The sequence below is a fragment of the Dendrobates tinctorius genome, unplaced genomic scaffold, assembly GCF_039654945.1.
Source record: "Dendrobates tinctorius isolate UK_male_01 unplaced genomic scaffold, ASM3965494v1 ptg000155l, whole genome shotgun sequence".
Taxonomy (NCBI): domain Eukaryota; kingdom Metazoa; phylum Chordata; class Amphibia; order Anura; family Dendrobatidae; genus Dendrobates; species Dendrobates tinctorius.
Window position 1 is genome coordinate 20,005,171 of NW_027361822.1, and position 136,885 is coordinate 20,142,055.

Sequence of the window (136,885 nt, forward strand, 5' to 3'; positions counted from 1 at the left end):
CTTGCTTTGCACTGATGATGGACTATTGCTCCGCAACACATCTTCAAATAGAGTGTCTGGTGTGGCTTCTTAGTAATAGTGGCACAGTGGTTAGCACTGTTACTTTGCTGGGTCCTGGGTTCAAATCCCACCGAGAATACAGTTTTTATGTTCTCCCGATGTTTGCGTGGGTTAATATATGGCTGTCTATTTTTAATTATTTATTATGGTTTATAAATTTGGATACATACATACAGTGGGGAAAATAAGTATTTGATACACTGCTGATTTTGGAAGTTTCCCACCTACAAAGAATGGCGAGGTCTGCAGTTTATAGCGTAGGTACACTTTAAAGGTGAATCTAAAAATAAAATCGAGAAAATCACACTGTCCGATTTTTACATAATTAATTTGCATTTTATTGCACAAAATAAGTATTTGATACAATAGAAAACCAGAACTTAATATTTGGTACAGAAACCTTTGCTTACACTTACAGAGGTCAGACGTTTCCTGCAGTTCTGGAGCTGCTCCTCCATACAGATCAACAGTGGGTTTCCGCTCCCTCCCAGAGATTTTCTGTTTTGTTCAGGGCTGGAGACTGGTGAAGCCGCTCCAGGACCTTGAAATGCTTCTGACAGAGCCACTCCTTAGTTGAGGATAATAGAAAAAATTGGAGTCCGGCTCAACAGTACTGGATTTTTCTTTTTCAAAAGAAAATATAGTGCGTACAAAAGAAAATTTGTCAAGGTCAACACGACCCAGTTGACGCGTTTCGACTGAACTAAGCAGTCCTAAGCCCCCGTCACACATAGCGAGATCGCTGCTAAGTCACAAGATTTGTGACGCAACAGCGATCTCACCAGCGAGATCGCTGTGTGTGACACTGACCAGCAACCGGCCCCCCTGCCGGGTATCGCTGATCATCCTGGAATGGCCAGGACATTTTTTTTGATCTCTGGTCTCCCGCTGGCCAGCACGCATCGCTGTGTGTGACAGGCGGGAGACCAGCGATCAGCGCGCTGGTAACTAAGGTAAACGTCGGGTTTCTAAGTGGCACGCAGCGCTTAGAAACCCGATGTGTACCTTAGTTACCAGTGCGCTGGTGCAGGGAGCTGGTAACCAAGGTAAACATCGGGTTTCTAAGTGCCGCGCGCTGCTTAGAAACCCGCTGTTTACCTTGTTTACCAGCTCCCTGCACCAGCACGCTGGTAACTAAGGTACACAGCAAGTAACTAAGCGACGCCCTTGCTTGTTACCCGCATCGTCGCTGGTCCTCATCGCTGGTGAGATCTGTCTGTTTGGCAGCTCACTAGCAATCATGTAGCGACACATCAGCGATCCTGACAAGGTCATATCGTTGTCGGGATCGCTGGTGCGTCGCTATGTGTGACGGGGCCCTAACTCATGACTAATGGTCAAATAGCTTGCAGTCATTTATGTATTCTTTTCCAAGGCAAAACACAATTCACCTAACAATTAGGTGTTACGTATGGCAAGCGATGTGGCAAATACTGGAATAACATTACAAAAACTGCAAATTATTGGGGTCCATGAATTTTTCCACAGTGCAAGTGAAAAGAATTGTTATATATAAAGTCACACACCAAACTGATGAAAAACACAGGCAATAGTGAAATGTAGAAATAAGAAAAATTAAATCATACACCAGAATAAAAAGCCCCAAAGTGTGTTAAATAATGACATGATATAAATATACCAGGATATGAAGGCGAAGGTGAATTCTTCCAATTAAAATATTATAAAATGTAAATAAAAAATTTTTTTTTGAATTATGTAATTGTGGTGTTTCAATTACTGCAATTTTTCTAATTCCTTATTTCAACATTATATAATTTTTTTTATTAATTTTTTTTTACATTTTTTCTTTATGAACAGGTCCAAACGCAATGCAAGCATTTATAAATTATGATTATTATTATTTATATAACGCCACTAATTCCATGGTGCTGTACGTGAGAAGGGGGGTTACATACAAAGTTATAAATAACATTTACAGTAAACAAATTTACGATGACAGACTGGTACAGAGGGGAGAGGACCTTGTCCTTGCGGACTTACATTCTACAGGATAATGGGGAAGAGACAGAAGGTCGGGGGTGCAGCAGCTCTGGTGGTGGTGGTGAGGCAGCAGCTCGGGCGGTGGTAAGGCAGCAGAATGGTTATTGCAGGCTGTAAGCTTTCCTGAAGAGGTGGGTTTTCAGGTTCCATCTGAACGATCCTACTGTGGTGGATAATCGGACGTGTTGAGGCATGGAATTCCAGAGGATGAGGGATATTCGGGAGAAATCTTGGAGGCGGTTGTGTGAGGAACGAATAAGTGTGGAGGAGAGTAGGAGGTCTTGGAAGGATGGAAGGTTACTTGAGGGAAGATATTGGGAGATTAGTTCAGAGATATAGGGAGGGGAAAGGTTGTGGATGGCTTTGTAGGTCAGTGTTAGTAGCTTGAACTGGATTCGTTGGGGATTTGGGAGCGAGTGTAAGGATTTACAGAGGGGAGAAGCAGGGGAGTAGCGAGGAGAGAGGTGGATTAGTCAGCAGAGTTGAGGACCGACTGGAGTGGTGCAAGAGTTAGCAGGGAGGCCACAGAGGAGGGTGTTGCAGTAATCAAGGTGGGAGATGATGAGGGCATGCCCAAGAGTTTTAGTAGATTGAGGGCTGAGGGAGGGACAGATTCTGTAAATATTTTTGAGTTGGAGGCGACAAGAAGTGGCAAGAGTTTGGATGTGTGGTTTAAAGGACAGGGCAGAATTTAAAGTTACTCCGAGGCAGTGGATTTTAGGTGCAGGAGAGATCCTGATGCCATTTACCATAATAGATTGGGTAGGGAAGATACGTGAGATGGAGGAAAGATGATGAGTTCGGTTTTGTCTACATTGAGTTTTAGGAAGCGAGAGATGAAGAAGGTATTCTGGACAGCAGAGAGGTGACGTCTGGGCCAGAGAGGCAGATCTGAGTGAATGAATATGAATGCCTCGCATAAAATGGAAAACATTCTTAAAAGGCAACATGATAAAGGAATATTTCATGCACTAGCCGCTAATTGAAAATTGAAATACCTTGTTGAAATACCTTAAAGGGAATCTGTCACCTATTTTTTGGCCTATGAGATGCGGCCACCGCCATCAGGGGCTTATCTGCAGCATTCTGTAATGCTGTAGATGAGCCCCCAATGTAATCCAATCTACAGCATTACAGAATACTGTAGATGAGCCCCTGATGGCAGTGGCCGCATCTCATAGGCCAAAAAATAGGTGACAGATTCCCTTTAAGCAATAAATGTGTGAGATATGTGTGCTATTGTAACATACAAAGTTGACACTATGCTTTTCAATATTGTTGAATAATACAAATGTAATGTAACATAATGTAACATAGAATACTCTTTAAAACAGAGATTAACATTTATCCACATCGCTCTCAAAAAGCTTCATAATTACATATTCAACATCAGACATGGCTAGCAAAAGATTACAACATCTCATTTACCATGTTGTTCTGGCAGCTTTTTAAAGAGGATTATTTCTGGAAAAAAAAAACTTTTCTGTCTCATATGAGACCGTGGTGAGTTAGTTACAAGGTAGAACAAGCTAGCAAACAGCTGCACATTTTCACTCCTTAGCTGCCCTGGATGTGTGTTTCTGGAAGACCCAGCCATAACCCATTTCAATGCTTCTACTGATGTAAGGAGGTTATTGGCTAAAATCTTGCAATATGTGTCATAAATCCTCCCTTCAATACAGTGCAGTCATCCTGTCCCCTTGGCAGAAAATCACCCCAAAGTATGATGCTTCCCCCCACCATGCTTCATGGTTGGGACGGTGTTCTTGGAGTTGTACTCAGCCTTCTTCTTCTTCCTTCAAACATGGCAAGTGGAATTGATACCAAGAGAAGTTCTATTTTGATCTCACCTGAGCACATGACCTTCTCTCCTGCCTCATCTGGATCATCCAGATGGTCATTGGCTTCAAATTGACTTCAAATTGGCCTGGTCATGTGCTGGGGTGCGCCGGGGGACTTTGCGTGCCCTGCAGGATTTTAAGCCATGGTGGTGTGGTATGTTACTAAGGCTACTTTCGCACTAGCATCGTGTGACGTACATCGCAATGCGTTGTTTAGGAGAAAAAATGCATCCTGCAAAGTTGCCCGCAGGATGCGTTTTTTCTCCATAGACTTGCATTAGCGACGCATTGCGACGTATGGCCACACGTCGCATCCATCGTGTGACAGATGCGTCGTGTTTTGGCGGCTGCGATGCACACAAAAACGTTACATGTAACTTTTTTTGTGCGTCGTGTCCTCCATTTTCGACCGCGCATGCGTGGCCGAAACTCCGCCCCCTCCTCCCTGGACATTACAATGGGGCAGCAGATGCGTTGAAAAACAGCTCTTTGGTCTTGGCCATGTTGGAGAGGTTGGAGTGTGATTGATTGTGTGGCCAGGGTTCTTTTATACAGGTAACAAGTTCAAACAGGTGCAATTAATACAGGTAATGAGTGCAGAGTAAGAGGATTTTTTAAAGAAAAACTAACAGGTCCGTGAGAGCCAGAATTCTTGCTGGATGGCAGCAATTATTTATAATCATACAATATAATTTTCTGGCTCTTATTTTTAGATTCTGTCTCACAGTTGAAGTATACTTACGATAAATATTACAGACCTCCATTCTTTGTAGGTGGGAAAACTTTCAAAATCGGCAGTGTATTAAATACTTATTTTCCCCACTTTACAAGTCCAACTCTGATTGCCCAAGGTGTTTACAATCTATTGCACGCCCCACTTTTCAGTTCTTTAACCCCTTAATGTCCAACGACGGACACAGTCCGTCATCGGACATTTCCCCTGCTTTGATGAGGGCTCCGGCGCTGAGCCCGCATCAAAGCCGGGACATGTCAGCTGTTATGAACCGCTGACATGTGCCCGCAATAGGCGCGAGCGGAATCGCCGTCCGCCCGCACCTATTAACTAGTTAAATGCCGCTGTCAAAGCTGACAGCGGGCATTTAAATAGCATTTCCGGCCGCCGGGCCGGAAATGACGTCATCGCCGACCCCCGTCACGTGATCGGGGGTCGGCGTCACGTTGCCTGGACAACCAGAGGTCTCTATGAGACCTCTATGGTTGTTCCAGGCATAAGGCTTTCAGCGCCACCCGGTGGTCGGCGCTGAAAGCACAGCAGTAAATCTGCTACATATGGGCGATCTGCTCATCGCCCATATGTAGCAGAGCCGATCGGGTTGCGCAAGCTTCTAGCCTACTATGGAGGCTATTGAAGCATGCCAAAAGTAAAAAAAAAAAAATGTTTAAAAATAAAAAAAAATTAAAAAACATAAAAGTTCAAATCACCCCCCTTTCGCCCCAATCAAAATAAAACAGTAAAAAAAAAATCCCACATACACATATTAGGTATTGCCGCGTTCAGAATCGCCCGATCTATCAATAAAAAAAAGCATTAACCCGATCGCTAAACGGCGTAGCGAGAAAAAAATTCAAAACGCCAGAATTACGTTTTTTTGGTTACCAAGACATTGCATTAAAATGCAATAACGGGCGATCAAAAGAACGTATCTGCACAAAAGTGGTATCATTAAAAACATCAGTCCGGGACGGAAAAAATAAGCCTTCACCCGACCCCAGATCATGAAAAATGGAGAAGCTACGGGTCTCGGAAAATTGCGCAAATTTTTTTTTTTTTTCTTTTTTTTTTTTTTTTTTTTTTAAGCAAACTTTGCAATTTTTTTTCACCACTTAGATAAAAGAGGACATAGACATGTTTGGTGTCTATGAACTTGTAATGACCTGGAGAATCATAATGGCAGGTCAGATTTAGCATCTAGTGAACCTAACAAAAAAAACAAGCAAAAAACAAGTGTGGGATTGCACTTTTTTGGCAATTTTACCGCACTTGGAATTTTTTTCCCGTTTTCGAGTATACGACATGCTAAAACCAATGGTGCCATTTAAAAGTACAACTCGTCCCGCAAAAAATAAGCCCTCACATGGCCATATAAACGGAAAAATAAAAAAGTTATGGCTCTGGAAAGAAGGGGAGGGAAAAATGAAAATGCAAAACCAAAAATATCCCTGGTCGTTAAGGGGTTAATTTCCACAAAAATTTAAAATAACCAATAAATTTCGTTCAACTTCACAATTGTGTCCCACTTGTTGATTCTTCACCAAAAATTTACATTTGGTATCTTTATGTTTGAAGCATATGTGGGAAAAGGTTGAAAAGTTCCAGGGGGCCGAATACTTTCACAAGGCACTGTATATCAGTAGAGCCACTGCAGATGAGAAGTAAATCAATTAATTATAAAATTCCTCCTTTTAGTGCAAACTAAAGCTAATAGTAAGTTAATAACTTTATAATGCGTCTTTAAAGATTGAGAAATTTCTTTATATCTCTTTATATGTTTCCTCTCATTATTTCCAGAAATTGTATTTTTATTATTTTGCATTTTTTTCATCTTCTGATTTAGATTTATGCAATATTGAATACTCTCAGTTGAGATCTTCTATATAAGAGAATTTTGCTGATTGACCCATCAAGGATGGATAGGGACAGAGATAAGATGGTGGAGAAGATATTACACCTCACCCTAGAGATCCTCTTCCGGATTACTGGAGAGGTGAGAGATTCTGATGACGTCACATTACATCATTCTTATCTATGGGAATAACAGATGGACAGAACTGGAGAGGTGAGGACTCTGGAAATGTCTGTAGTGAGATTTATTAATGTGTCTCTCCATATCCAGGATTACACAGTAGTGAAGAAGACCTCTAGGGAGCGCTGTCAGGACCCTGTGTCTGAGGGATGGGGAAGACCCCTGAGCCCAATCACGGGGCCTCCACCTCACCCCCTGATACATGAGGACATCAATGACCAGAAGATCCTAGAACTCTCCTACAAGATGATTGAGCTGCTGACTGGAGAGGTGACACTGCTGGGAATGCTGGGACATTATACAGTAACACTATGAAGGGATCGGGGGATGACGGTATCATTGTATGTGTCAGGTTCCTATAAGATGTCTGGACATCACCGTCTATTTCTCCATGGAGGAGTGGGAGTATTTAGAACAACACAAAGATCTGTACAAGGACACCATGATGGAGGTTCCCCAGCCCCTCACACCACCAGGTAAGGACTAAATACACACGGCCTATAATTATCTGTACGTAAAGAATGAATTCAGTCCCTGTATGTGTTTCCTCCAGATCTATCTAGTGAGAGGACAACACCAGAGAGATGTCCCCGTCCTCTTCTTCCACAGGACTGTAAACAAGAAAATCCCAATGTTCCTCAGGATCATCAGGTAGATGGTGTAAGGCAGCGCTCACTGAGTGCATTGGGGAACGCCTGCTTGGCAGCGCTATAACATACAGGAAGACTCAGTTTCCTTAAAAGTTCTCCTGGGTTTATTGCTCCATATCCCCAGCAGCACAAACAGAGTAGTCAGCCTTTAAGTCCAGCAGCATAAAATAATAATGTCCATAAACAAGGCTTTGCTCCCTCAGACCCTGTCACACACAGGCCAGGGCAATGTCCGTTAAACACTCAGTTCCATAGGACAGTACAGTCTCTTACTGACCGAGGTCAGTGCCACTCACGGTTGTCCGATTGTCCACTCTGGAGGTATCTCACAGATCTCGTTCCTCTGGTTCAGGAAAGCCAGCACTGCTTCCCCAGGCTGTGCTATATCCAGCAAGCAGGGTTGTCCTGGAGCCACACGCACAGGAGGCCTTCTACTGCTCAGGTTACAGACAACTCTGCAGAGTCCCACCTGGACACATGGAAGTCTGTGCACAATCCAGACTCCCAACACTCCCATGTGCTAAACACACCTTCATTATGTAGGCTGTAACCCCATCCCCAGGTGAGGTATGGATCACATGGCTGGTCACCTGGCATGACCTCACGGTAGGTCCTGAAGGAAAACGGGTATAGCCAAAGGTGAGGTAATATGGGTAGCCTGACCCTCCCATCTCTCATAGCTACCCGCAACCCGGACCCAGGTGCCCTAACCGTTATATTAGTGCTCACGTGCACTAATAATAAAACACTCCGGGTTGAATCTCAGGGAGCATCCATTCCTGTGACATATATCGGCCATTCACAACCCTGCCAGTCACTGTTTCTGCATCACCACAGAGGGAAAGCCTGTATGCATGACCTGGGGAGCCCACATAGTGCCCCCTAGCTGTCACAGGGGTCACTGCATTACATACCCTCCCCCCTGTTCAAACTTGTGGGGTTGAACATTTTTCACACACCCGGGGCCTCGAGACCGGTCACCCATGTCACCTTGCCCCGCAAGTCGAGAGGACCGTTTCAGTCGGGTTTGGGCGTCTTTCTGCATCACCTCTTTGTTAGGCCACCCCCACCCCCAGCGGTCAGTATGTGTGCCTTGGGCTTCAGCCCTTGAGTTAACAAAGGAGTCGCCCCCTCTAGCCCCCTTTGTTTCAGATGACGTACTGCCCGTCTCAAGAGAAGCCCCTCGTCTTCCATATCCCGGGCCGGAAGCAGTTGCCATTTCCTTTCCAACTCCTGTAGCTGTACCTTAATCTGCATTTTTTTCTGGATCAGCTGCTCTACCTCTTGTAGGTACGTCACTCGATATTCCAGGAGCATGCGGAGGTTCCCAACGCTTTCCACTGAGCCAACAACGAAAGGAACCATGCCATTTTCATCTGCTACCCGGACTTCACCATCTGGTGGAATCTTCACTCTCACCACACCGGATCTATCCACAAGCTCTTGCATCACCTCCCCAAGTCTTCCAATGACTTTCCCCACCAGATTTCTGGGTATCGGAATGATGTCTTCCACCAAGCCCAGTCGATTGTGAGCTTCCCTCGCAAGCTCCAGACGTCGAGTGGCTTTCATATTACCCACCATGTCCTCTGTTTCGTGCAGAGACACTGCAGATGCATATCCCTCAGGACAGCCACCCCCTTCTCTGTGACCTTGCTATCCGCCAGTATCACCAACTGGTTCGTTTCTGGGGCCCAGTCCACACTGGATGCTTTTACTGCCTTTTTAAAGGCCTCATGCAAACCCTCACTAGCACACGCTTCTCCCATGTCTTCGGGTATCTATTATGCATTTCAAACCCGGAGTCTACATACTGTTGGACCTCCTTGTCCTAAGAGACAGTGCAGTTTTCCAAGACGTTGACCTCCCTTATGTGTTATGAATGGGTCACCGAGGAGGAAAAAACCTAAACATGCTAAGCCCAGAAAAAACAGAGAGGTTGGTAACTATGCAGATTGCAGATCCCTGGTCCTAACCACACAACTAGCAGCAGCCATGGAGCGTGCCTACGATGAACCTAGACGCCTCGTCACGGCCGGAGGACTAAATAAGCCTAAAGCAAGAAAAGGAAAAACTAACTGCCCCAGAGCAGACCCCAAAGGAATAGACAGCCCCCACACATGTATCGACGGTGAAACAAGATGAAAACACAAACACAGGTAGGAAAATAGGCTGAGCAAACGATGGGGCCCAAACTAACTAGAAAGGAGAGGAAAGGAAAGACACTGTCTGCAATCTGCCCAAAACCCTACAAAATAATGTCCAACACTTCTGATAACAAAATTAACCCTGAAGTCACTAGACTTCTCCCACTATATCAGCACTCTGAAATATTCTGAGACAGAGCAAAAAGAGGTCAATCTAATAAGGGACAAAAAGCAAATTGGCAAATACAGATAAATAAGAGTGGAAATTCAGCATTGCCCCAGCCGGGGCTAGCTGACCACACAAAAAACTGAATAGAACAACAAAATCAAGTGTGAGCATTAGCAGAGAAACTTAGCTTGAGCTGACTGGACCAGAGCTGAGAACCAAGACCTGACAAGCAGAAGGAATCACCAGCACCAGAGTAGGGCGTCGGCTGTCTTAAATCCAATCTGAGATTCCTGAGGTCCAATCGTCATCCTCATTATCAGGTGGCAGATCTCTACTGATCAAATCAGCCTCACTACCTCCTGTTACCACCAGAGGGAGCCTGACTGGTAGACCAGAAAATGAACTCACAACACTTATGTGTCCACCTGCGGGGCCCTTCCTCTGCGGGATTTCTTTCTCCATGGAGGCCCCTTCTCTGGTCAGCCTCTCCAGCTCACTCTCCTTCATTGAGAGTGCAACAGTTTGATTTCCCCGTCAACCGTGTGTTTCTGGAGCTGGGCTTTAACCTCCTTCTCTATCTTGAGCTCCTGAAGAGCTGTATCCCGCTTCTCTGCCAGGCAGCGACGCTCATGCTCTCTCCGGAGAAGCTCCTGCTGATGCTTCTCTTGGGCCTGTCTGAGCACCTCCATATCTTTCAATATGGCCTGGTTCATGGTTTGACACGCTGATAGGTGACCTCTGAGCTCAGACATTTCTTTCTCCAGGTCATCCACTCTGTGCTCAGCCGTTTGTTTCAGGGCCTTTTCTTGTACGCTCTGCTCTTTAATTGTCTTTATTTTGGCCTGTAAATCTGCCACCTTTAACCCTTTCGCGCCTGAGCCTGTTTTTGCCTTCGTGACCAGGCCAATTTTTTCAATTCTGACCAGTGTCACTTTATGAGGCCATAACTCTAGAACGCTTCAACGGATCCTGCTGATTCTGACATTGTTTTCTCATGACATATTGTACTTCAGGATAGTGGTAAAATTTCTTAGATATGAACTGTGCTTATATGTTAAAAAAAAAATCGAAATTTGGCAAAAATTTTGAAAATTTTGCAATTTTCAAACTTTTAATTTTTATGCCCTTAAATCAGAGCGTGATATTGCACAAAATAGTTAATAAATAACATTTCCCACATGTCTACTTTACATCTGCACAATTTTGGAAACATTTTTTTTTAGGAAGTTATAAGGGTTAAAATTTGACCAGCGATTTCTCATTTTTACAACAAAATTTACAACACCATTTTTTTTAGGGACCACCTCACATTTGAAGTGAGTTTGGGGGGTCAATATGACAGAAAATACCCAAAAGTGACACCATTCTAAAAACTGCACCCCTCAATGTACTCAAAACCACATTCAAGAAGTTTATTAACCCTTCAGGTGTTTCACATGAATGAATGGAATGTGGAAGGAAAAAATAAACATTTAACTTTTTTTCACAAACATTTTACTTCAGAAGCATTTTTTTTTTTATTTTCACAAGTGTAAAAACAGAAAATGAACCACAAAATTTTTTGTGCAATTTCTCCCAAATACGCCGATACCCCGTATGTGGGGCTAAACCACTGTTTGAGCACACGGCAGAGCTCAGAAAGGAAGGAGTGCCGTTTGACTTTTTCAATGCAGAATTGGCTGGAATTGAGATCGGATGCCATGTCGCATTTGGAGAGCCCCCTAATGTGCCAAAACAGTGGAAACCCCCACAAGTGACCCCATTTTGGAAACTAGACCCCTTAAAGAACTTATCTAGATGTGTCGTGAGCACTTTGAACCCCCAAGTGCTTCACAGAAGTTTATAACGTAGAGCCATGAAAATAAAAAATCATTTTTGTTCCACAAACATGATCTTTTAGCCCCCAATTTTTTATTTTCACAAGGGTAACAGGAGAAATTGGACCCCAAAAGTTGTTGTCCAATTTGTCCTGAGTACACTGGTACCCCATATGTGGAAGAAAACTACTGTTTGGGCACACGGTGGGGATCGGAAGGGAAGTAGTGACGTTTTGGAATGCAGACTTTGATGGAATGGTCTGCGGGTGTCATGTCGCATTTGCAGAGCCCCTGATGTGCCTAAACAGTGGAAATCCTCCACAAGTGACCCCTTTTTGGAAACTAGACTCCCCCAAGGAACTTATCTAGATGTGTGGTGAGCACTTTGAACCCCCAAGTGTTTCACTAAAGTTTATAATGTAGAGCCGTGAAAATAAAAAAATCATTTTTTTTCCACAAAAATGATCTTTTAGCTCCCAATTTTTATTTTCGCAAGGGTAACAGGAGAAATTGGACCCTAAGAGTTGTTGTCCAATTTGTCCTGAGTACGCTGGTACCCCACATGTGGGGGGGGACCACTGTTTGGGCACACGGTGGGGCTCGGAAGGGAAGTAGTGACGTTCTGGAATGCAGACTTTGATGGAATGGTCTGCGGGCGTCATATTGCATTTACAGAGCCCCTGATGTACCTAAACAGTGGAAACCCCCAATTCAAATTCCAACCCTAACCCCAACACACCCCTTACCCTAGCCCTAGCCCTAACCCTAGACCTAGCCCTAGCCTGCCTACCTGCTTTTTTTTTCTTTACTTTTTTTTTTTATTTTTGTGTTTTTTATTTTTTGTATTTTTGACTCATAGTAACGCCACTTCTCCTCTGATCTCACACTGGCAGATGATCAGAGGAGAAGCAGCGTTACTATGTGACAAGATCGCTGCCCGGCACATAGTAACGCCACTTCTCCTCTGATCTCACACTGACAGATGAGCAGAGGTGAAGCAGCGTTACTGTGTGACAAGATCGCTGCCTGACACAGCTGTGCCAGGCAGCGATCAGCTGTGCCAGGCAGCGATCTAGTCACACTGTAACGCTGCTTCACCTCTGCTCATCTGTCAGCATGAGCTCAGAGGAGAAGTCACGTTATAATGAGGGAGATCGCCGGGAAACAAGCAGCTTTCCCAGCGAGCTCTCTCATTGGCTGCTGTGACGCGACGTCATCAGGACCTGAACCAATCAGGTCTCGATGACGTCGGGGGTCCCAGCATCCATTGTGCACCGGGATCCCCGCGTTATAAGGTATGAGGGGGTCCCGGGGGGCACAAAACCGCCGACAGTAGATAAACGTCGGCGCTGCACAATGCCCAGCAAGCGCCAACGTTTATCTACTGTGGGCGGTCGCGAAGAGGTTAAACACTCCTTCGCCAGCTGTTGACAGATCTCTCTCTCCTCCCTATCCATCTTCTCAGAGGGAGCCATTTGTTCAGCCCCTTTCCGCCTTTTATGTCTCCGGCGACGGGCAGTAGACTTGCCATTTAGACCTGAGTCAGTCTTACTGCACTCCTTGTCACTGCCGTCACCGTCTGAATGGGAGTCACCACCAACTGACCGGTCCTCCTGTAAGCAGCGGTCCCATTTTTAAAAGTGTTAGACCCCATTCCCGGAGCTTCCTCGTCTTCAACGTTCAAACATTCTGGTAGGACTACCAGCGTCATGCTGCCTTAACCTTGTGGCGCACTATCATTACTCTGGGTTTGAGCTTCTGTCTGCCCAAGGTTGTCCTCCGCCCTAGTGGTGGCTAACGGCGACAACACGTCACAGTCACCCCCGGTGTCTGTGTCACACACCACAGTATGGTAAACGCACGTATTGCACTCTGTTCGGGTGTCAGCTCCACTATCCGTCACACTGTGGTACTCTTCAGGTGACTTCTGGTCAGTAAGTTGGTCAAACGTACCCTTTCCTCTGGTCACCCCTGCGTCTGACCCGTCAATTTTAGGAGGTATTACCGCCTTAAGGTACACAACCCCCTCAGCTAAGAAAAAAGAAAAAAGGTCCAGCTTTGCAAATTCAAGTCCAATTTATTGTTAAAAGCAAGTCCAAAACAGAGCAAAAAATGGTGTGTTCACATGAGTAACAAGTAGTAGATTACGCGTTTCGAACAATAGCTTGTTCTTTCTTGGTTTTGAGAAAGAACAAGCTATTGTTCGAAACGCGTAATCTACTACTTGTTACTCATGTGAACACACCATTTTTTGCTCTGTTTTGGACTTGTTTTTAACAATAAATTGGACTTGAATTTGCAAAGCTGGACCTTTTTTCTTTTTCCTTGGTTACTGCGTGAAGACTGCACGTGGTCCGGGCTATCCACTACACATGCCTTCAGGTGAGCTGGCTTTTTTTTTCTCTTTTTGAATGCCCTCAGCTAAGAGCCCTCCATCCTCCTGCTGTAGAGCCGCTCCTCTCTCCCATAAGTCAGAGAACAGCTCAGAGTCCTGGGCTATGACTAGCGGACAACATAAATTCGGGACTATAGCGACATCCTGTCCGGTACTGTACCAAATCATCTCAAGTATCACCCTGGCCACTGGATAGTCCATAGTGCTCCCATGAACGCAAGTGACCCCCGACCTTCCTATTGGGTATTACAAATCCCTGGGGTGACACCCTCACCAGAGTTACCGGGGTCCCAGAATCGACCAGTACATACATTTCTGCCTCATTCATCTGCAGTGCACACGTTCATAGCCTCTTGCCGGGTGGGTAGTTTAAATAGCAGACTGGACACACATAGTACACTTGCCCCTGGCAACCATCTGTCTGCGCCACCCTTTTACTTTGGGAAGCTCCACCCCCTTTTGGGTAACCACCATTCCCGGGTCTCCACCCCTTTTTGGGCAACTACTCCCTTTTGAGATATCTCCCCCTTTTGTGACACCACCCCTTTTTGGGCCACTAGTCCCTCTTGGGATACAGCCCCATTTTGGGACTCCACCCCTTTTTGGGCAACCATCGCTGTTTTGCTTACCGCCCCCCTTTTTGGGACACCACCCCGTTTTCTCTAATGGGAGCTGCCTTTGTGGAATCACCGTCCATGTGACCAAGGCACTCCTGACAGTCCAGACCCGCAGAAGATCGGTAGCTCCCCCCCCCCCCCCCCCCAACGCAGGGCCGTGACTGACTCTGCAAACACACGTGGCCTGTCTGTTAGGCTTCAGGTTTCTGCGTCTACTCTGCAGGAATCCAGCTCCTCCCATTCTGCGGTCTCCTGCTGTCTATCTACTACAGAGGAGATTACTTTGCAGCAGTCCCTCTGTGCTCCTACTGGGCATGCTCACGAGACGATCTCCCATTGGAGATCGGGAGTCATGTGCCCAGGTCCTGTTCCAGATCTCATTGGTCCATCTCGGAGATCTGGAAGGTCCCGCACGGCTATAAAAGACGCTAGTATAGACTTTTAAAGCTAAATGTGTGAATGGTGATGGATGTATGACTCTGGTGACTGACTCATTTGAAACCCCTCCCCTCTGATATTACGCATGTGGATAGGGAATTAGTGCAGCAGTCAGCGCCAGTCAGTGGCAAGCCTTAGGCCACTGTGCACACAGCACCTTTTCTCTAGCGTCCGACATTGCGCCTGTTTCCTAGCTTTGTCGACTAGCGGCAGTGTCCTACGCCGTGATGCAGTTGCAGCCCTCCTTGGCATCCGCAGTAGCGATGCCGCACACACGGTAGGTCTAGACGGATGCAGCTCCTCTGCCTTGGGTCCTGATCCTGTGACCTGATACCGTGTGTGCATTTCCCTGTGGTCTGTGACACTAACAGGCTCAGCGTTTTTGTATGTTTTTGTTGCGACGCCTCTGTGTGTGAACAGAGCCCACTTTGCGCACTCCAAGTGAAGTTGAACCCGTGCGCATTATACCGCCATATTGCTCGTCTGTCATTACCTAGCAGCGGTGTAACATCTACTGCACGGTGGACCCCGAGCGGTGAACGCACTTTATTATTTAATTTTATTTAGTGCGTTCCGCCGTTCCTAACACTGTGTGCTATTCAGGACGTCCGTCCCCACTTTGGACCCGTCCAACACACAAGCCTCACCAGGTGCTATTCAGGGATCCGACCCTCCTCCCAGGGTCTCCCAACACACCGGCCACCAGGTTCAGGGCCTCAGCGGGTGCTATTCAGGACATTAATCCCCTCCTGAGACCGTCCATCACTCACGCCTCACCAGGTCCAAGGTCGCAGCACGTGCTTCAGGGATCTGATCCTCCTCCTAGGATCTCCCAATACTGACCCTCCAGGACCTTGCACCCTGAACCATTCAGGTACACACACTCTCCCCCACGGCACTCTCAGGCCCCAGTTCGCACTGTACACGTATGTGTCTGTACTGGCCCTTTAAGAGTTTGTGCGACCTTGACCACTGATGTCTTTTTATGACACCCCACCAGCTCCAGCTGGCACTGCCACAGCTCCTGCTATAGCCACAAACCACCGGCAACTCCGGCTGCCGAACAAGCAGCTGATGGTGTCACTGCAGCTCATGCTGCTGCAGAACCTCTTGCTGCAACTGTAACTGCAGCTCCCGCTGCCACAAGTCACTGCACGCTCCTGCTGTGCTGTCTTCGTGGACCCGCCGATCCACAGCAAACTTCGTAACCCTGCCGAGTTACAGCCAGACGCTTGTCACTTTCATGACCCCACCGAGCCACAGCACGCTGACGAGTCACAGCAAAACACCTCACACGTGCCTCCTGGACTGTTGCCCTTAGCAACCGAGTTTGTAGACCTCGTCCAATGCCCTTAGCAACAAGGCTACAAAAGTGCCCGCATTCTCCACCGTATGTAAGGCAGCGCTCACTGAGTGCATTGGGGAATGCCCGCTTGGCAGCGCTATAACATACAGGAAGACTCAGTTTCCTTAAAAGTTCTCCTGTGTTTATTGCTCCATATCCCCAGCAGCACAAACACAGAGTAGTCAGCCTTTAGGTCCGGCAACATAAAATAATAATGTCCATAAACAGAGCTTTGCTCCCTCAGACCCTGTCACACACAGGCCAGGGCAATGTCCGTTAAACACTCAGTTCCATAGGACAGTACAGTCTCTTACTGACCGAGGTCAGTGCCACTCACGGTTGTCCGACCGTCCACTCTGGAGGTATCTCACAGACCTCGTTCCTCTGGTTCAGGAAAGCCAGCACTGCTTCCCCAGGCTGTGCTATATCCAGTAAGCAGGGTTGGCCTGGAGCCACACACACAGGAGGCCTTCTACCTCCCAGGTTACAGACAACTCTGTAGTGTCCCACCTAAAGCATGGAAATCTGTGCACAATCCAGACTCCCAACACTCTCCCATGTGCTAAACACACCTTCATTATGTAGGCTGTAACCCCACCCCAGGTGAGGTATGGATCACATGGCTGGTCACCTGGTCATGACCTCACGGCAGGTCCTGAAGGAAAACGGGTACAGCCAGCACCCTCACCCAAAGGGAAGGTAATATGGGTAGCCTGACCCTCCCATCTCTCATAGCTACCTGCAACCCGGACCCAGGTACACTAACCGTTATATTAGTGCTCACGTGCACTAATAATAAAACACTCCAGGTTGCATCTCAGGGAGCATCCATCCCTGAGATATATCGGTCATTCACAACCCTGCCAGTCACTGTTTCTGCATCACCACAGAGGGAAATCCTGTATGCATGACCTGGGGAGCCCACATAGCGCCCCTTAACTGCCACAGGGGTCACTGCATTACAATGGAGAGAAGGTGTCATGAGATCTCCCCTATGATGTGTAGACGGCTGTGAAGGTCTTGTGCTCAGTCTTGTTTTACCAACCAGTATTATATGTTTTATACTTGTGTAATGAGAACGGTGGAGATGGCAGGATTAGAGCTGATCATAGATGTGACTTCTCCCTCTGTCAGTGACTTTTACAGTATTTGTTTCAGGGTGAAGATCTGACCCATATTAATACTACAGCGACATATGTGAGGAATGATGAGCGGTGTAACGAGGAGATTCCTGCAGATAATCGCCCAGGTGAGTAGCAGAGAAGTCACAGATATCATTCAATGTCCAGTACTATTTTGAATTACCGTATTTTTCGCTTTGTAAGACGCACTTTTTTCCCCCAAATTTGGGGGGAAAATAGGGGTGCGTCTTACAATGCAAACATACGGTTTTTTGTGCTGCCGCTGCGGGTGTCCGATACTTGCCGCCACCGCGCTGGGTCCTCCGGGTGCTGCCGCCTACGCGCTGGGTCCCTCGGGTGCTGCCGCGCTGGGTCCCCCGGTACCTGCCGCCGCCGTCGGGCTCTGTCCCGCGCTGCGTGGGGGGCTCTGCCGTTCCATCCATGCCTGTGCGGTGGCTTGCTTCCTGGAAAATGGCCGCCACGCAAGCGCAGATGGAGATCTCGCATTGAAATCTCGGGAGATGAGATTTCAGCGCTGAAATCTCATCTCCCGAGATTTCAATGCCAAGATCTCCATCTGCGCTTGCGCGGCGGCCAATTTCCAGGAAGCAAGCCACCGCACAGGCATGGATGGAACGGCAGAGCCCCCCCACGCAGCACGGGACAGAGCCCGACGGCGGCGGCAGGCACCGGGGGGGACCCAGTGCGGCGGCGGCGGCAGCACCCGAGGGACCCAGTGCGGCGGCGGCAGCACCCCGGGGACAGAGTGGGCGACAGCACCCCGGGGACAGACCGGTAAGCAATAAGACGCCTGGATTATAAGAAGCACCACCATTTTATTAAAAAAAACATTTTTTCCTATTTTTCTCCTCAAAATTTGGGGTGCGTCTTAAAATCCGGAGCGTCTTATAAAGTGAAAAATACAGTAATATGAGTTTCAGTTTTTGTATTGAAGAACTTAAATAAACTAACTTTTTGATGACATTCTAATTTTGTGAGATGCACGTGTGTGTGTGTGTGTGTGTGTATTTTTAGTGGTGTAGTGACCACTGTGTCCGCTAGGGGGCGCTGTGTGGATGTCCCAGGAGAGAAGATGAGTGGCAGAATACTGAATGACCGTTATGCATCTCAAGGTGGGTGGCCTTGGGATGGAGACTTGTGTGTCTGTTGATCAGCAGTGATACTGCTGAGGTGCTGTTTCAATGTGTTTGGGAAGTCTCCAGGTAACTGGTGAGATGGGTGACTAGTTACCTACAAACCCACCCAGGGGGTGTTTTTAAAGAACGCTATTATAAAGTATGTATGAGTGGTTGAAGGACCTGTGATGAGGTCATAGCCATGTGACCGGTGGGCGTGGCTACGGACCATATAAGGTGGCCAGGGTAGGTCACATGAGTGAATGCTGGGACCTGGTTGGTCCGTTTTGGAAGGTCCCGTCTGAGAGAGAGATGGGGATGCCTTCTGACAGCAAATGAACGCTGTGTGTAATGGCGGCACGTGCCTGGTAATTCCCTGGAGGGGATGGACATCTGCAGCATGGAGAAGGAACCATGAGTGAACCCTGACGGGTGAGATAACTGAGGCTGAAGAGCCTGCGTATGCAGAACCTGTGTGACCACAGGGATTACAGAGCTAAACTCTGTCATGGACGCTAAGCTGTTTATATGAACTTTATGTTGCTGCTGTGGTTTATGATGACTGAATAAACCGCATGGATTGTTATGGTTTTATGAAAAACCCGTGCCGGACGTGCTTATTTGGCTGCCAAGCGAGTATCCCCTACTTGAATGACAGCACTACCTTACAATTGGTGGAGAATGCTATGGACAATGTTGTAGCCTTGTTGCTAGGAGCAACAGAAGAGGACTGCAAAATTTGGTTGCTAAGGGCAACGGTTTCCAAAAACGCATGTTGCAGTGCTGGCGACGCTGAGCCAGGAGGGCTGACGGTCTGGAAAGCCGTGTGATATGCTGACTGGAGTCAGTGGAAAAGACTTACAGGACACCTCTGCGGTAGAGGGGTCCGAGAACTTGCACGGCCAGCAGGTGACAGCCGTGAAAGTCATGTTGTACTGACCGGGGTCAGTGAGAAAGAGACTGGTGATTGCTATAGGGTGCCTCTGTGGAGAAGAGGTATCCGAGGACCTGTGTGGCCGACACAGGTAACTGACACGTGTTCGTGTTGTACTGACCTGGGTCAATGGGAAAGACTGTGTACCTGGAGGGTTCAGTGAGCAAGGTCCTGGAGGGTCACTGTTGGGAGATTCTAGGAGAAGAATCGGATCCCTGGAGCACGTGGTATGACCTTGGACCTGGTGAGGCGTGAGTGTTGGGCAGTCTCAGGAGGAGATGGATGTCCCGAAGAGCACCCGCTGAGCCCCATGGCCCTGGTGAGGCCGGTGTGTTGGGAAACCCTGGGAGGAGGGTCGGCTCCCTTAATAGCACCCGGTGCGCCCTGTGTGTTGGACGCTCTCAGGTGGAGACGGAACGTCCTGAATAGCACACAGACAGGACACGTGAGTTTTGTCTGGTGTGGTTTTTTTTCTCTTATCTCAACTCAGCTGCGGTGACTCAGTGGGAGTCAAGAAGGTGACAAGCGGCTTGCTGTAACTCGGCGGGGTTACGAAGGGGGCAAGCGGCTTGCTGTAACTCGGTGGGGTTACGAAGGGGACAAGCGGCTTCCTGTAACTCGGCAGGGTTACGAAGGTGACACCAGCAGCTGTATGTGAACGGCAGCCAGTGGTGTCGGTGATCGGTGACAGCAGGAGCTGTGGTGGTGCCAGCAAGGACTTGTTTGGTATCGTAAGAGACATAAACTGTGTTGTGTGAACTGAGGTCTAAGGAGACCGGTAAAACGGACATGGGGAAATCCCGAAAGGGGGCGGTGGCCCAAATCGGGGTGGTAGCCCATAAGAGGGTGGAGTCCCAGAAGGGGGCGGTGACCCAAATCGGGGTGGTATCCCAAAAAGGCGTGGAGTCCCAGAGGGAGGCGGTGGCCCAAATTGGGATGGTGGTCCAGAAAGGGGTCGAGTTTGCAAAAGGGGCAGCACTGGGTACCTCAGTGGACAGGTCTGGGGAACCACAGTGTGTGTGTGTGTATGTCTTGAGGAGTGCAGCATGTATTTTCCAGATAACGACGGGCCACAGGTGTGTACCTTGCTGCACTGGGAAGGAGTCTCTGGTAGGCTGGACTCAGAGAGTCAGGTGACTCTGACAGGAACTCTGCTTGTTTTTATCTCTGACCGAGAAAAACATCAGAGTTCGATGCGACCATGGGGTCATTGTGAATTATACGGTGGACAGAGTCTTGATTGAGATGACAAAGGGGGAGTGCCAAGGTGGTAGTATGCCACCCAACTTAGTGCATACCTTTTGAGAGGGGTCGGGACTTTGTCTTGTTTCATGATATATGGCAGGAGGATGGAGATGTTCCTACTGTTGGGTTAGCAGACATGGTGATGGTGACGCCTGCTAAGCTGGACAGGTCAGTGGCAGAAGTGACCGGAAGAAGGGGTACATCTGCCCAACTTATGGACCTGACGTCTCGTGACATGACGGATGGTGGACTGGGAGATGAGACGACTGGAGTGGACACACTGTCAGAGGGTAACTGGAGGGTTCTCTTGGATGATCGGCGTGACTCAGACTCTAGGGGTGACTGTGGCTCTGAGAGAGAGAGGGAGCACAGACTGGATGAACTAGAGAAAGAAGTCTTCGAGCTCAAAGGTCACCTGGCATTGTGGCAAGGTCTGAATAAGTCCCTCAGAGAAGAGGTAGGAGTACTCACAGAAACTGTAAGAGGTCTTCTGCGGGAGAAGAAGTGGGACGAAGACTTTCAGCGGCCAGGCCTGAGTGATGAACAGAGTGAAGACAAGAAGAAACTGGAGAGTATGGAAGCAGAGATGATCCATATGCAAGAGAAGCTTGCTGCTGCAGAGCATGCTAAAAGGCAAGCACAGCAGGAAAGAGATGAACTGGCTGATGTGATTGCCAACAACAGTGGTAAAGATGCTTTGGCTTTGGAAGAAAAGAGGCGGTTAGAGTCTTGCATTGTTCAGCTGGAAGAGGAATAACACGGCAACATTGAATTAGCCAATGACAGGCTTAGAAAGGCCACACTTCAGGTTGACCAGATGAATGCTGATCTGAAGACAGAACATAGTAATGCTCAGAAGAATGAGTGCCCGTCAGCAATTAGTTCGCCAGAATAAGGAGTTAGAAGCAAAGGTTGCACTACTGGAGGAACAGCTTGATGCAGAAATTAAAGTGCGACAATCTGCTAGCAAACAAGTACGTCGTACGGAGAAAAAACTGAAGGTTGTACTAAGGCAAATGGATGATGAAAGGCGAAGTTCTGAGCAGTACAAAGACCTGGCGAAGGGAAATAATGTGCGTCTGAAACAGCTGAAGTGCCAGGTGGACGAAGCAGAGAAAGAGGCTCAACGTGCCAATACGTTGCACCGTAGGTTACAGTGTGAACTGGAGGATGCTACAGAGACAGCAGGTGCAATGAACCGTGAGGTTAATGCACTGAAAAGCAAACTTAGACATGGTGGGGTACCATTTGTTACAAGACGCTTAGTTAGAGAGAGGATGGTGACTAAACAGTGTCTGACGACGCAGACAGACCGTGACTGGAGGGTCAAAGACAATGACCGGTATTCTGACCGCTGGGGGCGGGGGAGGCCTAACGTAGGAATAAGGCCGTATGACGGACGGAGATGGTTCTCTCGACCTGTGGGGCAAGGTGTAATGAGTGATCGGTCTCGAGATCCTGGTGTAATGTTGTGTGTTCAACCCCACAAGTTTGAACAGAGGGGGGAGGTGTGTGGTGTAGTGACCACTGTGTCCGCTAGGGGGCGCTGTGTGGATGTCCCAGGAGAGAGGATGAGTGGCAGAATACTGAATGACCGTTATGTATCTCAAGGTGGGTGGCCTTGGGATGGAGACTTGTGTGATCTGTTGATCAGCAGTGATACTGCTGAGGTGCTGTTTCAATGTGTTTGGGAAGTCTCCAGGTAACTGGTGAGATGGGCTGAACTAGTTACCTACAAACCCACCCAGGGGGTGTGTTTAAGGAACGCTATTATAAAGTATGTATGAGTGGTTGAAGGACCTGTGATGAGGTCATAGCCATGTGACCGGTGGGCGTGGCTACGGACCACATAAGGTGGCCAGGGTAGGTCACATGAGTGAATGCTGGGACCTGGTTGGTCCGTTTTGGAAGGTCCCGTCTGAGAGAGAGATGGGGCTGCCTTCTGACAGCAAGTGAACGCTGTGTGTAATGGCTGCACGTGCCTGGTAATTCCCTGTAGGGGCTGGACGTCTGCAGCGTGGAGAAGGAACCATGAGTGAACCCTGACGGGTGAGATAACTGAGGCTGAAGAGCCTGTGTATGCAGAATCTGTGTGACCACAGGGATTACAGAGCTGAACTCTGTCATGGACGCTAAGCTGTTTATATAAACTTTATGTTGCTGCTGTGGTTTATGATAACTGAATAAACCGCATGGATTGTTATGGTTTTTTGAAAAAAAATTATGATTAATTTGGCTGCCAAGCGAGTATCCCCTACTTGAATGACGGCGCTACCTTACAATATGTTTGTCTACCCTCCCAGCTCCTTTTCCTTTTATCTCTTTTAGGTTTCTAGGAGGGTATTCTAGTTTCCGTTATATTTTGGTTCTACTTACTATTCCATCTCTCCTTTTTCATGAACGTGCTTTTACTTTCTTACCCTGGGTCTTCGTGTCCACCTATCCACTGACACACCTTCCTCTTCCCTTGTTGTCAGTATGTTGCAGCCTCCCCTCTGGATCCTCAGGGGGCACATGAATCCGTTCGGCCTTTTATGATATCCAGTTGGGTATGGGTGTGACTTCTCTCTATAGAAAACTTTCCTTACTTGCATGAGGGAGGTGTAGATTTAGATTGTGAGCCCCAATGGGGACAGTGCTGATAATGTATGTAAAGTGCTGTGGAATTAATGGCATTTTATAAGCAAAGCATAATAATAAAATTAGGTCAGAACTGAAGATGTCTACTTTTTCTTGCTTCGGCTGCCTTTTTATGATTGGAGAGAGTCATTGTTGGATGGAAATACAATAAAAAAATATTTTCACTGCTAAATTAATTTTAAAAAGTTGACAAGTTCTGTATCTTTCTAATTGTACTGACCTGTAGAATTATTTTGCCAGGTAATTTTTACGACACACTAAGTTAATGACTTATCAATACAACCCATCAGCGAAGGGCACAAACCCTTGCCTTCGCTATATTGAGAGTTTAACCCCTTCACCCCCAAGGGTGGTTTGCACGTTCATGACTGGCCAATTTTTACAATTCTGACCACTGTACCTTTATGAGGTCATAACTCTGGAACGCTTCCATGGATCCCGGTGATTCTGACTTTGTTTTCTCGTGACATATTGTACTTCATGTTAGTGGTAAAATTTCATTCAAATAACTTGCGTTTATTTGTGAGAAAAACGGAAATTTGGCAAAAATTTTGAAAATTTCGCGATTTTCCAACTTTGAATTTTTATGCCCTTAAATCACAGAGATACGGCACACAAAAAACTTGATAACTAACATTTCCCACATGTTTACTTTACATCAGCACAATTTTGGAACCAAAATTTTTTTTTGTTAGGAAGTTATAAGGGTTAAAAGTTGACCAGCGATTTCTCATTTTTACAACACCATTTTATTTTTAGGACCACATCACATTTGAAGCCACTTTGAGGGGTCTATATGATAGAAAATACCCAAAAGTGACACAATTCTAAAAACTGCACCCCTTAAGGTGCTCAAAACCACATTCAAGAAGTTTATTAACCCTTTAGGTGCGTCACAGGAATTTTTTTGAATATTTAAAAAAAAATGAACATCTAACTTTTTTTCATAAAAAAAATACTTCAGGTTCAATTTTTTTTATTTTACCAAGGGTAACAGGAGAAATTGAACTGCAAAAGTTATTGTGCAATTTGTCCTGAGAACGCAGATACCTGATATGTGGGGGGGAACGACTGTTTCGGCGCATGGCAGAGCTCAGAATGGAAGGAGCGCCGTTTGACTTTTTCAATGCAAAATTGGCTGGAATTCAGATTGGACGCCATGTCACGTTTGGAGAGTCCCTGATGTACCTAAACAGTGGAAACCCCCTACAAGTGACCCCATTTTGGAAACTAGACCCCCCAAGGAACTTATCTAGATATGTGGTGAGAACTTTGAACCCACAAGGGCTTTACAGAAGTTTATAACATACAGCGGTACAATTAAAAAATCATATTTTTTCCACAAAAATGATCTTTTCACCCTCAATTTTTATTTTCCCCAAGGGTAACAGGACCCTAAAAGTTATTGTGCAATTTGTCCTGAGTACGCTGATACCCCACATGTGGGGGTAAACCACTATTTGGGCGCATGGCAGAGCTCGGAAGGGAAGCAGCGCCATTTGACGTTTTGGGCTGGAATTGAGATCGGACACCATGTTGCGTTTGGAAAAATCCTGATGTACCAAAACAGTGGAACCCCCCCACAAATGACACCATTTTGGAAACTAGACCCCCCAAGGAACTTATCTAGATGTGTGGTGAGCACTTTGACCCCCCCAGTGCTTCACAGAAGTTTATAACACCCGGGCGTGAAAATAAAAAATTTGTATTTTTTCCACAAACATGATCTTTTAATCACCATTTTTTTATTTTCCCAAGGGTACCAGGAGAAATTGGACCCCAAAAGTTGTCCAATTTGTCCTGAGTACGCTGATACCCCATATGTGGGAGAAAACTACTGTATGGGCACACGTCGGGGATCGGAAGGGAAGCAGTGACGTTTTGGAATGCAGACTTTGATGGAATGGTCTGCGGGTGTCATGTGCGTTTGGAGAGCCCCTGATGTACCTAAACTATTGAAACTCCCCACAAGTGACCCCATTTTGGACACTAGACCCCCCACGGAACTTATCTAGATGTGTGGTGAGCACTTTGAACCCCCAAGTGCTTCACAGAAGTTTATAACACTCGGACGTGAAAATAAAAAAATCATTTTTTTCCACAAAAATATTTTTGCCCCCAATTTTTTATTTTCCTAAGGGTAACAGGAGAAATTGGACCCCAAAAATTGTTTTGAAATTTGTCCTGAGTAGGCTGATACCCTACAGGTGGGGGTAAAACATTGTTTGGGCGCATAGCAGAGCTTGGAAGGGAAGGAGCACCATTTTGACTTTTTCAACTCAGAATTGGCTGGAATTGAGATCAGACGCCATGTTGCATTTGGAGAGCCCCTGATGTGCCCAAACAGTGGAAACCCCCAATTCTAACTCCAGCCCTAACCCTAGCCCTAGCCCTAACCCTAACCCTAGCCCTAACCCTAATGGAAAAATGGAAATAAATACATTTTTTTAATTTTATTATTTTTCCCTAACTAAGGGGGTGATAACGGGGGGGTTTGATTTACTATTTATACCGGTTTTTATGTTTGGCGGCTGTCGCACGCTAAAAGACGGTTTTTATTGTAAAAATAGTTTTTGCATCACCACATATTGAGAGCTATAATTTTTCCGTATTTTGACCCACCGAGTCATGTGAGGTCTTATTTTTTGCGTGACAAGTTGACGTTTTTATTGGTACCATTTTCGGGCACGTGAAATTTTTTGATCGCTTTTTATTCCTATTTTTGGGACGCAGAATGAACAAAAACCAGCGTTTCATGAATTTCTTTTGGGGGGGGGTGCGTTTACACCGTTCCGCGTGTGGTAAAATTGATAAAGCGGTTTTATTCTTCGGGTCAGTACGGTTACAGCGATACCTCATTTAGGTCGTTTTTTATGTTTTTGTCGGTTTTATGCAATGAAAACTACTTTATATAAAAAATAATTATTTTTGCATCGCTTTATTCAGCGAGCTATAACTTTTTTATTTTTTCGCTGATTATGCTGTGTGGCGGCTCGTTTTTTGCGGGACAAGATGACGTTTTCAGCAGTACCATGGCTATTTATATGCATCTTTTTGATCGCACGTTATTACACTTTTTGTTTGGCGGTATGATAATAAATCATTATTTTTTGCTTAGTTTTTTATTTTTATTTTTTAAGGGGTTCGCTAAAGGGGTTAACTAATGGGACAGTTTTATAGGGCGGGTCGTTACGGACGCGGCGATACCTAATATGTGTACTTTTATTGTTTTTTTTTTTTTTATTATTTCCAAAAAATGGATTTATTGGGGGAATATTTTTTTTTTTTTTTTTTTTAATTATTTTTACACTTTTTTTTTTTACTTTATTAAATAGTCCCAGGTGGGACATCACTGTCCTGTGACAGATCGCTGATCTGTCACATCACAGATCACTGTGACAGATCAGCGATCTGACACAGGCACTGCAGAAGGCTTCCTCATGCCTGCGCTTTGCAGGCACTGAGGAAGCCAGCTTCCGCAGGCCCCCGAAGGCCCCCGTCGCCATCTTGGATTCGGGGGCCTGGAGGAAGGGAGTCCCCCGCAGCAGCGCTGCACATTGCGCTGCCGTGGGGGGCTCAGGGAAGCACGGAGGGAGCCACCTCCCTGCCGATGCTTCCCTTTAACCCCCGGTACACCGCGATCGTGTTTGATCGCGGTGTGCAAGGGGTTAACGTGTCGGGGGCGGTCCGTGACCGCCCCTGACACATTGTGCCGTGTGTCAGCTGTGATAATCAGCTGACACCCGGCCGCGATCAGCGGCGCTCACCACGTGGGCGCCGCTGATCGCGCCGACGTACTATCCCGTCCCCGGTCATATGGGCCCTGGTACCGTGGACGGGATAGTACGTCGGATGGCAGGAAGGGGTTAAAAAAAAAATTAAAATAAAGGTGCATGTCTCAGAAAATGGTGATGGAAACAATTTTTTTCTTTCAATACTTAATAAAAAGTGGAAATCTTTGGCATCACTGTTCATAATCATATTTATCTGGAGAATTACGTTACAAGATTATTTTTAATACACAATGAAAGTCGTAACAATAACAGAATAGTGTGTGGATGGTGGTGGTGGGGATTGAAATTTCACCACTTTTGGATTTTTTCCCTTTTTTCAGTGCATTTGTATAGTAAATAATGTCATTCAAAACTACAATTCATCCTGACAAAGAAACAAGTCATCATATGCCTTAATGTGTTATGGCTCTTGCAAAAAGAGAAGGAAAACAATAAAAATCGAATACGAAAGATTCCCTGACCCTTGAAGGGTTAATATTGCTAATATGCTTGTTGAATTTCTACAAATATAATCTAATTTAAAACAGCCATTTTATGACTAAGAAATTACCTTCAGAAGCTCCAGACATTTTGTTATACATTTGCATGGGTATTATGGGTTCTTTTCAGTATTGTAAACTTTGAATTAATATTCCTAGCTTGGCCCGTGCAAAATTTTCACACATTGGTCGTCGGGGGCGCAGGCAATTTCAGCAAAAGCAAGCTGGTCAAATGTAAATGTATTTCATGAGCTGATGAACACAGACAGGTATTTATATATGTAGATTGGTAATACAATAAATTGGTTTGATAAGTAGAGGCCAAAAAATGTTTTCCGGTTGAGGTGCCACCTGCAGGTCCTTGTGTCTTTCTGTAGGTTTATGAAAATGAATGTTTAACCCCTTTCTGCCATCCGACGTACTATCCCGTCCATGGGACCTGGGCCCCTATGCCCATGGACGGGATAGTACGTCGGCGCGATCAGCGGCGCCCACGTGGTGAGCGCCGCTGATCGCGGCCGGGTGTCAGCTGATTATCACAGCTGACACCCGGCACAATGTGTCAGGGGCGGTCACGGACCGCCCCCGACACGTTAACCCCTTGCACACCGCGATCAAACATGATCGCGGTGTACCGGGGGTTAAAGGGAAGCATCGGCAGGGAGGGGGCTCCCTCCGTGCTTCCCTGAGCCCCCCACGGCAGCGCAATGTGCAGCGCTGCTGCGGGGGGCTCCTTTCCTCCAGGCCCCCGAATCCAAGATGGCGACGGGGGCCTGAGGAAGCTGGCTTCCTCAGTGCCTGCAAAGCGCAGGCATGAGGAAGCCTTCTGCAGTGCCTGTGTCTGATCGCTGATCTGTCACAGTGATCTGTGATGTGACAGATCAGCGATGTCCCACCTGGGACTATTTAATAAAGTAAAAAAAAAAAAAAAAAAAAAGTGTTAAAATAATTAAAAAAAAATCGCCAAATAAATTAGAAAAAAAAAAAAAATATTCCCCCAATAAATCCATTTTTTGGAAATAATAACAAAAAAAAAAACCAATAAAAGTACACATATTAGGTATCGCCGCGTCCGTAATGACCCGCCCTATAAAACTGTCCCATTAGTTAACCCCTTTAGCGAACCTCTTAAAAAATAAAAATAAAAAACGAAGCAAAAAATAATGATTTATTATCATACCACCAAACAAAAAGTGTAATAACGCGCGATCAAAAAGACGCATATAAATATCCATGGTACCGCTGAAAACGTCATCTTGTCCCGCAAAAAACGAGCCGCCACACAGCATCATCAGCAAAAAAATAAAAAAGTTATAGCTCGCAAAATAAAGCGATGCAAAAATAATTATTTTTTATATAAAATAGTTTTCATTGCATAAAACCGACAAAAACATAAAAAAACGACCTAAATGAGGTATCGCTGTAACCGTACTGACCCGAAGAATAAAACCGCTTTATCAATTTTACCGCACGCGGAACGGTGTAAACGCACCCCCCCAAAAGAAATTCATGAAACGCTGGTTTTTGTTCATTCTGCGTCCCAAAAATAGGAATAAAAAGCGATCAAAAAATGTCACGTGCCCGAAAATGGTACCAATAAAAACGTCAACTCGTCCCGCAAAAAATAAGACCTCACATGACTCGGTGGGTCAAAATACGGAAAAATTATAGCTCTCAATATGTGGTGATGCAAAAACTATTTTTACAATAAAAAGCGTCTTTTAGCGTGCGACAGCTGCCAAATATAAAAACCGCCATAAATAGTAAATCAAACCCCCCGATATCACCCCCTTAGTTAGGGAAAAATAATAAAATTAAAAAAAAAGTATTTATCTCCATTTTCCCATTAGGGTTAGGGCTAGGGTTAGGGCTAGGGGTGTATTGGGGTTAGGGTTGGAGTTATAATTGGGGGGTTTCCACTGTTTGGGCACATCAGGGGCTCTCCAAATGCAACATGGCGTCTGATCTCAATTCCAGCCAATTCTGAGTTGAAAAAGTCAAATGGTGCTCCTTCCCTTCCAAGCTCTGCCATGCGCCCAAACAGTGTTTTACCCCCACATGTAGGGTATCAGCCTACTCAGGACAAATTGCAAAACAATTTTTGGGGTCCAATTTTTCCTGTTACCCTTAGGAAAATAAAAAATTGGGGGCAAGAATATCATTTTTGTGGAAAAAAATGATTTTTTTAATTTTCACGTCCGAGTGTTATAAACTTCTGTGAAGCACTTGGGGGTTCAAAGTGCTCACCACACATCTAGATAAGTTCCGTGGGGGGGTCTAGTGTCCAAAATGGGGTCACTTGTGGGGAGTTTCATTAGTTTAGGTACATCAGGGGCTCTCCAAACGCACATGACACCCGCAGACCATTCCATCAAAGTCTGCATTCCAAAACGTCACTGCTTCCCTTCCGAGCCCCGACGTGTGTCCATACAGTAGTTTTCTCCCACATATGGGGTGTCAGCGTACTCAGGCCAAATTGGACAACAACTTTTGGGGTCCAATTTCTCCTGGTACCCTTGGGAAAATAAAAAAATGGTGACTAAAAGATCATGTTTGTGGAAAAAATACAATTTTTTTATTTTCACGCCCGGGCGTTATAAACTTCTGTGAAGCACTGGGGGGTTCAAAGTGCTCACCACACATCTAGATAAGTTCCTTGGGGGGTCTAGTTTACAAAATGGTGTCATTTGTGGGGGGTTTCCACTGTTTTGGTACATCAGGGGTTTTCCAAACGCGACATGGTGTCCGATCTCAATTCCAGCCAAAAACGTCAAATGGCGCTGCTTCCCTTCCGAGCTCTGCCATGCGCCCACATAGTGGTTTACCCCCACATGTGGGGTATCAGCGTACTCAGGACAAATTGCACAATAACTTTTAGGGTCCTGTTACCCTTGGGAAAATAAAAATTGGGGTGAAAAGATCATTTTTGTGGAAAAAATATGATTTTTTAATTGTACCGCTGTACGTTATAAACTTCTGTGAAGCCCTTGTGGGTTCAAAGTTCTCACCACATATCTAGATAAGTTCCTTGGGGGGTCTAGTTTCCAAAATGGGGTCACTTGTAGGGGGTTTTCACTGTTTAGGTACATCAGGGACTCTCCAAACGTGACATGGCGTCCAATCTGAATTCCAGCCAATTTTGCATTGAAAAAGTCAAACGGCGCTCCTTCCATTCTGAGCTCTGCCATGCACCGAAACAGTGGTTCCCCCCCACATATCAGGTATCTGTGTACTCAGGACAAATTGCACAATAACTTTTGCAGTCCAATTTCTCCTGTTACCCTTGGTAAAATTAAAAAAAATTGAACCTGAAGTATTTTTTTTATGAAAAAAAGTTAGATGTTCATTTTTTTTTAAATATTCAAAAAAATTCCTGTGACGCACCTAAAGGGTTAATAAACTTCTTGAATGTGGTTTTGAGCACTTTAAGGGGTGCAGTTTTTAGAATGGTGTCACTTTTGGGTATTTTCTATCATATAGACCCCTCAAAGTGGCTTCAAATGTGATGTGGTCCTAAAAATAAAATGGTGTTGTAAAAATGAGAAATCGCTGGTCAACTTTTAACCCTTATAACTTCCTAACAAAAAAAAATTTTGGTTCCAAAATTGTGTTGATGTAAAGTAAACATGTGGGAAATGTTAGTTATCAAGTTTTTTGTGTGCCGTATCTCTGTGATTTAAGGGCATAAAAATTCAAAGTTGGAAAATTGCGAAATTTTCAAAATTTTCGCCAAATTTCCATTTTTCTCACAAATAAACGCAAGTTATTTGAATGAAATTTTACCACTAACATGAAGTACAATATGTCACGAGAAAACAATGTCAGAATCACCGGGATCCATGGAAGCGTTCCAGAGTTATGACCTCATAAAGGTACAGTGGTCAGAATTGTAAAAATTGGCCCGGTCATGAACGTGCAAACCACCCTTGGGGGTGAAGCGGTTAAACTGTATTGAGTGATAAAGTCGTGAATGTGTGGCTTGTTTGGCTGCTTTCTTGCTGAAGGGAGCAAGTTTACCTTTCAAATGGTGTATCGTGTGTGTGGGGCGAAGTCATCAGCGAAAAAGCAGTGCATGTTTACAAATGTTTTGGTAGTGTGCTTTTGGGTACTGTGGTGCCACCTGCAGGTAATTTTTTCTTACTGCAAGTTTATGAAAATTAATGTTTAAACTGTATTTTGTGATCAAATCATGAATGTGTGGTTTGTTTGGCTATTTTCTTGCTGAAGGGGGCAAGTTTACCTTTCAAATGGTGTATCATTTGTGTGTGTGTGTGTGTGTGTGTGTGTGTGTGTGTGTGTGTGTGCAGTATGAACGGGGATACAAAGGAATCACCGAAAAACAGTGTTTAGAAATAATAGAATAGATACTCATGAATTTGCCATAGTTTATTAGAAATGTAAATATGTGTTCTATGATTGTTATTAAAAGATTAGTAGCACAATCAATAACACTACATGACATTACACTGATTTATTAAAAGTCTAAGTTTGTCACAGATTTGTCTATTTTCTATTGAATCCCACTACTTTTCCTGCAATTTGTAAGGAAATATTTTTATAGAAAAGTTATAAAAGATTGTCATGAAAAAACCTCAAACACGCACAGAACCTATCACATCCACAGGGGGCTTATTTTAGTTATCCCGCCGCTGCCCCATATGTGATGAAAAAACAGCAACCTAGTCTGTCGACCTATCAATTTACCGCAGGGGGGCTTATTTTAGTTATCCCACTGCTGCCGCCAATATGTTACGAACTGCCAGGATTTATGTATCCCACTTTCCAGTTCCGCTTTGGAACTCACAGCTCTCCGGCGCCCCCCTTACCCTCAGGTCTCTCAGGGAACTGCACCTAAGATAGTCACCGGATGGGCCTGCTTGGATGTGTACTGGCTATTAGGCATGCTGCAGCGAGAGAATTATAACTAATCCTAGCCGCAGCCAGACAATAAGCTTATAAAACCCCTTCTGTCACTGCCAGCTTGGCCCAACTAGCCCAGGCCACACTTCGCTGCCACCAGCTCCGATTTCTTAATTAAGGGGTTCGAAGCCAACCCAAATTAGTAGCGTAATTCACTTCAGAGACATGCAGATATGTTATAGAGCATGGAGAAACAAAGCTAGTAATTTTATATTTTACTCCAAAAAGGTAGGCAGTGTTTACAGTAGGTATAAAAAGATTTTACAATATGAGACAATTAAAGTATGTACAGACAATTTCAAAATAACAGGGACTAAAGAAGAAGCACTTTTGCTTAAGTCATTTCAGGCAGACCATGCTGGTGGGAGGGGCGATACATCACAATGCATCACAGACTCGTACTGTATCAGGCTTCCAAGGCAAGAGAGTCCCCCAGACTGAGCTAGGACTAACTTTTACCTCTGGGTCATGACATCACTAAAGGGGCTGAGTTATGGCAGCCCTCCTCTTTTCTCAGGGTTGGAACCTTTCTAAGAAAACTTATTAGCTACATACAGTACCTCGGATGGAGAACCTAGCAGAATAATGGCAGAACCATCACTCATCTTGTTTTGGAATTAGCTTCCTATCAACTCTAAACATGGAGGGGCTATTCAACTCCGTTCAGGAGAAATCCATTTCTCGTATTCTGCTGGTGCTAGAGTTTACGTGAAAGCGCGGAAGTGTAGCTCTAGCGAAGCACGTCCCAAATATGTATCTTTCATATATCTATCACTGATTGGGACCGAGTTATCCCATATTTAATATCTCCCACACACACACAAAGGGAAAGCACACGCTCTTTTTACACAAAGGACTAATTAACACATTCCTTAGGGAGGAGTGAGGAAGGAGTGTTGGATTACATGTAAGCAGAGAGAAAGAAAGCTGACGGAGGGAGAAAGGAGGGGGGGAGTCAAAAAACCTACAGCGTGCTCTGCACAGACCTAATGGACGTGTGTGAATGTTCTAGAATGGTGTGATGAGAAAGAAAACCATACATCATAGTTACATTATTGTGACAAAGATCAATATATTTAATAAGATTATATTATACTAAAATAAATCTTTTGTTCTCAGCAGGTGACTGTTTCAAAAGTGCAAAGGGACATCTAATATCTTCAGATTGGAAAGCAGATGATCATCAGATCACACAAATTTCATATGAAGAGCATGTCAGTATCCCAGATAATCCAACTGCCCTCCACAGCAAAGATCTATCATCACATCCTTTTCAACAGATCCTATCTTCTAAATCATTAGAGAAAAATAACAGGAGGGATGTTGACCATGAAAGATCTGAGAAAAGTCAAACAGAAGCAAGGACATTTTCATGTTCAGAATGTGGTAAATGTTTTACGACTAGTTCAAAACTTGCTACACATCAGAGAATTCACACAGAGGAGAAGCCATATTCATGCTCTATATGTGGAACAATTTTTAACCGTTACTGGAATCTCATTAGACATGAGAGGAATCACAAAGGAGAGAAGCCATTTTCATGCTTAGAATGCGGGAAAGGTTTTCTTCAGAAATCAAATCTTTCTCAACATCAAAAATGTCATCTGCGGGAGAAGCCGTATTCATGTTCAGAATGTGAGAAAAGTTTTAAACGAAAATCAGGTCTTATTAAACATCAAAGAGTTCACACAGGGGAGAAACCATTCTTATGCACAGAATGTGGGAAGTGTTTTAGCCAAAATTCACTTCTTGCTAAGCATATGAGATGTCACACAGGAGAGAAGCCATATTCATGTTTAGAATGTGGGAAATGTTTTACTCAGAAATCAACTCTTGTTGACCATCAAAAAATTCATACAGGCGAGAAGCCATTTTCATGCCTAGAATGTGGAAAATGTTTCTCTAAAAAATCACATCTTATTGGCCATCAAAGATCTCATACAGGGGAGAAGCCATTTACATGTTCAGAATGTGGGAAGTATTTTAAACGAAAGTCAGACCTTGTTAACCATCAGACAATTCACACTGGGGAGAAGCCATTCTGACTTGCAGTGTTTTAGGAGTGTTATAACCAAAAATCATATTGTGCTAAACATCGGAGAAGTCACATCGGAGAGAAGCCATTTTCATGCTTAGAATGCTGGAATTGATTTTCTGGTGAATCAAATTTTGTTGACCATTCAAACGGGAGACTCCATATTCATGTCCTTAATGTACTTACTGTTTTACAGCAAATTGATTGTTTGACTCAAATTATTGTTGAATTTGTAGGAACTTTCTGAATCTTGTGTAGTCAGACATTTTGCAGTTCGCTTCATTTGAATTGTTGAAAATTGCCACTGCCATTTTACAAATTGCATCCAACAGACAATGTCACATGAACTTGAGGTGCGGCTAGGTTATTTTCCACATAATGTCCTACAGCTATCACATCATATGGCCATACAATAAGGAGGGACTATCATAGCCTGTATGAAAGCAGAGGCAGGGAATGCAGCAGACATTTTATGGCGAATCTGGATAGTGGGAAGACATCAAACCTTAGCGACAGAAATAAGGAGAGCTATAAACCAGTGAACAAATTATACAGAGGGGAAGTGCTACCCTGTTCAAATTTGCATTCATGTAGAAGCAGGCAAAAAATAAATGTTTAACCCTGTCAGCTCCTCTCAAAGTATGTACACCACAAAAGATTGATTCTTTTTTAGTTTAATTTGACTTGTATACATCCTCAAAAAAACAAACCTTGACCCAACTGCTATGCCCAGCTATCGCCCCATATCACTGCTCCCATTTGCTTCCAAGCTCCTCGAGCAGCACGTCCATGCTCATCTTTTCTCCCACCTCTCATCTAACTCCCTCCTTGACATCCTCCAATCTGGCTTCCGCCCCCACCACTCCACTGAAACTGCCCTAACCAAAATTACTAATGACTTACTCACAGCCAAAGCTAACAGACAGTTCTCCATCCTCCTTCTCGACCTGTCCTCTGCCTTCAACACAGTCGACCACTGTCTACTGCTACAGATTCTTTCTTCCCTTGGCATCAAAGACCTTGCCCTGTCCTGGATTGCCTCATACTTTTCTGACCACACATTTAGCGTTTCCCACACTACCTCCTCATCCTGTCCTCTCTCTGTTGGAGTCCCCCAAGGCTTTGTCCTTGGGCCCCTACTTTTTTCCATCTATACCCTTGGCCTAGGAGGACGACACTCAGATCTACCTCTCTGGCCCAGATGTCACCTCTCTGCTGTCAAGAATCCCAGACTGTCTATGAGCCATATCCTCCTTTTTCACCTCTCGCTTTCTAAAACACAATGTAGACAAAACTGAACTCATTATTTTTTCTCCATCTCACATATCTTCCCTTCCCGATCTATCTATTATGGTAAACGGCATCACGCTGTCTCTCGCACCTGAAATCCGCTGCCTCGGAGTAAGGGCCCCGTTACACATAACGATGTCCCAGCGATCCCACCAACGATCCGACATGGGTGGGATCGCTGTGACATCGTTAGGCTGATCTCTGGTGAGCTGTCACATAGACTGCCCCTCCAGCGATCAGGACCAGCGATGCGTGCTGGCCAGCAGGAGACCAACGATCAAAAAATGGCCCAGGACGATCGACCACGATCAGCGATACCCGACAGGGGGGCTGGTCTTTGATCCCCGTCACACACCGCTATATCGCTGGCAAGATCGCTGTGGCGTCACAAAATCAGCGATCTCACTGGCGATATTGCTGTGTGTGATGGGGCCTTAACTCTTGACTCTGCCCTGTCCTTCAAAGCACACATTCAAGCTGTTGCCACCTCCTGTCGCCTCCAACTCAAAAATATTTCCAGAATCTGTCCCTTCCTCCACCCTCAATCTACTAAAACTCTTGTACATGCCCTCATCATCTCCCGCCTTGACTACTGCCTCCCTGCTAACTCTTTTGCACTACTTCAGTCTGTCCTAAACTCTGCTGCCCGACTAATCCACCTCTCTTCTTGCTACTCCCCTGTCTCTCCACTCTGCAAATCCCTCCACTGGCTCCCAATTCCCCAACAAATCCAGTTCAAACTACTAACACTGATCCACAAAGCCATCCACAACCTGTCCCCTCCCTATATCTCTATCTCTGAACTAATCTCCCAATATCTTCCCTCACGTAATCTTTGATCCTCCCAAGACCTCCTACTCCCCTCCACACTTATTCGTTCCTCACACAACTGCCTCCAAAATTTCTCCCGAATATACCCCATCCTCTGGAACTCCATGCCTCAACACGTCAGGTTATCTACTACCCTCGATCCTTCAAATGGAACCTGAAAACCCATCTTTTCAGGAAAGCCTACAGCCTGCAATAACCATTCTGCCGCCTTCCCACCACCCGAGCTGCCGCCTCACCACCGCCCGAGCTGCCGCCTCACCACCACCAGAGCTGCTGCACCCCTGACCTTCTGTCTCTTCCCCACTATCCCGTAGAGTGTAAGTCCGCAAGGACAGGGTCCTCTCTCCTCTGCACCAGTCTGTCACTGTAAATTTGTTTACTGTTCACGACATCTATAACTTTGTATGTAACCCCCTTCTCATGTACAGCACCATGGAATTAATGGTGCTATATAAATAAATAATAATACATGGTTTGTTGCCAGTGTTGTTTTTTGGTGAGTACATAGCATTTCTTTGTTGCTTCTGGAAATAACAACATTGGAGCTGCAAACAGAAGAGACGGTAGTGACATTTTGAGTCAGTGCCAATCTAAAGGTGGGAAGCAAAGAGCTTAAGACATTTCCCAAACTGAGACAACTGTCAGCTGATTTAAGCATAATGCTGATGATTGTGCTATGGATGCGAAATGGCCACCAAATCGGGTGGGTTAGAAGGGGTTTACTTCACCAGAAGAGGAGGTTGGTGGCATTGACATTAAAGAGAATCTGTCACCTTTTTTTTTGACAATCAGCTGCCGGCATTGACATCGGGCTTAGCTACAGCATTCTGTAATGCTGTAGATAAGCCCCCGATGTAACCTGAAAGATAAGAAAAACACATTAGATTATACTCACCGGAGGGGGCGGTCCGGTCCGATGGGTTTCGCGGTTCGGGACGGCGCCTCCCATCATACGATGCCGTCCTCTTCTTCCCTTCCTGTCGTGGCTCTGGCGCAGGCGCACTGCTCTGCCCTGTTGAGGGCAGAGCAGAGTCCTGCAGTGTGCAGGTGTTTGGAGAGGTCTGGCGCCTGTGCACTGCAGTATTCTGCTCTGCCCTCAACAGGGCAGAGCAGTGCGCCTGCGCCAGAGCCACGACAGGAAGGGAAGAAGAGGACGGCATCGTATGATGGGAGGCGCCGGACCGGACCGCCCCCTCCGGTGAGTATAATCTAAAGTGTTTTTCTTATCTTTCAGGTTACATCGGGGGCTTATGTACAGCATTACAGAATGCTGTAGGTAAGCCCCTGATGTCAATGCCGGCAGTTGAGAGTCCAAAAAAAGGGTGACAGATTCCCTTTTAAAGAGTGGAGCTGCCTACTGCTGATGCCACTGGTTTGATCAGTCATAAGATCTGCCTGCTTGTCCTTTATTTCTATAATGCTGCCAACATTGCTGATGCGGGAAGTTTTCAAGATGCTTAGGCTAGTATTGCTTTAGTGTCTGCCTTAATAATTAATTCATGTGAGTTTTAATGGATTAAGAAATAATTTTAAGTCTTACTAACAAGAGAAGATGAGTACTGGGCTTTCATTTTTCTGTTTGGTTCAACGCAGTACAAAGCCCTTTAGCTGGGTGGGATTTTTCTACTACACAGTCCAGATATGTTTCATCAAATGAATTTTCAGGAGATTTCTTTATGAAAGTGAGCTAAAAATATTGCGCTTTATCTTGATGACAGTTCCGATACCCGACTATTGTATGGACATCTTCTGCCTATCCATCACTTTTTGTCTGTCCATTTTTTTTTTTTTGAACACTTTCCAACTTGGCTTCCACACTTTCTGTCCTTTGACATTCCCACTCTTATCACGGGGGACTTTAACACCCTCATTGATAATCCACTCTCTCCATCTGCCACTCATTTTCTATTTCTAACTTCCTATACTAGATCGCTTAGGGTACCGTTACACATAGCGACGCTCCAGCGATCCCGACAACGATATGGCATGGTAAGGATCGCTGGTACGTCGCTACATGGTCACTAGTAAGCTGTCAAATAGGCAGATCTACTCAACACAGCAACAATACAGCGATCCCTCGGCAGTCGTTGGGACCTTGTCACATAGCAGCTATTCTGACTCAGACCTCGATAGGCGTGCTTCAACGAGGTCGCTCATCATTGTTATGGCGTCAAACACAGCGATGCATGCTGGCCAGCGGGACGCCAATGATCAAAAAATGGCCTAGGACATTCCAGCACGATCAGCGATATCGCAGCGGGGGAGCCGGTCGCCGCTATGTGTCACACGTAGCGAGGTAGCTGTTGCGTCACAAAACCTGTGACATTTCAGCGATCTCGCTAACGATCTCGCTGTGTGTGACGGGGCCTTTAGTGAGCATAGGCTGCCATTTTTCTCTGCAGTGCAAGTCCTGTTTACACTGGATGAACAATTATCTTTTATTTTGCAAAAGATTAACCTGTTTACAGCGAAAGATAATAGTGAAAGGAGTGTTTTTTTTAACAACGCCCATTCACCATTATTTTGTAGTGCACATGCCCATTTATTTCCCACAAATAAAGAGGGGAATATACTGGACCTGGTCTTCCAGTTTTGTTCAGTGTATGATTTTACCAACTCTGCTCTCCCATTTTCTGACCACAACTAACTAAGGACATCCCTACATTCCATATACACATATAGACATCTACATGCCATAAATACTCTCTCTGATACCAATATTTTTCTAGACTTTGATTCAATCTTAATCAATACTGATGAGGGTACGCGCTCGGATAACGGTGTTATCCGAGCACGCTCGGGTGTTATCAGAGTATCTCGGGCGTGTTCAGATAATAAGTTCGAGTCCGTGCGGCTGTTAGACAGTCACAAAACATGCAGCCACAGGGGCTCGAACATTTTATCCGAGTATGCCCAGGGTACTCGGATAACACGTTATCCGAGCATGTTTGCTCGTCATCACTATTAAACAACAATCAAATGGAAATGTTTTTTACATACGAAATAGGACCAAGAAAGTGTTAGGCATCAGGTTTCTGCGTCTGCTCTGCAGGAATCCAGAGCCTCACATTCTGCGGTCTCCTGCTGTCTTTCTACTGCAGAGGAGATTACTTTTCAGCAGACAGTTCCACGTGTCCCTTCTTAAACCTGGCAATCTTGCCGCCTCTGATACCTTCCACGTGTCCCGGTTTTCCGTGTCACCTACCGGGACACCAGACTTGCCTTCAGACAAGTCTGAGGCCTATGCCTCTGATGGGCACAGGGTGGTGGATTGGAAGGCTCAGAGAGGAGGGGGCCCTAGGAGGGGGGGTAATGTTAGGCGTCAGGTTTCTGCGTCTGCTCTGCAGGAATCCAGAGCCTCACATTCTGCGTCTCATGCTGTCTTTCTACTGCAGAGGAGATTACTTTGCAGCAAAATGCTCCAGAGACTAAGTCCCTCTGTGCTCCTACTGGGCATGCTCACGAGACGATCTCCCATTGGAGATCGGGAGTCATGTGCCCAGGTCCTGTTCCAGATCTCTATTTTATAGCAGATTGGTACGGACCAGTTTAATTAAAACTTAACTTTTAATCAACCTTTAAAAACATATATCAACAAAAAGTGCCATACAAAGTGCTCGTGCTGAAGTGAATAAAAATTGTTCAATGCCGCCTGAAATAAACCATATAGGACAATAGGGCACTTGTTATATCATTTTATACCTTATTTACAGCAGCCTCTTAGTGTTGCATACGTATAGGGCCTCAGTCCCTCAACCCAGATATAACAAAGAATAGCCTATAGCTCCACATATAAATTGTTCTTTTATGGTTATTGCTGTTTTCTAGGCTCCAATATAGTCCGTAAAGGACATTAATAAACCAAAGAGTGAGCCACTGTACACATATCGAACACCCTCAGAAAGAAAATATATAGAGTCTCCTTTAAATTACTGACCACATATCTCCTTTCTAGTGTATAAATAGATCATGTATTTATCCTCAGATATCGTTGTTTTTCATAGCGATACCCGAATACTGCTCACAGCAAGGGGGCTCCACATGTCAGCGAATCGCTGGGTAGCTCGATTCCCTCTGTATATCTCCCAACGCGTTTCATCTACCACAAATTCATCAGGGGAGTAGTGGCATTTGTGTCCGGTGGCATTGCGCGCCATATCGCGCTCTCATTATCTTTTATATACACTCAGAAGTCCCGTGGTCTATCCCTATTTCCGGACGCCGGGGCTGGCACTTCTGGTTTTCATCTTACTTAGACCCCTAGACTCCACTCCTGCCCCACTTCCTGGGCGTGTCTAAGGGCCGAAGACGTCACATCCGGTGACGCGTATTAGCCGGATCATATGCCCCACTTCCTGGGTTCGTCTGAGTATCGGCGGCGTCACATCCGGTATAAACAGCGATGTAAACACATCGCGTTCATGTGACTCGCCCGTGCCCATGGCAACCAGACGCTGTTGTGCATATCTAATTAGAGCGTTAGGCGTCTAGTTCCCTAGAGTGGGGCTCGGGCCGGAAAAATTATACACCTATTCCCATTTAAATATAACCAATATCGGTGGCTTGGAGAAGTGTATAATTAAAAGAAATCATTGATGTGGTTCCATCAAGGATAGATTAGTCAGTAGCCATTTTTCCTTAAACACTAATAGTAGGCCTACCTGGTTGGGTACCCAACCCAAAGGGTGCTATAAGTGTGGCAACTGCAAATATTGCGCATCAATTACACAGGACACTATTTTCCGCAGTAGTGTCACAAGAAGAACTTTTCCTATACAGCAGTTTATCAATTGCAGATCGGTTGGAGTTGTGTATAAGATTACCTGTAGATGCAGTTTAGAATATGTTGGTAAAACCAAGAGAGAGCTCAGAGTGAGAGTGGGAGAGCACCACAGGGACATCATAAACAAACGAGACACACCTGTGGCGAATCACATCAACTAGGCCCACAATGGGGATGCTAAGGCTGTCAGTTTCATAGGCATTGAAAAAGTCCCAAAAAATCAAAGAGGAGGAGACTGGGATAAGCGAATCCTTCAGAGAGAAACTTTCTGGATCTTCTCACTACGAACAGTACATCCTAAGGGACTTAATGAACTTCTCACCTATTCTTCCTTCTTGTAGGGAGGACTTTAATAGGGCCATCAAAGTATAGGGAGAGCCGCCGTTGAGTGGGGGCGCCACTTGCGCAGGAATTAGGGTGCCAACCTCCGCGTTAGGTAGGTGACATATAGAGAGGGTATAATAGGGTAAGTTCTAGTGAGCACCCTTCTCTATCCTTCCCAAAAAGGTCCGTGGTGCCCAGTATATACCATGCAACACCTATTAACCAATAGGACATTTTGATTATTATAATCTGGTAGATATTTTTTCCTCTGGAAAGTTTAATTATACGTTTTGTATCCTGATTATGGTGTAAAAATTTTTGGATCTAGGAATGCACTGAAAATGTCCCCTATTTGGGTTTATCAGCAAAAGATAGAAAATAGTTTTGCTGATTTCTTTTAATTATACACTTCTCCAAGCCACCGATATTGGTTATATTAAAATGGGAATAGGTGTATAATTTTTCCGGCCCGAGCCCCACTCTAGGGAACGAGACGCCTAACGCTCTAATTAGATATGCACAACAGCGTCTGGTTGCCATGGGCACGGGCGAGTCACATGAACGCGATGTGTTTACATCGCTGTTTATACCGGATGTGACGCCGCCGATACTCAGACGAACCCAGGAAGTGGGGCATATGATCCGGCTAATACGCGTCACCGGATGTGACGTCTTCGGCCCTTAGACACGCCCAGGAAGTGGGGCAGGAGAGGAGTCTAGGGGTCTAAGTAAGATGAAAACCGGAAGTGCCAGCCCCGGCGTCCGGAAATAGGGATAGACCGCGGGACTTCTGAGTGTATATAAAAGATAATGAGAGCGCGATATGGCGCGCAATGCCACCGGACACAAATGCCACTACTCCCCTGATGAATTTGTGGTAGATGAAACGCGTTGGGAGATATACAGAGGGAATCGAGCTACCCAGCGATTCACTGACATGTGGAGCCCCCTAGCTGTGAGCAGTATTCGGGTATCGCTATAAAAAACAACGATATCTGAGGATAAGTACATGATCTATTTATACACTAGAAAGGAGATATGTGGTCAGTAATTTAAAGGAGACTCTATATAATTTCTGTCTGAGGGTGTTCGATATGTGTACAGTGGCTCACTCTTTGGTTTATTAATGTCCTTTACGGACTATATTGGAGCCTAGAAAACAGCAATAACCATAAAAGGACAATTTATATGTGGAGCTATAGGCTATTCTTTGTTATATCTGGGTTGAGGGACTGAGGCCCTATACGTATGCAACACTAAGAGGCTGCTGTAAATAAGGTATAAAATGATATAACGAGTGCCCTATTGTCCTATATGGTTTATTTCAGGCGGCATTGAACAATTTTTATTCACTTCAGCACGAGCACTTTGTATGGCACTTTTTGTTGATATATGTTTTTAAAGGTTGATTAAAAGTTAAGTTTTTATTAAACTGGTCCATACCAATCTGCTATAAAATACACATCTCGCTATTGGTAGATATACCCCTGCTATTTTTTTCCTGTTCCAGATCTCATTGGTCCATCTCGGAGATCTGGAAGGTCCCGCACGGCTATATAGACTATACTGCTATGTCTGAATGGTGACGGATGTATGATTCTGGTGACTGACTTATTATGAAACCCCTTCCCTCTGATATTACGCATGTGGTTAGGGAATTAGTTCAGTAGTCTGTGGCAAGCCTTAGGCCACTGTGCACACCGCACCTCTGCGCTAGCGTCCGACATAGCGCCTGCTTTGTAGCAGTGTCGTTCAGCGGCAGTGTCCTGCGCCGCGCTGCAGTTGCAGCCCTTCTTGGCGTTCGCAGTAGTGACGCCGCACACACGTTAGGTTAGGTCTAGACGGACGAAGCCCCTCTGTCTTAGTTCCTGCTCCTGTGACCTTATACCGTGTGTGCATTTACCTGAGGCCTGTACTCTAACAGGCTCAGCCTTTTGTGTGTTTTTGTTGCGGTGCCTCTGTGTGTGAACAGAGCCCGCTCTGCGCACTTCGGGTGAAGTTGAACCCGTGCGCATTATATCACAATATTGCTCGTCTGCCATTACTCAGCAGCGGTTGTAACACCTACTGCACGGTGGACCCCGAGCGGCGAACGCACTTTATTATTATTTTTATTTAGTGTGTTCTGCCGTTCCTAACATTATGCTAGCGCCAGGGTGATGGCAGATCAGCAGCAACTCCTTCAGTGCATTCGCCAGCTAGAGGGCCGGTTGGCTACTCTTGAGAGTGTTATCGCAGCAGCGAAGTCTTCGGAGGCTGCTGTACAGGCGATCAGAGAGGCGGTTTCTCGTATGTCCACGTCCTCCCACGCGCCGACATTTACCCGCCTCCCGTTGCCCGATAAATTTTCTGGCAATGGCGCCTCCTGTATGGGTTTCGTCAGCCAGGGCTCTATCCAGCTGGAGTTACTGGCTGCGTGATTCCCTACGGAACGGGCCAAGGTGGGGTTTATTGTTTCCCTTCTGTCGGGCAAGGCGTTGGAGTGGGCTACGTCACTATGGGAGCGTGGTGACCCAGAGGTTCGGACCGCTGCTGTTTTTAACAGCTATTGAGAAGGTCTTCCTGGGACCACGGGTCATGCACGACACCTCTCTACAGTTACTTGTTTTGACTCAGGGATCCCTCTCGGTTAGTCAGTATGCCGTTCGTTTTCGGACACTGACTTCTGAGCTGGAGTAGTCTGACAAAGCCCTCATCCCTGTGTTTTGGAGAGGTTTAGCTGAGCATGTTAAGGATGCTCTTTCTACCAGAGAGGTTCCTGCAAGTCTGGAGGAGCCATTGCCACCCGTATTGATCTCCGTTTTTCAGAGCGCGGGCTGCAGCGTGCTCATTCCAGACGGAAGGTTACTCCGGCTCCCAACCTCTTTGACGCTCTGGAATCACCCGAGCCAGAGTGTTCACTTCCAGAGCCCATGGAGGTGTCTCGCGCCAGTCTCAAGGCGTGTCCGGCACTAAGCTCCACCTGCGGCTGCCACTGTCAGCACTCTGTTTACCAGGATAACGGGTCCCCGCAATGGCCAAACTCTGTGCCGCCGGGCAAGACCTTTGTCCCCCCTCGCCTTCGGCCGAAGGTTCTCGCGTGGGCACACGCGTCCAGGGCGGGTGGTCACTGTGGCTACATGCAGACCACAAGACTCCTGGCAGGATCGTATTGGTGGCCGCACAGGGCTCGGGACATTAAAAAATATAAAAATATATTCAGGCATGCGCCTCGTGTGCTCGGGTAAGCTTCCTTAAACAGAGAGTGGAGACGTCCGCCGACACATCGCGGCGTCCCACTTCAACTTATGCTCCGGGCGGTTTTTTCACTCCCGTGGTCTCCCACGTGTCACTTCTTAAACCTGGCAATTTTGCCGCCTCTGATACCTTCCACGTGTCCCGGTTTTCCGTGTCACCTACCGGGACACCAGACTTGCCTTCGGACGAGTCTGAGGCCTATGCCTCTGATGGGCACAGGGTGGTGGATTGTAAGGCTCAGAGAGGAGGGGGCCCTAGGAGGGGGGGTAATGTTAGGCGTCAGGTTTCTGCGTCTGCTCTGCAGGAATCCAGAGCCTCACATTCTGCATCTCATGCTGTCTTTCTACTGCAGAGGAGATTACTTTGCAGCAGAATGCTCCAGAGACTAAGTCCCTCTGTGCTCCTACTGGGCATGCTCACGAGACGATCTCCCATTGGAGATCGGGAGTCATGTGCTCAGGTCCTGTTCCAGATCTCATTGGTCCATCTCGGAGATCTGGAAGGTCCCACACGGCTATAAAAAGTGCGCATGGCCATTCCGCCATGCGCTAGTATAGACTATACTGCTATGTGTGAATGGTGACGGATGTATGATTCTGGTGACTGACTTATTATGAAACCCCTTCCCTCTGATATTACGCATGTGGTTAGGGAATTAGTTCAGCAGTCTGCGCCAGTCTGTGGCAAGCCTTAGGCCACTGTGCACCCCGCACCTCTGCGCTAGCGTCCAACATAGCGCCTGCTTTGTAGCTGTGTCGTTCAGCTGCAGTGTCCTGCGCTGCAGTTGCAGCCCTTCTTGGGGTTCGCAGTAGCGACGCCGCATACACGGTAGGTCTAGATGGACGAAGCCCCACTGTCTTAGTTCCTGCGACCTTGTACTGCGTGTGCATTTACCTGAGGCCTGTGACTCTTACAGGCTCAGCCTTCTGTGTGTTTGTTAATAATAATAATAATCTTTATTTATATAGCGCCAACATATTCCGCAGCGCTTTACAGTTGAACAGTTTCAAACACAACAGTCATAAGTAACAACGTTAACAATACAATAATTAAAGCGAAATAAGACGACCCTGCTCGTGGAGCTTACAATCTACAATGAGGTGGGGGGGATACAAAGCACAGGTTTGTATTTGCAATGATGTATTTACAATGACGGTCCAGCCATCTTCAGGGGGTGGGGGTTAGATGGAGATAGTGAATGGGCTACACACACAAACATGACTTTGATTAATGAATGTGATAGGCCGCTCTGAACAAATGTGTTTTGAGCGAGCGCCTAAAACTATGCAAATTGTGGATGGTCCTAATATTTTGGGGTAGAGCATTCCAGAGGATTGGCGCAGCACGGGAGAAGTCTTGGAGTCGGGAGTGGGAGGTACGGATTAGGGCAGAGGTTAGTCGAAAGTCATTTGCAGAGCGCAGTGGTCGGTTAGGCCGATAGACAGAAATGAGGGAGGAGATGTAAGGGGGTGCCGCACTGTGGAGAGCTTTGTGGGTGAGAACAAGTACTTTGAATTGTACCCTGTAATGAATTGGCAGCCAGTGTAATGACTGGCGAAGAGCGGACGCGTCTGAGAAACGATTAGCCAGATGGACAACCCTGGCTGCTGCATTAAGGATAGACTGGAGAGGGGAGAGTCGAGTGAGAGGGAGGCCAATTAATAGAGTTTGTTGCGGTGCCTCTGTGTGTGAACAAAGCCCGCTCTGCGCACTTCGGGTGAAGTTGAACCCGTGCGCATATCGCCATATTGCTCGTCTGCCATTACTCAGCAGCGGTTGTAACACCTACTGCACGGTGGACCCCGAGCGGTGAACGCACTTTATTATTTTTATTTAGTGCGTTCCGCCGTGCCTAACATTATACTAGCGCCAGGGTCTGGCTAGTGATGGCAGATCAGCAGCAACTCCTTCAGTGCATTCGCCAGCTAGAGGGCCGGTTGGCTACTCTTGAGAGTGTTATCGCAGCGGCGAAGTCTTCGGAGGCTGCTGTACAGGCGATCGCAGAGGTGGTTTCTCGTATGTCCACGTCCTCCCACGCGCCAACGGTTACCCGCCTCCCGTTGCCCGATAAATTTTCTGGCAATGGCGCCTCCTGTAGGGGTTTCGTCAGCCAGTGCTCTATCCAGCTGGAGTTACTGGCTGCGCGATTCCCTACGGAACGGGACTCCTTCATTGGGACAGTTGGCATCCTCCAGCATTAAAAACTGGCATCCTGGTTGGACAATATCTTCGTGCTAGACTAAATTGTTCTGAGTCAATGTTTCTCAAAGAAAGTGAAAATCTATTTAAAACATTGTCTGAGAGGGGATACCCGAAAAGAACATTACATAAAACTGTAATAGGGCAATAGGGCAAAAATCAATAAGGTCCCGTTAGTTATTCCCATTTCTGTATACATAGCACTTGCGAAGTGCTGTGTGTACAGTAAGGCTAAGTTCACACGTAGCGGAACTCTCGCAGAAATTACCGCGAGAGTTCCGGAATTCCATTCCACGGGAAAATCGCATTTTAAATTCCCGCGATTTTCCCGCGGAAAAACTAGCATTTTGCAAGCGTAATTAGCTTGCAAAATGCTAGCGTTTTCCAAGCGATCTGTAGCATCGCTTGGAGAACTGATTGACAGGTTGGTAACACTCGTCAAACATAGTGTTTGACAAGTGTGACCAACTTTTTACTACTGAGGCCGCCTATGCAGCATCAGTAGTAAAAGATAAAATGTAAAAAATAAATAAAAAAATGGTGTTATTCTTGCCTTCCGACGTCCCGTGCAGCCTTCCCGCCTCAATCCACGCTCTCGTTCCCAGTAATCCTTTGCGAAAATGCCCGTGATGACGTCCGTTCTCGCGGTAATTCGCGATGACCGTGAGAACAGACGTCATCGTGGGTATTTTCGCAAAGGATTACTGGGAACGAGAGCGTGGAGTGAGGCGGGAAGGCTGCACGGGACGTCGGAAGGCAAGAATAACACCATTTTTTATTTTAAATTCTATTTTTTACAGGGATATGGTACCCAAAGCCCGGAGGACAGTCTACTCTCCTCCGGACCGTGGGTACCATCCGCAATTGTTCTGCTTACTTTTCGCATCGTGTGCACAGCCACATGCAGGAAGTAAGCGGAACAATGTATTCCTATGGGTGCGGGATCGCCGCGATTCCGCAAAATTAATGAGCATGCTGCGTTTTTAGCATTAGTACAGCATTGTGGAATCCCATAGGATTCGGGTCCTCTCTGTACACCTCGTACACACGCGGCCCCCTCTGCTCATCTCATACACAGCTCTTCTCCACATACGTCATATAGACATGGCTGGGCTCCGTACACCTCGTATATACGCTTCTCCGCTCCATACACCTCGTACACACATGGCTCCGCTCCATACACCTCGTACACACCTGGCTTCGCTCCATATACCTCGTACACACACGGCTCCGCTCCGTACACCTCCACGCGGCTCCGCTTCATACACCTCGTACACAGGCGGCTCCGCTCCGTACACCTCGTACACACACGGCTCCGCTCCGTACACCTCGTACACACACGGCTCTGCTCCGTGCACCTCGTACACACACGGCTCCGCTCCGTACACCTCGTACACACGCGTCTCTGCTCCGTGCACCTCGTACACACACGGCTCCGCTCCGTACACCTCGTACACACGCGTCTCTGCTCCGTGCACCTCGTACACACACGGCTCCGCTCCGTACTCCTCGTACACACACGGCTCTGCTCCGTACACCTCGTACACACACGGCTCCGCTCCATACACCTCGTACACACACGGCTCCGCTCCGTGCACCTCGTACACACACGGCTCCGCTCCGTACACCTCGTACACACACGGCTCTGCTCCGTGCACCTCGTACACACGCGTCTCTGCTCCGTGCACCTCGTACACACACGGCTCCGCTCCGTACACCTCGTACACACGCGTCTCTACTCCGTGCACCTCGTACACACACGGCTCCGCTCCGTACTCCTCGTACACACACGGCTCTGCTCCGTGCACCTCGTACACACACGGCTCCGCTCCGTACACCTCGTACACACACGGCTCTGCTCCGTGCACCTCGTACACACACGGCTCCGCTCCGTACTCCTCGTACACACACGGCTCTGCTCCGTGCACCTCGTACACACACGGCTCCGCTCCGTACACCTCGTACACACACGGCTCCGCTCCGTGCACCTCGTACACACACGGCTCCGCTCCGTACACCTCGTACACACACGGCTCCGCTCCGTGCACCTCGTACACACACGGCTCCGCTCCGTACTCCTCGTACACACACGGCTCCGCTCCGTACACCTCGTACACACGCGGCTCTGCTACATCCCCCTGTAAACCCCTCCTGACCCCACACAGAAACTTCCCCTCATCCAGCACCATGACACCAGCACAGAGTCCTGCCTACACTGAGGCCCCTGATCATGTGACCCCTGACTCCTCCCCTCCTGTGACCTCATCCCAGGTCCTGTGCGCACAGAGCAGCCATATATGTGGAGTGCGGCTCTGCAGGTGGAGGTAGGTGCTGGAGATTCCCCATTACTGGGCTGCACAGGGGGCAGTAACCCCTCCATTCCCGGAGATAGCGCCCCCTGCAGGTGGAGGTAGGTGCTGGAGATTCCCCATTACTGGGCTGCACAGGGGGCAGTAACCCCTCCATTCCCGGAGATAGCGCCCCCTGCAGGTGGAGGTAGGTGCTGGAGATTCCCCATTACTGGGCTGCACAGGGGGCAGTAACCCCTCCATTCCCGGAGATGGCGCCCCCTGCAGGTGGAGGTAGGTGCTGGAGATTCCCCATTACTGGGCTGCACAGGGGGCAGTAACCCCTCCATTCCCGGAGATAGCGCCCCCTGCAGGTGGAGGTAGGTGCTGGAGATCCCCCATTACTGGGCTGCACAGGGGGCAGTAACCCCTCCATTCCCGGAGATAGCGCCCCCTGCAGGTGGAGGTAGGTGCTGGAGATTCCCCATTACTGGGCTGCACAGGGGGCAGTAACCCCTCCATTCCCGGAGATAGCGCCCCCTGCAGGTGGAGGTAGGTGCTGGAGATTCCCCATTACTGGGCTGCACAGGGGGTAATAACCCCTCCATTCCCGGAGATAGCGCCCCCTGCAGGTGGAGGTAGGTGCTGGAGATTCCCCATTACTGGGCTGCACAGGGGGCAGTAACCCCTCCATTCCCGGTGATAGCGCCCCCTGCAGGTGGAGGTAGGTGCTGGAGATTCCCCATTACTGGGCTGCACAGGGGGCAGTAACCCCTCCATTCCCGGAGATGGCGCCCTCTGCAGGTGGAGGTAGGTGCTGGAGATTCCCCATTCCTGGGCTGCACAAGGGGCAGTAATCCCTCCATTCCCGGAGATGGCGCCCTCTGCAGGTGGAGGTAGGTGCTGGAGATTCCCCATTCCTGGGCTGCACAAGGGGCAGTAATCCCTCCATTCCCGGAGATGGCGCCCTCTGCAGGTGGAGGTAGGTGCTGGAGAGTCCCCATTACTGGGCTGCACAGGGGGCAGTAACCCCTCCATTCCCGGAGATAGCGCCCCCTGCAGGTGGAGGTAGGTGCTGGAGATTCCTCATTACTGGGCTGCACAGGGGGCAGTAACCCCTCCATTCCCGGAGATAGCGCCCCCTGCAGGTGGAGGTAGGTGCTGGAGATTCCCCATTACTGGGCTGCACAGGGGGCAGTAACCCCTCCATTCCCGGAGATAGCGCCCCCTGCCATGTGTATATGGCCAGTAATAGAGCGCTGGCTGGGCTCATGTATACAGGGGAGGGCGCTCTGGTTTGGGGACTGCTGACGCTTTCTCTCTGGGGTGGAGATTTACATATGACAGAGTATACACTGATGAGGAAAAGGGTAACAATGTTTTGACCTTTTGACTTCCTGTCTCCATATCTCACCATGCACCACAGCTTCTTACTAGTGATGAGCGTACGTGCTTGGTGATAGTCAGATATCACTCGAGTATCTGGGTGCTCAGCCTTCTTTGGTGCTCAAATCCCTACCCCGCATCGTTGGCGCTTGTTACACAGCCAATAAACGTGGGGATTGCCTGCCAGTCACTAATGCAGTAGCCATCTTGGTAGTGGCATTACTGTGATTGGCTGGCCGCAATACCTCATCAGAGGTTATAAAAGGACAGGTAGTACAGTACTTGGCTCACTGACGTCTTTGCACAGTTCAAGAACACTTGTGATTGGAGGGAGTTGTGCCCATGACACTGATGTAGATGCCTTCTGCCCTAGAATCATAGAGTTAGAAGGGACCTCCTGGGCCATCTGGTCCAACCCCCTACTCAATGCAAGATTCACTAAATCATCCCAGTCAGATGTCTGTCCAGCCTCTGTTTCAAGACTTCTATTGAAGGAGAACTCACCACTTCTCGTGGCAGCCTGTTCCACTCATTGATCACTCTAACTGTCAAAAAGTTTTTTCTAATATCTAATCTGTGTCTCCTCCCATTCAGTTTCATCCCATTGCTTCTAGTCTTTCCTTGTGCAAATGAGAATAAAGATGATCCTTCTACAATGTGACAGCCCTTGAGATATTGCACCTATCCTTGTACATTCTGAGGCACCATCATCAGACAATTCTACATCCTTGTCCCAGCACAGCATTCATTTGTCCCTACCCCAGGCCTTGGAACGAAAAAGAAAGTTCTCAGCCACCCACAGGCCCAAATGCTGAATGGGAACATTTCCAGACTGTTTGCCACGGAAGTGTTGCTGATTAGGCTTGTGGACACAAAGGATTTCCGCCTACTCATGTCGGCAGCCATCCCTTGGTACTCTGTTCCCAGCCACCAGTATTTCTCCCAATGTGGCCAAGACTCCCAAAATATGTAATCAATTGGGAACAATAGTTCAATACACGATGTGCTGTAAATTTTTTCAGAAGAATTTAGGAAAATTAAGAAATGTCCTATAAATGTCTGTTATCTGAGCATGCTCAGGATCTAACAGAGTGCCTACGGCGTGCTCAAAAAATATGTCTGAGTCACCACAATTTCATGTTTTGCGGCTTTTCGACAGCCACAACAGATGCAGGGATTGCCTGTTCGGCAATCCCTGCATGTGATGCGGCTGTCGAACAGCCTCGAGATATGTAGGGACACGAACATATTATTTAAGCAGGCCAAAGGCACTTGGTTAGCTCCCGAGCATGGTCGGATAACACATTATTTGATCACGTTTGGTCATTTCTACTAAGAATCTAAGCTTTTAGTTGAGATAAATCTGTACTTCACTTTATGTCCATGCTCAGTTGTGAGGCAGTGCTGTGGAGTCTGAAGTCAGGAAAATTGAGGAGTTAGGCTAGTTTCACACTAGCGTTTATGAGCGCGGCGACGGCCTGCGCACGGCCGCCGCTAAGCCCCTCCCCCTGCCGCGCCCTGCCAGTAGCTCCGCCCACCGGCGCATGACGCTGCATGCGCCCTGCGTCCCCTATCTTTATCACTGGGGGCGCAGGCCGTGCGCAGTATGCGTTTGGCGGCGCATGCGCCTTTTTGACGGTGCACCGACGCAACCAAACTGCAGCAGGTTGCGTTTGGCGCAGGTCGGCGCACCGTCAAAAGGACGCATGCGCCGCCAAACGCATACTGCGCACGGCAGGGGGTGGGGCTTAGCGGCGGCCGTGCGCAGGCCGTCGCTGCGCTCATAAACGCTAGTGTGAAACTAGCCTTAGAGGTTTGGCTTACCGACTCCACAGCCCTGGCTGTGGCACCCCTGCTTTGTACCAGCATGTGTCCAGGAACATCACCATGGCCTTACCAACACAGTTACTGGGATGGTCCACTTAACGACCATCACGTGGACAAACGTTTGTATCCAGGGTCGTTACATTTCCCTGAAGGCACATTGGGTGCACCTTGTGAAGTTCGGGGCCAAGTCCCACCCTGGTACGGCACATGTCCTGCCGACGTCAAGGATTGATGGCCCTACTTCTATCTGGGATTCCTCAATCTCCTACACCTGTTCCTACTCCTCCTCAGCCTCCATGTCTGATTTGTCATATCAGAGCACGGCGTCCACATCAGCCAGAAGCTACAAGTTCTGCAGTACTGCCTCAGCGAAGCAGCAACAGGCTTTGGTGCAGCTAATTTGTCTAGGAGACAAGCAGCACACCTCTGCCAACTTGTTGAATGGAATAACAGACTAGACAGATCTTTGGCTCTCGCTGCTGAACCTACAACCAGGCATGGTCGTGTGTGATAATGACTGTAATCTGGTGGCGGTTGTGAAACTTGGCAAGCTTGCCCAGGTGCTCAATTTAGTGTTTCTGAAAACATACTTGTCAAGGTACGCTGCGTAAGCGCCCATTTCCGAAAGTCAGCTACAGCTCTGGCAGTGCCGCAGCAGCACATGCAAGTGTCAGCTCGTTGACTGCTGTGCGACCATACGCTTGAACTGTACAGTGCACATGTTGGCAAAACTTTGTGAGCAGCAGAGGCCAGTTGCTGAATACCAGCTCCAACATGCCCGTTGGTATTCTGGTCAGCCTCCGCACGTAACTCAAGAATGGGCATGGATGTCTGACTTTGTGTGACTCTCCAAGACTTGTGTGATTTGCACAAGTCTCTTTGGGTGTTAATTTCTTGAAATGCATCTCTTATGTAATTTTTCAAATCACTGACACTTTTTGGTTTTCAACTATAAACTTTGTCCTTGAGTACTCCCCAAAAGAAAACATCCATTGGGGTCAAGTCTGGTGAACGTGCCGGCCAATCAAGTGGGCTTCGTCGGTCATTCCATTTATTAGGAAATGCTTCATCAAGATACTCAGGGACTACTCTTGAATAATGTGGAGGGGCCCCATCTTGTTGGAAATAAAGGTCATTTGAATTAGGCTGTTGCTGTAACTGGGGAACAACCTGATTCATTAGAATTTCGAGATACTTATCTCCTGTGACTGTTCCATCAAAAACACCAAAATTTGAAATACCACCCTAAACATTGACACCAGGCTCAATTAGTTGTTGCTCTAATGTTAAATGCATGTTCTCATTATACCAGGAAATACAATTATGTCTGTTAATATGGCCAGATAATTTGAAAGAAGCTTCATAACTCCACATAATGTTATCTCAAATTACTGGATTACACCATGTTTGATAAATCTCCCCCTTCATAACCCTATTACACATACTTTGTCCACCTACTTTTGGACCACTAATATATATATATATACACACACAGGTCCATATATATTTGGACAGAGACAACATTTTTCTAATTTTGGTTCTAGACATTACCACAATGAATTTTAAACAAAACAATTCAGATGCAGTTGAAGTTCAGACTTTCAGCTTTCCTTTGAGAGTATCCACATTAAAATTGGATGAAGGGTTTAGGAGTTTCAGCTCCTTAACATGTGCCACCCTGTTTTTAAAGGGACCAAAAGTAATTGGACAATTGACTCCAAGGCTATTTCATGTACAGGTGTGGGCAATCCCTTCGTTATGTCATTCTCAATTAAGCAGATAAAAGGCCTGGAGTTGGTTTGAGGTGTGGTGAACTTCAACTGCATCTGAATTGTTTTGTTTAAAATTCATTGTGGTAATGTCTAGAACCAAAATTAGAAAAATGTTCTCTGTCCAAATATACATGGACCTAACTGTATATATATTATGATAAACATAGTACCCATGCCCATTTTCCTTAAAGGATGGCAACATTCCACAGAATATATAAACATACTGATCCTACTTTATAGTCACTAAACTATATAAAGACCAAGAAGTGTTTTCAAAATGTTGGTAAAACAGATCAATTTTTATTTAAACAGCTTAAAATACAAAAAAATAATAGTAGAAATTGGGGCCTCAAACCAAACACAAAAATATATAAAGAGGTCAGCTGAAACGGAATACATCAACATCCAGGGAATAACATATATCAGGTCACAAATGCATAGTCACAATGATCCATTATATAGTACAAAGCTCTAACCAATATATCAAATTAAACAGTTAGGTCACTGTGTGATGTCTGCACAAAATACATGCACATATATTTTAATCATTTAATCCATATTATAATTCTAAACTCACAATGAATATGCATGAAAAAAGTGCAGCATTCGTGCAAGAGATCACACATATATATATATATATATACTCGCGCATAAGCCGAGATTTTCAGCCCATTTTTTGGGGCTGAAAGTCTTCCTCTCAGCTTATACGTGAGTCATATAGCCAGGGGGTAGGTGGGGGAGGGGAAGCAGGGGTGTCAGATCATACTGACCTACCCTGGTGTGGTCTCTGCAGCCCCCCTGCTTGTCCCACGGTCTCCTTTCCTTCCTACATCGGTCACATGGTACCGCTCATTAAAGTCATGAATATGTGCATATTTATGACTTTAATGAGCGGTACCACGTGACCGCTGAAGGAAGGGAGACCGTGGGAGAACGGGACTGCAGAGACGCGCCAGGGGAAGGTAAATATATGCCTTATTCACCTGTCCTGGTTCCAACGCTGCTCGCCGCTGTCTGCCCGCCGGGTCCCTCTGTGAGTGATGTTCAGGCAGCAGAGGGCTGCGGCAAGCAGCGTTGTAACCGGGACAGGTCAATATCTCAGGTGCCGGGTCCTGAGCCAGCGGCGACACCTGTCCCGCATAGCGCGCCAGTGTCTCCGCCTGCTCAGCACACTGGCACCTGGCCCCCAGGGACAAGAGGTGAGTATGTCTTTTTTTTTTTTCTACCTGCAGTAGCGGCAGCAGCAATATATGGGGGCATAATCTATTGGGCATCTTATGGGGGAATATTCAATGGAGCATCATATGGGGGCATATTCAATGGAGCATCTTATGGTGGCAGCATATGGGGGCATATTCAATGGAGTATCTTATGGGGGCATATTCTATGGAGCATCTTATGGGGGCAGCATATGGGGGCATATTCTATGGAATGTCTTTTGTATGGAGCATCTTATGGGGCCATCATGAACTGTATGGAGCATTATATGGGGCTCCTGATTCAATATGGATATTCAAAAACATTTAAACTACTGATGTTTCAATTAATTTTACTTTTATTGGTATCTATTTTTATTTTTGAAATTAACCAGTAGCTGCTACATTTTCCACCCTAGGCTTATACATGAGTCAATAAGTTTTCCCAGTTTTTTGTGGCAAAATTAAGGGGGTCTGCTAATACACGGGTCGGCTTATACACGAGTAGATACGGTATGTGACTCATATATATATTACAATTATAAAAAAAGAGAAAGCAAGACTGTATTAAGAACCTCTCTAATCCAAAAGCAGTTTATGATGCAAATGCCAAACCCAAGCTGAAAATGAGGAGAGACCGGCGCCTTCCCTGCAGGACGGAGGTCGGCCAATCACTACCATCACTCAGCGTGAGGACCGACAGTCACATATATATTGATCACATATATAATAGTGCCGATATATACCACGTGTACTCGTTATACATACACAAGAAATAATAGTGAATAACTCCAAAGAAGTGAAAACAGATCTTTAATAAGAAAAAACCTAGGTGATAAATACAAAGAAAAACGTGATTGCACTTCTTGAAGAAACATCAGTAGTTACAAACGTATACATACGTACATAAGATAAATAAGTGTGAATAACGCGTATGTCCATCCCCCCCCCCAATGAAGATAAAGCAAAAAGTTCAAAAAACGGAAAACTTAATCCAAATTGTATTATAATTAAAGTGCTTCATACTCTAAAACACCAGATGAAAAACCAACTGGTCTATATATAGTTAGGTCCATATATCTTTGGACAGAGACAACATTTTTCTAATTTTGGTTCTAGACATTACCACAATGAATTTTAAACAAAACGATTCAGCACATCCTAAACCCTTCATCCAATTTTAATGTGGATACCCTCAAATGAAAGCTGAAAGTCTGAACTTCAACTACATCTGAATTGTTTTGTTTAAAATTCATTGTGGTAAGGTCTAGAACCAAAATTAGAAAAATGTTGTCTCTGTCCAAATATATATGGACCTAACTGTATAAGCATAAATATCATGGAAGGTGGCATAACCATAATGAACATAGAAAACTAGCCTGTCTATATCTAAACATAAACGTCATAGAAGTTGGCATAGCTATAATAATAAACATAGATGCTGATTTTTGGGAAGTGGGAATGACCCATTTCCATGATACAAAATATGGATTACAGCTCAATTGCACACAGCCAATGTCAAAACAGCATCCCAGAATGTTTACCCAACTGATATTTCATGCATATACAAACTATACGCACGTTTCTTAGATAACATTATAAAGACCCTAAGCACATAAGATGTCCGACAAAAATCTTCAAAAAAAGAGTCGCTCAAGGAGTTTCCTCGGAAGCTACCGATTATGTACAGTCCGTATAATTTCATCCTCCATTTCAGTCTACTGTAAAAATTCCAACCATTCTCGATAGGAAGAGGTAAAATTTCATTCAAAGGCCAATGGTCATAACAACTCAATACAATTAAAATATGCACACATAAAAAAAAAAAAAAGAAAAAAGCATAATGCAAACAAGTGTTAAAAACAACAGTAGGGAAACCCCACCATGGACAAGACAAAGTAAAAACTAATAAAAAAAAAACGTGGATAAAGAAATAGCTAAATGCAAATTACGAAAATGCCCCAAAGCCTAGGTTTTCATTGAGGCCTTGAGGGGCGCCAAGGTGTCTAACCTGTATATCCAGCGGCTTTCAACCTGGGCAAGGGCTCTACCCAAATCGCCACCCCTGGGTCCCAAAGTCACTAAATCAATACTTTTTACCTTCATAAGATGATGATTACAACCATGAAATTTGTTGTAGTGTCTGGGAATTGTCTTCAAACTAGAAACATCATCCACAGTATTTGCTTTCCAAATGATGTTCCCGGACATGAATCTTCAATTCTCTAGTAGTGAGACCTATATATACTTTACCACATGGCAAGACGCGTAATACACGACCCCTTTTGACGTGCAGGTGATATATTTTCTAATTTCATATATCTTAGATCCATCAAAATTTGTAAATCTTCTGGCTTTAACATAGTCTTAGCAAGCCTTACACTTGCCACAAGGAAAAAAGCCCACCCTTTCTTTATCCAATTTGCCAGCTCTTTTGGTGGGCGCATAATAGCTGTATACCAAGATGTTTAGAAGATTTCTAGATTTTTTTTTTGCCACTATTGATGGAGTAGAGGGTAGAATTTGCTTCAGAATCTGGTCCATATGTAGAATAGACCAAGTTTGTTTATAATTTGCTTGAAATGGTACCATTTATTATGATACCCCGTAATGAAACATACCTGATTGGCATTAGTTGTTTAAACCTTGTTGCCATATAAAAGTACATTTCTAGACGCATTTTTTTTTTGGCTCTTAGATATCTCTTTCGTATCACCTTTTGACTGTATCCCCGTTCTGTGAACCTTCCTACTAATTTTTTAGATTGAACTTCAAAATCATTGTCTTTTGAACATATATGTTTAACTCGCAAGAATTGACCTATGGGGATTCCCCTAATCGTAGACTGTGGATGTGCAGATCGGGCGTGAAGAACTGAATTCATAGCTGTCATTTTGCGAAAGACATCAGTAATATTACTCCCATCAGACAGGGCACGTATCTGCAGATCCAGGAAATCAACCATTCGACCGAATTTAAAGGTCAACTTGATGTTGAAGCTATTGCAATTAAGTGAGTTCATCAATCTGTCCAAATCATCAGCATTTCCCTCCCATTCAAACCAAATGTCGTCAATATATCTCATCCACTCTTGGATGAGATGACTCTGAGGGATGGGTGTTGTGAACTCATTTTCTCGTTCACCTTTGATGTCCGATGAACTCCCTCTGCTGGTGAAAGGAGGTGGTGAAACTGATTTGGATGGGAGAAACCTGTCACCTGAACAGGTGGATTGCGATTGGACATCCGGAATTTCTGAGTGAATATAAGGCAGCCGACGCCCTGTAGGGTTGCTGGTGATTTCTCTGCTCTGAGCTCTGGCCTCCAGTTCAGTTCCTGTCTTCTAAAGCTAAGTTTTGCTCTGTTATTGTTCCATGAGATTTTGTCTGATTTGCTTAGTTTTGTGTTCTGCCAACCCCGGGTGGGGCTCTGCTGAATTTCCATTTTTGTCCCTGATCTGTTAAATCTCTTTTGCTCTGTCTTCAGAATATATCAGAGTGCTGATATAGGGATTTTGAAGTCTAGTGACTTCAGGGCCGTTTTTCCTATCAGACGTGTTGGGACATTTTTGGTAGGGTTTTTGTGGATTGCAGCCAGCATCTTTTCTGTCCTTTCCTGTCTAGTTAGTTGGGCCTCATCGTTTGCTCTGCCTGTCTTTCTGTTTGTGTTTTCATCTGTTTTCACCGACAATACATGTTGGGGGCTGTCTATTGCTTTGGGGTCTGCTCTGGGGCAGTTTAGATTTCCCCTTTCTTTAGGCTTATTTAGTTCTCCGGCTGTGAAGAGGCGTCTAGGACCACCGTAGGAATGCTCCACGGCTACTGTTAGTTGTTGTGAATAGGATCAGGGGTCTGCAATCCGCTAGCTACCAACCTCTCCGGTTTTCTGGACTTAGCTTGCATTTTTGTTTTTTCCTCCTCCGGTGACTCATTCATAACAGAATCACCAGCCATACCGCAGATTTTAGGGTACTCAATAGCAGGAAAGAATTGTAAAAAAAAAAAAAAAAAAAATGTCAGAATTTTTTTTTTTTTAAATGTATATTTTTTCCTCTTGGGCCGTAGGAGGAATTTTTTCTTAATGGAGATTAGGCAATTGTCTGATCGTGTGGAGCAGCTCGCTGCTGAAGTGCGGGGAATTTCCGCCTATCTTGCTCATTCACATGCTGCTGAACCAAAGATCCCTACTCCTGATGTGTTTTTTGGGGATCGGTTTAAATTTTTGAATTTTAAGAATAATTGTAAATTATTTCTTGCCTTGAAGCCTAGCTCATCGGGGAGCTCTGCGCAGCAGGTTAAAATTGTCATCTCTTTGCTGCGTGGCGATCCCCAGGATTGGGCGTTTTCTTTGACACCTGATGATCCTATTCTAACTAATGTGGACGCATTTTTTTCAAGCCTTGGGGTTGTATGATGAACCTAATGCTATTGATCAAGCTGAAAAAGCCCTGTTGGCATTGAGCAAGGGTCAGGATTCTGCAGAGTTGTACTGTCAAAAATTCCAAAAGTGGGCGGTCCTTACTACCTGGAATGATGGTGCCTTGGCAGCTCTCTTTCGGAAGGGTTTGTCAGAAACCGTAAAAGATACTATGGTGGGATTTCCTGTTCCCTCTGGTCTTGACGATTCTATGTAATTAGCCATTCAGGTTGATCGGCGTTTACGTGAACGTAAAATTACACGAGAAATGTTGCCACCTGTTGAACAAATGTCTGAACCTATGCAATGTGATAGAGTTTTGTCTAGGGCGCAACGTCAGGAGTTCAGAAGGCGTAATAAGCTGTGTTTTTTCTGTGGAGATGCCCCTCATAATATTTCTGTCTGCCCTAAACGAAAGAAACGTTTTGCACACACATTTTTGCACACACATTCTCTTCCATCCTCCCAGTGGATGGCCATGGAACAAGGAGGTGGAATAAGATTCTGCAGGTGAACAACTGGCTACGTCGATGGTGCCGTCAGCAACGATTTGGATTTCTGGATCACGGAGTGAACTACTTATACGATGGACTACTTGCTAGAGATGGGGTGCACCTTACGAAGACTGGAAAGCATGTATTTGGAAGTCGCCTTGCTACACTTGTAAGGAGAGCTTTAAACTAGAACAACATGGGAAGGGAAGCAAAAGACCAGAAAAAGCCATACACCTGACAAATGCTATTGAGAACTCTGCTATTAGAAGTGGAAAGGAAGAACAAAGACAAAAGAATCTAATTAATAAAAATAATGGAGAAAGAGAAACCAATCACAAACTAAAATGTTTCTATACTAATGCACAAGGCATGGGCAACAAACAAGGAGAATTGGAACTACTAACACAGGAACAGAAATATGATGTAATTGGAATCACTGAAACTTGGTGGGACAATACACATGATTGGAATACAAGACTAGAAGGATACAACTTATTTGCAAGAAATAGACTTGATAAACGAGGAGGGGGTGTCGCATTGTATGTTCGAAACGCGTATATCTGCACAGAGATTGAAGCTTCAGAGACTGGGAGTTCTGTGGAAACTGTTTGGGTAAGAATACAAGGACAGAACAATGGAAAGGACACCATTGTAGGCATTTACTACAGGCCGCCTGTGCAAGCCGAAGATATAGATGAACTCTTTATGCATCAGATGGCCAAGTTCTCCAAAAAATATGACATAGTTGTCATGGGAGATTTCAACTATCCAGACATTTGTTGGGAATCTCTCTCAGGCAAAACTAACAGGTCAAGGAAATTCTTATCCTCTCTTGCTGACAACTTTATCTTCCAAAAGGTAAGGGAGAAAACAAGGGGAACTGCTACCTTGGATCTAATCCTTATAAACAGGGAGGAAATGGTTGAGGAGGTAAAAGTGGCTGGGACCCTAGGAGGTAGCGACCATGCTATTTTAGAATTTTGGATTACTAGAGGTGGAAGACCTGTGAAGACTCAGACGTCAAGGTTAGATTTCAGAAAGGCAGATTTTAAGGGATTCAGAAAGAGAATTGGAGGGATCCAATGGCTGGATATCCTTAAAGACAAAAATGTCCAGGAAGGATGGGAAATCTTGAAAAATGAAATTCTCAAAGCACAGTTGTTAACAATTCCGAAAAGAGGGAAGAATAGGAAGCATTTAAGGAAACCAGGATGGATGAACACAGAACTTAAGCACATGCTAAAAAGGAAGAAAAAAATGTTTATAAAATGGAAAGAGGGAGGCATATCTAAAGAAGAATATAATGCTGTCTGCAGAACCTGCAGGGCACAAATCAGATTATCTAAAGCTGAAAATGAACTGAGGCTTGCAAGAGATGTCAAAAGCAATAATAAAGGATTTTGGGGATATGTCAAAAGTAAAAGAAAAGTCAAAGATGCTATAGGATTTTTACAGGATGAAAATGATGAAATGGTAAGACAGGATGTTGAGAAGGCTGAACTTTTAAATTCCTATTTTGCATCTGTTTTCTCTCAGAAAGGAAATGCAACATCAACTGTTATTCACTGTCCTATTAAGGGAATAGAAGAATCCAGGATATCTATAAACAGAAAGATAGTGAGGAAACACTTAGCTAACCTAAATGAATTCAAGTCTCCAGGTCCAGATGAATTACACCCCAGAGTACTGAAGGAGATAGCAGAAGAAATTTTTGAACCCCTCTCCATAATCTTTGAAAATTCTTGGAGAACAGGAGAAGTGCCAGAAGACTGGAGAAGAGCAAATGTTGTTCCTATCTTCAAAAAGGGGAAGAAGGTGGACCCAGGCAACTATAGGCCGGTGAGTCTGACTTCTATACCAGGAAAGATCTTTGAACAAATTATTAAACAACATGTATGTCAATACCTGGATAAGAATGAAGTGATTAAACAGAGTCAGCATGGGTTTGTAACTAATAAGTCATGTCAGACTAACTTAATTTCCTTCTATGACGGTATCACTGATTGGGTGGATCAAGGAAATGCTGTAGATATAGTATATCTTGACTTCAGCAAAGCATTTGACAAAGTCTCTCATACAATCCTTATTGAAAAAATGACTAAGTATGGAATGGACAAGGCAACTGTTAGGTGGATTCATAACTGGCTTAGTGATCGGACCCAAAGAGTGGTCGTAAATGGCTGCACATCCAGTTGGAAGAATGTCTCAAGTGGGGTACCACAGGGCTCTGTCCTGGGCCCTGTATTGTTCAACATCTTTATCAACGATTTAGATGAAGGAATTGAGGGTAAACTGATTAAATTTGCTGATGACACAAAGCTAGGAGGGATAGCTAATACTAGAGAAGAGAGAGAGAGGATTCAAAAAGATTTAAATAAACTGGAGAAGTGGGCAGCAACTAACAGAATGGTTTTTAACAGGGAGAAATGCAAAGTACTACATCTGGGCAATAAAAATGAAAAAAGCATATATAGAATGGGAGGAATAGGGCTAAGTGACAGCACATGTGAAAAAGACTTGGGTATACTAATAGATCACAGACTGAATATGAGTCAACAGTGTGATGCAGCAGCAAAAAAGGCAAATGCAATTCTAGGATGTATTAACAGAAGCATACAGTCTAGATCACGTGAAGTCATTATTTCCCTCTACTCCTCTTTGGTCAGACCTCATCTGGAATATTGTGTCCAGTTTTGGGCACCACATTTTAAAAAAGACATCAACAAACTGGAGCAAGTTCAGAAAAGAGCGACCAGAATGGTGACCGGTCTGCAAACCCTGTCTTATGAGGAAAGGTTGCAGGATTTGGGAATGTTTAGTTTGCAAAAGAGAAGACTGAGAGGAGACTTAATAGCTGTCTACAAATATCTAAAGGGATGTCACATTGTAGAAGGATCAACTTTATTCTCATTTGCACAAGGAAAGACTAGAAGCAATGGGATGAAACTGAATGGGAAGAGACAGATTAGATATTAGAAAAAACTTTTTGACAGTTAGAGTGATCAATGAGTGGAACAGGCTGCCACGAGAAGTGGTGAGTTCTCCTTCAATGGAAGTCTTCAAACAGAGGCTGGACAGACATCTGACTGGGATGATTTAGCGAATCCTGCTTTGAGCAGGGGGTTGGACCAGATGGCCCAGGAGGTCCCTTCCAACTCTACGATTCTATGATTCTATGATTCTATGATTCTATGATTTGCTGTGGGTGGTGTACAACCTAAGTTTCTTCTGGCAATTACTCTGATCTGCTCCCTGTCCATATTTTCCGCTAAGGCTTTTGTGGATTCAGGAGCGGCTCTGAACCTGATGGACTTGGATTTTGCTAAACGTTGTGGGTTTCCTATGACACCTCTGCGGACGCCTATCCCTTTGAGGGGTATTGATGCTACTCCTTTGGCGAAGAATAAACCTCAGTTTTGGACCCAGGTGGTAATGCGGGTCGCCCCAGACCATCAAGAAAATTGCAGATTTTTGGTGTTGCATAATTTGCATGCTACCATTTTTCTGGGGTTTCCCTGGTTGCAAATTCATAATCCAGTTTTGGATTGGAAATCTGTGTCTGTGGTGAGTTGGAGTTGTCAGTGTGCTCTTAGTGACACTCCTGTTTTCTCTACCTCTCCCCAGTCGCATGATGTTCCTGACTATTTGGCTGATTTTTATGATGTATTTAGTGAGAATGAGTCTGCGTCTTTGCCTCCTCATAGGAGTTATGACTGTGCAATTAAGCTGAGCCCTGGGTGTAAATTTCCCAAGGGTCGAATTTTCAATATATCTGTACCCGAGCATGAGGCTATGCGATCTTATATTAAGGAGTCGATGGAGAAGGGTCATATTAGACCATCCTCTTCACCCTTGGGTGCTGGGTTTTTTTTCGTGGCCAAGAAAGATGGTTCATTAAGGCCTTGTATTGACTATCGTTCCCTCAACAAAATGTTAAATATCAGTATCCGTTACCCCTGATTTCTGATCTATTCTCCAGAGTTAAAGGTGCTTGCTGGTTTACCAAGCTTTATCTCAGGGGGGCGTATAACCTTATTCGCACTAAGCATGGGGATGAATGGAAGACGGCTTTTAATACTCCGGAGGGACATTTTGAGTACCTGGTGATGCCTTTTGGGCTCAGTAATGCCCCTTCTGTCTTCCAGTGCTTCATGAATGATATTTTCCGGGACTTTGTGGATAAATTTTTGATCATCTATCTGGATGATATTTTCACTGTCTTCCGGATTTTGAGGGAGAATTCCATATACGGTATGTTAAGGGGTCGAAATGCCTTTTTGGTGTACAGAGGATTTCAATTTTGGGATTTATTTTGTCTCCGTCAACTATTGAAATGGACCCGGCCAAGGTACAGGCCATTTATGATTGGGTTCAGCCCACTTCTTTGAAGGCCCTCCAGAAGCTTTTGGGTTTTGCTAATTTTTATCGTAAATTTATAGCTAATTTTTCTGGTATTGCCAAACCATTGACTGATTTGACTAAGAAGGGAGCTGATGTGCTGAATTGGTCTCCAGAGGCTGTTTCTTCCTTTCAGGAGCTGAAGCGGAGGTTCACTTCTCCGGTTTTGCGGCAACCTGATGTCTCACTCCCTTTTCAGGTAGAGGTGGACGCTTCTGAGATTGGTGCAGGAGCTGTTTTGTCCCAAAAAGATCCGGTAACATCTAAAATGAATCCCTGTGCTTTCTTTTCCCGAAAGTTCTCCCCATCTGAACGCAACTATGATGTGGGGAATCGGGAACTGTTAGCCATGAAATGGGCATTTGAGGAGTGGAGGCATTGGTTGGAGGGAGCTAGACATCAAGTCGTGGTCCTCACTGACCACAAGAATTTGATTTACCTTGAGTTGGCCAAACGCTTGAATCCTAGACAGGCTAGGTGGGCCTTGTTTTTCACACATTTTGATTTTGTGGTCTCTTTTCTTCCGGGCACTAAGAATGTCAAGGCAGACCCCCTCTCTAGGGTGGCCCTCACGGAAACCTGGATTCAGGATTCTGACACTGTCTCTCCTGCTGCCATTTCCCATGGTGGCTTACAATTCTCCCATTCCCCGAGACCGACAAACAGACCTGGTGGTGGAGTCGGCATACTCCTTTCCCCACAATGCACTTTCCTGGTCATCCCCCCAGTTCCATCACTCTCATTCCCTTCTTTTGAAGTCCACACCATCAGGCTCTTTCGTCCCCTCTCCCTCAGAGTAGCGGTCATATACCGGCCCCCAGGCTCACCCACCCACTTCCTGGACCATTTCTCTGCCTGGCTGCCGCACTTCATGTCCTCAGAACTACCAACCCTTATCCTGGGAGACTTCAACATCCCCATTAACAGCCCCACTTCCACATCTGCATCCCAGCTTCTATCACTAACCACTTCTCTAGGCCTCTCTCAGCTCTCAACCTCTGAAACACACAAAGACGGTAACACCCTGGACCTGGTTTTCGCCCGGCTCTGCTCAATCTCCTACATAGATAACTCACCGCTTCCCCTCTCTGACCACAACATTCTCTCCTTTACACTCACAAATCCTCGCTCACCCCAGCACCCTCCTACCTACCATTCAGTCAGAAATCTACAAGCCATTAACCCTCATACACTTTCAGACTCCCTACACTCATCACTGTCCCCAATCTCTTCTTTGTCCTGTCCTGATCTGGCTGTACATCACTTCAATGACACTCTTAGAAGCACCCTTGACCAAGTAGCTCCCCTCACCCTCAGAACCTCCAAAACACAGAGTGAAACAGCCCTGGCTCACATCGCAAACCCGATTTCTCCAGCGATGCTCTAGGTGTGCTGAACGCATATGGAGGAAAACACGCACACCAGAAGACTTCATACACTTCAAATTTATGTTAAGGACATATAACTCTGCCCTTCACCTCGCCAAACAGACCTACTTCACCACCCTGATCTCCTCACTATCCAATAACCCCAAGAAACTTTTTGACACCTTTCACTCCCTCCTCAGGCCAAAAGCACAAGCCCCTATCACAGACATTTGCGCTGATGACCTTGCCTCCCACTTTATAGAGAAAATAGACAATATCCGTCAGGAAATCCGCTCCCAATCACCAAATTCAGTGACTCCCATCCCTCCCTGCATTCCCCCTGGCTCACTCTCCACATTCGATCCCATCACAGAAGAAGAAGTCGTCTCCAGGCTCCTCTCCTCTTCTCGTCCGACTACATGCACAACCGACCCCATTCCCTCACATCTCCTCCAGTCTCTCTCCCCAGTCGTCACAACTCACCTAACTACAATCTTTAATCTCTCCCTCTCCTCTGGCATTTTCCCCTCCTCCTTCAAACACTCTATCATTACTCCATTACTAAAGAAACCCACCCTCGACCCATCCTGCACAAACAACTACAGACCAGTCTCCAATCTCCCCTTCATCTCTAAACTCTTGGAGCGCCTGATATACTCACGCCTTACCCGTTAGCTCTCCACTCACTCCCTCCTAGACCCTTCACAGTCCGGTTTCCGCCCCCTACATTCGACAGAAACTACACTCATCAAAGTGACCAATGACCTTCTGACAGCAAAACGTAATGGTGACCACTCTCTGCTCATTCTTCTCGACCTTTCTGCAGCTTTCGACACTGTTGACCATCCTCTCCTACTCTCTAGGCTCCAGTCACTAGGCATTAAGGACACTGCTCTTTCCTGGTTCTCCTCCTATCTTTCTGACCGCTCCTTCAGTGTTCTGTTTTCTGGCTCCACTTCATCTCCTCTTCCTCTCACTGTTGGGGTACCTCAGGGCTCAGTCCTTGGCCCCCTTCTCTTCTCTCTATACGGCCCCAATTGGACAGACCATCAGCAGATTTGGCTTTCAGTACCATCTTTATGCTGATGACACACAACTGTACACATCATCCCCTGACCATACCTCCGCTGTACTACAGAACGCCACTGACTGTCTGTCTGCAGTCTCCAACATCATGTCTGCTCTCTATCTGAAACTCAACCTCTCCAAAACTGAACTTCTTCTGCTCCTACCATCTACTAACCTCCCTAAATCTGACATTTCCCTCTCTGTGGGTGGCACCATAATAACACCCCGACAGCAGGCACGCTGTCTGGGTGTTATGTTCGACTCCGATCTCTCCTTCACCTCCCATATACAATCTCTTGCCCGCTCATGCCGCTTACACCTAAAGAACATCTCTAGAATCCGCCCTTTTCTCACCATGGAAACAACAAAAACTCTCACTGTCGCCCTGATCCACTCCCGCCTGGACTACTGTAATGCTCTATTAATTGGCCTCCCTCTCACTCGACTCTCCCCTCTCCAGTCTATCCTTAATGCAGCAGCCAGGGATGTCCATCTGGCTAATCGTTACTCAGACGCGTCCGCTCTTCGCCAGTCGTTACACTGGCTGCCAATTCATTACAGGGTACAATTCAAAGTACTTGTTCTCACCCACAAAGCTCTCCACAGTGCGGCACCCCCTTACATCTCCTCCCTCATTTCTGTCTATCGGCCTAACCGACCGCTGCGCTCTGCAAATGACTTTCGACTAACCTCTGCCCTAATCCGTACCTCCCACTCCCGACTCCAAGACTTCTCCCGTGCTGCGTCAATCCTCTGGAATGCTCTACCCCAAGATATTAGGATCATCCACAATTTGCATAGTTTTAGGCGCTCGCTCAAAGCGCATTTGTTCAGAGCGGCCTATCACATTCAGTAATCAAAGTCATGTTATGTTTGTGTGTGTGTAGCCCATTCACTATCTCCATCTAACCCCCACCCCCTGAAGATGGCTGGACCGTCATTGTAAATACATCATTGTAAATACAAACCTATGCTTTGTATCTCCCCCACCTCATTGTAGATTGTAAGCTCCACAAGCAGGGTCGTCTTATTTCGCTTTAATTATTGTATTGTTAACGTTGTTACTTATGACTGTTGTGTTTGAAACTGTTCAACTGTAAAGCGCTGCGGAATATGTTGGCGCTATATAAAAAAAGATTATTATTATTATAATTATTGTGACCAAGCCTGCTACCATCTTAGGTGAGGGGGTAGTTCTTTCTGCCATCTTGCCCGATTTGAGACGTCCTCTGGAAGAGTTTCAGGAGGACAAACCTGAGCGTTGTCCCATTGGAAAATTGTATGTTCCTGACCAGTGGAGGAAGAGAGTAATGTCTGAAGTTCATTGCTCCGCATTGGCTGGTCATCCAGGTATTTTTGGTACTAGAGATTTGGTGAGTCGGTCTTTTTGGTGGCCCGCCTTATCTCGTGATGTCAGGAATTTTGTGCAGTCCTGTGGGACTTGCTCCCGGTCTAAACCTTGTTCTCGCTCTAGTGGGTTGTTGATGCCTTTGCCGGTGCCCAGGAGGCCATGGACCCATATTTCAATGGATTTTATTTCTGATCTGCCTGTCTCTCAGAGAATGACTGTTATCTGGGTGATTTGTGATAGATTCTCTAAGATGGTCCATCTTGTACCACTCCCTAAGTTGCCATCTTCCTCAGAGTTGGTGCCCTTGTTTTTGCAACAGGTGGTTCGCTTGCATGGGATTCCTGAGAACATTGTATCTGACAGAGGAGTTCAGTTTGTCTCTAGATTTTGGAGGACTTTTTGTTCCAAGCTGGGAATTCAGTTGTCCTTCTCCTCTGCGTTTCACCCTCAGACCAATGGGCAGACGGAGAGAACAAACCAGACTTTGGAGTCTTATTTGATGTTTTATCTCTGCTGATCAGGATGATTGGGTCTCATTTTTGCCCTGGCCGAATTTGCTTTAAATAATAGAGCTAGTTCTGCCACTTTGATGTCACCTTTTTTTTTTTTGTAACTTTGGGTTTCATCCTCGATTCTCTTCAGGGCAGGTGGAGTCTTCTGCCTGCCCAGGTGTTGACACTGTGGTGGAGAGAATGCACCAGATTTGGGACCAAGTGGTGGATAAGTTGTCTGTCTCCCAGGAAAAGGCCCAGCGGTTTTCCAACCGGCATAGGACAATTGGTCCCCGGTTTAAGGTCGGTGATATGGTTTGGTTGTCATCAAAGAATATCTCTATGAAGGTGGCTTCTCCAAAGTTTAAACCTAGATTTATTGGACCTTACAAGATTTTGGAGATTCTTAATCCGGTCTCTTTTTCGATTGGCTCTTCCTGTTACACTTAAGATCCATAACGTGTTTCATAAGTCTCTGTTGAAGAGGTTTGTTGAGCCAGTAGTTCCTGTGGTGGCACCTCCTGACCGTGTATTGGTTGAAGGCAATGTGGAATATGAGGTTGAGAAGATACTGGATTCTCGTCTGGCTAGACGGAGACTCCAGTATTTGGTTAAGTGGAAGGGTTATGGCCAGGAGGATAATTCTTGGGTCTCTGCATCTGATATTCATGCCGAAAGATTGGTTCGTGCTTTTCATCGGGCCCATCCTGATCGCCCTGGTGGCATGGATGAGGGTTCGGTGACCCCTCAAGGGGGAGGTACTGTTGTGTGCTCATTTTCTCGTTCACCTTTGATGTCCGATGAACTCCCTCTGCTGGTGAAAGGAGGTGGTGAAACTAATTTGGATGGGAGAAACCTGACACCTGAACAGGTGGATTGCGATTGGACATCTGGAATCTCTGAGTGGATATAAGGCAGCCGACGCCCTGTAGGGTTGCTGGTGATTTCTCTGCTCTTAACTCTGGCCTCCAGTTCAGTTCCTGTCTTCTAAAACTAAGTTTTGCTCTGTTATTGTTCCATGAGATTTTGTCTGATTTGCTTTGTTTTGTGTTCTGCCAGCCCCGGGTGGGGCTCTGCTGAATTTCCATTTTTGTCCCTGATCGGTTAAATCTCTTTTGCTCTGTCTTCAGAATATATCGGAGTGCTGATATAGGGATTTTGAAGTCTAGTGACTTCAGGGCCGTTTTTCCTATCAGACGTGTTGGGACATTTTTGGTAGGGTTTTTGTGGATTGCAGCCAGCATCTTTTCTGTCCTTTCCTGTCTAGTTAGTTGGGCCCCATCGTTTGCTCTGCCTGCCTTTCTGTTTGTGTTTGTGTTTTCATCTGTTTTCACCGACAATACATGTTGGGGGCTGTCTATTGCTTTGGGGTCTGCTCTGGGGCAGTTTAGATTTCACCTTTCTTTCTTTAGGCTTATTTAGTTCTCCGGCTGTGAAGAGGCGTCTAGGACCACCGTAGAATCGCTCCACGGCTACTGTTAGTTGTTGTAAATAGGATCAGGTGTCTGCAATCCGCTAGCTACCAACCTCTCTGGTTTTCTGGACTTAGCTTGCATTTTTGTTTTTTCCTCATCCGGTGACTCATTCATAACAGATGGGGTTGCAAATGAAAATTTCCCTCTCCCATGCCCCCAGAAAAAGGTTTGCGTAGGAGGGAGTGCAACAAGCTCCCATTGCAGTTCCCTGCAGCTGCAGATACGTGTCCCGTCCAAACAAAAACACGATGTGCGTAAGCACAAACTCCAGCAATTCCAGTAACAAATCAATTTCCTGCCTAAATTGCTGGATTCCAGATACAATGCTACAGCTTTGATGCCGTCAGAATGCTTGATCGACATATACAACGCCTCAACATCCAAGGTAACCATGACACTATTAGGGCTCAGATTAAAATTATCCAATGTACGTAAGGCCGCTGTAGTGTCTTTTATGAAAGACGGAAGTTCACTAACCAATGGTTTTAAGTAGAAATCCAAGACTTGTGTAATAATCTCTTGGCCACCATTCCCCAACACTATCTGTCTTCCGGGCGGATCTATTGGATCTTTGTGTATTTTCAGTATCAGATATAGTGTTGGCATCCTAGGGTGCTTATTCTTGATTAACTCAAGTAACCTTTTGGGATAATCCCTTCAGAAAAGGCCTTTTCCAAAATGCACACAGTGCATCTTGGTATGATCAAATGGGATTTGTAAACATTTTCCTGTAGCAATCCCTGTTATCAAGAAGTTTATATGCCTGTTTTTCATATTGCGTATGCGGCTATATAACTAGATTGTCGCCTTTATCGGCAGGCTTAAACACTACATTGTCCCACCCCTTCAAAGTTTCTAATGCTTGTCTGTCAAATGACAAAGATTGGTTCTTCCATAGAGAGCTCCTCAATGTCCCTAGATACCATCTTTGTAAATCCGTCAACAGCTGGACATATATTCAAAGCTGGAAATTTTTTAGGTTTACCATCCAAGTGATCCAGAAAATTGCTCATCTTTGTAGGGTTACTTTCAAGGGCCAAAGCCTCCAAATTGGCTAGAGCGTCTCTCTCCTCATCTGTATTGAAGGTATCATCTCCTTGCCCCTTGAAATGAAGCTTCTCTGTTCTCATCCTTTTTGGCTGTTGCTTTGGTCACTTTTGCATTTTGTCATTACTCTCACCCATACAGTATATGGATTTATTTGGGTGGGTCATTTATATGGATAAACCTAAATTAATGGTTGGTGATATCAACTTCCTGTTTGTGGCACATTAGTATATGGGAGTGGGGAAACTTTTCAAGATGGGTGGAGACCATGGTGGCCTTTTTGAATTCCAGCTTTATAAATGGCCCACCCAGGTGTATCCATATAAATGGCCCACCCTGTGCAACCCAAGAGTGTTGCTCAGGTAGTGTAGCTCATTCAGGATGGCACATCAATGCAAGCTGTGACAAGAAAGATAGCTTTGTCTGTCAGCATGGAGCAGATACCAGGAGAAAGGCCTGTACACCAGGAAACTTGGAGGGGGTCGTAGGAGGGTAATAACCTAGCAGCAGGACCGCTACCTCCTTTATGCAAGAAGGAACTGGAGGAGCAGTGCCAGAGCCCTGCAAAATGATCTTCAGCAGGCCACTAAAATCCATGCATCTGCTCAAACTTTGAGAAACAAACTCCTTGAGGGTGGTATGAGGGCCCGATGTCTACAAATGGGTGTTTAGCTTACAGCCCAACACCATGCAGGGCAATTGCCATTTGCCAGAGAACACCATGATTGGCAAATTTAACATTGGCGCCCTGTACTCTTCACATATGAGAGCAGGTTCACCCTGAGCACATGTGACAGTCTGGAGATGCTATGGAGAACATTCTGCTCTGTGCAACATCCTTCAGCAAGACCGGTTTGGGAGTGGGTCAGTAATGGTGTGGGGAGGCATTTCTTTGGAGGGCCGCACAACCCTCCATGTGCTAACCAGAGATACCCTGACTGCCAATAGGTACTGGAATGAGATCCTCAGACCAATTGTGAGACCATATGTAGGTGCATTGGGCCCTGGGTTCCTTCTGATACATGACAATGCTAGGCCTCATGTGGCTGAAGTATGTCAGCAATTCCTGCATAATGAAGACATTGATGCTATGGACTGGCCTGCCTGTTACCCAGACCTGAAGCCAATCGAGCATCCCAACATCTTTGACATCATGTCTCATTCCATCCACCTATACCATTTTGCACCACAGACTGTCCAGGAATTGACAGATGCTTTAGTCCAAGTCTGGGAGGAGATCCCTCAGGAGAACATCCACCGCCTCATCAGGAACATGCCCATGTGTTGTAGGGAGGTCAAACAGGCACATGGAGGTCACACACTATTGAGCATCATTTCCTTGTCTTGAGGCTTTTCCATTGAAGTTGTATCAGCCTATAATTTGCTTTTCCACTTTGATTTTGAGTATCATTCCAAATCCATACCTGCATGGGATATTAATTTTGATTTACATTGATCATTTTGATGTTTTAATGTTCTCAACATATTCCACTATGTAATGAATAAGGATTTGCAACTGGAATATTTCATTCAGTGATATCTAGTATGTGGTGTTTTAGTGTTTGCTTTATTTTTTTGAGCTGTGTATATACACAGATAGGGATTACGCCACTTGTATTGCTACTAGGAGTGTGGCTTTAACCAGGGCAAAATGCATTTGCAAGTAGCTCGCATAATAGTCTACCAGAAGATAAGATTGGACGTCTCATGTGGCTTCTTTACGCGTATGTAGAATAATAAGTTTCAATAAAGTTGCATGAAAGTCCATATTTTCTGACGCGCACTAAAAGTAAAACAACAGGTCACCGGCATCCTGCGTGAACACAGATTTCAGATCGAGATACAAAAAGGTTTCTTTTTGCGTGTGTAAATACATCCTGGCATGAGTAACTTTTTCATGCAAGCAAATGATGGTGCATACATCTATAATAAATATCGGCGTAATTGCACGATGACAGTGCAGTGCCAATGACTAACGCTCAGTAAGTGTAAGAAACAAAATCGCACATACGCAAGCATATCAAGGTCTAGACCTGTCCTCTGCCTTTGACACAATTGACCACTTCCTCCTTCTACAAACAAATCCTCTTTTTCCCTTGGCATCAAATAATTTGCCCTCTTCTGGATTTCCTCATACCTCTCCAACCGCATATTTAGTGTCTCCCACTCCCACACTACCTCCTCATCCCGCCTTCTCTCCATTGGTGTCCCTCAAGGCTCTTTTCTGTTCTGCCCAAATCTCTGAGTGACTTCTCAGCGATATCCTCCTTATTCTCATCATGCTTCCTGAAGCTCAATGTGAGCAAAACCGGACTCTTCACCTTTCCTCCATCCCATCTGATCTATTACAATAAATATCACATTTTCATCAGTACCGCAATTCCCCTGCGTCGGAGTAACCCTCAACTTTGCCCTGTCCTTCAAACCGCAAATCCAAGCTCTTGCCACCTCCAACTTACAAATATTTCCAGAATCCGTCCTTTCCTCAACCATTATTCTACTAAAAAGTTAGTGCATGCCTTCATCATCTCTCACTTCAACTACTGCAATGGCCTCCCTGCTAACACTCTTGCACCTGTCCAGTCCATCCTTAACTCTGTTGCCCGACTAATCCACCTCTCTCCTCGTTATTACTCTGCTTCTCTCCTCTGCAAATCCCTTCATTGACTACCAATTCCCCAATGTATCCAGTTCAAACTGCTAACAATGACCTACAAATCCATCCATAATCTGTCTCCAAACTAATCTCTCAATAACTTCCAACACAAAATCTCTGGTCCTCCCAAAACCTTCTTATCTCTTTCACACTTATACGTTTCACACCCTATCGCCTCAAAGACTTTTCGCGAGCATCCCCCATACTCTGGAATTTTGTGCCCCAACATGTCCAATTGTCTGCGAATTTCGGAACTTTTAGAAGTTACTTAAAAAGGCATTTCATCAAGCAAGCTTACAGCCTGCACTGAGCCCGATGCCACCTCACCACCTCCAGAAGCTGCCGCAACCCTCCCAGCCCTACTGTATTCCTCCCCATTGTCTGGTAGACTGTAAAGCCCACAAGGCCAGCGCCCTCTCTCCTCTGTCCCAGTCTGTCATTGTTAGTTTGTTCCCTGTAATTTATATTTGTATTTTGTATGTAACCCCTTTTCATATACAACAGCATGGAATCAATGGTGTTCTAAAAATTAATAAGAATAATAGCCAAGAAAAATAGCCATTCATTAGATGCTGCAGTGCTCAGGCCCGAATTTTGATAGACATCGTGAAGTAACAGGTAAGTGCATGTGCAGTAATAGTCATAACATAAATGTCCCATGCGTAAGAAAATTGACCCACAAATCGCTGTCAAAGTTATAAATGGGCAAAGAAGAGATTTAACTTGCTCTGAAAAGGCAAAAATTGGTACAAGTCTTAAAGAGGGATGCAGAGCTTTTGAAATAGATAAGATATTGGAGCAATCACAGAACCATCAATGTTTTGTTGCAAGTAATCACCAAGGTCACAAAAAACACGTTGAGGAAAAAAACACATTAACCGCCAAATATGTGAGAAGAATGAAACCTGAAGCGACCGGGAAGCCATTATTCTTCAGTGCTGTCATATTGCAGAGCTGTAACATCCCTGGAGGACAGAAGTACAAGGTGCTCAGTGACCAAGTCGAAGTGAGAAGGCTGAACCCACCACCACTGAGTAACTCAGAGATTGATACGTCAAGACTTCCAAGAAATGTCTGAAGAAAGATTTTTCAAAGGTCTTATGGACTGATGAGATGCACGTGCCTCTTGACAGAGCCTGTGGCTGGATCAGTAACAGGCACAGACATCCACTTTGACTCAGGCGTCAGAAAGGTGGAGGTGTGGTACTGCTATGGGCTGGTATTATTAACCCCTTAACCCCCAAGGGTGGTTTGACCGGGCCAATTTTTACAATTCTGACCACTGTCCCTTTATGAGGTAATAACTCTGAAACGCTTCCATGGATCCTGGTGATTCGGACATTGTTTTCTCATGACATATTGTACTTCATGTTAGTGGTAAAATTTCATTCAAATAACTTTGTGAAAAAAACAGAAATTTGGTGAAAATTTTTAAAATTTCGCAATTTTCCAACTTTGAATTTTTATGCCCTTAAATCACAGAGATACGGCACACAAAAAACTTAAAACAAAGTAACATTTCCCACATGTTTACGTTACATCAGCACAATTTTGGAACCAACATTTTTTTTTGTTAGGAAGTTATAAGGGTTAAAAGTTGACCAGCGATTTCTCATTTTTGCCAAACCATTATTTTTACGGACCACATCACATTTGAAGCTACTTTAAGGGGTCTATATGATAGAAAATACCCAAAAGTGACACCATTCTAAAAACTGCACCCCTTAAGGTGCTCAAAACCACATTCAAGAAGTTTATTAACCTTTCAGGTGCGTCACAGGAATTTTTTTAATATTTAAAAAAAAGGAACATTTAACTTTTTTTCACAAAAAAAATACTTCAGGTTCAATTTTTTTTTTTATTTTACCAAGGGAAACAGGAGAAATTGGACTGCAAAAGTTATTGTGCAGTTTGTCCTAAGTACGCTGATACCTGGTATGTGGGGGGAACCACTGTTTAGCGCATGGCAGAGCTCAGAAGGGAAGGAGCGCCGTTTGACTTTTTCAATGCAAAATTGGCTGGAATTCAGATCGGACGCCATGTCACGTTTGGAGAACCCCTGATGTACCTAAACAGTGGAAACCACCCACAAGTGACCCCATTTTGGAAACTAGACCCCCCAAGGAACTTATCTAGATATGTGGTGAAAACTTTGAACCCACAAGGGCTTCATAGTACAGCGGTACAATTAAAAAATCAAATTTTTTCTACAAAAATGATCTTTTCACCCTCAATTCTTATTTTTCCAAGGGTAACAGGACCCTAAAAGTTATTATGCAATTTGTCCTGAGTACGCTGATACCCCACATGTGGGGGTAAACCACTATTTGGGCGCATGGCAGAGCTTGGAAGGGAAGCAGCGCCATTTGACGTGTTTGGCTGGAATTGAGATCAGACACCATGTCGCATTTGGAAAGCCCCTGATGTACCAAAACAGTGAAAACCCCCAACAAATGACACCATTTTGGAAACTAGACCCCCCAAGGAACTTATCTAGATGTGTGGTGAGCACTTTGAACCCCCCCCCATGCTTCACAGAAGTTTATAACGCCCGGGCGTGAAAATAAAAAAATCGTATTTTTTCCACAAGCATGATCTTTTAGTCCCCATTTTTTTTATTTTCCCAAGGGTAACAGGAGAAATTGGACCCTAAAAGTTGTTGTCCAATTTGTCCTGAGTACGCTGATACCCCATATGTGGAAGAAAACTACTGTATGGGCACACGTCGGGGCTCGAAAGGGAAGTAGTGACGTTTTGGAATGCAGACTTTGATGGAATGCTGTGCGCGTGTCATGTTGCATTTGGAGAGCCTCTAATGTACCTAAACAGTGGAAACTCCCCACAAATGACACCATTTTGGAAACTAGACCCCCTAAGGAACTTATCTAGATGTGTGGTGAGCACTTTGAAACCCCCCCCCCCCCCGTGTTTCACAGAAGTTTATAACGCCCGGGCGTGAAAATAAAAAAATCGTATTTTTTCCACAAGCATGCTCTTTTAGTCCCCATTTTTTTATTTTCCCAAGGGTAACAGGAGAAATTGGACCACAAAAGTTGTTGTGCAATTTGTCCTGAGTAGGCTGATACCCCATATGTGGGGGTAAAACACTGTTTGGGCGCATGGCAGAGCTTGGAAGGGAAGGAGCACCATTTGACTTTTTTATCACAGAATTGGCTGGAATTGAGATCAGATGCCATGTTGCATTTGGAGAGCACCTGATGTGCCGAAACAGTGGAAACCCCCCAATTATAACTCCAACCCTAACCCCAACACACCCCTAACCCTAATCTCAGCCCTCACTCTAGCCCTAACCCTAGCCCCAACCTTAATGGGAAAATGGAATTAAATACATTTTCTTTTAATTTTATTATTTTTCCCTAACTAAGGGGGTGATAATGGGGGGTTAGATTTACTATTTATGGCGGGTTTTTATTTTTGGCAGCTGTCACACGCTAAAAGACGCTTTTTATTGTAAAAATAGTTTTTGCATCACCACATATTGAGAGCTACAATTTTTCCGTATTTTGACCCACCGAGTCATGTGAGGTCTTATTTTTGCGGGACGAGTTGACGTTTTTATTATCATTTTCGGGCACGTGACATTTTTTGATCGCTTTTTATTCCGATTTTTGGGACGCAGAATGAACAAAAACCAGCGTTTCATGAATTTCTTTTGGGGGGTGCTTTTACACCGTTCTGCCTGCGGTAAAATTGATAAAGCCCTTTTATTCTTCGGGTCAGTACGGTTACAGCGATACCTCATTTAGGTCGTTTTTTTTATGTTTTGGCGCTTTTATGCAATGAAAACAATTTTATATACAAAATAATTATTTTTGCATCGCTTTATTCTGCGAGCTATAACTTTTTTATTTTTTTGCTGATGATGCTGTCTGGAAGCTCGTTTTTTGCGGGACAAGATGACGTTTTCAGCGGTACCATGGATATTTATATGCGTCTTTTTGATCGCGCGTTATTGCACTTTTTGTTCGGCAGTATGATGATAAATCATTATTTTTTGCTTCATTTTTTATTTTTATTTTTTAAGGGGTTCGCTAAAGGGGTTAATTAATGGGACAGTTTTATAGGGCGGGTCGTTACGGACGTGGCGATACCAAATATGTGTACTTTTATTGTTTGTTTTTTTTATTTCCAAAAAATGAATTTATTAGGGAATATTTTTTTTTTTTAATTTAGCGATTTTTATATTTTAAATTATTTTTACACTTTTTTTTTTTTTTTTAAACTTTATTACATTGTCCTAGGGGGGACATACCTGTCATGTGACAGATCGCTGATCTGTCACATCACAGATCACTGTGACAGATCAGCGATCTGTCACAGGCACTGCACAGGCTTTCCTCATGCCTGCACTTTGCAGGCACTGAGGAAGCCAGCTCCCTGCAGGCCCCCGTCGCCATCTTGGATTCGGGGACCTGCAGGGATGGAGCCCCCCGCAGCAGCGCTGCACATTGCGCTGCTGTTGGGGGCTCAGGGAAGCACGGAGGGAGCCCCCTCCCTGCCGATGCTTCCCTTTAACCCCCGGTACACCACGATCGTGTTTGATCGCGGTGTGCAAGGGGTTAACGTGTCGGGGGCGGTCTGTAACCGCCCCTGACACATTGTGCCGGGTGTCAGCTGTGATAATTAGCTGACACCCGGCCGCGATCAGCGGCGCTCACCATGTGGGCGCGGCTGATCGCTGTGACGTACTGTCCCGTACCTGGGAATTAAGTCCCAGGGCACATGGACGGGATAGTACGTCACATGACAGAAAGGGGTTAAAGAGGATCTCGTTGGACCTTTTCAGATTGAAAATGGAGTAAAAATCAGTTATTTTTCTTTATAAAATCAATTGCTAAACCTACTACCTACTTCCAGTTTTTAGAATACACTTTCATCAATCCATGGCCCAACAAAAAGTCTGCATATTTCTAGACAACCATGATTGTTCTGCAGTACAATGCTCCATCACAGCATTGAAGTCTTCACTGCTTGTTGCCAGTAAAATCCTTAAAGTTGAAAGGATAATACACCCCCTCCTCACCAAACCTAAATCCTACTGATAACAGTCACTTTTTTGATCAATGTCTGGGGGGGGTGCTATGGTTGGTGCTTTCCAAAAAGTTGATCGTCATCAGATTAAGAAACTGACAGACTCCATGGATGGAGTTTTTGACTCTTCCCTTTTCTGTTGTTTGGTTATTATTCTCGCTATAACAGATGAAGATGAACTTAACAATTTAAAATGGGGAAAATTATCATTTTAGTTGCCCAATAATTTTGAACAGATCAATATTCTCCTAAGAAAGACAAAACCACACTTTAACTAATTTTCTTAAATATTCAGGTTTATTAACCTTCTGGATTGACCAACAGCAGATGTTTAGTAATAAAAGTAATTATCAAAAATACAAACTGCATAATAATTGTACACAGTGCAGACATATTTGTGTGTATTATAAAGTGCCTCACAGAAAGTCTGGATCCCAGATGAACTTTCTTCTAGTAATCACTTGCTGATTTACTGCTCTTACATACGTGGTCATTCTAGGTAAAGTGGCCCTGATGGTTGTTGTCCTTTTATTCATTTCTCGTACATGTTTGTAACACCTTGGTGGCCAGTGATTAGCTGCAGCGTTCATGTGAGGGTGTGACATGATTTGTCCTTAAATATGGAGTATCTGCTTTATATGTTCTCATGTTTGCTTTTATTATTTTCATGAATTGTTTTTTGTTTGATTTTATTCATTTTCTCATCTTCTTCCTACAATATCGGATCCTCTCAGTGGAGATCTTCTATATAAGAGAATTTTCCTGATTGATCCATCAAGGATGGACAGAGAAAAGATGGTGGAGAGGATATTACACCTCACCCTAGAGATCCTCTTCCGGCTTACTGGAGAGGTGAGAGATTATGGTGACGTCACATTACATCATTCTTATCTATGGGAATAACAGACGGACAGAACTGGAGAGGTGAGGACTCTGGAAATGTCTGTAGTGAGATTAATGCGTCTCTCCATAACCAGGATTATATATTAGTGAAGACCTCTAGTGAGCGATGTCAGGACCCTGTGTCTGAGGGATGGGAAAGACCCCTGAGCCCAATCACGGGGCCTCCACCTCACCGCCTGATACATGAGGACATCAGTGACCAGAAGATCCTAGAACTCACCTACAAGATGATTGAGCTGCTGACTGGAGAGGTGACACTGCTGGGAATGCTGAGACATTATACAGTAACGCTATGAAGGGATCGGGGGGATGACAATATCATTGTATGTGTCAGGTTCCTATAAGGTGTCAGGATGTCGCCGTCTATTTCTCCATGGAGGAGTGGGAGTATTTAGAAGGACACAAAGATCTGTACAAGGACGTCATGATGGAGGTTCCCCAGCCCCTCACATCACCAGGTAAAAGACAGAACTAAATACACACGGCCTATAATTATCTGTATGTAAAGAATGAATTCAGTCCCTGTATGTGTTTCCTACAGATTTATCCAGTAAGAGCACAACACCAGAGAGATATCCCAGTCCTCTTCTTCCACAGGACTGTAAACAAGAAAATTTTGATATTCCTTTGGATCATCAGGTAGATGGAGAGACAGTGCCATGAGACTTTGTGCTCAGTCTTGTTTTATCCACCAGTATTATATGTTTTATACTTGTGTAATGAGAACGGTGGAGATGGCAGGATTAGAGATGATCATAGATGTGACTTCTCCATCTGTCTGTGACTTTTACAATATTTCTTTCAGGGTGAAGATCTGACCCATATTAATACTACAGAGACATATGTGAGTGGTGATGAGTGGTGTAAAGAGGAGATTTCTACATATGACTACCCAGGTGAGTAGTGACCACTAAATGCAGAAATGTCATAGACTCTCCCCAGCCACTGGCTTTTACCATTTTGTTTGGTTTGTTGTGAGCTCTGTGGTCTTTTTAGGTTTTTTGGTTTAGATTCACCACTTCTGCCAAAATGCTATAAAAATATTAGTGATGACCGAGCATGCTCGGATAAGGTGTTAACCGATCAAGCTCGTGTGCTAATAGTATTCGAGCACACCGAAGATACCCTATGTTCGAGTCGCGGTGGCTGCATGTTTTGCAGCTGTTTGACAATATGGATCGCCTGTTTGTTAGGACTTCCCAAGCACTGTATATACAGAAATAGGAATTCTTCCACTTCCTTCTCCAAACCCAGTGGTTATGTGATCGCTGGATGTAGGGAGAGGGCAAGAGCTGAAAGACCCATGAAGACTCAGTCAGCTCTGCTATGCAACCAGGAGGCTACAATTCCACTGTAAATGGGACAAATATGGCAACCCCAGATACAGAAGAAATAGGATTTGAAAAAAGTAATTCATCGATGAAAGACCCAAAGGTCTTTTTACAGTGACCTGTAAAATTTGGCACCCCTCTTCAAAATTACTGTTATTGTGAATAGTTAAGCAAATTGAAGGTAAAAATATCTCTAAAAGGCCTAAAGTTAAAGATGACATATTTCCTTGCAAATAGATTTGACCTTAATTAACCTTTTATGGTTGTGGCTTGTTCACTATCATTGTTAGGAAAGGCAAGGTGATGCAATTTTTCAGCTTTATAAAAACCCAGCCTCCTCTAACCTTGTGCCAAAAAACAGCAGCCATGGGTTCTTCTAAGCAGCGACCTAGCACTTTGAAAATGAAAATGGTGGAGGCCCATAAAGCAGGAGAAGACCATAAGAAGGTAGCAAAGCGTTTTCAAGTTGTTCTTTCCTCATATCGAAATGTAATTAAGAAATGGCAGTTAACAAAAACAGTGGAGGTCAAGATAAGGTCTGGAAGACCTAGCAAAACTTCATTGAGAGCTGGTCGCAGGATTGCTAGAGAGGCAAATCAAAACCCTCGCTTGACTGCAAAAGACCTTCAGAAAGATTTAGCAGACTTTGGAATTGTGCTACATTGTTTTATTGTTCAGAGACACTTGCATAAATATGGCCTTCAAGGAAGAGTCATCAGAACAAAACCTCTTCTGTATCCTCACCATAAAATTTAGCATCAGAAATATGCAAAAGAACATCTAAACATGCCTGAAGAATTTTGGAAACAAGGCCTGTGGGCTGATAAGAGTAAAATAGAACTCTTTGGCCAAAATGATCAAAGGTATGTGTGGAGAAAAAAGAGCACTGAATTTCAGGGAAAGAACATCTCCCAAACCATTAAGCATGGGGGTGGATCAATCGTGCTTTGGGGTTGCGTTTTAGCCAATGGGACGGGGAATATTTCACGCGTAGAGGGAAAAATGGATCCAATGACGTTTCAACAAATTCTTAATGCAAACTAACACCATCTGTAAAAAAGCTGAAGTTGAAGAGAGGATGGCTTCTACAAATGGATAATGATCCTAAACACACGTCAAAATCCACAATTGACTACCTCACAAGGTGCAAGCTGAAGGTCTAAAGGCCCCGTCACACACAACGATATCGCTGATTTTGTGATGCCGCAGCGATCTCGCCAGCGACATTGCTGTATATGGCATGTATCAGCGACCAGGCCCCCTGCCGGGTATCGCTGATCGCGCTCGAACGTCCTGGGCAGATTTTTGATAGTTGGTCTCCCGCTGGCCAGCGCGCATCGCTGCGTGTGGCAGCGAGAGATCAGCGACGCTGGACGCTGGTTTCCAATGTAAACAGCGGGTACCTAAGAGCCCCGCGGTTCTTAGATACCCGCTGTTTACCCTGGAAACCACCTGGTCCTGATCTCTGGAGGGGCTGTCTAACGATGTCCCAGCGATCCCATCCATGTCGGATCGTTGGTGGGATCGCTGGGACATCGTTATGTGTAACGGGGCCTTTACAGTGGCCCTCACAGTCCCCTGATCTGAACATCATTGAACATCTGTGGTTATACCACAAAATAACAGTGCATGCAAGACGTCCCAGGAATCTCACAGAACTGGAAATTGAAAGACCCTTGGCTGGCTACAAAAAGCATTTACAAGCTGTCATACTTTCAAAAGAGGGTGAAACTAAATACTGACTATGCAGGGTTCCCAAACTTTTGCATCAGCCCATTTTCTATTTTATAAAATATAAAAGATGAAAATATATTTTTTGTTTTGTTTTTGCCTAAAATACAAAGGAAATGTGTCATCTTTAACTTTAGGCATTTTAGACATCATTTCATCTTCAGCTTGCTTAACTGTTCACAATAGCAGTAACTTTGACTAGGGGTGCCCAAATTTTACATGTCACCATATGTGTAAAATAATAAATAACAAGTAAAAAATAAACGAATAAAAAATAAGCTGCAGCAAATTGCTGTTACTTTTCCCGCCTCCATTAATAAAAAAGCAAAACAATAGTGTATGATATAAAGATAATTATTACTGAACCTGGAACAAATTTTTACATTTAGTTTAATGGTCCTTTGTGGGGTTTTTTAAATAAATAAAAACATACACATATTTCCCTTATTTTCTCAATAACACCGCCCGGTGTCAGCAAAACGAATAAAGAGAATACAACACTCACATAAAAATGAGGCTACTATGAAAAAATGATGTTTAAAATTATTTGTCTAAACAAGACCATTTTTTTTCTCCAGCTCTCATGACCTTGGATGTACTCATACGTCATAACTGAGAAGGGGTTCCCAACATTGGACGTATAGGTACATCCTGGCCAGCATGCAGGCTTGCGTGAAAGCCGAGGCCTAGCTCTCACAGCAAGGAGTGGCGCGGGCACCCCCCTGGCAATTTAACTCCCTAAATGCCACAATCGATATCGATCATAGCATTTAGAAGGCGGGGAGAGGATGGGGGCTCCCTGTCTTGTCCAATCAGTGACCCCCCCGAGACATCGCAAAGGCCTGATCGTTGTCATGGTAACCTGGGGTCCTCATGACAAGATCCGGGTCACCAAGCTACTGCAAGTCTGTTAGACCATCCTCTGTGCATAGTGTAAGAGGCTTCTGTCAGTGCAACACTAACAGCTATAATGCATTGCAATGCTTTACACCATTGATCAAAGTGATAAAAGTTAAAGTCCCATAGAAAGACTGAGTAAAAAATTTTAAAAATTAAATAGGAAGTAAAAAATATATTTTTTTAAAAATCACAAAATCATAATATATACAGTTGCTTCTCACAAAATTAGAATATCATCAAAAAGTTAATATATTTCAGCTCTTCAATACAAAAAGTGAAACGGATGTATTTTATAATAATTACACACAGAGTGATCTATTTCACGTGTTTATTTCTATTAATGTTGATGATTATGGCTTACAGCCAATGAAAACCCAAAAGTCAATAACTCGGTAAATTAGAATACTTTATAACACCAGCTTGAGAAAATGATATTTAAACTCCATAATGTTGGCCTACTGAAATGTATGTTCGCATCAATTACTGCATCAATGCGACGTGGCATGGAGGCGATCAGCCTGTGGCACTGCTGAGGTGTTATGGAAGCCCAGGTTGCTTTGATAGCAGCCTTCAGCTCGTCTGCATTGTTGGGTCTGGTGTCTCTCATCTTCCTCTTGACAATACCCCAAAGTCAGGCGAGTTTCCTGGCCAATCAAGCACAGTGATACTGTTGTTTTTAAACCAGGTATTGGTATTTTTGGCAGTGTGGACAAGGGGCCAAGACCCGCTGGAGAATGAAATTTCCATCTCCAAAAAGCTTGTCAGCAGAGGGAAGCATGAAGTGCTCTAAAATTTCCTGGTAGATGGCTGCGCTGACTTTGGTCTTGAGTATACACAGTGGGCCTACACCAGCAGATGACATGGCTCCCCAAACCATCACTGATTTTGGAAACTTCATACTAGACCTCAAGCAGCTTGGATTGTGGCCTCTCCACTCTTCCTCCAGACTCTGGGACCTTGATTACCAAATGAAATGCAAAATTTACTTTCATCTGAAAACACCTTGGACCACTGAGCAACAGTCCAGTTCATTTTCTCCTTGGCCCCAGGTAAGACGCTTCTGGTATCTATTGGTCATGAGAGGCTTGACACAAGGAATGCGATACTTGTAGCCCATGTCCTGGATACATCTGTGTGTGGTGGCTCTTGAAGCAATGACTCCAGCAGCAGTCCACTCCTTGTGAATCTCCCCGATTTTTTTTTTGAATGGCCTTTTCTTAGCAATCCTTTCAAGGCTGCAGTTATCCCGGTTGCTTGTGCACCTTTTCTACCAAACTTTTTCCTTCCTCGCATCTTTCCATTAATATGCTGGGATACAGCACTCTGTGAACAGCCAGCTTCTTTAGCAATGGCCTTTTGTGGCTTACTCTCCTTGTGGAATGGGTCAGTGACTGCCTTCTGGACATCTATCAAGTCAGCAGTCTTCCCCATGATTGTGGAGCCTACTGAAACAGACTAAGGGACCATTTTAAACACTTAGGAGCCTTTGCAGGTGTTTTTTGGTAATTATAATTTACTGAGATAATGACTTTTGGGTTTTCATTGGCTGTAAGCCATAATCCTCAACATTAACAGAAATAAACATGTGAAATAGATCACTCTGTGTGTAATGACTCTATAATATATGAGTTTAACTTTTTAGATTGAAGAACTGAAATTAACATTTTGATGATATTCTAATTTTGTGAGAAGTACCTGTATATTATACCCGTAAATGCATCGTTTTATGTAAAAAAAAAAAAAAAATTGCACATTTGGTATTGCTGCGTCCGGTACTGCACGACCTATAAAACTCTCGCACTATTTAACCGCTTGAGTTAACACAGTAAAAAGGCAAAAAAAAAAATGCTTTTTCATCATACCACCAAACAAAAAGTGGAATAAAGTGCGTTCAAAAAGACTGTAAATAAAAAATACCATCTCTGAAAACACAATCTTCTCCTGCAAAAAAAAAAACAAGCCGCCATACAGCTCTGTCAGCTGCGACATAAAAAAGCTATACCTCTCAGAATAAAGCGATGCAAAAACAATTCTTTTTTCTATAAAGTCGTTCTTATTGTGCAAAAGAAAAAAAATTATATAAATGTGGCATTGCTGTAATCATACCGAGTCCAGAAGAATGAAATTGTCTTCATTTCTTCCACACAGTGATCGGCATAAAAAAATAAAAGCCAATACTTGAATTTTTGTATTTTATTCATTCTGCCTCCCCAAAATAGGAATAGAGAACCGATCAAAAAATGTAATGTGACTGAAAATTGTACCAATAAAAATGTCAATTCATTCCTCAAAAATTAAAAACAAGACCTCAGCAGAAATATGGAAAAATTATATCTCTCCGAATATGGGGAGCAAAACTTGTTTTTTTCAACATAAAAAGCATCTTTGTGTGACAACAGCCAAATATAAAAACCCAATCTGGTAAATCTAGTATTGGTGTAATCGCACTAACCCAAAGAAGAAAGTCATCTAATCACTTATACTGCACGAGGAAAGGCGTAAAAAATAAATGAAACCAATTCTTGACCTACTATTGATTTGTTCATTCTGCCTCCCAAAGTTCGCAGTAGGGCTAGGCTGAGGCAGATGGAGGCACTGTGGACACTGACTGACCTGTGATCTGGTGAAAAGATGGACACCACTAAACTGAGACCAGAAGGAGTCCAGAGTAAATTTGCTGCTGAATTTAAATTAATGGATCCCTCGGGGGTTTCATCTCAATAGCGTCACTCATAGATTTAGATGAAAACCACGATGTAAGTTCTCAGCATAGAGCGGAGGAAATCTATGATCCCAAATGTTATGTAAAATGTTCCCAATAAAAGCTTCAACTCAGTCCACAGAAAAAGCAAGTCTCCACTCAGATCTGTCATCTGTCAACATAGGGGGCTTCCACGTTACTGGTAGTGCAAAGGCTCTGGAAAAGCTAAATGGCTCCTCGCTTCCCCCTAAAAAAAAAAAGCAAATTCTGCACTCCCAAATTCAAATGTCACCTTTGAGGACCATAGGGTGCCTAAACTACACTTAGCATCCACATGTTTGGCATTTCTCTAGCAATGAGAGCCTGCTTAATTTACAGTTTGCATGTCTCCCAAAGCGAGACCTGGGCCTAATGTATGGGCACTACAACGTACTTGGCAATACAATAGCAAAAAACAATGATGGAGTCAAATTCGTCACTACGCCTATAGATAAAGGAAAAAAGGGGTATAATTTCCAAAATGGGGTCACTTGAGGGTTGATTCTGCTCTTTTAGCACTTAGGGGCTCTGTATATGAAGTCTGCAAATTATTCTAGGAAAATCTGTGCTCATTGAGAGGTGTAGTTTGTAAAATGGCGTTACTCATGGGGGATTCTCTTGTTCTGGCACCTCAGGGGCTCTTCCAGTGGGTCGTGGCACTCGCAAACCATAACAGTAAAATCTGCCCTAAATTATGGCACGCATTCCCTTCTGAGCTTTGCACTTTGCCTGAAAAGTATTTCCAGATTACATGTAGGGCATTGGTGCACTTGAGAGAAATTGCACAACAAACTGAGTGGTCAATTTTTTCCTATTAGCCCTTATAAAAATTTTAAATTTGGGGCAAAAACAATATTTTAGTGGTTAAAGTACAATTATTCTTTCTTCATAGACCAATGGTATAAATTTCTGTGAGGCACATGTGTGGTCAACATGCGTGGTCAACATGCTCACTGCACCCCTTGATTAATTTATTGAGAGATGTAGTTTGTAAAAAGATGTTACTTATGTGCAGTTCCGCTGTTCTGGTGCCTCGGAGACTGTGCTAATGTGACATGGCACCCTAAAACCATTCGAACAAAATCTGAACTCCAATATGGCGCTTCTTCCCTTCCGTGTTTTGCACTGTGCCTCAAAAGAAGTTTTCGACCACATATGGGTGACTTGGGGGTCAAAGCAAAATTATAGTGAAAAAAAAAATTCCATTTACTTTGCCTAATTTTATACAATTCTGTGAGTTACCTGAATGTTAAAAATGCTAACTACACCCCTAGGTAAATTCCTCAGAAGATGTATTTTACAAAATGGGGTCACTTGTAGGGTTTTCTCCTGTTTCGGCATGTCAGGGGTTTTTCTAATGGGACATGGCCAAAACTGAGCTCCAGAATTCACAGTGCAATTTTCCTGTTACCCTTGTAAAAATAACAAATGTGGGTCTCTTTCCCTTCTGTGCCCTGCTGTGCACCCAAACAGTAGTTTTCCACCACATGTGGGGTATCTGCATACTCAGGAGAAATTGCACAACAAATTGTTTGATGCATTTTATCTTTGCACCTTTTGAAAATGCACAATTTGGGGCTTAAGTGTCATTTTGTGTGAGAAAGTAAAATTTTCATCTTTTCCTTCCACATTGTTTTAGTTCCTGCGAAGCACCACAAGGGTTAATCAAGTTCTTGAATGTGGTTTTGAGCACCTTGAGGGGTGCAGTTTTTAGGATATTGACACTTATTAACTATTTTGTTTGACCTAACACTCTGGTTTAACCCCTTCACCACCTTGCAACTTTCCGTTATTCCTTTTTTGCGTCTTCATTTTTTTCCTCCCAGAGGCATAACTTTTTTTTTTTTATTATTTTTCCATCAATATGGCAGCGTGAGGGCTTGTTTTTTGCAGGACGAGTTATACTTTTGAATGAAAACATTGATTTTACCATATCGTATACTGGAAAAGGGGAAAAAATTCCATGTGCAGTGAAGATGCAAAAAAAAAGTGCAATCCCACAATTGTTTGGTTGTTTTTTTTTAAACGATGTTTACTAAATGCTAAAACTGACCTGGCAGTATGGTTCTCCAGTTCAGTACGAGTTTGCAGATACCATAATAATAATAATCTTTATATAGCGCCAACATATTCCGCAGCGCTTTACAGTTTAACAGTTTCAAAACACAAGTCATAAGTAACAGCGTTAACAATACAATAATTAAAGCAAAATAAGATGAAATAAGACGCCCCTGCTCATGAGAGCTTACAATCTACCATGAGGTGAGGGAGATACAGAGTACAGGTGTGTATTTACAATTGTATATTTACAATGAAGGTCCAGCCATCTTGAGGGAGTGAAGGATGGATGGAGATAGTGAATGGGCTATACACGCACACCTACACATAGAATGACTCTGATTAGTGAACGTGATAACAAATGTGTTTTGAGGGAGCGCCTAAAACTATGCAAATTGTGGTTAGTCCTAACTTCTTGGGGTAGAGCATTCCAGAGGATAGGAGCAGCACGGGAGAAGTCTTGGAGTCGGGAGTGGGAGGTACGGATTAGTGCAGAGGTTAGTCGAAAGTCGTTTGCAGAGCACAGCAATCGGCTAGGTCGATAGACAGAAATGAGGGAGGAGATGTAGGGGGGTGCCGCACCGTGGAGAGCTTTGTGGGTGAGAACAAGTACTTTGAATTGGATCCTATAATGAATGGGCAGCCAGTGTAATGACTGACGAAGAGCGGACACGTCCGAGTACCGATTAGCCAGATGGACGACCCTGGCTGCTGCATTAAGTATGGACTGGAGAGGGGATAGTCGAGTGACGGGGAGGCCAATTAATAGAGCGTTGCAGTAATCCAGGCAGGAGTGGATCAATGCTACAGTGAGGGTTTTTGTTTCCATGGTGAGAAAAGGGCGGATTCTAGAGATGTTCTTTAGGTGTAAGCGGCAATAGCGGGCAAGAGATTGTATATGGGATGTGAAGGAGAGATTGGTGTCAAACATAACACCCAGACAGCGAGCCTGCTGCCGGGGAGTTATTGTGGTATCACCCACGGAGAAGGAAATGTCAGATTTAGGGAGGTTAGTAGACGGCGGGAGCAGAAGAAGTTGAGTTTTGGAGAGGTTGAGTGTCAGAGAGTGGACATGATTTTGGAGACTGCGGACAGACAGTCACTGGCGTTTTGTAGTACAGAGGGGGTAAGGTCGGGGGAAGACGTATATAGTTGTGTGTCATTAGGTTAAAGATGGTACCGAAAGCCAAATCTGCTGATGGTCTGTCCAGTTGGGGCTGTGTAGAGAGAGAAGAGAAGGGCGCCAAGGACTGAGCCCTGAAGTATCCCGACAGCAAGAGGAAGAGGAGATGAAGTGGAGCCAGAGAACAAAACACTGAAGGAGCGGTCAGAGAGATAGGAAGAGAACCAGGAGAGAGCAGTGTCCTTAATGCCTAGTGACTGGAGCCTAGAGAGTAGGAGATGGTGGTCAACAGTATCGAAAGCTGCAGATAGGTCAAGAAGAATGAGCAGAGAGTGGTCACCGTTACGTTTTGCTGTCAGAAGGTCATTGGTCACTTTGAGTGCAGTTTCAGCCGAATGTAGGGGGCGAAGCCGGACTGTGAAGGGTCTAGAAGGGAGTGAGTGGAGAGGTAACGGGTAAGGCAGGAGTAAACTAGGCACTCCAAAAGTTTAGAGATGAAGGGGAGATTGGAGACTGTTCTGTAGTTGTTTGTGCAGGATAGGTCGAGAGCGGGTTTCTTTAGTAATGGCATAATGATGACGTGTTTGAAGGAGGATGGGAAAATGCCCGAGGAGAGGGAGAGATTAAAGATTGTAGTTAGGTGGGTTGTGACGACTGGAGAGAGAGACTGGAGGAGATGTGAGGGAATGGGGTCGGTAGTGCATGTAGTCGGACGAGAGGAAGAGAGGAGTCTGGAGACTTCTTCTGTGATGGGATCAAATGTGGAAAGTGAGCCAAGGGAGATGCAGGAAGGGATGGGAGTCACAGCACTTGGTGGTTGGGAGCAGATTTCCTGACGAACATTATCTATTTTTTCTGTAAAGTGGGAGGCCAGGTCATCAGCACAAATGTCTGTGATAGGGGCTTGTGCTTTTGGCCTGAGGAGGGAGTGAAAAGTGTCAAAAGGTTTCTTGGGGTTGTTGGCTAGTGAGCAGTTTAGGGTGGTGAAGTAGGTCTGTTTGGCAAGGTGAAGGGCAGTGTTATAGGTTCTTAACATAAATTTGAAGTGGATGAAGTCTTCTGGTGTGCGGGTTTTTCTCCATAGGCGTTCAGCACTCCTAGAGCATCGCTGGAGAAGTTGAGTTTGCGATGTAAGCCAGGGCTGTTTTACTCTGTGCTTGGAGGTTCTGATGGTGAGGGGAGCTACTTGGTCAAGGGTGCTTCTAAGAGTGTCATTGTAGTGATGAACAGCCAGATTAGGACAGGAAAAAGAGGAGATTGGGGACAGTGATGAGTGTAGGGAGTCTGAAAGTGTCTGAGGGTTAATGGCTTGTAGATTTCTGACTGTGTGGTAGGTAGGAGTAAGCTGGGGAGGGCGAGGATTTGTGAGCGTGAAGGAGAGAATGTTGTGGTCAGAGTGGAAGTGGTGAGTTATTTAGGTGGGAGATTGAACAGAGCCAGCCAAAGACCAGATCAAGGGTGTTACCGTCCTTGTGTGTCTCAGAGGTTGAAAGCTGTCAGAGGCCTAGAGAAATGGTTAGTGATAGAAGCTGGGATGCAGATGTGGAAGTTGGGCTGTTAATGGGGATGTTGAAGTCTCCCAGGATAAGGGTTGGAAGTTCTGAGGACATGAAGTGCGGCAGCCAGGCTGAAAAGTGGTCAAGGCAGTGGGTGGGTGAGCCTGGGGCCCGGTATATGACCGCTACTCTGAGGGAGAGGGGACGGAAGAGCCTGATGGTGTGGACCTCAAAAGAAGGGAATATGAGTGATGGACCTGGGGGGATGACCTGGAAAGTGCATTGTGGGGACAGGAGTATGCCGACTCCACCACCATGTCTGTTTGTGGGTCTCGGGGAGTGAGAGAATTGTAAGCCACCATAGGAAATGGCAGCAGGAGAGACAGTGTCAGAATCCTGAATCCAGGTTTCAGTGAGGGCCAACAGATTAAGAGAGTTGTTCAGAAAGTAGTTGTGTAGGAAAGGAAGCTTGTTACAAGCAGACCGTGGATTCCAGAGGGCACAATTAAAAGATGGAGATGAGGAAGTGCAAGTAATATTAATAAGATTATGGTTTCGATATGAGGTTGGGTAGGGGTTGAGGTTGGGGGATGGTGGACCAGGGTTGGGGGAGATGTCCCCTGAAATCAGTAGGAGTAGGAAGACAAAGAGCAAATAGTTGTTGGAATTGTAAGTAGTTTTTTTCTGCGATGTGTTTGGGCAAGATGGGCTGAGGTTTCTCAGGAAGGTGAGGCGTGCATGGGAGCTGTACATGGGAAAGGGAAGTATAGAGGGGCTGATGTGTATGAGTCGTGATGGAGGGGGGATAGGGTGGTGAATGTGGATGGCAAAGGAACACAGGAGGATAAAAATAAAACACATGGTTAAATGTTGTGAACTCATTTTCTGGTCTACCAGTTGTGAGTTCTCCTTCTGGGCTCCCTCTGGTGGTAACAGGAGGTAGTGAGGTTGATTTAATTAGTAGAGATCTGCCACCTGATGATGAGGATAACGATTGGATCTCTGGAATCTCAGACTGGATTTAAGACAGCCGACGCCCTATTCTGGTGCTGGTGATTCCTTCTGGCTTTTCAGGTCTTGGTTTTCAGCTCTGTTCCAGTCATCTCAAGCTAAGTGTTTCTGCTAATGTTCACACTTGATTTTGTTGGTCTATTCAGTTTTTTGTGTGGTCAGCCAGCCGTGGCTGGGGCTGTGCTGAATTTCCACTGTTATTTATCTGTATTTGCCAATTTGCTTTTTGTCCCTTATTAGATTGGCCTCTTTTTTGCTCTGTCCCAGAATATTTCTGAGTGCTGATATATTGGGAGAAGTCTAGTGACTTCAGGGTTAATTTTGTTATCAGAAGTGTTTGACATTATTTTTGTAGGGTTTTTGGCAGATTGCAGACAGTGTCTTTCCTTTCCTATCCTTTCTAGTTAGTTTGGTCCCCATCATTTGCTCAGCCTATTTTCCTGCCTGTGTTTGTGTTTTCATCTTGTTTCACCGTCAATACATGTGTGGGGGCTGTCTTCCTTTGGGGTCTGCTCTGGGGCAGTTAGTTTTCCCCTTTTCTTGCTTTAGGCTTATTTAGTCCTCCGGCTGTGACGAGGCGTCTAGATTCATCGTAGGAACGCTCCACGGCTGCTGCTAGTTGTGTGGTTAGGATCAGGGGTTTGCAATCTGCATAGTTACCACCCTCTCTGGTTTTCTGTGACTTAGCTTGTTTAGTTTTCATCCTCGGTGACCCATTCATAACAGTTAAAGGGGAGAGCAAAGTGTGGGTTACCTGACTCCTGCCCTGACTAACTGCCATGTATAACTGCCGTTTTCCTGATGCTTAGCTTCTGTGATGCTTTGCTTATGGGATGCTTGCGTGCTGAACCCCACACTGCGTGCTTCCCCTTAGGAACTACTACATATATAGGCCACACTACAGGGTCAGGAGAGAGGGATTGTGGGAGCTGGTTGGGTATAATTTGGCAGCTGGGGCCAGCACATCAGGGGATGGTTAGATGATCAAAGGCACTAGACCAGGCTGTGTCAATATGCTATAGCACCTTCAACCTGATAAGATCTAGAGAGGCCCCAGTCAGGGATCTAAAGCAGTAAGTATTACATACAGTGCAACAAATGAATTATACCAAAGCTTTAGCTAGCACATTAAAATATGCAGCAAAATGGTAAAGCAGCAGAAGTATGGAGTTGTACCTTTTGGATATATTGCAGCAGAAAAGAGAGACAGCAGAGGTGGGAAGTTGTACCTTTCAGGCTGCTTGCTAGCAGTGAATGGAGTAAATACATGCAGGGTAGCTCAGTTGATTACCTGTGTGAAGAGAGAAAAGAGAAGAAGAATGTTAATTCCATGCCATGTATAACTGCCATTTTCCTGATGCTTAGCTTCTGTGATGCTTGCGTGCTGCACCCCACACTGCGTGCTTCCCCTTAGGAGCTATACCAAACATGTATAGGTTCTTTTTTATTTAAGCTGTGAAAAAAATTGCAAATTTTTTTTAAAAAAATAAAAAGGCGCCATTTTCCAAGGCTCATTGCGTCTCCATTTTTCAGGATCCCAGGCTGAGCAACGGCTTTTTTTTTTTTTTTTTTTTGCGTGCTGAGTTGCCGTCTTTATTGATACAATTTTGGGGTAGATACGATGTTTTAATCGCCTATTATTGTTTTTTCTTGCAATGTTGCAGAGTTCACATTATGCCATTTATTGATTGGATTCATTTACTTTATATTTTAAATGTATGTTTCTGAACGCAGCTGATCAGATCGTTAAGGGCATAAAAATTCAAAGTTTGATCATTGCGAAATTTTCAAAATGTTCTCCAAATTTTCACTTTATTTTAAATACAAAAAATACCGTCCAATATTTACCATTAATATTAAGTAAAATTTAGCATGAAAAAACAGTTGGATGGTGAAGAGGTTAAACCGCATGTATGGAAAAATCCAAAAATATGTTTGGTCAGATATAGGGATAAATAGTCCGGTCATAAACTAGTAAAAATAGGTAATAATAAATAGTCTCTCTCTCTCACCCATGACAGCACCACGGAGAGAGAGGGGATCCGCCCATCAAGGACAGGAACCTACAGATAAAAAGGGCGGCACCTCTCCTCCGCCCCCAGTTGGGTTCCTGTCCTTGACGGGTGACCTATAGAATCAGCGGCAGCAGCTTACCTGAAGAATCCAGGGCTGTCCCGTCCGTGGTCTTGACAGCGGGGAGGCCCCTGTCGCGGCGGGGTCGGTTCCTGAAGCCGCAGCCGACGGGCTCGACAAGGTGAGCTGGGGGGGGGAGAGGACCGAGCCGCCGCTCCAGAAAGGAGGCTGGGGGAGACCCGGGACACGCGCGGGCAGCGCCACAGAGGTGTACCAATATGGCGCTGCCCCGGAAATGGATACCTTGATTTCCGTGTCCCCGCGGTCGGCGCATGCACACTGCGCGCTCCCCGGCAGAGAGTGGTGCAGGCTGGGAGAGGAAGTGACATCACACGCCGGGAAATTTGAAAATGGAAGCGCTGGAACACTCCTTGCTGGAAGCGTCCTGTGAGTATGGAGGACAGCGACCAGCCAGAGCAGCAGCACAGGCAGCAGCAACACCACCATCACCGGCAAAAGGAGAAGGACAGGTGCGAGGGCCGGTCCAGTAGCCACTCCACGCAGCGCAGCAGGTTGGCTGCGAGGAGCAAGTCACCATCCTTGGATCAACCCGTGAGGGACCTGAATCCACCTCCCGAACCGGTACCTGCAACTGTGCATACCTGGGTGAGTGATCTACGTGAATGTTCTCCATTGTAATAGACTTCTTTCCCTTATTAGGAAAAGAAGAAAGAGAAAACAAAGAACAGGGAATGCCCTACCAGTCTCTTGGGATAAAAAGCTCTGCGAATCCTGCATACAGGAAGTTCTCTGTGATGAAACCCCGGATTACGCCTCGGATCTAAGAGCTGTAATCCGATCGGAGTTTCAGAGTGCCCTTTCATCCCTAAAACAAAGAGGGAAAGCTAAAAAGAGGGATGTAGTAGCGGGTTCCCAGTCAGAGGTCTCGACGTCTGGGGAGGTTACCTCACAGACTTCGGACACCGACTCATCTTCAGACGAGGAAACGGGGGGCCGTCACTGTTTTCCCCTAGATGAGGTAGACATGTTAGTAAAGGCAGTAAGGTCTACCATGGGGGTGGCGGACCCTCGGCCTGATAGATCAGTCCAGGACATAATGTTTGGGGGACTGGGCCAAAAGAAACGCAGAGTGTTCCCGCTAAACGAGAATGTACAGGGCCTGATAAAAAAGGAATGGGAAAAAACGGATAGGAAAAACTCCACGGTCCCTTCCCTTAAGAGGAAATATCCATTCGACGAGGAGGCGTCCACGTCTTGGGACAGAGCCCCGAAACTAGACGGTAGCGGTCGCCAAGGCCTCAAAAAAATTTGCACTCCCCTTTGAGGACATGGGCATTCTTAAAGACCCCTTAGACAAAAAGGCCGATACCTTACTCAAAGGCACTTGGGAATCAGCGGGGGGAAATCTTAGGCCAGCCATAGCAGCAACATGTACCTCCAGAGCCCTCATGGTATGGGTAGATCAACTAGAGAAACAGTTAAGGGAAGGTACACCCAGGGAAAAGATCCTGGAGTCCATTTCAGTAATAAGGGGCGCAGCGGCCTTCTTAGCAGACTCATCAGCTGATTCAGTGAGGTTGTCATCCAAGTCGGCAGCCCTGTCAAACGCAGCCCGAAGAACGCTGTGGCTCAAATGTTGGCCAGGGAACTTACAGACTAAGATGAAGCTATGCTCGATCCCCTGCGAAGGAAAATTCCTATTCGGAGAGACAATGGATGACCTCCTCCAAAAGGCAGGGGATAAAAAGAAGGGATTCCCAAACCTGGGTCCTACGGGCTTTAAAAGGTCCTTTCGTAAAAAAAGTTTTTTCAGAGGAGACCCCCGAGAGAACAGAAATGGGATGACAGAAGGAGAGATAGGGAGTTCTTCTTCAGAAACTCGTCCCGAGACAAGAAACCCTCAAAGTGACTGTTTGCCCAGGGTGGGAGGGAGGCTAAGCTTTTTTCTCCCGGCCTGGAGGAAAATATCAAACAACCCTTGGTTATTAAATCTGATAGGATCAGGCCTGAGGATAGACTTTCTCTCCCACCTCAAAAATACGTGATAACTCCACTAAGATCTTCAATACGAGAACAAAAAGCTCTTGTAAAAGAGGTCCTAAGCCTACTAAGCCAAAGAGTCCTCCAGGAGTTCCCCTGCAGGAGAGGGGCAGAGGGTTCTACCCCCCTCTTTTTCTAGTGACCAAGCCGGACGGTACCTTCAGGACAATTATAAATCTAAAAAGATTAGATGATTACGTCAAAAACCAGAAATTTAAAATGGAGTCAATCAAGTCAACCACCAAAATGCTCTTTCCACATTGCTTCATGACAGTATTAGATCTCAGCGACGCGTACTATCACGTCCCCATCCACAAAGACTCCCAAAAATACCTCAGACTGGCGGTCTCCATAGAGGGCGAGATAAAGTAGTTTCAATACAGGGCCCTGCCATTTGGAATTTCTATAGCCCCACGAGTTTTCATGAAACTAGTAGCAGAAATGATGGCCCACCTAAGAGAGCAGGATATTTTAATAATCCTATATTTGGACGACTTTTTAATAGCAAGCAACTCGGCCCAAAACTGCAGGGAACAGAGGGACAGAGTAATGAACATTCTACAGAACCTCGGCTGGCTTCTAAACCGGAAAAAATCGAGGATGGGGCCCAGCAAAGTTCAGGAGTTCCTAGGACTAACACTGGACTCAAGCACCCAAGAGTGTTACCTTCCGGACCGCAAAAAAGAGAGAATTGCTCAGATAGTAGCAAGAGCGATTCAGAACCCTTCCATGACGCTAAGAAAAGCAATGTCATTACTAGGGTCCCTCTCCGCCGGCAGTGCAATGAGCACAGCTAAATACGAGAGAACTCCAGTGGAATATATTAGCCAACCAGTTAGCATTGGGAGGTCACTTGGAAGGTCACGTTACACTAGATTCCAAAACTATTCATTCCCTAGCTTGGTGGGGAAACAGATCCAAAGGGATTCCCTGGGTAATAAAAATCACACACATAATTACCACGGATGCCAGTCCCATGGGATGGGGAGCACATATGGGCAACAAGGTAGCTCAGGGGGAATGGGGAGGTCAGGAATTAGAAGCCTCCTCGAATCAAAAGGAACTCTTGGCAGTAAGTTATGCCCTAACACATTTCCTACCTGTGCTGCGGGGGCATCACGTCCGCATATTTTCGGACAATCAGGTGACGGTGGCCTACATAAATTACCAGGGGGGAACCAGGTCCCAGGCACTAATGAACACATCCCCCAAAATCTTCACCCTAGCCGAGACAAACCTACTATCCCTCTCTGCACTGCATAAATGGGGAACAGAAAACCAGAGAGCAGACTTTGAGTTGCACCCAGTTACGCCAGGGAGAATGGGTCCTAAAACAGTCTGTTTTTCGGTAGATTGTAAAAATGTGGGGAACCCCGGACATAGATCTGTTTGCCGACCACATAAACAAAAAAGTGGAAGCTTTCTTTTCCCTAGACCCCAGGGGAAACCCCCGGACCCTGGATGCTTTTATGCTCCTGTGGACACAAGGCCTAACGTATGCTTTTCCCCCGACCATTCTCATCCCGGCAGTCATAAGAAAAGTCAGAGAGGACAAAGCAAGAATGATACTAATAGCCCCCTTCTGGCCAAAAAGAACTTGGTTCTCCTGGCTGAGAATACTGTCAATAACCGACCCTTGGGTCCTGCTAGTGAACCTCCATTTAACAGCATAGAATTTGAAAGGGCACTGCTGGGGGGGGGGGGGGGGGGGGGTTCTCCGAAATCCTGGTTTCCACACTACAAAAGAGTAGGAAACCAATCACGACGAGAGCCTACGGGAGAACTTGGAGGAAATTTCTGTCCAGCTCCAGGGCAAGGGTTCAGGATGGAGTCCAGATTTCTGCAAAAGGGTTTAGAACAGGGGCTGGCGAATAACACATTGAAGGTACAGATAGCGGCCCTAGGTGCCCTTTATAACCACGACGTGGCAAGCAACCCTTGGGTAGCACGGTTTATTAGGGCCGCAGCCAGGTCTAGACCAAAAATTACCCAAAAATTACCATCATAGGACCTAAATCTAGTACTATGTGCACTAACAGGCCCCCCATTTGAACCCATCCAGTCAGCACCCCTAAAAACCTTGTCATTAAAAACTGTGCTTCTAGTGGCCCTAACATCCGCTCGCAGGGTGAGCGATATTCAATCTCTGTCAGCAATGCCACCGTTCTTTAAAATTCTAGATGATAGTCATATTGAAACCTGACCAGGCATATCTGAGGTGGCAACACATTTTCATAGGTCCCAAGAAGTAGTTCTTACTTCCTTCTGCCCAAATCCTAGAAATAGGGGAGAGGAGAGATTTCACACCCTAGATGTGAAGAGGTGCCTAGTTCAGTACTTAGAGGCCACCAAGGGATGTAGGAAGGAAGGCTCTCTATTTTTGTGTTTCCAGGGACCTTGGAAAGGGACTCAAGGCATCTAAGAGTACCCTGGCAAGGTGGATAAGGGATGCGATTGCCCTGGCATATTCATCCAGTGGGAATACCATCCCGGAGGGTGTAAAAGCTCACTCTACAAGGGCAATGGTGACCTCATGGGCAGAAAGATCAGAGGTATCGATAGAACAGATCTGTAATGCGGCCACCTGGTCAACACCGTCTACCTTTTTCAGACACTATCGTTTAGATCTAGCCTCTACGTCTGACCTGACCTTCGGGAGAAGGGTCCTTCAGGCGGTGGTCCCTCCCTAAGCTACCAATCTCTGTAATTCACTCCGTGGTGCTGTCATGGGTGAGAGAGAATAGCTTAGTTATTCACCGATAATGGTGTTTCTTGTAACCCATAACAGCACCCGCTTATTCCCCCCCCCTTCACGTGTGCGGTGAGCACGGTTTACTGTTCGTAGAGTGTTCTCGTTTAGACACGGTGCTTCTTAATAATATGCAATATTATAATGTTATGTATATACTTTTGTTGTTAACTAACCTGGAGACCCTCTGATGCTCTGTAACCAACTGGGGGGCGGAGGAGAGGTGCCACCCTTTTTATCTGTAGGTTCCTGTCCTTGATGGGCGGATCCCCTCTCTCCGTGGTGCTGTCATGGGTTACGAGAAACACGGTTATCGGTGAGTAACTAAGCTATTTTCACGTTGATTTATGATGCCTTTGAATTGGGATCATATCAAAGTAAATCGGACAAACAGGTAACCTTAAATATTCCTATCGGACAGTCCAAACAACCCATTGTCCTCCTGACTTAAGATATCTCCATCAGCACCTTACAAAATTGTTCTCCTCCAACTGCGGTGTTTAGTGTCAGGTGTTGACTGTGTCTCACAGCCATTATCATCCAGGTATGGGGCAAGCTCACTATTGTGCATTGTATGTGTACAACGTATGACGGTAAGGTGTTAAACAGTTAATATTGCTAATATCCCAGCATCTTTTCTACATGTAGAATAGGGAATATTCATCTTATTCAAAATAGCATATTATGACCAAGAAATCTCTTATCCCTCAGATCCTCCAGACATTTTTATATACTGTACATTTGCATGTATATTATGGACAGTGATGAGCGAACCTGAACTGGCAAGTTCGGGGTTCGTACCGGATACTTAGTATCCGTACACAGACCCCAAACTTGGAGTTCTAACCGGAAATCCAGTTTGCAAGCCGAATAAAGCTTGCTGATAGGCAGCAGCGCTGTTATTGTCAGTAGAGATGGGCAAACCTGAACAGTAAAGTTTGGTGTCCAAACCGAATACCTACTGTTCGGGCACGGACGCCAAACATGGACTTCACCAGGAAGTCCGCGTTACTGTTCGGGTTCTGCCACCCGAACACCAAGTGTTTGTCGCTCTGTCATGTGCCTGATAGTGTGGCAAACACCGCTTCTAATCATCGGTAAAATCATCGCCGCCAGTCAGACTGCCACGGTTCCCACGCTGTCAAATGACAGTGTGTTCCTGCAGCTGTAATCGGAGGTAAAAAGTTTACCTCCAGTCACTGGTGTCAGCTGATGGGAACACTGCTCCCATCAGCCGATGTCTGCTTTCGCTAATAACAGTGAGAGCAGGAGTATTCATCAGCCAGGTGCCTGCGCTGTAAATAAATAATTTTTAAAAAACGGCGTGGGAATGCAGCCTTATTGAACGGCAGTAACCTTGATGACGTCATTGTCAGTCACTGAGGCTGCACTCGCAGCAGCTCATTCACCAGTGGTTCTCACCCTGGACGATTTCATATTGGTACCGTCCAGGTTGAAAACTATTAAACCCCAGACATGAATTACGGCGTGGGACAGAACGACGGACTGGTGAGAGATATTGTTGTTTTTTATTTTTGTTTTATTACAGAAAACAAGGGCTTCGGTGAATGGGCTTTAGGTGAGTATAACTGTGTGTTGTTTGTAATTTTTAAATAAAAAAAGTAAAAGTGTGTTTTTTGTTTTATTTCAAATAAAAGGCTTCATTCTTGTTGTTTATTTACCATATAACTATAGGATTAGTAATGTATAGGTGTCTTATAGACACCTCTCCATTTCTAACCCGTGGGCTTCATGTCACCAGACAATACAAAGGTGACATAAACCCCACAAATATTACCCCACTTGACACTGCTAATAGATGTGTCTTTTCTGGCCGGCTGCGGGCTGCTATTTCTAGGCTGCTGGGGGGCAGTATCCATGGCCCCTTAACCGCCTGAGAATACCAGCCCCCAGTTGTCTTCTTTAGTAAGGCTGGTTGTCAAAAATGGGGCGGGACCCGCTTATTAAATAATTAAAAAATACAGCGTAGGGACCCCTCTGTTCTTGATAACCAGCTTTGCTGAAGCTGACAGCTGAGGGTTGCAGCTCCCAGCTTTGAATTTTGCCTGGATGATTATGAAAAATACAGTGGCACCCACGCCATTTTTTTTTATTTATTTTTTTTATTTAGTTACAGTGCAGTCGCCAGCTGATGAAAACTCCCATCAGCCGCTCCTGCTCTCACTATTAGCAGCAGCAGGCATAGGCTGATGGGAGCAGTAGTCCCATCTGCTGACACGAGTGACTGGAGGTAAACTTTTTTATTTCCGATCAGAGCTGCTGGATCACGCTGTTTTTTGACAGCGTGGGAACCTTGGCTGTCTGACCGGCGGTGATGATTTTACCGCCAATCAGAAGCGGTGTTTGCTGCTCTGTCATGCACATGACAGCGTGGCAAACACTGGATGTTCGTGCCCCCCATTCAAGTGAATGAGGTTTGGGTCCGGGCACTGTTCTAGTTCCCGCACCCGAACTTTTTGTAACTGTTCTGCCGAACCCGCCGGACCTGAACATCGAGGTGTCCTCCCATCTCTTATTGTTAGTAAATGCCTTAACAGAATTAATAACGCTACAAAAGATTACAAAGTGATTTATCAGAAGTCTGGGTTTATCACATTGCATTGTTTTATAGAAATGTTATATATGATCAATAATATATTAATTATATTATACAATAATAAAAAATACATTTTATTCCCGGCAGGTGAATATATCAGAAGCCCAAAGGGACATGTGAGATCTCCTGATTTTACATTATTTGATGATGATATCAAACAAGATGAAGAGCATGACAGTATCCCAGATCTACCATCAGTCCTACAGAGCGAAGATTTATCATCTGACCCTTTTCAACAGGTCCTACCTCCTGATTCATTACCGAACAATAACAGCATGGATGTTGAATATGAAAGATCTCCCAAAGAGGAGAATCCATGTTTACAAGATGGGAAGTATTATGAAGATGCATTAAATCTTGTTACACCTGAAAAAAGTCACACAAAAGCAAAGGGATTTTCATGTCCACAATGTGGGAAATGTTTTACAACTAAAGCAAGACTTGCTATTCATGAGAAATATCACAAAGTGGGGCAACCTTATTCATGTTCTATTTGTGGAGCACGTTTTAGCCGTTACTGGAATCTCAATAGACATGAGAGATGTCACACAGGAGTGAAACCATTTTTATGTTTACAATGTAGGAAATGTTTTACGACTAATTCAGAACTTGTTATGCATCAGAGAATGCACAAGGTGGAGAAGCCTTATACATGTTCTACATGTGGACTACATTTTAAGGATTACTGGCATCTCGTTACACATGAAAGAACTCACACAGGAGTGAAGCCATTTGCATGTTCAGAATGTAAGAAATGTTTTACACGGAAGGCAGACCTTGTAACTCATCAGAGAATTCACACAGGGGAGAAACCATTCTTATGCACAGAATGTGGGAAATGTTTTAATCAGAAAGCACATCTTGCTAAGCATGTCAGATGTCACACAGGAGAGAGGCCATATTCATGCTCAGAATGTGGGAAATCTTTTACAACTAATACAAAACTTATTAGACATGAGAGAGTTCACAAGTTGAAGAAGCCATACACATGTTCTACATGTGGAGCATATTTTAGCCATTTATTTAATCTAATGAGACATGAGAGAAGTCACGCAGGACTGAAGCCATTTTCATGTTCAGAATGTGAGAAATCTTTTACACGGAAAGCAGATCTTATAGGTCATCAAAGAACTCACACAGGGGAGAGGCCATTTTTATGCACAGAATGTGGGAAATGTTTTAGTCAGAAATCACACCTTGCTAAGCATCTGAGAATTCATACAGGAGAGAAGAGGACATATCCATGCTCAGAATGTGGGAAATGTTTTTCTAAGAAATCAATTCTTATTGTCCATCATAGATCGCATACAGGGGAGAAGCCATTTTTATGTTCAGAATGTGGTAAATGTTTTTCTCGGAATTCACAACTTACTGCCCATCAAAAATCTCATATAGAGTTAAAACCTGTTCCCTGTTCGGAATGTGGGAGCTATTTTAAACGCAAGTCAGACCTTGGTAGCCATCAGCGATTAAAACATGGTATAAGGTTCTCTGATGCTCAGAATTTGGAAAGTATTTTCACTAAAAAATCATGTTCTGCTACACCTCCTGTAAGTCAAACTGGAGAGACTCCAGTTTCAGGATTAGAAATCAGGAAATTCTTTTCTAGGGAATCACATCTTGTTGACCATAACTACATTTAAACAGGGGACACTTCATATTAATGTCCTTAATGTGGTGAATGTTTTACAGCTGGTTCAATACTTCCTACTGGAAATGAGGAATTTGATTCAGTTTGGCTCAAATTCTTGTTGAATTTGTAGGGATTTGCTAAACCTGGAGAAGAATCTGTGATTTACTTCTCTCGAATGGTAAAAAACTACCGCTGCCATTTTACGCATTGAAGAAGATATTAACCAGAAAATATCACATGACTTCTGGCATGTCTTTGTTGTCTTCCACATAATGCCCAGCAAGTATCACCTCTCATCATATGCCCAGTCAATCATGAGAGACTGTAATAGCCTGTGTATAAGCAGAAGCAGGGAATACAGCAGCCAATTTGTGGTGCATCTGGATAACGAGAAGATGATAAAGCTTAGCCATAGAGATAGAAAGAGAAAGTCTTAAACCAGTGAACAAAGTCTACAGGGAGCAATCGTTATAGCATTCATTCTTGCATTCATGAATAATGAGTCTACAACAATTTTTTTTATTAAATTAGATTTCTATTAACCAGTAAAAAAACATTTTCCAAACACATACAATTAAGCCGGTTTCACATATGCGGTTGCGTCCGCATCCATCCGCATGCGTCATGCGTACCTATCTTTTCATCTGCGGATGCATCGTTTCCAGGGGTGCGGCGTGGCGCGGAAAAACACAACGTTGCAATTTTGGAGGCGCCAAATTGCTTGCAGAAGGAATGCGTCTAAACAACGCATTACAGTCTATGGGAACGCATGCGTACGCAAGCACATGTGTACGCTTTGCGTTTGCATATGCAAGAATTTACATAAGACACCCCCATTGGGCTTGGCTTGTGTACATTCAAAAATTCGCCGGGAAAATAGCACTTGCCAATCGTCCGCAAACGCATGCATGCGTTTTTGCATGCGTTTGCAGTTGCTGACGATACGCTGCGTACTTATCCGCAAATGTGAACCTAGCCTTAGACAATTAGATGTTACGTACATAAAAATACACGAGAGGATAACACGGAAATTTTTTATACCCCAACTGTTATCCGCCCACCCACATATCGTAACAGCATGTCTAATAATTAGCGATGAGCAAATGTGCTCAGATAAGGCATTATCCGAGCATGCACGTGTGCTAACCGAGTGTCTTTGGTGTGCTTGAAAAATTTGTTCGAGTCCCCATGACTGCATGTCTCGCGGCTGTTTGACAGCTGCAACACATGCAGGGACTGCCTAACAAACAGGCGATCCCTGCATGTGTTGTGGCTGACAAACAGCCTCAGGGACTCGAGCATATTTTTCGAGCACTCCGAAGACTCTGTTAGCACACACAAGCATGATCCAATAACGCCTTATCCGAGCACATTAGCAAACAGAGAAAAGGTAGCATGCAACCAACAGGGATCACCAAAAAATGCTAACAAAAATATAAACTTTATTAAGTGACAATACAGAAACACTGCAAAAGTTAAAATAATTTAGAATTGCATAATGCAAACAAAACTGTGTACATTGACCCACAATAGGGACATGTCCTTGCCACACCCCAGATGGATATAATAAACTCCCTACGTCAAAGACCATGTAAGTATATAATACCAGTATTAATCCAAAAGACATGCAAAGATGAAATGGGATGCTGCTGTCTAAATAATGCAGCTAGACCTTTATGAGAGGCACTTCTCCATAATAAGAGAAAGTAGATGAACAGTAAGAATAGAAGGCAGTTCACTATTGAATCACATGGTATAAGCAGGTTTCCGCTTAAGGAACAATGTGTATTTTTGCCACAAAAATACAGAAATCTCCCAAATAAGGAGGTAAGAAGAGTCCATGTGACCTGTACCTAATACACATGGAACCTGCACGGAGCAATGCCTAAATAAAGCCCCAATATCTAAATAATACAACTAAACAAAAAGAAAGGCACTGCTCCACAATAAGAAAAGCAAAAAATAAATATAAAGAGTAGTCCACTATTAAAGCATGTGGTATAGACAGGTTTCCATTTAAGGACCAGGGTAGGCTTTTGCCATAATAATAGAATAATCCCCTAAATGAGGCAAAAAGCGCCCATACAACCTGAGCCTGTGGATGGAACCTGCACGGAGCAATGCCTGAATGAAACTCCGGTATGACAAGAGATGAGGAGTAGAGGAGGCAAGGGCACAAGGATGCCCAACGCGTGTCGCCAGAAACCCTGGAGTTTATTATCCATCAGGGGTGTGGCAAGGACATGACCCTATTGTGGGTCCATTATGCAGTTTTAAATGATTTTAACTTTTGCAGTGTTGTTGTATTGCCACTTAATAAAGTTTATATTTCTGTTATCATTTTTTTGGTGGTCCCTGTTGGTTGCATGCTACCTTTTCTCTGCTTGCTTGTGCATTATTTTTAGCATGTAATGGGTGATCCCTAGCAGCGGTGCCCTCCAGCCCTTGTTGTTTATCCGAGCACATTCTCTCATAACTACTAATAATCATTATTTCCACGGTCCATTAGCCCTTAGTACTCGGGTTCCAGACCCCCAAATTTTTCACGTTTACTCAGACTTTCTTTTCTTATATATACTCACCTCCATTCTGATTATGGAGTTCATTCCATGTATAAATTCTTATAGCAAAGGAAGTGAATTTTGAATCCAATGGGCAGTTCTACACTTTCTGGCCTGGAGCAGAATTCTAGAAATGCCTATCTGTATCGGGTCAAAATGCATTTCTTGCTTTAGATTCCCTAAAATGCATAGTATAGTGTTTATCTGTAAATAAATGTTATAAATTTTGATAATTAGTTTGAGTATCCCCCTCCAGTAACTGCCCCGAGCAGGGCATTCCCAAAGCATATGCATTGATATGTACGTTCTCCATTTTGCACCTTTGGGCGTGTTTCTTATTTTGTGTAAGAAGCTAGGGGTTCTATACTTTCTTTGCATAATGTATATTTGTGACAACCTTGGTGCTTCACATATTGATAAATGTGGTGTGAGCCCCATGATTGTATTCCGTTGACCTTCATCTACATTACCTACATCATCTACCCATTTATTTGAGAGTTTTGTAGGGCATTGTTTCAAATAATTTGATAATAAGTATTTGTATACAAGGGATATCAATCCTTTATAAGAAGTTGCTTCAATTGCGGCCGCAATAAAGGAACTCAAATTTATAATCATGGGTTGTGTTCTTATTTTGGGTATTAAAAGCATGTCTAAATCACAAAAATTGGTTATAGTTGTTATTGTTCAAAACTTTTAAGGGTGCCTTCTTTTAAGATAAGATTTATAGCATTAATGCCTTTTTTTCCCCAGTCTGCAAGGTTTTGTAATTTAAATATTTCAGGCAAATTATCATTGTGCCCTAAGGGCGTAAATTTGGTATATATACGCTGATCCCTAGTATCGTCCTTCCTCTTTCCCAAACGTTGACTATCATAGCCAGTGTTGGATATACAGACCCATTTACACTTTGAATCCCAGCCTTTGTCCGGCTCCTAGGTAATTTCAATAGTGTATTTTCTGAAGGGATATAATGGGAATATCATTTTTTGTTTCCTGCCCCCATCTTCTGAATTGTTGGAGTTGAGAAGAAAGGAAAGAAATTCATGCATTTGGAACTGCAAGGTCTCCCAAGGTTTTTTCATCTTGTAGAAATTCAAACCTTATCCTTGCCTGTTTCTTTTCTCCATAAAATTGTTCTAACCAGGCCATGAACCCTATCGAAACATCTGTCACGATGCTGGATACGAGGGCAAGAGTGGACCCACTGGACCGTGACGCCGAACTCTCCCTGAGCGAGCGCACCAGGTGGACCGACCCCTATACAGGGACCGTTTGGGAGCAGGCTCAGGAAGCTCAAACATCACAGCGGCCAGGACCAGGGGTCGGCTCAAGAGGGTGAGCAGCGGAGAGGAGGATGAGAGATCTGGGGGTAACCAGGGTCCAGGGAATGGAGGTTGTTGCGGAAGTGTGAAGGAGAGCAGCGGGAACCAGACGGAAGCAGGGCACAGGGAGCTGTAAAAGGAAGACACAGGAGGGTTAGCAGGGAGACATAGGCTGAAGCAGCTACAGGAGCCGGGAGAGCGAGCTAGAGCTGGGGACCAGCAAGAGCAAGCAGGGCCTGAGCGCAGCGAGGACAACTCGATAGTCAGGCGCCTCCCCTAAGGGAGGGTGGCCTGAAATACCTGATGGTATCCCCCGATTGGCCAGGCGGTGGGTCTGGATCAGGTCAGGCCAGCGGGCGTCCATACGGCAGGGACGCGCGGTCAGGCCCCCCGGCGCGTGCGCAGAGGCACAGTGCACGCGGCCGAGGGCAGAGGGGGAGCGCGCCGGGAGACCGCCGGAACGGAGGACGACTGGAGGTGCGCGCTGGGGGCGAGAGGCCGAAGCAGCGGCGGTGAGTATGGGGACGGCAGGGACAGCGGGACCCGTTGTGGCGGTGCTAACAACATCTCATTGGTATCCATATGGGTGCGTTTTGAGTTGCGTACAACAACTGTAGCAATAATATCATTTTAGTTAACTTGCCTCTACCTATGACTGATATGGGTAATTTACGCCATGTGTTAATTTTTGTCACAAGTGTTAGAGGGTTGAGATTAAGTTTAATATAGTCAAGTGGCCAAGCTGTTATATGAATTCCCAGATATTTGATTTCCTGAATTGTTTTTTTGTATTTGCTATTACTGACACATCCAGAATTCCAACCTGTCCCTGAGCTTCCCTAATGCCCTACGTGGCTCCTTGCTGCCGTCACATGCCTAGTCCCTGACTTTCACCTCTATTAACCCTGGCTAGTGCACTGACCGGCAAGGACGCTAACCTTATCACGGCAGATGATAACACATAGGGGAAGAGACAAACGGAACAGACAAAAAGGATAATACTCAGATCAGGCTCTTTTGCTAAGCTCCAAAGCAACAACGAAAACGGCACCAGGATAACAGAACTCAACCAGCAGCAACAGCACTGTCACAGGCGAGCTCCACACACCTAGCTGGTCTGCACAGAACGAAAATTCTATAACCAACGATCAGCTGATGGGCCATTTGTCTATTTAAATGCAGGTGGGAGTGGTTACCAACCAACATCAGCTGACCAGCCTAAAAGAAACTGCCAGCAAAAGACTGACATCTTGCTGGACCAAAGGAAGAAAACATTTAAATTTAAGTAGACCCAGAGCTGCCACAAATCCCTTAATAATTTGTGGCAATTCTAGACGTGATGACCTTTAAAAGTCTGTTTGATAGGGCTTTAGCTATAATTTTACATCTACCAGAAGGAGTGAAATTAGTCTATATGAGCCTATTTCAGATGGATCTTTCCCAGGTTTTGGCAATATGAAAATTATGACCTCAGTTATAGCTCTCAGTAGGTGGCCAACCCCAACACCTGATACGAAGACTGATAAAATCTGTGGAAGGAGTAAAGGTACTGTCACACTTAGCGATGCACCAGTGATCCCAACCAGCGATATGACGCGGTCAGGATCACTGGTTCATCGCTAAGTGGTCGCTGGTGAGCTGCCACACAGGCAGATCTCACTAGCGACATCGCTGGGGACGGGGGTCGCTACTTACCTGTCACACCAGGCGATCCTGCGTCCTCCCGCCCGGCTCCACACGTCGCTCGTCACAGCAGGAAGCGCCGCAGGAAGCTGACGACGAGAAACAGTCCAGGACGTTCTCGCGTGATCAGCGATAATCAGCGGGGGAGCCGGTCGTAGGTAAGTATCAGACACAGCGATATCGCTAGCAATATCGCTATAACGTCACAAGTTATAGCGATATTGCTAGCGATATCTTAGTGTGACATGCCCTTAAGTCAGAATATGTTTTGTATAATTCCATCTACGCCTGGTGCTTTTTCATTAGGTATAAGTTGCAAAGCAAACTTAAGTTCCTCCAGAGACAAAGGGGCATCAAGAGTCTCCATCTCCTCCACCGACAGGCTGGGTAAAGTGATTTCAACTACGTACCTATCGATTTCTTCCAGAGTCCCACGAAATGTGGATATATATATAAACTATATATATATATACACTCACTGGCCACTTTATTAGGTACACAATGCTAGTAAGGGGTTGGAGCCCCTTTTGCCTTCAGAACTGCCTCAATTCTTCGTGGCAGAGATTCAACAAGGTGCTGGAAGCATTCCTCAGAGATTTTGGACCATATTGACATGATGGCATCACACAGTTGGCGCAGATTTGTCGGCTGCACATCCCTGATGCGAATCTCCCGTTCCACCACATCCCAAAGATGCTCTATTGGATTGAGATCTGGTGACTGAGGAGGCCATTTGAGTACAGTAAACTCATTGTCATGTTCAAGAAACCAATCTGAGATGATTCGAGCTTTATGACATGGCGCATTATCCTGCTGAAAGTAGCCATCAGATGTTGGGTACATTGTGGTCATAAAGGGATGGACATGGTCAGCAACAATACTCAGGTAGGCTGTGGCGTTGCAACGATGCTCAATTGGTACCAAGGGGCCCAAAGAGTGCCCAGAAAAAATTCCCCACACCATGACACCACCACCACCAGCCTGAACCGTTGATACAAGGCAGGATGGATCCATGCTTTCATGTTGTTTACGCCAAATTCTGACCCTACCATCCGAATGTCGCAGCAGAAATCGAGACTCATCAGACCAGGCAACGTTTTTCCAATCTTCTACTGTCCAATTTCGATGAGCTTGTGCAAATTGTAGCCTCAGTTTCCTGTTCTTAGCTGAGAGGAGTGGTACCCAGTGTGGTCTTCTGCTGCTGTAGCCCATCTGCCTCAAAGTTCGACGCACTGTGCGTTCAGAGATGCTCTTCTGCCTACCTTGGTTGTAACGGGTGGCAATTTGAGTCACTGTTGCCTTTCTATCAGCTCGAACCAGTCTGCCCATTCTCCTCTGACCTCTGGCATCAACATGGCATTTCCGGCCACAGAACTGCCGCTCACTGGATTTTTTTTCTTTTTCGGACCATTCTCTGTAAACCCTAGAGATGGTTGTGCGTGAAAATCCCAGTAGATCAGCAGTTTCTGAAATTCTCAGACCAGCCCTTCTGGCACCAACAATCATGCCACGTTCAAAGGCACTCAAATCACCTTTCTTCCCCATACTGATGCTCGGTTTGAACTGCAGGAGATTGTCTTGACCATGTCTACATGCCTAAATGCACTGAGTTGCCGCCATGTGATTGGCTGATTAGAAATTAAGTCTTAACACACAGTTGGACAGGTGTACCTAATAAAGTGGCCAGTGAGTGTATATATATATATATATATATATATATATATATATATATATATATATATATATATATTTGAATAATATTCCCTTAGTGCTTCCATTATGTCCATATCAATTTTAACACAATCCTCTTTGGCATTATATAAATGAGATATATGGGAAGATCCCTCTTGGGATTTTACTGTAGTTGCTAGCAGGTGTCCAACACTTTCTCCTGCTTCAGAATATTGTTGCTTAATAAAAAATTCTTGTGTTATCTGCTGTAGCCAAAAGATGATCAATGTATACACTGAACAAAAATCGAAATGTAGCACTTTTGTTTTTGCTCTCTCTAAGACTTTTTCTATGTATACAAAATGCCTTTTCTCGCAAATATTCACAAATTTGTCTGGGTTAGTGGGCCTTTCTCCTTTGCCGCAATAATCCATTCACCTCACTGGTGTGGTATATCCAGATGCCGATTAGACCACATAATTATTGCACAAGTGTGCCTTAGGGTGGTCCAATAAGAGGCCACGCTAAAATTTGCTGTTTTACACTATTGAGGGGGACTGGGGAGAATTCAGAATACCGGTCAGTATCTGGTGTGACCACCATTTGCCTCACGAACTGCAACATATCTCCTTCACATAAAGTTGATCAAGTTGTTGATTGTGGCCTGTGGATTGTTGGTCCACTCCTCTTCAATGGCTGTGTGAAGTTGCTGGCTATTAGCAGGAACTTGAACATGCTGTCGTATATGCTAATCCAGAGCATTTCAAACGTGCTGAATAGGTGACATCCGGTGAGTGTGCTGGACATGCAAGAACTGGGATGTTCAGCTTCCAGGAATTGTGTACAGGTCCTTGCAACATGGAGCCCTGCATTATCATGCTGCAACGTGAGGTGATGGTCATGGATGAACAACAGTGGGCCTCAGGAACTCGTCACGGCATCTCTGTGCATTCAAAATGGCATCAATAAAATGCACCTGTGTTCGTTGTCTATAACATATGTCTGCCCATACCATAACCAAGCTGCCACCATGCGCCACTCGATTCACCACGTTGACATCAGCAAACTCCACACCCACATAACGCCATACATGCAGTATGCCATCTGCCTTGTACATTGAAAGCTGGGATTCATCCATGAAGCGAGCACCTCTCCAATGTGCCCGACTATATGGAACGTAAGCATTTATCCACGCAAGTCAGTTACAACAATGAACATGCAGATCAGCTTCCCTGAGACAGTTTCTGACAGTTTGTGTAGAGACTCTTTGGTTATGCAAACCGATTGTTGCAGTAGCTATCCAGGTGGCTTGTCTCAGACGATCTTGTCAGTGATGATGTTGGATGTTGAGGTCCTAGGCTGGTGTTACATTTGGTCTGTGGTTGTGAGGCGGTTGGATGTACTGCCAATTGCTCTAAAATGCCTTTGGAGACGGCTTATGATAGAGAAAGGAATGGGCAACAGCACTGGTGGACATTCCTGCAGTCAGCATGCAAGTTGCTTTGTACTGTGTGATAAACCTACACATTTTAGAGTGGCCTTTTATTGTGGCCAGCTTAAGGCACACCAGTGCAATAATCATGCCTGTGATGTGGATGGATTATCTCGGCAAAGAAGTGCTCATTAACACAGAGTTAGACAAACATGAGAACAATATTTGAGAGAAAAAGGCTTTTTGTGTACACAGAGAACGTTTTAGATCTTTGAGGTCAGGTCATGAAAAATGGGAGAATAAACAAAAGTGTTGCATTTTTATGTTTATTCAGTGTATTTTCTGAGAAGTCTCAAAATTACTCAGATTTATATATTTCAGAGTTGTTCTGCAAAGCTGTTCAGCCTCTCTAACATTATTTTGGAGGTTCATGTTTAGATCTTTTGATTTGGATTTGTGCCTGCTTATCTCTCTTGCTTATACTTAGAAGAATTTATTGTACAGGTTTTTAAGAGTCGACGCGTTTCGAGGTCCCGCAGGACCTCTTCATCAGGACAAAAACCTAGTGATGTCCTGATGAAGAGCCTTCATCGTTATGAGCCTTCATCAGCAGCGCATTAAGTGACACCTCCACCCTGATTCCCTTTCAGGCTTGGTCCTTCTGCGACTGGTGTACTTCAGCAGCTGATATATGTGTATCAAATGTTGCTTTAGTGCAACCTCACCAGGTGAGTGGATTCATTTTTCTTAAACCACATTGTTATCAGTTAAGACTCTATTTGCACTCTTTTGTTTCCCAGTTTCTTTATCTTCATTTTCTTATACCTCTAGTGAGTAGCCCTCTTACATACGCTATAATTGAGTCACCATATAGGCTCTTCTATATTTGTATTATTTATTTATATAGCACCATTGATTCCATGGTGCTGTACATAAGAAGGGGTTACATACAAATTACAGATATCACTTACAGCAAACAAACTAACAATCACAGACTGATACAGAGGGGAGAGAGGACCCTGCCTGCGGGCTTACATTCTACAGGATGGTGGGGAAGGAGACAGTAGGTTGGGGGGTTGCAGCAGCTCCAGTGATGATGAGGCGGTAGTTCTGGTAGTGGTGAGGGGGCAGCGGGGTCATTGCAGGCTGTAGACTTTCTTGAAGAGATGAGTTTTCAGGTTCCGTATGAAGGATCTGTATGTGGTTGATAGTCGGATGTGTTGGGGCAAAGAATTACAGAGGATTGGGATATTCGGGAGAAGTCTTGGAGGCAGTTGGGTGAGGAGCGAATAAGTGTGGAGGAGAGAAGGAGGTCTTGGGAGGACCGGAAATTACGTGAGGGAAGATATCGGGAGATTAGTTCAGAGACATATGGGGGAGACAGGTTATAGATGGCCTTGTAGGTCAGTATTAGTAATTTGAACTGGATACCCTGAGGGAATGGGAGCCAGTGAAGAGATTTGCAGAGGGGAGAAGTGGAGGAGTAGTGAGAAGAGAGATGAATTAACTTCCGGTTCCGGCGCCCGCATGTGAGGAGATCTCCCAGCGCTCCCCAATCCCCTGCCAAAAGGCAGCAAAAATACCGAAACCAGACCCCCGACATACCTGAAACAGGTGGAGGAGAGTGCCCGGATTCAGCACACCGCCTCATGGACAGATACGTCCTCAGGAACGGCGGTAAGGAGACACCACAGAACCGGGGGAAGGAGACACGCGCGTCTCTGAAAAAAAAAATGGCGCCGACCTCAGCAGTGGCTGCAAAGCAGCCAGTGAAGAAAGTGGGGCAAGGAGGAGAGAGAGGCGGAGGGGGAACGCTGCATAGAACGAGAGAAATGACAGCAGGGGACCCCACCGGGACCCATAGCACCCCCAAGACATACAATACCCCTGAGGTACAGAGCACCCCTGAAGCATTCAGTGCCCTGGAGGCGCGCCATTCTCCTGAGACACAGCCCCCCTGAGACACAGGTGCCTAATATTGACTATAAAAAACTGGCTGAAGAAGTGGCGGGACACTTGCTGCCGGAAATAGCACCCAGACTTAAAGAATATATTAGCTCTGCCCTACACGACATGCAGAAACAATTAAACGAAACAGCTGAACAAGTGACCGCAGCAGAGACACGTATCTCAACACTGGAGGACGATGTATATGATGACCATGCAACAATATCCAGACTGTCGAAGGAAAATCTGATCTTGAGGGACAGAATCGATGATCTGGAAAACAGATAAAAGACCTAAGAGACTTATGCGAAAACATGATCCCTGAGGCATTGGGGGTCGAAGCAGGCAGGAGAATCGAGCGAGTACACCGCATTGGTTCCCCTAAAACCCTGACCGAATCAGGCAACCAGACAAGACCCAGGCAGATCATCACAAAATTTTTGGACTTTACAGATAAAAATGACATCATTCAGTCCTACAGGAGACTCAGACGTCCCCTTGAAATCAAGGGAGAAAAGGTGCTCTTGTTCGAGGATTTTTCTGCTGAGGTGACCAGACAACGCAGAGCTTTTAGTGTAATATGCTCAGAAATGCACAAAAAAAATATTCGGTTCCAATTGAGATACCCAGCAACCCTCTACATTAGACATCAAGACGGCTCTTCACACTCGTTTTTGAATCCCAAAGAGGCAGAGAAATACCTCAAAAACTTGAGAGGTGATCATACTGGGGAGCTGAGACCACAAAAAACTGCAAGCAATCCCAGGAACCAGCATAATGACTGACCGATGCAAGCGGAGGACAGGAGACCGAGACTAACCTCTGAATTACTGAGAACTCTGGGACAATCTAAAATTCCGGGGAAAACCAGAGAATCCACCCGGCAGGATCACATCAGAAGACGAACCTAAAATGTTGTCCCTACGGTCAGGGACTGTGACATAAGGGGGGAGGGGGAAAAGAAAAAAAAAAAAAAGAAGAAAAACAAAAGAGAGGGGGGATGGAAGGGGAGAGGAAATAAAGGGAGTGAGGAAAGGGAGGAGGGGAGCAAGGGATAAAAATGAGCGGGGAAGAAGTGAAGTCAAAAAGTGACAAAAGCCAAATTTGGCAAGGGCCCTGGAGTCATACTTCAGGTCCCTCATGGGTTAAGGGAAAGGGGAATAGGTTTACTTTTGTTGAAAATGTTTGTTGGAATTGTTATTATAATTTTGAATTCCTTGTTAAGATTCCTACACCAGGCGCTCTCCGGATGATAATATGGAGGAGAATCAGAACACAAAGAAAAAGAAAGGCAGAATATGCCCATGACTGTGTCCCACTACCCATTGTCAGTGTGTCACCCGAGGTGAAACAGGAGGTAAACTACACCACACAATGCAACACAACCAGATTCATCTACCCTAGAAGTACTCTGACATACAGATCACCTACACAAAATTCATGCGGATAGTCACTTGGAATGTAAAGGGTCTGAGGTCTCCACATAAGAGATTAATGATTCTCAGGCATCTCAAACGTATCCAACCAGATATAGCCCTATTACAAGAAACACATTTAGAGATATCAGATTTCCAGAGGATAGAAAAACTATGGGTGGGTAAGACATACGGATCATCAGCAGTCAATAACAAAGCAGGTGTACTGATCTTAATAGATAAAAATTTACAACATCAGATAGTGGATACCCAATCAGATAAGGCAGGGAGGCTACATTCAATCACCATAACTACATCTGGAGGTACATATAAAATATTAAACATTTATGCCCCTAATGAGAATAACAAAAAATACTATCAATATCTAGAACAGGAAATATTGAAAGACCCAACACAAAATCTAATAATTGGAGGCGATTTCAATTCAGTGGTGAATACCTTAGAAGACAGGAAAAACAAATCCCAAAAGCTATCGGTGGTGAGAAGCCACAACAAAGTGATTCCCCTAATGCTAGAGAACACGGGGTTACATGACGCGTGGAGATATCTTCATCCACAGGATGGAGAATACACATTCTATTCTAATGCCAAGGACTCATGGTCAAGATTAGATTACTTTTTCGTCTCTCCACCCATCATCAATAAACTTACTTCGGCCATAATACATGACCTGGTGATATCCGACCATGTACCAGTGGTTATGGACCTGGCAGAAACGTTCCCTAAAGGAACAGATTATCTGTGGAGGTTCCCTAGGTATTTATATGACAATGAGGACTTTGAACTTAGGTTGAAAGAGTGGTGGGTGGAGATAAGAGAGGATAACAAAGCACATGAGACTGACCCATCCCTATTATGGGAAACAATTAAAGTAGTCATGAGGGGGAAAATAATCTCCTATACGTCTGCTATTAAGAAAAAAAGCCCAGGAAAAGTACAACGTACTTACGAATAAGCTCAGAAACACTTACACTTTATTTCAAAGTCACCCTAATAAATTTAAATAGGGAAAATTTGGATAATGGAACAAAGAGAGTATAATACTTGGATGGAAAAAAGGGAACAATTATTTAAAACATCTCAAGAGGCCAAACTTCATAAGTTCGGAAATAAAGCAGGAAAATTGATGGCCTCCATGGTCAGAAATAGATTCTTTGCCCAAGGCCCACTACATTTAAAGGATCAAAATGGAGAAATACAAAATAAACCAAAAGCTATAGTTAACATATTGGGAAAATATTACAAAAACCTTTATACGGCCATGGCAGATCAAGAAATACCAAATAATACCTTACTCGACCGACCAGATATCCCCATGCTGACAGATGAACAAAAACAGCTCCTTAATGCACCCATCACAGAAGGGGAAATAAAATTAGCAATTAAAAATCTAGGAAACGGGAAAGCCCCGGGTCTGGATGGCTACTCAGGAGAATTTTTCAAGCTTCTACAAGATGAAGCAACCCCTATTATGACAGAAATATTTAACGGGATAATGAAGGGGAAACCCATGACGAGGTCCAGCAACTTAGCATATATTAAGGTTTTACCAAAACCAGGAAAAGACCCCATGTCACCAAGTTCATACCGTCCCATATCCCTAATAAATGTAGACAATAAAATAATGTCCAAGATACTAGCCGACAGATTGGTAGATGTTTTGCAAAAACTAATATCTGACCAGCAGGCGGGATTTGTAAAGGGGAGATCTGCGACGATCAACATGAGGAAAGTCATACTGGCATTGGACAGGGTAAATCTCAAACCCAATCTAAACGAGAAACCAACACTGCTAGCAATCGATGCGGAAAAAGCATTTGATAATGTCAGATGGGAGTGGCTCTACAAGGTGATGGCGAAAATGAATTTTGGAGGTCCCTTTTTGGCCTATATCAAAGAAATATATTCAAAACCTGAAGCCCAGATTTACATTCCTGGTTTCCTTTCTGATAGATTCCAGTTGTCCAAGGGTACAAGACAAGGGTGCCCACTGTCACCATTGCTGTTCAATATAGCGTTGGAGCCTCTGGTGAGAGAGCTATCTGACCCATTGCTGTTCCCTGGAATTCAGATCAACAAGGAGGCAGTGCGAGCCATCTTCTTTGCAGATGACATTCTGCTTTTCCTTGGTGATCCATTTGAACAGGTGGAAATGGCACTGAAAACAATACATACATATGGGACTTATTCGGGCTTTAAAATTAACAAAACAAAGTGCGAGCTGCTTCCCTTGGGAAAGTGGGACACGAGAAACCAAGACATATTACTAATTCCAGCTTCTCCCCTCTGTCAATCCCTTCACTGGCTCCCAATTGCCCAGAGACTCCATTACAAAACCCTAACCATGACATACAAAGCCATCCACAACTTGTCTCCTCCATACATCTGTGACCTCGTCTCCCGGTACTTTCCTGCACGCAACCTCCGATCCTCACAAGATCTCCTTCTCTTCTCCCCTCTTATCTCCTCTTCCCACAATCGCATACAAGATTTCTCTCGCGCATCACCCCTACTCTGGAACTCTCTACCACAACATATCAGACTCTCACCTACCATCGAAACCTTCAAAAAGAGCCTGAAGACCCACCTCTTCCGACAAGCCTATAACCTGCAGTAACCACCGATCGACCAAACCGCTGCACGACCAGCTCTACCCTCACCTACTGTATTATCACCCATCCCTTGAAGATTGTGAGCCCTCGCGGGCAGGGTCCTCTCTCCTCCTGTACCAGTTATGACTTGTATTGTTTAAGATTATTGTACTTGTTTTTATGTATACCCCTCCTCACATGTAAAGCGCCATGGAATAAATGGCGCTATAACAATAAATAATAATAATAATAATAATTCAAACTGAAGCCTAAAGAGATGAAGAGTTACCACTAGCAATGTCTGACAAACCTGTGATGTAATAATTTATATAGCATTATGTCTCTTTTGAATTGTACAAGTCTGTTATTGCTTTGTAAAAAAAACAATAAAAAGAGTTTAAAAAAAAAAAAGAGAGAGATGAATTAGTCGGGCAGCAGAGTTAAGGCTGGACTGGAGAGGTGCGAGGGTGGTAGCAGGGAGACCACAGAAAAGGATGTTGCATCAATCCCTCATAACAGCATGAATTTTGAAGTATTTTTAAAAATAAAAATTGGCCAGGACTATGCTACGAGCTGTCATGAAACTCTGTATTCATCATGGTGCAGCTTCTAAAGACCCAGTAGAAACGGAGACAGCAGCGACTGATTCTATGCATTCTTTATAAAAGCGATAAAATCTTTTAGATTAGAATTCACCAGCTTTGCTGCATTGCAAATACCATATTCCAAAAAGCCTCTTCGTGCCCTAAAAATAGGTGAATATTACACTAATGACTTGTAGGAATCAAAGTTACCTCAGCATATATGGCTACGGCTAAACAGCTGGTAGTCGGTGGTAAACAACAACCTGTTTAATAACACATTGAACTGGCGTGATTTTTAAGCGTCTTACAATTTAAAAAAAACACTCCAAAAATGATCCACCTGGTGTTATATACACATGTGGTGTATATGAAAATAGCAATAGCTTCGTCGTAAGCAGTGATCCAAAAATTATCAATTTTTCCAGCATTATGAGCAATTTTTCCTATGGTAAAGGGGGGGTTGTGGAAATCCTTCTGTCTCTTCATGTAATCCCAGCACCATGACAACCAGCACAGCAGAGTCCTGCATACACTGAGGCCCCTGATCATGTGACCCCTGACTCCTCCCCTCCTGTGACCTCATCCCAGGTCCTGTGCGCACAGAGCAGCCATATATGTGGTGTGCGGCTCTGCAGGTGGAGGTAGGTGCTGGAGATTCCCCATTACTGGGCTGCACAGGGGGCAGTAACCCCTCCATTCCCGGAGATAGCGCCCCCTGCAGGTGGAGGTAGGTGCTGGAGATTCCCCATTACTGGGAAGAGCAGGGGGCAGTAACCCCTCCATTCCCGGAGATAGCGCCCCCTGCAGGTGGAGGTAGGTGCTGGAGATTCCCCATTACTATGCTGCACAGGGGGCAGTAACCCCTCCATTCCCGGAGATAGCGCCCCCTGCAGGTGGAGGTAGGTGCTGGACATTCCCCATTACTGGGCTGCACAGGGGGCAGTAACCCCTCCATTCCCGGAGATGGCGCCCCCTGCAGGTGGAGGTAGGTGTTGGAGATTCCCCATTACTGGGCTGCACAGGGGGCAGTAACCCCTCCATTCCCGGAGATAGCGCCCCCTGCAGGTGGAGGTAGGTGCTGGGGATTCCCCATTACTGGGCTGCACAGGGGGCAGTAACCCCTCCATTCCCGGAGATAGCGCCCCCTGCAGGTGGAGGTAGGTGCTGGACATTCCCCATTACTGGGCTGCACAGGGGGCAGTAACCCCTCCATTCCCGGAGATGGCGCCCCCTGCAGGTGGAGGTAGGTGTTGGAGATTCCCCATTACTGGGCTGCACAGGGGGCAGTAACCCCTCCATTCCCGGAGATAGCGCCCCCTGCAGGTGGAGGTAGGTGCTGGGGATTCCCCATTACTGGGCTGCACAGGGGGCAGTAACCCCTCCATTCCCGGAGATAGCGCCCTCTGCCATGTATATACGTCCAGTAATAGAGCGCTGGGTGGGCTCATGTATACAGGGGAGGGTGCTCTGGTTTAAGGACAGATAACGCTTTCTCCCTGGGGTAGAGATTGAGAATCTCCTGCGCTACTAAATTCCTATAGGCTGCGTTGAGCGTGAGAGCCGTTACAGTCAGTCTTCACTGTTGACAACAAGCTTGCCTCTATTTGCATATTTGAATGTCCAGATTAGCATTGCATGGCCTATAAGTCTCCTTACGCCTGCTCACCATTCTCCACAAGGAGAAATGTTCCCCCTTAGATCGTATGTCAGAGGCACCAACACCACAAAACATGTCTACAAAGAGATTGTCTGGTTTTGCTTCTTATCCTAAGAGCAGCATGGTGGCTCAGTGGTTAGCATTGTTGCTTTGCAGTGTAGGGGTTCCGCGTTAAATTCCCATCAAGCACAACATCTGCAAGGAGTTTGTATGCTCTCCCTTGTGTTTGCATGGGTTTCCTCTAGGTTCTCTGGTTTCCTCCCACACTTCAAAGACATACTGAAAGAGTTAGCAGAGGAAATTGCAGAATGACTAGCCAGAATCTTTGAAAAATCCTGGAGAACAGGAGAAGTCCCAGAAAATTGGAGAAGGGCAAATGTTATCCCTATCTTCAAAAAAGGAAAGAAGACGGAGCTAGGAAATTACAGGCCAGTGAGCCTTACTTCTATTCCAGGAAAGATCTTGGAACAAATTATTAAACAGCATGTATGTAAGTAAGTGGATAAGAATACAGTAATTAACCAGAGCCAGCATGGGTTTGTAGCAAACAAGTCATGCCAGACTAATCTAATTTCCTTCTATGATAGAATCACTGACTGGATGGATCACGGAAATGCGGTAGATATACTATATCTCGACTTCAGCACAGCATTTCATAACGTATCTCATACTATCCTTAGTGAAAAAATGGCCAAGTATGGGATTGCCAAGGCTACAGTGAGGTGGATTCATAACTGGCTCAGTGATCGTACTCCAAAGAGTGGTAATAAATGGTTACGCATTCAATTGGAAGAGTGTTTCAAGTGGGATATCACAAGGTTCCGTCCTGGCCCCAGTGTTGTTCAACATTTTTAGAAATGATATAGATAACGGAACTGAAGGTAAACTGATGAAATTTGCATTAGATGCAAAGAAAGGAGGGATAGCTAACATTAGAGAAGACAGAGAAAGGATTCAGAAGGATCTAGCTAAGTTTGAACAATGGACAAGGACTAAGAGAATGGTGTTTAACAGGGAGGAATACAAGATTCTACATCTGGGCAAGAAAAACAAAAATTATATCTACAGAATGGGAGGAATAGAATTAAGCAACAGCATGTGTGAAAAAGACTTGGGTATACTAATAGATGACAGACTGCACGAGTCAACAATATTATGCAGCAGCAAAAAGCAAACACAGTTCTAGGATGTATTAAGAAAAACATAGTCTAGATCATGTGAAGTAATTATCCTCCTCTACTCCTTGGTTAGGCCTCATCTGGAATTCTGTGTGCAGTTCTGGCGCACCACATTTTAAATAAGACATTGAAAAATTGGAAGAAGTTCAGAGAAGAGCTACCAGCATGGTAAGCGGACTGCAAAGTATGTCCTATGATGACCGGTTTGAGGATTTAGCTTCCATAATAGAAGGCTAAGAGCTGTCTATAAATATCTGAAGGATTGTCACAGATTAGAGGGGTCATACTTAATCTAACTTACACATGGAAACAGGAGAAGCAATGGAATGAAACTGAATGGGATGATCAATGAGTGGAACAGGCTGCCACAAAAGGTGGTGAGTTCTCCAATGGAAGTCTTCAAATAGAGGCTGGACAGACATCTGTCTGAGATGGTTTAGTGAATCCTGCATTGAGCAGGGGGTTGAACATGATGACCCTTGAGGTCCCTTCCAGCTCCAACAATCAATGAATTTAGATTGAGAACCTCACAGTGACAATGAAGCGCTGTGGAATACAATGGCTCATTAAAGGATCGATTATTGACTTTTAGGATTGCTAAATCCAATATGTGGTGCTAGAGTTCAAGTCCTGAACTGTCCTAGAATCATAGCTGTCATTTTGGTTCATTTGGGAGCCGAGCCAGGCCCGAGGGATGACCAGGGCCACAGAGAGAGACTGTCACGGTCACGCGTGTCTGGACGCAGCGAGTACCGCAAGGCGAACCCATATGACACACGTGACCCTGGATACACCGCCTCCAGTGGGGCGAATTTAAATAATAAACACGTGCAACTGGATACACCGCCTCCAACTGGCGAATTTACATTACACGTATATACAAGTTTGGAAACCCCGCCTCCAGTAAGGCGAATTTAAACAATAAGGGAAACCTGGGAAACATTAACAATGGTGGGCCCTGCGATAGGGAATAGGGAAGTGGAGACCTCCTGAGCTCCCCTGAGCCCGTGTCCCTGCACTCCTAACGTTCCCTATGCCGGTTCCGCACCAGGCGCGCAACAGGAACCTAAAAACCCTAGCTCGCCCTGACCTAAACCCTCACCAGGGAATTGGTCGGTGCGGAAACTAATCCCACCACTGCACTAAAACACACATGAGGAAAGATGACAAAACAGGGGAAACACCACTTAGCTTTGCTCTGTTGCGTACGCTCCTAGCAACAGAGCCCACCACCTGCGTGCATCTTGTCCTCCACCCGGATCCATCACCATAACTGGATCCTTCACCATAGTGCGGCCTTGGAGCAGAGTCCACCACCAATTGCAGCTGTCCAGTAACAGAGTCCCAAAGATGAGTTCAGCTCCTGCCCAAACGTCCAGCATGCTTGAGTTCAGCTCTCAGCAACCAAGTCCCACATGCTGAGTGCAACTCTCTCCATAGTCGTCACTCGACCAAGCCATGCAAGCACTTCCTGCCAACACCATAAACTGTGATTCCACCACGCCATGCCAGCCCTTCTTGCAGACCACCTAGCTGCCACTCGTCCCCTCTGGCTGGGCTGCGCAGGACTCATGTTCAGCTCCTTCCTCCCCCAGGCTTACTTGCAAAATGACACACAATATCACCAACAGTGATTGAACACCCCTGGCTCCCCTTTATAGAGCCTAACACCTGATTTGTAATTAAGTGCACATTAAACCTAAAACTAAGGTGCGATACCACTCACCACCACCGGGGCAACTTAGAATGAACGACACCACGTGTAATAATTCTAATGGCCACCGGGGGGCAATCAACCCCACTTTGGCACCTAGCCAAAGGAAAAAAGTTCACTTTTCCATTTACCTTGTCATATCCAGCATTTGTGTGAGCCGTTACTTCCAGTGTAGACATACGGTACAGAGGCTGAGCCAGGGCCGCATGTCAGGGAACAAAGGCGGCTAGTGTGATAAGTATTCCAAGTAACTCGCCAATCTGGGACTTTCAGCCTAGCCGGTAGTATCTTTGACTGTTAGGGCCTGTGTGACAATTTGAGCCTCCTAGAGAAAAGATAATGGTGACGGGCCCAGTAGGAAGAGTGATGCCCATTGGATTGGGACATTAGAGCTAATTATTACTGATAAAAAGTACTTCAACTGTTAAATTATAGAGGACGGTGTATATACAGTATATCTATTTAACGTGTAGGTATCCTGTTTACTGGTATTATCATGTTCCGATTGTGCCTTAATTTATTGTGTAGTCATTGTTCACAGTTACCCATGTCACCGTATCTACATAGATATACAGTGGGAAAAATAAGTATTTGATACACTGCCGATTTTTCACATTTTCCCACGTACAAAGAATGGGAGATCTGTAATTTTTATCGTAGGTACACTTCACCTGTGTGTAAAAAATTAAAAAACAGAAAATCACATTGTATGATGTTTAAATAATTAAATTGCATTTTATTGCATGAAATAAGTTTTTGATCACCTTCCAACCAGCTATAATTCTGGTTCTCACAGACCTGTTAGTTTTTCATTAAGAAGCCCTCCTATCTCGCCTCATGGGGTAAGGAGGATTCTGAGAAAGGTCAGGAATCAGCCCAGAAATACATGGGAGAAACTGATCAATGACCTGAAGAGAGCTGGGACCACAGTCTTAAACATTACCGTTAGGAACACACTACGCCATCATGGATTTGAATCCTGCAGGGCACGCAAGGTCCCCCTGCTCACCCCAGCACATGTCCAGACCCATTTGAAGCTTGCCAATAACCATCTGGATGATTCAGAGGAATCATGGAAGAAGGTCATGTGGTCAGATGAGACCAAAATAGAACTTTTTGGTATTAATGCCAACGTCCAAACCGTGAAGCATGGTGGGGGAAGCATCATACTCTGGGGGTGCTTTTCTGAAAAGGGGACAGGATGACTGTACCGTTTTGAAGGGAGGATGGATGAGGTCATATATTGCAAGATTTTGGCCAACAACCTTCTCAGTAAGAGCATTGAAGATGGGTCGAGGAAGGTTTTCCAGCATGATAATGACCCAAAATACACAGCCAGGGCAACTAAGGAGTGGCTCCATAAGCATTTCAAGTTCCCTGAGTGGCCTAGCCAGTCTCCAACCCTGAACACAATAGAAAATCTTGAGAAGATCTGTATGGTGGACTGGGCCAAAATCCCTGCTGCAGTGTGTGCAAACTTGGTCAAGAACTACAGGAAACGTCTGACCTCGGTAATTGCAAACAAAGTCTTCTGTACTAAATATTAAGTTCTGTTTGGTTTTTTTTCTGGATCTTTTTTAGATTCTGTCTCTCACAGTTGAAGTGTACTTACGATAACAATTTCAGACCTCTCCATACTTTGTAGGTGGGAAAACTTGCAAAATCGGCCGTGTATCAAATCCTCATATTTAAGGCTGTGTTCACACACAGCGTTTTTTTAGCAGTTTTTACCGCGGTTTTCACTATAAAGCCACTATAAAACCGCTAAAAATAAGCTGCACAGTCATTTCTATGCATTTTGCACTTTGTGTGCACATTGATGCGTTTTTTACCGCGAAAAAACCGCATCGCGGTAAAAACCGCAGCATGCACATTAATTTTGCGTTTTTTTTCCGTGGTTTAGGCTTCTCCCATGCTTTTAGAAACCGCTACGGTAAAAAACGCATCAAAAACGCATCAAAACCGCGCAAAAACCGCCGCGGAAAAATAGGTGCGGTTTCTGGGAAGGGATTCAGGTTTTTGTGCAGAAATTTTCTGCAACGTGTGCACATACCCTAATACTTTGGCCAGGTGCAGATGATCTGAAATTATCAGCACTTTGGATGCAGCGCATGTTTACTGCATCCAAAGCACTGCTTTCTATTGAACGCAGGTAAATCTGCATGTGTTCACTGAACCTTGCGCATTTACTGCATCCAATACATCAGATTACTCTAGTGACGACGAAATTGCCATGCTGCGGTCTGGAGAGACATGCCGAATGTCAGTCTCCGTGGGTTATCTGCAGGCGTCTGTGCACACATAGTGGACATGGGATTTTTAGAAATCCCATCCACTATGCTGTAACAGCTGGTTCCCAGAGAATGCACACTCTTGTGGAGCTCTACCTTCCTCAATTATACATACAATCAATCCACTTTTTATTCCTATGTATTACTTTTAATCTTTCACTATGTTGCATAAAAACGTGCCATATTGTACTTAATCAATTGTTTTAAAAAAATAAGCTCATACTTTATTGTACTTAACCCATTTCTGACATCGGGCTTAATAGTACGCCGATGTCGGACTCCCTCCCTTTGATGTGGGCTCCAGTGGTGAACTCACATCTTTCCTGGCACATAGCAGCTGTTTTGAACAGCTGACATATGCCCGGAACATCCGTGGGTGGAATCACGATCCACCCATGGCTATTAACCCTTTAAATGCCACTGTTAAACACTGACAGCAACATTTAACAAGCGCCTCTGGCAATCGCGCCAGAAATCCGCCCACCAGTGACCCCGTCACGTGTTCGCGAGTCACCGGTGGGTTGGTATGAGAACCAGAGGTTGTCCCCTGGAGACCTCTATGGTTGTAACTGCGGCTTGAAGTGAGCGCCGCCCGATGGTCGGCACTCATAGCAAGTGAGTAATTCAGCTACATATAGGCAATCTGATCATCGCATCAAGTAGCAGAGCCGATCGGGTTATGGCAGCTTATAGTGTCCCATGCAGACTATTGAAGCATGCCAAAAGTGAAAAAAAATTTTTTAAAAAAATATTAAAAAAAATATGAAAGTTCAAATCACCCCCCCTTTTTGTCCCATTCAAAATAAAACAATAATAAAAAAAATCAAACATACACATATTTGGTATTGCCCCGCATTCAGAATCGCCCGATCTATCAATGAAAAAAGGACTAACATGATCGGTAAACGGCGCAGCGAGAAAAAGTCAAAATGCCAGAATTACATTTTTTTTGGTCGCCGCAACATTAACGGGCTGTCAAAAGATCGTATCTGCACCAAAATGATAAGTGTCAGCTCGGCACGCAAAAAATAAGTCCTCACTCAACCCAAGATCACAAAAAATGGAGACGCTACGGGTATTGGAAAATGGCACAATTTTTTTTTTTAACAAAGTTTGGAATTTTTTTTTACCACTTAGATAAAAAAGAACCTAGACATGTTTGGTGTCTATGAACTCGTAATGACCTGGAGAATCATAATGGCAGGTCAGTTTTGGCATTTAGTGAGCCTAGTAAAAAAAGCCAAACAAAAAAACAAGTGTGGGATTGCAGTTTTTTTTCAATTTCACCGCACTTGGAATTTTTTTTCCCACTTTCCAGTACACAACATGGTAAAACCAATGGTGTCGCACTTGTCCTGTAAAAAACAAGCCCTCTCACGGCCATATTGATGGAAAAATAAAAAAGTTATGACTCTGGGAAGAAGGGGAGCGAAAAATGAAAATGAAAAACTGATAATACCTCCGAGGTTTAAAGGGTTAAAAGCTAAATTGAAAGAAATAAATGTATAGTTCAATATATCAGTAAATTCGAAAACACATGGAAAATAACTCTAGATATTGTGTATATAATGTATATAAGATGTCATTTGGAAGCGCTATCTGTTTTTCAAGGATAGCACTCGTTCCTACAATTGTGAATGGGTCATTCACATGTTTGGGATTTTCCGTGGACCTCGCAGAGACATGTCCGATTTTGAACCGAGTGTCAGATGAAAATTGACAATGTAAGTCTATGGGTCCTTGAAAATATCAGACAGAACTTGCATCTCATATGAGTGTGGCCTGATTTTCATGGACTACTAGTTAGGAAAAAAATAGAGAATATTTTTTTTATGAACAAGAAAATCTAATGACTCTTGGACCAAACTTGGATGAAACGCTGTCCAAATAACTTGGTGCACTTTTCTCTTACGTAAAACAAGCTGACAAAGGGCTGTCACATTGTAGAAGGATCAACTTTATTCTCATTTGCACAAGGAAAGACTAGAAGCAATGGGATGAAACTGAATGGGAGGAGACACAGATTAGATATTAGAAAAAACTTTTTGACAGTTAGAGTGATCAATGAGTGGAACAGGCTGCCACGAGAAGTGGTGAGTTCTCCTTCAATGGAAGTCTTCAAACAGAGGCTGGACAGACATCTGACTGGGATGATTTAGCGAATCCTGCTTTGAGCAGGGGGTTGGACCAGATGGCCCAGGAGGTCCCTTCCAACTCTACGATTCTATGATTCTATGAAATCAATGAGGCCCTAAAGTGGGTGTATTGTAAGTAGATCACACAAAACCTGGATCCGCCATCATTTTTACGCTAATACAGATGTCAGTTGCCGGTTTGCAGCTCTTCCATACGTGGTCATTGTAGGTGAAGTGCGGCACTGGTGGTTGTCCTTTTATTCATTTGGCATACATGTTGATAATACCTCTGTGGCGAGTGATTAGCTGTAGCGTTCATGTGAAGATATTATATGCTCTGTCAATAAAAGGATAAAGTTTTCCAGTCTTTTTCATGCCCTTTTATCTAGCAAAGGTGGGAACTCCTCCTTGAGTGACAGTTTTGTTCACCAGCGGTTTAGCGTTAGAACTTGTGTTGAACTAAAAACAGACTAGTTGTCAGTGGTTTGTTGTGAAATGTACACTGTAACCACTATAATTACATGTAGCACTAATAGTGCCTTTGGACAATCCCTCAGCTCCGGATAGTGAGAGAAAAGAGGGAGGCGTGAAAATTGCTCTTGAAACTGCCAATGGTGGAGACTGGTGTTTTTGAAATATTTATAGAAGCTTGTCAGGAGCTGAGAAGGAGAGATCTAAACAGCACACTGATGTATAGAAAACAATGTACTGGAGAGAGGTGGCTGGGGTCTTAGGAGTTAACTCTTCAGCCTGAAGTGTAGCTACTGTGCATTCTCAGCCAAAGCTTTGGTAGCTGATATTCTTAGCGGCAAGCTATGTTGGATAAAAGCTGTCATATCAGAACTCAGTAGATAGGAAAAGCAAGTCAGTTGTAAACTTGCTTCTTTAAATTCCATCTAACTAAAGCAATTTAATAACATGAAAATTCCTTTCTGAATATTGAGGAGCTGTTTTATAACCCTTCATATGCTTCCTCATCTTAAGACATTTTTGTTTTTATTATTTTGCATTTTATCATCTTCTCATTCAGACTTCTATCATATTGGATCCTCTCTATGGAGATTTTCTACATAAGATCATTTTCATGATTGATACATCTTCCATCAAAGATGGATAAGGAAAAAATAGTGGAGAGGATATTGCACCTGACCCTGGAGATCCTATTCCGGCTTACTGGAGAGGTGAGAGATTCTGATGACGTCACATTACATCATTCTTATCTATGGGAATAATAGATGGACAGAACTGGAGAGGTGAGGACTCTGGAAATGTCTGTAGTGAGATTTATTAAAGTTTCTCTCCATAACCAGGATTACACAGTAGTGAAGAAGACGTCTAGTGAGCGCTGTCAGGACCCTGTGTCTGAGGGATGGGAAAGGCCCCTGAGCCTAATAACAGGGCCTCCAACTCACCCACTGATACGTGAGGACATCAGTGACCAGAAGATCCTAGAACTCACCTACAAGATGATTGAGCTGCTGACTGGAGAGGTGACACTGCTTGGAATGCTGGGATATTATACAGTAACATTATGACGGAGTTGGGGGGATGACGGTATCATTGTATGTATCAGGTTCCTATAAGGTGTCAGGATGTTACTGTCTATTTCACCATGGAAGAGTGGGAGTATTTAGAAGGACACAAAAATCTGTACAAGGATGTCATGATGGAGGTTCCCCAGCCCCTCACATCACCAGGTAATAGACAGAACTAAATACACATGGCCTATAATTATCTGTATGTAAGGAATGAATTCAGTCCCTGTATGTGTTTCCTCCAGATCTCTCCAGTAAGAGGACAACACCAGAGAGATGTCCCCATCCTCTTCTTCCACAGGACTGTAAACAAGAAGATCCCAATGTTCCTCAGGATCATCAGGTAGATGGAGAGAAGGTGTCATGAGATCTCCTCTATGATGTGTAGATGGCTGTGAAGATCTTGTGCTCAGTCTTGTTTTATCCACCAGTATTATATGTTTTATACTTGTGTAATGAGAACGGTGGAGATGGCAGGATTAGAGCTGATCACAGATGTGACTTCTCCATCTGTCTGTGACTTTTACAATATTTGTTTCAGGGTGAAGATCTGACCCATATTAATACTACAGAGACATATGTGAGGAGTGATGAGCGGTGTAAAGAGGAGATTCCTACATATGACTACCCAGGTGAGCAGTAACCACTAAATGTAAAGAAGTCACAGATTCTTCTCAGTCACTGACTGGTACCATTTTGTGTTACTTGTGAATTCTGTGGTGTTTCAGGTTTTTCAGCTTTAGATTCACCTTCTGCCAAAATACTAAATAAATGTGTTAAAATATGATATTGTTACAGGTGATGAAAAAGGAGGTAGAAATATAGTAGAAATTTGCCAGAAGAGTGAATAAAAATGAATGGTTTCTTTTTAATTATTTCCAGTGGTTAAAATAGGTTTTAACATCAGTTATATGAGAAGTTTCCCAAAATACAACAGTAAACAGCCCTTTTCATGTTGTTATATAATTTGTTTGAGCTTAGAGAATACCAAAGTAACTAAAACAATCAGGTTACTCCTAAAAAGCACTACAAATAACACAAAGTTCTTGGAACTTAGCGGAAGTCATCTTCATCAGAATCTCACGTAGTTGTTATCGCCGCTATTTTTGGAGTTGGGGTAATTTACAGCAGTGCAGTGTCCTTTTGCACAGTTTCTCAAAGTTTAGTTAGTTTCAAAGAGATTAAGACAATCCCTTTGCAATTTTTTTCCAACAGCCTTTAATATCTGTTGTTGTCGAAGTTTGTTAGAATAAAGAACCAAAACAGATGAACTGGAATATAATTAGGAATGCATACAATGTATGATCACATGTTTACACTAGCCACTAAAAAGACAAAATGTAAGGTAAAAACAAATTGAGCTTATACCATGCAGTAAATAAGTAATAACATAGGGAACTTAGTTAACATAATTTTGATTAAAAAAAACATAAAGGCCATCACAGCACATCAAGGTGACCATATTCAGGTTGGTCCTAACATCTAGTATTAAAACCTTACCATATGTGAAATGATGTAAATGTGAGTAAGGGCCAAGCAGGATCGAGGCCCTGGCTAATGGACACTCAGCCATGGGGAACTATATAAATGTAATGTCTAGCTCAAAGAAAAGAGAGTCCACACCCTTGTGTGCAGTGAGTGCAAAAACCTGAATCAAAACCTTAAAGAGATGAACTGGAATATAAGTTGGTATGCATGCAGCATGTAGGCTTAAGGGCCCTTTACACATAGCGATATCGCTAAAGCGTCACTGATTTTGTGACGCAGCAGCGATATCACTAGGGATATCGCTACATGTGACACTCCCCTCCGACCGGCTCCCCCGCTGGCTATCGTTGATCGCGCAAGATCGGCCTGGTCCATTTCTCGTCGTCGGCTTCCTGCTGGCGCTGACGAGCGAGCCATGGATGCAGGCGGAAGATGGTCACCCTCGCCGCGTCTGACAGGTGAGTACGACCACCGACCGCTGCTGCATCGCTAGTGAGATCTGCCTGTTTGGCAGCTCACTAGCGACCATTTAGTGATGCACCAGCGATCCTGATCGGGTCATATCGTGGTCGGGATCGCTGGTGCATCGCTAAATGTAATGGGTAGAGTTGAGCGACTTTGGTCGGATCGGGTTTCATGAAACAAAATTTTTTTCAGATGAAACTGGTCCGACTAGGGCAAAAAAAAGTCGGAGTTTCGTCCGAAACCCGACCCCAATGCAAGTCAATGGGAAATAAAAGTCGGCATTGAGCGGATGACATTCATCCATCCACTCAATGCCGACTTTTAATCCCCATTGACTTGCATTGGGGTCGGGTTTCGGACGAAACTCTGACTTTTTTTGCCCTAGTCGGACCAGTTTCATCTGAAACAAATTTTGTTTCATGAAACCCGATCCAACCAAAGTCGCTCAACTCTAGTAACGGGTTCCTTTATGCTAACACTGTCCACTAAACAGACAAAATCTAACATAAAAACAAAATGAGCAAAAATACTGCAGTAAGTAAATAATATTTTAATACTAGAGGTTAGGACTGTCTCAAATAGGGTCACCTTGATTTAGTGGAATAGCTTTTACATTTATTTTAAGCAAAATTATGTTAACTAAGTACCCTATATTATATGTCTGCGCTATTGCTATTTATTACTTACCACAGGGTATTTGCTCATTTTGTTTTATCTTAGGTTTTGAAGTTTGTCAGAATATCCAAGACATTTGGATATATGTTCATAAGAAGGAGGATGTTGCTGACTCTCAAGTAGTTTTGCTGACAAACATCAGGGTCCAGATCTCATTTTTTTTTTCAATGGATACATTTTGGTTGTCTACAGTAAGCATCCATTTGAAAGTTACAGTTGCAAGCTAAATTATTCAACTCTATTGTCACTTTGCTTTATTAGCAAAATGTGGAAACTTTCTGCTGTTTGAAATTAGGGATGAGCGAATAGCTTCGGATAAGAGCTTATCCGAATAGCTATAGCACTTACCGAATAGCTGCATCGGGAACCCAGATACCTGGAGCGCTCCCAATGATCAGCTGTACGGCGCTGCAGCTGTGGAGCTAAATCAATGAAACCAGAAAAATGTAAATAGCTCATCTCCAATTTAGATTGGTTTTACCAAATTCAAAACATAATAGCACTTTTACTGACTACTGCAGTTTTACAATTATTCCATCTTTTACGACAAGTATCTTTAGTACTTAGTAGAGCCACTCTGGCTGTTATGACCTGCTGTAAACATGATGCTTAGCCAGACAGCAACTTTTTGCAATGTTCATAAGGAGCCTTAGCCCATTCCTCTTGGCAATGATCTCAAGTTCATTAATAGTGTTGGGTTGTCAAGAGAGTGGTCCAAAAAGTTAGAAGAGATCCTTGCCTTGCACAAAAAGATCTTAAAGGCATTGAATGTTCCTAGGAATATATTTGGAAGCATAATCCATAAGTTCAAAGTTAAAGGAACACTGGCCACTCTGCCTGGATGTGGCAGAAAGAGGAACACACAAGTAAGCTGCAAAAGCTTTGGGATTCTGTTCTATGGAGCAATGAAACAAACATTTAAATTTTTGGAGCCTATGAATCAGTGGAATGTCTGGAGGAGGAAGAATGAATTATATGCAGAACGCCTACCGTGAAGCGTGATGGTGGCTCGGTGATGCTTTGGAGCTACTTTGCTTCATTTGACAAGGTCCTCTTTAAAGTGTTAATATTGATAATATGCCTATTGCTTTTCTATAACTAGAATGGGGAATATTTATCTTATTCAAAACAACCATAAGATGACCAAGAAATCTCCTATCCCTCAAAAGCTCCAGAGATTTTTTTATACATTTACATGGGCATTATGGAATGCTTCAGTATTCTAAGCTTTGAATTATTATACTCATGTATTTGTCGTTGTTTCAAAGAAATGTGAAGTTGTGGTCTATGATTTAAGATTTAATTACATAATTAGATTTTAACATATGACACTAAACAGTGATTTATCAGAAGTCTGGGTTGGTCACATTTTTTTTAACTTTCTACACAATTTTACTACTTGCCATGCAATTTGTATGGAAATATATAGAAAAGTTATAAAAGATCAAGTTCTTACTAAGGATTATATCATACAAAAATAGACAAATCTGTTTTTATTTTTGGCAGGTAATGGTATCAGTGCAAAGGGACATTTAATATCTTCATATTGGAAAGCAGATGATGATAGTATGGCAGAAGTTGCATGTGATGAGCATATCAGTATCCCAGATAAGCCTTCAGCCCTTCACAGCAAAGTTCTATCATCTAATCCTGTTCAACAAGTCCTATCTTCTGACTCTTTAGAGAAAAATAACAAAAACAGGAGGGATGTTGAAAATGAAAGATCTGAGAAAAGTCACACAGAAGGAAGGAAATTTTCATGTTCAGAATGTGGGAAATGTTTTACGTCTACTTCAAAACTTGCTATACATCAGAGAATTCACAAGGTGGAGAAGCCGTATTCATGCTCTATATGTGGAACAATTTTTAACCGTTACTGGAATCTCATTAGACATGAGAGGAATCACAAAGGAGAGAAGCCATTTTCATGCTTAGAATGTGGGAAAAGTTTTCCTCAGAAATCAAATCTTTTTCAGCATCAAAAATCTCATACTCGGGAGATGCCATTTTCATGTTCAGAATGTGAGAAATGTTTTAAACGGAAGTCGGGTCTTGTTAAACATCAAAGAGTTCACACAGGGGAGAAGCCATACTTATGCACAGAATGTGGGAAGTGTTTCAGCCAGAATTCACATCTTGCTAAGCATCAGAGATGTCACACAGGAGAGAAGCCATATTCCTGCTTAGAATGTGGGAAATGTTTTTCTCAGAAATCAACTCTTGTTGACCATCAAAAAGTACACACAGGAGAGAAGCCATTTTCATGCTTAGAGTGTGGGAAACGTTTCTCTAAAAAAACACATCTTATTGGCCATCAAAAAACTCACAGCGTAAAAGCCATTTCCATGGGAAATATTTTAAACAGAAGTTAGATCTCGAGGCCCATCAAAAAATACTCACAAGGGGACAAGCCGTTCTGATGCAGAGAATTTGGGAAGCATTTTAACCAAAAATCATACCTTGTTAACCATCGTAGAAGTCACACAAAAGACAAGCCATTTTCATGCTTAGAATTCAGGAAATGTTTTTTTTCCAGGGAATCAAATCTTGTTGACCGTCAAAATAATCAAAGAAGGAAGACTAGTTCAAAACGTGATACTTGAGATGAGCAAATCGATTCAATGCTTCCCAAATGCTTGTTGAATTTATAGTAATTTGCTCAACCTGGTGAATTTGAACAATTTATAATAACTCTAATAGCCTGCATAAAAGCAAATGCAGGTAAAGCAGCACCCATTTTCTGGTGACTCTTTGTGACAGATTGTCACATCTTATCCATAGAGGTACGGAGTGAAAATAACCAGTGAAAAATATCTACAGATCCTGTGTGTTAAAATATTTATCTCTGCAAACGTACAAAAGCAAATCATCAAGATTGCTGAAATAATAAACGAAAAATAAAATTAACTTTGCGACATACAGACTTTGTGAGGAAGTGACGACAAAGTACACATTTTTTCACACCAATCAAATTAGTCTAATTCGATGTAGGTGCGCGAAACGCCTGTATTGCGTCTTGTTGCAACTGTTGATTATGGGAGTGTACCCAGCATTTCTTGGTCGGTTCTTTTTGGGAAAGAGGAAATTGTGTTAAAAAAACTACAAAGTAAAACTTTAAAAAAAAAAAGACTTTAATCCGTGAGACTGATTTTTTTTTGCACACCACCTTTATTAGTCTAATTTAAAATACGCATATAGCACACCAAATACTGCGACTTATTGCTGCTGTTATTTTTTGGGCGTGCCATAGACTTAACATTTCTTTGTCAATCATTTTGAGGAAGGGGGAAATCTAACAAAAAATACAAAATAGAATTTGAAAAAAAAAAATATTGTGAGTGTCAGAAAGTACTGATTTTTGCACACTTGTTTTATTATGACATCTGTACGTGCCACAACAAAACTGTAGTTGTTCATCCTATTTTTTGGATGTGCAGCTAACATTTCTTGGTTGATCCTTTTTGGAAATAGGTAAGGCTGGTTTCACACTTGCGTTTTTTTGCGCTGTTTTTTTCGCGCAAAAAAGTGCATGCGTTTTTTTCCTATTCTTACATTGGGTGCGCATAAACATGCGTTTGTATGCGTTTGTATGCGCATGCTTTTTTTCTAGTGTGCGCTCGGGCGCACAAAATGCACTCTTGCATTTTTTGAGCGTCCGACTTGCCCCCAAAAAACGCATGCTCACGCAAAGCGTTTTTTTTTTTCATCCAACCACCCACTATAATTTATGGGTGCGCTGACGTGCGCATGGTAATGCGCACGCCAGCGCAAAAAATGCATGCTTTTTTAAAAAAAATGCGCAAAAACGCACAAAAACGCATGATGCGTTTTTTATATGCGTTTGCACTGCGCACGGTGCGCTGCGCAAAAAAATGCAAGTGTGAAAGTAGCCTTAGTGTTGGAAAAATAAGCATAATAAAACTTATAGACATCTAACTGTGATTCTTTGCCTCACAAATTGTGCATTTCATGAACCATTGTTGTTTTGTTTTTTTTGTTAAAACCGTTTTAAGGTCATGGAGGGGCCTAGCCAGTCTCCAGACCTTAATCCCATAGAAATCTTATGGAGGGAGTTAAAGGTATGAGTTGCCAAATGACAGCCTCAAAATCTTAATGATTTAGAGATCTTCTGCAAAGAGGAGTGGGCCAAAATTCCTCCTGACATGTGCACAAACCTCATCATCAACTACAAAAAAAGTCTGACTGCTGTGCTTGCCAACAAGGGTTTTGCCACCAAGTATTAAGTCTTGTTTTCCAGAGGGATCAAATACTTATTTCTCACTGCAAAATGCAAATAATTTTATATAATTTATAAAATGTAATTTTCTTGATTTTATTTTTGATTTTCTATATCTCAATGTTAAAATTAATCTACCCGTAAAATTATAGGCTGCTCATGTCTGTCTGTGGGCAAATTTACAAAATCAGCAAGGGATCAAATACTTATTTCCCCCACTGTATATTATTAATTGATTTTGAGATTTGTATACTCCACACTAGTGCTGTGGCCTTGCTATTCTTCATGGCATGCAGTGTACTTAGAATTTCTTGGTTTGTTCCTTTTGGGAATGGGGGGAATTCTGTTCCAAAAGAG

At 44.5% G+C, this 136,885-nt stretch overlaps 2 protein-coding genes and 1 pseudogene across 4 annotated transcripts; all 3 read left to right on the forward strand.

The window, feature by feature from the left end:
• Positions 1–6,471: 6,471 nt before the first annotated feature.
• Positions 6,472–37,145, forward strand: LOC141051084 (uncharacterized; annotated as a pseudogene).
• A 12,230-nt stretch (positions 37,146–49,375) lies between these two features.
• LOC141051036 (uncharacterized) lies at positions 49,376–107,098 on the forward strand. The gene is made up of 7 exons (XM_073547839.1): positions 49,376–49,537; positions 80,232–80,349; positions 80,475–80,651; positions 80,735–80,858; positions 80,942–81,039; positions 81,206–81,296; positions 102,378–107,098. The coding sequence occupies exons 1-7, from the start codon at positions 49,401–49,403 to the stop codon at positions 103,931–103,933; spliced, it is 2,301 nt and encodes a 766-aa protein (XP_073403940.1). The 5' UTR covers positions 49,376–49,400; the 3' UTR covers positions 103,934–107,098.
• A 12,626-nt stretch (positions 107,099–119,724) lies between these two features.
• Positions 119,725–135,420, forward strand: LOC141051097 (gastrula zinc finger protein XlCGF66.1-like). Of its 3 annotated transcripts, none has more exons than XM_073547968.1 (7): positions 119,725–119,794; positions 129,159–129,309; positions 129,439–129,618; positions 129,702–129,825; positions 129,909–130,006; positions 130,205–130,295; positions 133,798–135,420. In XM_073547968.1, the coding sequence occupies exons 2-7, from the start codon at positions 129,238–129,240 to the stop codon at positions 134,661–134,663; spliced, it is 1,431 nt and encodes a 476-aa protein (XP_073404069.1). In that variant the 5' UTR covers positions 119,725–119,794; positions 129,159–129,237; the 3' UTR covers positions 134,664–135,420. The 3 variants fall into 3 exon arrangements, with proteins under 3 accessions (XP_073404069.1, XP_073404068.1, XP_073404072.1); XM_073547967.1 differs by lacking the exon at positions 119,725–119,794 and adding an exon at positions 120,390–120,482; XM_073547971.1 differs by lacking the exon at positions 119,725–119,794 and adding an exon at positions 122,060–122,156.
• Positions 135,421–136,885: the final 1,465 nt, after the last annotated feature.

Coding starts and splice junctions, on each gene's coding strand:
- LOC141051036 (XM_073547839.1), top strand. CDS start 49,401: ATGACACCAGCACAGAGTCCTGCCTACACTGAGGCCCCTGATCATGTG. Junction 80,652..80,734: donor TTGAGCTGCTGACTGGAGAG/GTGACACTGCTG, acceptor TGTATGTGTCAG/GTTCCTATAAGGTGTCAGGA. Junction 81,040..81,205: donor ATATTCCTTTGGATCATCAG/GTAGATGGAGAG, acceptor TATTTCTTTCAG/GGTGAAGATCTGACCCATAT.
- LOC141051097 (XM_073547968.1), top strand. CDS start 129,238: ATGGATAAGGAAAAAATAGTGGAGAGGATATTGCACCTGACCCTGGAG. Junction 129,826..129,908: donor CCAGCCCCTCACATCACCAG/GTAATAGACAGA, acceptor TGTTTCCTCCAG/ATCTCTCCAGTAAGAGGACA. Junction 130,007..130,204: donor ATGTTCCTCAGGATCATCAG/GTAGATGGAGAG, acceptor TATTTGTTTCAG/GGTGAAGATCTGACCCATAT.